Source organism: Perognathus longimembris, chromosome 3 (genome assembly GCF_023159225.1).
Source record: "Perognathus longimembris pacificus isolate PPM17 chromosome 3, ASM2315922v1, whole genome shotgun sequence".
NCBI lineage: Eukaryota > Metazoa > Chordata > Mammalia > Rodentia > Heteromyidae > Perognathus > Perognathus longimembris.
This window is the reverse complement of record NC_063163.1, coordinates 91,427,198-91,537,150: the sequence shown is the minus strand read 5'-3', so window position 1 is coordinate 91,537,150 and position 109,953 is coordinate 91,427,198. Positions and strand designations below refer to the sequence as shown.

The window sequence follows — 109,953 nt, the reverse complement described above, 5'->3', positions numbered from 1 at the left end:
CCCCCCTCACACACACACACAAATTTTTTAAATAAAATAGACTTTATATAATATATCCTATAGTGTATGTACTTATATATTGTTATATATAAATATAATTATATATTGTTACATATTATATATAATCTTAACCTTAGGATTAACTACTTTTCACTCTTAAATATCATATAAAATCTAAGATATTTCCTCTGAATATATCTTCACCTTAAATTCTTAGATGCTTTGAAGTTTTTTTTTTTGTTTTATTTCATCTGTCTTGGGGCTTGAACTCAGGGCTTGGGCGATGTCCCTGAGATTTTTTTTTTATCAAGGTTAGCACTCTACCACTTTGAGGTGCAGTATCACTTGTTGCTTTCTGGTGGTTAACTGGAGATAAGAGTCTCATGGACTTTCTTGCCCAGGTTGGCTTTGAGCCCTGATCCTCATATTTCAGCCTTCTGAGTAGCTGGGGTTATAGGCATGAGCCATCAATGCCCAGCTCTGAAGCTTGTTGTTGTTTTGTTCTGTTTTTCTGGTCCTGGGGCTTGAACTCAGGGCCTGGGTGCTGTCCCTGAGCCTCTTTCTGTTCAAGGCTAGCCCTCTATCACTTGAGCCAGAAAACCATTTCTGGTTTTTCTGAGTAGTTTAGTGTAGATAATAGTCTCACGGTAGGGGGAAAGGAGGAGGAGAAAATGAGAGAGGGGTTAACACTGTTCAAAAATAAATGTAGGGCTGGGGATATAGCCTAGTGGCAAAAGTGCCTGCCTCTGATACATGAGGCCCTAGGTTCGATTCCCCAGCACCACATATACAGAAAACGGCCAGAAGCGGCGCTGTGGCTCAAGTGGCAGAGTGCTAGCCTTGAGCGGGAAGAAGCCAGGGACAGTGCTCAGGCCCTGAGTCCAAGGCCCAGGACTGGCCAAAAAAAACAAAAAAAAACAAAAATAAATGTACTCATTACCTTACTTATGTAACTGTAACCCCTCAGTACATCACCTTTACAATAATTTTTTTTTTTTTTTTTTTTTGGCCAGTCCTGGGCCTTGGACTCAGGGCCTGAGCACTGTCCCTGGCTTCTTCCCGCTCAAGGCTAGCACTCTGCCACTTGAGCCACAGTGCCCCTTCTGGCCATTTTCCATATATGTGGTGCTGGGGAATCGAACCGAGAACTTCATGTGTAGGAGGCAAGCACTCTTGCCACTAGGCCATATTCCCAGCCCTACAATAAAATTTTTTAAAGAGTCTCACAGACTTTCCTGCCCAGTCTGGCTTTGAACCACAATCCACAGATCTCAGTTTCCTGAGTAGCTAGGATTACAGGTGGGAGCTACCAGAGTCCAGCTTGAAGTTTTGTTTGTTGCTTTGTGGGTTTGTTTGTTGCCCATCCTGAGGCTTGAGTTCAGGGCCTGATCGCTGTCCCTGAGTTTCTTCATGCTCAAGGCTAACCCTCCAGCACTTGAGCCACAGTGCCACTTCTAGACTTTTCCGGTTTATTGGAGATAAAAGACTCATGAAGTTTTCTGCCCAAGCTAGCTTTGAACTATGATCCTCAGACCTCAGCCTCCTGAGTAGGCTTCAAGTGTTTTAAATTGCTTTTTGCAGTGACAAGAATCAAACCCCTGACTTGACACATACTAAACAAAAGCTCTGCAATTGAGCTATATTTCATTCTCAAAGCATTTTAGTATCAAATCAACAAATACTTACCAATGACTTGCTCTGGGTCACACACCGGGATTGGTTCTGAAGGCCTAATGGGAAAACTAGAAATAGGACTCGAATGTCTAGGTATTTATCACCTACTGCAGGGGACAAACACTTGAGCAGATAGATACAGGAAAAAGGCTAAGGTCTACTATTTTAACCAACTTGGGAAATTATAGCAAGAACTTTCCTCGGTTTGGGGAGACAAGGAGGAACTTCCTAGAGGTGATTCCAGCATGCCAAGCAAAGGGAGGCAAGTACTTTTACCACTAGGCCATATCCCAGCCCCGCCAAGCAAAAGGGAAACCAGGGTGGGAAGAGGTTTCTGCACAGATAGACTAACTAGGGAACAGCATGGAAGCTGGGAGAAGTTTTGGATGGTTCTGGAACATAAGTAGTTCAATGGCGGGTGGTTAATGGACAGCCACCAACACCCAACTTGCTATGGTTTTCTGATAGGGAGCTAAAGGGTGGGCAAAGGTAGGACATGGCCAGATGCTGGCGGCTCATGTCCTTAATTCTAGCTATTCAGGAAGCTAAGGCTGAGGGTTGCAGTTCCCAGCCCGGCCACGCAACAAAGTCTAGGACATGCTTATCTCCAATTAACCAACAAAAAGCTGGAAGTGGAGCTGTGGCTCAAGTGCCTTGAGCACAAAATCTCAGGGACAGTGCCCAGGCCCTCAGTTCAAGCTGCAGGACCAGAGCGCGCGCACCCCCCGCCCCCCACCCCCACACACTCACAGAAGAAGGCAGAAGAAGGCAGACACATTGAGCCTGAGGGTCTCTTTGGCCATTAGCAAGAACCAAACAAGGTTTAACTCCAGGAAAAGTGCCCAAGGGTCCTTCCTGGAAGGGGACACAGGAGGTGCCTAGGTCTGGCCCAGAGGGTGGAAAAAATACAACTTTCGTTCAATTAGCGTTGGGCGTGATCAGTGAACACAGGAGAAGAAACCAAGGCCAGGAGAGCAGGCAGCAGAAATGCATTGTTACATGTTTGTGTGAAAGAGAGGCATGGCCACAAGGCACAAGGTAACAATCCAGTATCCAGCCATCTCTCACATCTCTGCATCTCACATTCTGCCTTGTCACTGGCCAGCCACTCTAAGGATGTACTTTACTCCCATGTGACATTGGGAACATGTTAGTGTCCTTACACGTCAGCCAAAGTTGGGAGCTCAGTTGGAGGCAGTGCCAGCCTTCTCCATTTGGCTGGTGACATCTTTTTTCTTTTTTCTTTTTTTGGCCAGTCCTGGGCCTTGAACTCAGGGCCTGAGCACTGTCCCTGGCTTCTTCCCGCTCAAGGCTAGCACTCTGCCACTTGAGCCACAGCGCCGCTTCTGGCCGTTTTCTGTATATGTGGTGCTGGGGAATCGAACCTAGGGCCTTGTGTATCCAAGGCAGGCACTCTTGCCACTAGGCTATATCCCCAGCCCGGCTGGTGACATCTTAATAAAGTCCACAAGGCCTATAGTCAGAACCTGACTAGACCTCCTGAGTGCAGTTCATTCTGGGACATTCCTGCCACTTGTCTGCCCAGCCCAGGCATAGCAGATGGCAGGCTGTTGTCTTCTGCCAGAAAAGGCCTAGGCCCTCACTAAGATTCCAGAAACTTAACCTTCAGCCCCAGAGTGCCCCTAACCATTAGGCAGGAAGTTGATATAAAAGTTGGTTTGTTTGCATTGCTAGGGATTGAACTCAGGCCTCATACATGATAACCAAATGCTCTTTCACACAGTGACATCCTGGCCTGCCCCTCCAAAGCATCCTTCATGATTTTTCCTCAGTTGTTACTAAGTATAATGATAAAAATCTAGCTGGGTACCAGTGGCTCACACCTGTAATCCTAGCACTCAGGAGGCTGAGATCTGAGCATCATGGTTCAGTGCTAACCCAGGCAGGAAAGTCCATGAGATTCTTCTCTCCAATTAACTACTAATGTTTGGGTCTGGTGTAACATACCTGTCATTCTCAGTGAGACTGGAAAACACAAGTAAGAGGATTGCAGTCCAGGCTGGCCAGGGCATAAAATGTAATTTTACCTGGAAAATAATCAATGAATAAAGGGGTTGGAAGTATAGTTCCAATCCCTTGGAGTTGACTGGTAGTGTTCTAGCCTTGCAAAGGTGAGACCTGGGTTAAATCCCCAATATGAAAGAGAGAGAAAGTGAGAGAGAGAGAGAGAGAGAGAGAGAGAGAGAGAGAGAGAGAGAGAGAGAGAGATTGCTCAATATCCTACAGTGTGCCGAATACAATGAAGAATGATCCAGGCCAACATATTAATAGAGCTGAAACTGAGAAAAAACAGCTTGACTAAGGCAGGGTCACTTGGAGTCAGGGCTCAGATTCAACATGAATTGCTTCACTGTCTGCTGTTTGAGCCCACTCAGAACGGGCAATGCAGCTCTGTGTAAGAGCCCAGAGTGCTTCAGCTAAGGTTCAGGAAAGCAAGAGGCCTGCAAGCTGGCAGACAATGGAGCCCAGCCATTTCAGGGGCTCCCTGCTCTGTGCCAGCTTCATCCTTGGTTGAGTGCATTCCAGGGTGAGTGAGCCCCTTGTGGATTCCTGCATAATTTCTTGGCCTCGTGGACTGTGTTTCAGGGAACCTGGGGAGGTTGATGGCTCCAGGCCGCTGGTGTCTCAATTCTATTTCTACCTGTTTGCCTGGTATTTGTTATCCAAAATGGGAAATTAATAATTCATCTTACAGGGTGAATTATTCAACAGGGGGCAAAGGATTGCTGGAAATGGTTGGCATTACAAAACCAGATCCTTTCTTTTTCTTTTCTCTTTTTGCCAGTCCTGGGGCTTGGACTCAGGGCCCGAGCACTGTCCCTGGCTTCTTTTTGTTCAAGGCTAGCACTCTACCACTTGAGCCACAGCGCCACTTCTGGCCTTTTCTATTTATGTGGTACTTAGGAATCAAACCCAGGGCTTCATGTATGCTTGGGAAGCCCTCTACCACTAGGCCACATTCACGGCCCTTTTTTTCTTCTAAAGGGAGAAGTGGGGGAGGGAAACTTGACAGCCAGGCTGATTTCTGAATTAAAATGACTGGTTGGGCACCAGTGGGTCATGTCTACTCAGGAGACTGAGATCTAAGGATCCCAGTTCAAAGCCAATAAAGGCAGGATAATTGGTGAGACTCTTATCTCCAATTTACTACTAATAATCTGAAGTGGATCTGAGGCTCAGGTGGTAGAATGCTAGCATTGAGTGAAAAATCTCAGGGACAGTGCCTTGAGTTCAGTACTACACACACACACACACACACACACACACACACATGCACACACACACACACACACACACACACACACACACAGAGTAGCTGGATTTGGAATTCCTGACTCATAGGACTTCAGGGCACGTGGGATAGTTGAAATGTGCCATGTCTAAAGTTCAAGAGCTGCCAAATGTGCTAGTATTAGAAGGGCCTTACCTTCATGAATGGGGTTAGGTGCTCTTCTGCAAATGCTTAACAGAAGAGTGAGTGCAAACCACTGGCGCTTCCATCTTCTGCCTGGTGAGGACATAGCATTCTGCTTCTCCAGAAGATCAAGGTATCATGTTAATAGCTGAGAACAGTAGGAGAGTATGATGGCACATGCATGCAATCCCAGCTACTCAGGAATTGGAGATCAAGAGGAGGCCATCCTGGGCCAAAAAGTTTGAGACACTCCCCATCTCAATCACCAAGGCAGCCATGATGCTGTGTATCTGTGATCCCAGCAGGTAGGCTGTAGTAGAAAGATCATGGTTTGTGGCCTGCCTGGGGAAAATGCCAGACCTTCCCTGAAAAAGAAAGTGAAAAAAAAAAAAAAAAAAGAATGATAGGTGCCTGAGGCCCTGAGTTTGAATCTCCATATTGCCCAATCTCTCAAAAAAAAAAGAAAAAAGACAAGAATAGTTCTTTTTTTTTTTTTTTTTGTCAGTCATGGGGCTTGAACTCTGGGCCTGGACACTGTCCCTGAGCTCTTTTTGCTCAAGGCTAGCACTCTACCACTTTGAGCCACTATGGTTTTTGAGTTGTTAATTGGGGATGGGAGTCTCATGGGGACTTTTATGTCCAGGCTGGCTTCAAACCACAATCCTCAAGTCTCAGTTTACTGAGTGGCTAGGATTACAAGGGTGAGCCACCAGCGCCCAGCTTCTTGTTTCTCTTTTCTGTTGTTATTTTACTTGATCTTATACTTTTCAGACTCCAGAACAATGAGAAGCAAATATCTATTCTTCATAAATTCCCCAGTATCAGATCAGAAATTCTCTTATTGAAGCACAAACAGATTAAAAGAGCATGGAAAACAGTTGTATCTCAACCTTGTACCTCCTTCATATGGCCCTGTCTCAGGGCTAAAGCAATATAAGGAAGGGACTACCAGCAAGGATTTATTAGATGCTTGCTGTGTGATCCTGGATAAGTTATTGCCTATCTCTGGGTTATAGTTTCTTTACTTGGAATTGAAAGAGTTAGCCTACATTATCCTTCAATTAGCACTTCAATCATTCATTCATTCAGCAAATTATTATTATGGCTATTATTTGGGTACTATGGCTTAAACTCAGGGTCTTGTACTTTTGCTTGGCTACTACTTGCTTTGCTTTTTTGCTCAAGGATGACATTCTACCACTTGAGCCACGTCTCCACTTATGACTTTTTTGCTGGCTAATGGAAGATAAGAGTTTCTTGGATTTGTCTGCCTGGGATGATTTAAAACCTCGATCCTAACACCTCAGCCTCCTGAGTAGCTAAAATTACACAAGTGAGCCGTGGATGCCCAGCTTCCAGTCAAAATTTTTGCTAGTCAAGCAGAGTTTTATGTTTGAGCTGACATCAAATCACAATCTCCTCAAAAATAAATAATCAGGACAAAAAGAAAAAGGGAAAAAAAGGAAGGAAGGAAGGGAGGGAGGGAGGGAGGGAGGGAAGGAGGGAGGGAGGGAGGGAAGGAGGGAGGGAGGGAGGGAGGGAAGGAGGGAGGGAGGGAGGGAGGGAGGGAGGGAGGAAAGAAGAAAATAACCTAGGTTTGGAAGTGTGGCTCAGTTGATATAGTGCCAGCCAATAAGTGAAAGCATCAGGTACCAAGTTCAAGTCCTAGAATCAGACCTAAAAATTTTTTTAAATAAAAATGGGTTGGTGGGGCTGGGGATATAGCCTAGTGGCAAGAGTGCCTGCCTCGGATACCCGAGGCCCTAGGTTCGATTCCCCAGCACCACATATACAGAAAACGGCCAGAAGCGGCGCTGTGGCTCAAGTGGCAGAGTGCTAGCCTTGAGCGGGAAGAAGCCAGGGACAGTGCTCAGGCCCTGAGTCCAAGGCCCAGGACTGGCCAAAAAAAAAAAAAAAAAAAAAAAAATGGGTTGGTGGTATGGCTCAGCAGTAGAAAATCCGCCTTAAGCACCCTGAGCTTAGACCCCAGTACTGCAGAGGGGGAGGGGAAGAAAGCAAGTTTAATCTTGACATGAAACAATGATCTCGCTGCCCTAGCACACTCTGCAATTTAAACCATGTTCCAACCTTGGAGGAACTGGCCCTACGGCTCTGTTGTCCCACACTAATGATTATGGAGGGACTGGAGTGCCCAGTTGCCACTTGGATGGGTGATCTGAGTCCAATGTCTCCAGGCTGCATAGGGAAAACAGAGCTACCCTTTCATTTCCCTGGGTGGGGCTTTAGGTGGCAGCCAGCATGGAGACGTTAGTCCCAGTGCCCATTCTGCCACCCTGCAGCTGCCAGGTGACTTTAGACAAGTCCCATCCTTTCACTAAGATTCGATTTCCTTATCCATAAGAGGTTTGCATTATACATTCAATAAGGCCTTTCTTCCACTTGAGGATCCACTTGCCCTCTGATTTCTTAAATGTGTCCATTTGGGTCTAATTCTCCTCTTTCTGTTTTTTGTTTTGTTTTGTTTTGTTTTGTTGTTGTTGTTTTGTTTTGTTTTTGCCAATCCTGGGCCTTGGACTCAGGGCCTGAGCACTGTCCCTGGCTTCTTTTTGCTCAAGGCTAGCACTCTGCCACTTGAGCCACAGCACCACTTCTGGCCGTTTTCTATATATGTGGTGCTGAGGAATCGAACCCAGGGCTTCATGTATGTGAGGCAAGCACTCTTGCCACTAGGCCATATTCCCAGCCCTCCTCTTTCTGTTTTTTACAGAGCAGTGATAGAAGGCAAAACAGCTATGAGTTGGGAATTATAATGAAAAGATAACTAGCTGCCTTCCAATCAAACGTCCCTTCTGAGAAGATAAGAGGTCTGATTTTTTTAAGTTGTTTATCATTTCCATTACTTAACACACTTTTCTCACTACAACCAGAGGGGCAGGGAGACTGACAAGCAGATGTTTGGTTATTAGGGACCCTAGGAGATGATTTGAGACTTTCACTACAGTGATTATTCTCTAGATTCTTCCAGAGTCAGCAGAAACTTTGATGAACTCAACAGTGAGCAGGGGAGATTGGGCAGACACAGACCAGAGGCCTATTGAAAGTCTGGCTACATGGAAAACTGCTAGGATAGCAGTTGCTGGCTGGGAACAGTGTGGATTATGAAACTAATATATTTATGTAACACTACACAAAGAGTATTCAACTGCTATTATTTCATTTTCTCATGAGGATACTTCTTGGCTGATCTACAAACAGATGAATCTCCTTAGTAATCTCCCTGGTTTTCATAGATCATGTGTTAAAATGGCCTCACCAAAAAAAAAAAGAAAATCTCCAGAGACAGGAAATAAATGGGTGGTTACACACAGATGAGGAGAAGGGCATATTCCTCTCTCTTTCAAATTAAAATTGGCCATATTCGTTGATTCAACCAATAGAATATGGAGGAAGTGATGTCATCTGAGTTCCAGAATCTACAGCCTTAAGAAATCTAACAGCTTTTGCTTTTACCCTCTTGGGGGTCTGGTTATGGCTTAACAATAAAATATCTAGCCAAGCACCAGTGGCTCACACCTATAATTCTAGCTACTCAGGAAGCCAAGATCTGAGGATAGAAGTTCAAAGCCAGCCTGGGCAGGAAAGTCTATGAGATGCTTATCCGCAATTACCCACAAAAAGTTGGAAATGGAGCAGTGGCTCAAGTGGTAGAACACTAGCCTTGAGAACAAAAGCTCAGGAATAGGGCTCAGACCCTGAATTCAAGCCTCAGGGCTGGCACACAAAACAAAATGAACAAACAAATTATGTATTTATGTATATTTATATATATAAATCCTAACATATAATATATAAATATATAATACATTTGTATATGTTGCATCATATATAATTATAGTTTTATATATAACTATGTAGTTATATATAACTAAATACTATATATTTGCTTTATATAATATATATATAAAATGAAACATCTCCCATAGGCACCAGTGGCACTATTTTGGAAGGTTCTGGAAACTTACAGAGGTGGGGAACCTTTTTCTACCAAGGGCCATGATTGTGGGCTGTACAAAATTGTTCATACAAGCAGATGGCAGTGGGCAGCCTATAAAAATCACATGTATCTGTCTTGTCATGTACCAAAGGATTTTGTGGACCTTATATGGCACACAGCCAGAGGTCCCATGCTCTTCTAGGTGAAGCCTAGCTGGAGGAGGTAGGCCACTGGAGGGGCATGTCTTTAAGGTGATGCCTGGTCCCCAGGCCCTTCCTCAGCTCTCTGCTTCTGGGCCACCATGAGGTGAATAGCATCTTCTTCCACATGCCCCTGTCACCATAATGTCCTGCTGAAGTGCATGGGCCAAGCAAACATGAACTGAGTCCTCGGAAACTGGGCGACAAAAGACCTAGTGACTCATGCCTGTAATCCTAGCTACTCAGGAGGCTGAGATCTAATGATCATAGTTCAAAGCCAGCCTGGGCAGAAAAGTTCCTGTGAGACTCTTATCTCAAATTAACCACCAGGATACCAGAAGTGGTGCTGTGGCTCAAAGTGATAGAGCACTAGCTGTGAGCAAAAAGGGCTCAGGGACAGCCATCCAGGCCCTGAGTTCAAGGCCCATGGCCAATTAAAAAAATTAAAAGACACCTTTCTTTCTATCTTTTTTTGTTTTACCTAATCATGGTTCCCTGAGCTTTTTCACTCAAGGCTACTGCTCTACCACTTGAGCCACAGCCTCACTTCCAGCTTTATGTGTGTGTTGTGGTTAATCGGAGAAAAGAGTTTCATGGACTTTCCCTACCTGCGGTGGCCTCAAATCATGATCCTCAGATCTGAGCCTCCTGAGTAGCTAGGGTTATAAGCAAGAGCCATCAGTGCCCAGCTCATCTTCCTTTAAGTTGTCTCTATAGGGTATTTGGTTACTATAGTGATAAAACTGACCAACATAGGAACCAAGCCACCCTGTAAAAACACAGGCTTGGCCAAGATTTCTCAGTCTTTGCCCTATTGATGTTTTAGATGAGGTCAGTTTATGTGCTGGGGCCTGTCCTGTGCATTATGGAATGTTGAACAATACCCTTGACCTCTACCTCTGAGATGCTCCAGTTGTGATAACCATGGATATCTTACCATCTGTCCCCTGTGAGAGAAAAATCACTTCTGCCTTTAATCACTGGATTAGATTACTAGAAATCATGTGATTTCTGTGGAGTTAATCAGCACTCCATTATGGTAACACATTTCTGAGATAATCAACTTACAAAGGGAAATAACTTATTTTGTCTCATTTATTTATATTTTTTATGGTACTAGGGTTTGAACTTAGGGCCCTACGCTTGCTTGCTTTCTTGCTCTGCTGGCACTTTTCCACTTGAGCCATACCTCCAGTCTGAGTTTTGCTGGTTATTTTGGCAACGAAGTCCATGGACTTATCTGTTTCAGTTGGCTTTGAACCTCAATCCTCCAGATCAGTCTCCTGAATAGTTAGGATTGCAGGCATGAATCACTGGAATCTGCCTTCTTGGTTCACACTTGTGAAGATTTCAGAGCATGGTCCTGTTGTTTTGGGCCTTTGGTGGCATATTAGGACAGAGCAAACAATTCATATGTCTAGGAATCAAAAGAAGAAGAGGCTGGTGTCCTATAATTCCCTTTGAGGGCACACCTCCAATGACCTAAAATCTCCTAAGGCGCCACCTCTTGAAGGTTCCATCACTTTCCAATAACTCCAAAACCTGAGGACCAAGCCTTTAACACATAAGGAACACTCCCTGTTCAAATAATAGCATTGGATAAGGAGACAATCCTAACTTCCATTTGGACATCAGTGGGAGAGATGTCTCTGTAAGAAGTAATCAAATTGCTACTGGAGGGAAAACAGAAGAAATGAACACTGGATGGGTTTCTCAGGATCTAACCCAACATCAGTGCTCTGCAAACATACTTGCTAGAGGACTGAAGAACAAAAAAAGTCAACACTGATTCATCCCAGGTGATCCAGAGTGTCTGGGCCAGGCAGGACTCGGGCACACCTATTCCTTTGCTAATTATTAGCTCCCATTATAGACAATTTTCTTTCCAGTCATGATTGGTTATTAGCATGGTGGACACATCCCTCCTTTGCCAATCCATGTATTTGCTCCTAAAGGATGTTAGTTATTTCTTTTCATCTGGAGGAATATACAGGCCAAGACATTCCTCTGTATTTGTGTGCAACTTAAGCATGATTTGAGGCTTCTCCTGTTAAATTGGCCTTTTAATTTTGGTTGGACACATTTTGGCTCAGACAAGGATGCCTCCTCCTTTGGAAGCTCACGTTCCTTAATAATCTCTTCGAACCAGTCAGGCCTGGTAGTTCACATCTATAAGCCTACCTACTTTGGGAGCTAAGTTTGGGAAGGTCAGGATTCAAGTCCGGCCCATGCAAAAATCTCATGAGATGCCATCTCAATCAAGAAAAATTGTACACGGTGGTGTGTGCCGGTCAGCTATGCAGGAAGTGAAAACAGAAGGATCGCAGCCGAGGGTGACTTGAGCAGACACAAGAGCCCCTATGCGAAAAAATATCAAAAGTGAAAGAGCGCTGGGGGTGTGGTTCAGGGGTAGAACACCTGCCTAGCAAATGCAAGGCCCTGAGTTTAAATTCCAGTGCCAAAAATTTCGAGCCCTTCTTCTTCAACAGCCTTATCACTCATTAATTTTAACTCTTCTTGAACTTACAAATAAAATTGCAGTTTGTGCATGTTCATCTGCCTTCTTTCTCTCAGCATCGTGTTTATGCTGTTGACATGTCATGACTTCTTTTCTGAATTCAGTTTGTAAAATGACGGCTTGAGGAGATGAAAACTTAGGAATCTGAAAAGCCGACTTGGGGTATGGCACTTGGTGGGGAGAAGGGGCGTGGTTACATCTTGAAGGACGTGTCTTGGGGCGGAGTCTTCTGTGTGGGCGTGGCTTCCGGCCCGGAGCCCCGCGGCAGTTGGCCTCGGGGGCGGGGCCGAGCTGCGGGCACCGGGGGCGGGGCCGGGCTGGGGCTTCCTGTTTGCGCCTGCGGAATCGTCGTTTGACCCCGGAAGTTCAGAAGCTGGGCGAGCTGTCACCGGGATCCGCGGCGGCGTGGCGGCGGCACATCGCCGGTAGTGGAGCCGCTGAGGTGAGTTGCGAGGCTGGGTTCAGCCGGATGCAGAGTCTGGGGTTCGGAAGGAGCCGCGACCGTACCTCGAGTGACCTCGGCATCCTAGTCCCAATGCCTCCACCTCCGGGCCTAGACTTACCCTGTCCCAGGGGCCATGAGCCGCACCCCCGAGTCCTAGGCCGCCCGACCTAGGAGCCCAGAGTTCGAGGCTCGGCCTCAGGGTTTTCTTAAATGAATTTTCCCCTCCCCTTTGCTTCCGAGGCTTCAATTTCATTGGAATTCATTCATACATTCAGCAGGTATTTATTTAGGTACGGGGCACAGAGTAGGGCGTTGGGAATATAAAAAGAGCTAGACAGCTGTAAAGTTCCTGCCCTCAGGGAGTTTACAATCAATGAAAGTAAATACGTAGGGTTTTTAAACTGGAAGACTAAATACTTTAGTTCGATCTAGGACGACTTCCAGAGACTGTAATATTGCATCGACTATTTTTTGTTTTTGTTTTGCTTCTGTTTTTTTGTTGTTGGGTTTTTTTTGCTAGTCCTGGGGCTTGAACTCAGGGCCTGGGCACTGTCACTGAGCCTCTCTGTGCTCAAGGCTAACATTCTACCACTTGCCACAGCACTACTTCTGGCTTTTTCCATTTATGTGGTACTGAAGAATCGAACCCTTTATGCATGCTAGGCCAGTACTCTACCACTGAGCCACATTCCCAGCCCACAGTAATATTGCATCGAGACAGGTGAGTGCTAGCAGAGAAATTTCCAAAGTTAATTCATTTCTGTAGCCATAAAGTAGCCTCAGAGATGTTTGCAGGCCATATTATAATTGATGTTTGTAACAAGCTCCCCTCCTAAGAAAAACCCTGCTTAACTTTTGGCTGCTGCTGCATTCTTCTGGTAGGGAAAGGGGAGGGGCAGTAGAGTGGTCAGCACAAATATAGTCATGATCATTGTCCATGTCCCTTTGGAACAGTCTAGCCGTTGCCTAGTTCATTTAGATGAAAACTGAAAAATCTCTTTGATGTCCTCCTCAAGTCATTTCTCTGTGTTAAACACAGCTAGAACCTTACCTACCACAGACATCATGGTATTGGTTGGTATCTTGTTGTATGGCTATTAGATTTATATCTGTCATTCCCACAAAGAACTTACCAAGGGTAAGTCTAAGCCTGTCATTTACCAACTTTAGTGTTCTCTGGTCATCAATGCCTATATTATACAGTAGTGTTTACTCTTCACTGGTTCATAAGAGGTTGCCTATCACCAGGTTATTACCTTTTTCTGATTATGTCTCTTCCCTCCTCATGTGGCTCTTCATGGCCTTCAGATAAAAGGTCAACATTTTTAGCCTCTCATTTGAGGCTCTTTTTATTGTTTGTTTCTTTGTCAGTCCTGAAGCTTGAACTCACAGCCTGGACACTGTCCCTGAGCCTCTCTGTGCTTAAGGCAAGCACTCTACCACTTGAGCCATAGCACCACTTCTGCCTTTTTCTGTTTATGTGTACTGAGACATCGAACCCAGGGCTTCATGCATGCTAGGGAAGCACTCTACCATTAAGCCACATTCCCAGTCCTGAGGCTCTTTTTATACTGACTCCATCATTCCTATCAACCTTTTCTCTCCTTCCATCATCTTCTCCTTGACCTGTGTTTTCAGTAACATCAGCTGTCTCCCTCTTCCTGCAAAGCCACACATTTCATGGCCCTGAGCCTCTCTGTTCATGTTTGTTCTCTCTTTGCAATGTCCACCTTTTTCTCCTATCCTTTAACATCCAGGTTATGTCCCCTTCTTTGTAACTTTCTCTCTTTCTCCTGGGCTCCAATTTGACAGTTTCTTGGTACAGCTCTAACATATGTGTTCAGGGCCCAGAATGTGTTCAGGGCCCAGAATGTATTCAGTTGGTGTTTGCTAAATAAAGGAGGAAGTCCATGGTGCCTGTTGGGATTTGCCTGCTCATAACTCAACTTCATGGAGTTCTTATGATGCGCCAGGTATTGTGTTGGATGCTTAGCATTGATTCCTTCTCACAGCAAGCGTAAGAGATCATGTATAATTCTCCCATGATCCATAAGGAAATGAGGGTCAAGGAAGTGCCTCAAGGTCTCAGCATGAGTAGGAAAATATGGACGAAGGAGCTGAACACAGTAAGAATGTGGAACTCTCTTCATTGGCCACACTAGCCTTGTCCTGAACTGCCCTTGCAGGTGCTGGCTTATAGTAGTGAATTCCTCCCTCCCTCCCTCCCTTCCTTCCTTCCTTCCTTCCTTCCTTCCTTCCTTCCTTCCTTCCTTCCTTCCTTCCTTCCTTCCTTCTTCTTCTTTCCTTCCTTCCTTCCTTCTTTCCTCCCTTCTTTTCTTTCTTTCTTTCTTTCTTTCTTTCTGTCTCTCTCTCTTCCTTTCTTTCTTTTGTACTCAGTGGTGGGGCTTGAACTCAGGTCCTCGGACCTTCTTTGCTCAAAGCTAGCACTCCACTACTTTGAACCACAGCACCACTTCTTATTTTCTGATGGTTAATTGGAGATGAGTCTTAATGGACTTTCTTGCCTGGGCTGGCTTTGAACAATGATCCTCAGATCTCAGCTTCCTGAGTAGCTAGTATTACAGGTGTGAACTGCCAGTGCTCGGCTAGTAGTAAATTTCTTAGTGAAGCAAGTGTTGTTTCTGTCTGTCGAGGTCTGGACACTGAGATCTAGAATTTAAAGGGTGGAGAGCTGTTTCCTCTGTATGACTTTTTCCTGCCTTCAGCTCCCATTCCTGACATTTTTGCTTCCTATCTGGTGAATGAGCCTGGAAAGAACTAAGTCTCTGAGCCATTTAGACTTTTGCACTAGTGTTCAAGTGTGTTTCCACTTGCCTGCCCACCCTCACTGGGAATTAGGAAAAGAGTATCATTTAGCTTATTCCACCCAAGAACCCCTAGTACAAAGGTAAAAGAGGTGGATATCTGGCTGGGAATGTGGTGGCTTAGTGGTAGAGTGCTTGCCTTGCATTCAATTGCCCTGGATTCAATTCCTCAGTATCACATAAACAGAAAAGGCCAGAAGTGGCGCTGTGGCACAAGTGGTCGAGTGCTGGCCTTGAGCAAAAAGAAGCTCTGGGACAGTACCCAGGCCCTGAGTTCAAGCCCCCAGGACTGGGGGGGGGGGGGGGGGAAAGAGGTAGATACCAGTTTCAACTTTACTACTAAAGCAAATTAAGAACTCCTCCACTTTTTTTGGACATTTAACCTTAATAACCCTTATCATATTTATTTGACCTGTTTTGAAAGGCTAGTAAGTAGTAGCTTTTTTTTAGTACTGATATTGGGGCTTGACCTCAGTGCCTGCATTCTGCCCTTTAGCTTTTTTGCTGAAGACCAATGCTCTACACTTTGAGCCAGAGTGCTACTTCTGGTTTTCTGGTAGTTCATTGGAGATAAGAATCTCATAGACTTTCCTACCTGGTCTGGCTTTGAACCATGATTCTCAGATCTCAGATTTCCTAAGTAGCTAGGATTACATGCATGAATCATCAGCATCTGGATTTTTTTTTTTAATGTTAAGATTGAATCTACTCCCTTGCATGTACTATGCATACATATCACTGAGCAAGTGCCTCAAACCCAACTCCCTGGCTTTGAGACCAATTTGTGCCTCTGGAGACATTTATGTTATTTGCATTTTCTCTTCCTCTTTGTCATTAGAACTTGGAAATTGGAATTGGAATTTAGAAAGTCTTGCAAGGAGACAAAGAGGAGGAGGGGCTAATGACTCCAGTCTTTTTTTTTTTTTTTTTTTTGGCCAGTCCTGGGCCTTGGACTCAGGGCCTGAGCACTGTCCCTGGCTTCTTTTTGCTCAAGGCTAGCTAGCATTCTGCCACTTGAGCCACAACGCCACTTCTGGCCATTTTCTGTATATGTGGTGCTGCGGAATTGAACCCAGGGCTTCATGTATACGAGACAAGCACTCTTGCCACTAGGCCATATCCCCAGCCCCTGACTCTAGTCTTTTTAAAAAGTTTAAGATCTTATTCGAGAGACACAGGGTAAAAAAAGAGAAATAACTACAAAAGCAATACTTGCAAAACTGTTTGGTGTAAGTGAACTGAACACCTGGGGGGGTAGGGAAAGGGGGGGAGGGAGGGGGGCATGAGGGACAAGGCAACAAACAGTACAAGAAATGTATCCAATGCCCAACGTATGATACTGTAACCTCTCTGTACGTCAGTTTGATAATAAAAATTTGAAAAAAAAAGTTTAAGATCTTGTGAGAAAGTGATCTCATAGTTAGTTATTGTCTACCATTTGCTATGGCTGCATCTGTTGTAAGCCTGTGCTTGTTATGGGAAAGGTAGCAAGTGGAGGAGATCCCTGGGCAGTGTCTATACAGAGCCCAGGCTGCAGAGTGCACAGATCTGGAGTCATTATAAAGATAAATGTCAGCCTGGTGCTGGTAGCTGATACCTATAATCCTAGCTACTTAGGAGGCTGAGATCTGAGAATCGTGGTTCAAAGCCAGCTCAGGCAGGAAGACCCATGAGACTCTTATCTCCAGTTAATCACAGGAAAAGCCAGAAGTAGAGCTGTGATTCAAGTGGTAGAGTGTTAGCTTTGTGCAGAAGGAGCTCAGGGATAGTGCTTAGGGCTAGAGTTCAAGCCCCAGAGCCAAAAGAAAAAAAGGTAATGTAGGTAGCTGTGGGTATCACTCAGTGGCAGAGCACTTAACACACTATGCCAAAATAACAATAATAATAACAACAACAACAACAACCCAGGTACTGGTAAGCTCATGCCTATAATTCTAGCTTCTCAGAAGGCTAAGCTCTAAGATCACAGTTCAAAGCCAGCCCAGGCAGGAAAGTCCAGGACACTTTATCTCCAATTAACTACCTAAAAACTGGATGTGGAGCTGTGGCTCAAAGTAGTAGAACACCAACCCTTGACAAAAAAGCTCAGGGTCAGCACCTAGGCCCTGAGTATAAGCTGTTAGGCCTGTCTGGGAGAACAGCCCCCTCCCCACTTCATCTTCAGGAAAGACAGCACATAGCCTTACCAGAAATCACCTGCCTGAAACCAGTAATCACCTCTCTGTAAATCACCTGACTGTGAGGAGACAAAGGACCCCAGACTCTGAGGTCTCTTCTTTATCTGCTGAGGTCACTTCCTGAACCACCCCAGTCAAGCCTCCTTTGGATGAGGAGAGGTTCCCAATGCTTTCAGATCACTTCCATATTCGCTGTAGTCACACCTCCTCTCCCCCTTTCCCTATATAATGCCTCTCAATCACAAAGTCTCTTCCTCTCTTCTTCTCTTCTCTGTATATCTCTATCTTGTGTGGCCAGCAGTTTGCTCCCCCCCCCCCAATAAACTCTTTTCTGCCTGAACCATGTGACTATCTCCTTTCAGCAAACCATATACAAGCCCCATGACCTCTCTCCACATACAGAAAAATAATAATAATAAAGAGAATTTAGGTACATAGAGTGGGTAGAAGTCATCTGGAAAGTATTTTCCTCCACTGTTAAGCACTGCTGCTTTAGATAAAAAGCATCCCTTTGATCCATATGGACCAACCAAGCCTTAAGAGGTCTCATCTAGAAACTCCCTAAGGTGCAGGTAGTGGGGTGGGGGTGAGGGAATGCTTCTCTCTGGCTCTGGGATTTGCCCTAGAGCAGGCCCTGCCCCCCAGGAGTCTGTATGTCTGCTCTGTTCTTCCCATCCATATTCCTTTCAGGAAGGTCACGCAGCACAATGCCAGCTCTGCCCCTGGACCAACTCCAGATCACCCACAAGGACCCGAAGACAGGAAAGCCGAGGACTTCACCAGCGCTGGTGAGCCAGTGCCTTGAGGCCGTTCAGCCTGATATTATCAACCTTGCAATTTCAGAAGCAAAAGTAAATTCCTTCCTTATCTGTTCCAAGAATGACTGAAGGCCATGGTCAGTAATTAAGTAGCTGAGACCCTACTAAGCCTTTTCAGGCCTAGTGTGGAAGTTTCCTTCTAAGTAGCAGCCTGAACTTGAGTAGTAGTTTCCATGTCATCCCCCACCCCTAAAAAAAAATTTTTTTTAAGCATTTGCTTTATAATCAGTTCAATGGCAGTTTGACTCAGCCCAAGCTGGGCTCCAAATGCCTCCAAAGCTCAGTTTGGAGACTGGACCCTGGGTGGGTGTTAATGTTTCAGAAAGGACTTTTGCAGAGCTGTCTAAGCTGCTCTCCACACCTGGATGGGGACACTGATCTTAGAGGTAGGGCCCTCTTTTATCTCACCGGGGATAGAAGTGCCACATACAGCCTCAGCCAAGGCCTGTGAGACTGAAAACTAAGGAGGCTGTGAACCTGCCGATTCCCAGCTGCAGAGAGAGATTAGAGCCGTGGAAAGGTGCCAGGCTACTCGAGGAGACAGACTCAGGGACTCCAGTCCCCATACCCACTTGTTGATTTCCCAAGAATATGAGTTTACTTGAACAAGGTGAGAAGAAGTATTTTCTAGAGGCTTGAGTAAAGTTGTGGGAAACAGGAGGTGGGTGTTTTATTTCTTGCCTTCTGGATGGTTGCTTATTACTTCCTCAACAGTGTCTAGTAATAATAGCTAACCTATATTAGAGTGCTCACTCTGGGCCAAGCCATTCTAAATGTTTCACCCATATTATTATCTCATTGAAGCTGAATCCTAGCCCTGTGAACAAGTATTTTTATCATCCTGATTTAACAGATAAGGAAATTGTGAGTCCAAGATCATAGAACTACGAAATCAGGAGAGACAGGATAGAGACCTGACCCCAGAACTCATACCCTAGATTTTTTTTTTTTTTTGCCATTAAAACTCTTATTTCCTTTTCACAGCCTTTTTATTCATGGAAGGTATTTGCCAGAAAACTAGTATTGTGGTATTGTGCTCTTTAACAGGTAGCCATTTGCCACACATAGCTTTGAGCACTTGTAGTGAGTATGACTGGTGTTTAAAATGTGGACTGTGAAACTGTTTTGTTTTGTTTTTTTCTTTTCTGTCTCTTGCTAGTCAGGATGCAGTACTCCTTGGGCCAAGCTCCAGCCTTTATCACTGTGTCACTTTTCAAATAAGGTTTCGTTTTTGTTTATACCTAGGGGCAGCCTGGATTGTGATCCTCCTATTTATGCTTTTCATATATCTAGCATGACAGGTGTGTACCACTATGCTCAGCTTTTCTTATTGATTGAGGAATGCTCTCCCATGTACACACAGGCTGGCCTCAAACTTCGATCCTTCTACTCACCACTTCCCAAGTAGCTAGGACTACAGGTGTGACTCCGCATCCAGTGGAGCTACAATTTTAATTAATGTATATGAAAATAGCCTCATGGATTGAGGGCCTACTGGGCTGGCTATAGAGACAATATAGACACTAAGTTCTGTTAGGTGATGCTGGTGGAAAGTTAGTAGTTGAGCCTGACTGGTGTTGGAATCTAAGTTTCTGCCTCAATCCTTCTCTGTGTACCAAATGAACACCTGGGTTAGCTCTAGACTCAGAGAGAAGGGACCTGGTTCCTTTCCCTAACTCTAACTTAGTGCCCAATGCATAGTAGGCAGCTCTCAGGAAATACTTAGTAAGCCAGGCTTAGTGTCAGGTGCTGGAGTTACAAAAAGAGAAGTTATAATTTCTACCCTTGGGGAGCCCATCACTTAAGAGAAGCATGGACAGTGTGTTCAGGATTGGGGTAGACATGTGACATGAGTGCAGAGCCCAAGCTACTGATTCAGACCTGGGGGGTGGGGGGAGAATTGGCAGGACAAGAAGACCTTCAGATGACTTCCTGGATGAGAGGGATTCTGAACAGGATGTTGGAGGGTGAGTAAGCACTAGCTGGACAGAGTAGGGACAGAAGGGAGGTGCTGGAGTTCTGAGGGAGCCTGGCTTACACCGCTGTGAGTGATTGGAAGAGGCAGCAGAATAGAGTGCTAACAAGGACAAGCTGTGCATTCATCTCACATATATCTGGCAGGTTCACTTTGTTAAGCAATCAGAATCCAAAAGCAGGTGAGCGAATGCTGAGCTTGGGGAGGTAGCAGAAAGAATGAAATAGCCTGTGAACTCCCACTGTGCTTAGCACGTAGTAAGCACTCTTGCAGTAGTGATTGTGACTGTAGCATTGACTGAGGGCTAGGGTGAGAAGAGGGACAAGCTGAGGGAGGCAGCTGCCTAGCTGAGGAAGGGTCTTTGGGGCTGTACTGAAGAACATTATTCTCTAAGATTGCCATGGGAAGTCCCCACCTGCCTTTGTGTCTGGAGTCCCCACTTGGGACCCAAAGATCCCCAGCTATGCTACCTTCTGCAGAGTGATACGTGGAAGTGTTTCTTTGGTGGCTGATGTTTAAATGGTGCATGCTTGAAGGACCCATAAGAAATACTCCTGGAGCAGATTGAGTGGGTGCCCTCCTGCAGACAAGACTCAGATACGCGGAGCCTTTGGAGAACAGTGCAAAACGAGTTCTTATCAACATGCACCGAACTTTGATGGGCAGGGAATGTTCTCAGTTTCCCAGAAGAGGCAGAACCTAAACCAGGCTTCTGGGAAGGCTCATGAACCTTGATAGGCGAGGTCACCTCACAGTAGAGGCTCCCTTGTTGAGCTTGATATTCAGGGTTGTTAATTTCATTCATTCCTTTGTGAAAATGCATATACAGTCAGCTTGGTGCCAGGCACTCGCTGTTTCAGAACTGGGGGAACTCTGCAAGCAAAGCTCTGACAGCCAGTGGGGGAGACAGCTGAGAAGGTGGCCCCCTTTTATGTACCTATTAAGGTATCATTGAAGTGCAGTAAACTTTAATTTTCTCAATGTCAATAGTTTGGTTGTTTGTTTGTTTTTTTGGTGGTGGTGGTTTTTTTGCCGGTCCTGGGGCTTGAACTCAGGACCTGGGCACTGTCCCTAAGCTGCTTTTGCTCAAGGCTAGCATTCTGCCACTTAAGCCACAGCACCACTCTGGCCTCTTCTGTTTATCTGGTACTGAGGGCTTAATGCATCCTAGGCAAGCACTCTACCATTAAGCCACATTCCTACAGAACCAACGCCACAATGGAAACAATTTACATTTCTCCCCCCCAAAGTCTCCTTTGTGTCCTTCTATAATCCATCCCTTCCTCTGTCTCTGGTTCTGTAACTACTGGCCTGAAAGCACTTTTGTTCTAGTTCAAAAGATGTCACAGTCAGGTCAGCACAAAGCACAAATATTGGGAGAGAGCCCACATGGACCCCTGATCCAGCAGGGATCAGGTTCATGGAGGCTTTCTGGAGGTGGCAAGGTCAGATCCAGGGTCCAAAGGACAAGCAGAGAGATCGGGATACAGACGACTACCGTAGGCCATTTAATAGGTCTCTTAGGTAAGCAGTTTAAGACCTGTCTTACTTGTTGCCTTAAGCCCAAGACTTTAGGGAAGGTCTTGGACTTTAACGAGTCTCTATTTCCTCTTCTGGAAAATGGGGAGAATAGTAGTTTAACTAGTTATATAAGAAAGAAATTGACCTGCGCAGCAGCCAATCCAGGGCAGGTCCTCAATACGTGATAGCTTTCCTTATTGTCATTTAGCACCCTTCAAATCCGTCTCCCCGTATACATTCCGTATATATTCCATTACGCTTCTATCAAAATGCTGCTTCTTAGCCAGACATGGTAGCTTATACCTGTAATTCTAGCTACTCGTGAAGGTGGCTGAGATCGAGAAGTTCAAAGCCAGGCAAAAAGTTGATGAGATTCCACCTCAACCAACAAACAATAGTAGTGCACATTTGCTGTTCTAACTATGCAGCATAAATAGGAGGATGCCAGTCCTGGCCAGTTAAAGCAAAAGTGAGACCTTATTTGAAAAATAATGAAAGCAAAAAGGACTAGAGCCCTGACTCAAATAATGGAATGCCTACCTAGCAAGTGTAGGGCCCTGAGTTAAAACCCCAGCTCATGCGTGTACACACACATACACACACACACACACACACACACACACACACACACACACAGACACATGTGTATGTATGCAGTTTCTTCTACCTACACATCCTTTTAGCTTAGCTGATCTGTCTGCCCTGGGAAGCCATCCCTTGTCCTCCAGGTGCTCTTAGTTTCCTTCCACACTCCCATGATCCTCTGTCAAGTTTGAGCTATTACTTCTCTTCTGGGCTCCTTGGTGGCCTGGTTATATATCTTCCTCTCTGGAGTACCTGAATGCTTTATTCACATATCCCCAACTCTAGGTATAACGGGTCTCCCATAGTTAATATTAGTGGGATTGTAGAGGGTGTGTGTGTGTGTGTGTGTGTCCATCCTGGGGCTTGAACTCAAGACCTGGACACTGTTCCTGAGCTTTTTTGCTCAAAGCTAGCACTCTACTACATCAGCCACAGCTCCAGTTCTAGCTTTTTTGGTAGTTAAGTGGAGATGAAAGTTGCATAGACTTTCCTGCCTGGTCTGGCTTCAAACTTCAATCCTCAGATCTCAGTCTCCTGCATAGCTAATATTACAGATGTGAGCCACTGGTGCCAGGCAGCAGCCTTTTTTTTGCAACAGATTTGGAGCTGGCAGCCCACTATATTAGTAAGATTTAAATGGGAAAGAGTCCTATAGACCCCTGTGCTCAATGGCCCTGATGAATCCTTGTCGAACCCAGTGCCTCCACAGTTTGCAGACTTGCGCTGGGCAGTGGGAAGGCCTCAGTGGTTCTTAAGGAGGCTAAACCAGCCATCTGGATTGGTCTATATCCCCTGGCCTGACAGAGGACTCCCTGTCTGGGGACTGTGGTTGATAACACACTGAGACATTGCCTGGCCTTCCTCCTATTTCCACTTGCAGAGAAAACTACCCTTGTGCAGCCAAATCTTCTCCTCTTCATGGTGAACAAAGCAAGGTCTGTTCATAGTATGGCCAGGGCTGAGAGAACTGTGACTCAAAGCTGAGGCCAGCAACTACTTGATTAGCATAGTTTCTTTCATAAAATTAGTGAGAAAAAAACAGTGATTTGTACATCTATGTCAGAAAGTCCAAGCAGATGTGAATGAACAAATGCATCATAAAACTGTATTTTAATGTAGATAACTTGAGAAGGCCTAAGAGGACTCCCTTCCCCACTTCCCAGGACGCAAGTAGAAGGCAAGTGGCTTCCTCTGGGAAGGCACGGGGACTAGGAGAATGATCCTAGATGACTCATCTGTATAACATTGTTTTCCTTCCTTCCCCCTTCCTCTTCCTCTTCTTCACCCCCCCTTCCTTCCCTCCCTCCCTCCTTTCAATCTTTTTTTTGTGGGGGGTAGGGACTTGAACCCAGGGCATCACTCATGCCAAGCACATTACTCTGCTACTGAGCTACACCTTCCTTTTGAAGGAAAAGGTGCTTGTCTCTAACTTATACTTTTAAAACAATTAAAAACAATACATGATCATTATCTAAAAAATCAGAAAGTATATTCATTCCTCAATCCTCTCCCCTAAGATAACCACTATTAGTTTTGGGACTTTTGTCCCCACCACTTTGTTTTTGTAAATCTGTACCAGTGATCACAAGTTCAAGGCCAGCCTAGGCTACCTGTCTCAAAGGAAACACACACACACACACACACACACACACACACACACACTAACAAACACAAATCTGTACCAGAGTATGAATATATAGACTTTAAAAACAAACCATAAAAACCCTGATTTTATTAATAGAACTTTGTATTCTGCTTTGTCTTCACTTAACCTTTCCCCATGTCATTAAAGCCCCCAGAAACGTGGTTTCTAACAACCGTCTTGTGTTCTCTGGGAGCAACCACCCCCCCCCCCTTTGTTAGATACACTTGGTTCTTTATGTTGAAAGCTCCTTGGAGGGTCACCAGGTGGAACAGCCAAGTGTTGTCGTCGCTGTGTGTTGGCAAATGGTCCCTCACTGACTAACCTCTGCCACGTTAACACGTGGTTTTTGGATCCCTAGCACCCTGAGCAGAAGGCAGACCGGTATTTTGTGTTATACAAACCGCCCCCTAAAGACAACATCCCCGCCCTAGTGGAGGAGTACCTGGAGCGCGCCACCTTCGTAGCCAATGACCTCGACTGGCTCCTGGCCTTGCCTCACGATAAATTCTGGTGCCAGGTAACATTCTATCAAAATTAATGCTAAGACAAAGCACATGACATGCCGTTTGGTTGGTTGCTAGTGTTTTTCTCCCCCCACCCCATCCAGGAGGTGCTTTTTAATTAATTATTTATTTATTTAGTCTACTTCTTAGCCTGGATCCTTAGCAGCAAATTGTTGTTTGGATTGCTCTGTCTCATATCACACTCTTAGTGATGATTACACAGCTTCTGAGTGTCATTTTAAGAAACGTGTGTGTAGCCCTGGGCTCATTCATACCTCCTAGGTCCCTTGGGGTTGGAGTGTTTGCACTAGGCAAGGGCCGATGGGCAGTGAGCCCCTGTGCAGTCCGCTGCAATCGCTTAGCCATCAGTCCTCGTTCTCCTCTGTCACCTGGCTTAGGTTATCTTCGATGAGACCCTGCAGAAGTGCCTGGACTCCTACCTGTGTTATGTGCCCCGAAAGTTTGACGAATGGGTGGCCCCCACCCCTGAGGTTGCAGATATGCAGAAGCACCTACACCGAAGCGTTTTCCTCACCTTTCTCCGCATGTCCACTCACAAGGAATCCAAAGTAAGCCTCTGGTCCCATGACAGGCCACCACCTGCCACCTAACACCTCTGTGTTGGCCTCCCCACTCCTGGGAAGGAAGGGAAAGGAAGCATCAAGTTTCCTCTTTGTCTCCTCTTCACCTTTATTACCACCATTGAGGAGGAAATCTGTGCCACCTTCCCTAGCCTCTAGTTTACCAACCTATCTGCATTACACCCAGTGTTTTCATCAGTGGGCACTGAGGACTCTTTGCCAGGTGATATGAGCCTTTGCTCACATGTCACAGGGTGAAGACGCCAAATTCTGACTTTTTAAAGGAACTTATATACTCTTTTAAAAACGCATTACTGAGCTGGAGCTATACCTCAGTGGTTGTGCTCACCTGCCTAGCATGCATAAAGCTCTGGATTCTATTCTTATTATTGCAAAAAAAAATCATGCTGTCTAAACAACTCAAACATTACAGGAATATCATATGGATATGGAATGTCTTCCTAAAAGTCCTCTGCCCCAAAGTCACCATTGTCAGGACTGAGAGTGTAGCTCAAGTGGTAGTACACCTGCCTAGCAGGCAAGAGTCTGAATTCAAAACCCAGAACCTCAGAAACAAAAAACAACTGACCAGACTGGCCACAATTAAGGTTCATGATTGTTCAAGAAATTATTTTCCTTGAGGGAAGGAAGAGTTTTAAAAATAGGATCTTGGAGCCAGGTGCAGTAGCTCATGTCTATAGTCCTAGCTCTTCAAGAGGCTGAGATCTGTGGATCAAAGTTCAAAGTCAGCCTGGGAAGAAAAGTCCATGTGAGATTCTTATCTCCAACTAGCCACTCAAAAACCGTAAGTGGTGCTGTGGCTCAAGTGGTGGAGTGGAGCCTTAAGTGCAAAAACTCAGAGACCATACCCAGGCCCTAAGTTCAAACTCTAGGACACACACACACACACACACACACACACACACACACACACGCGCGAAACAAAGAAAAGAAAACATGTTTTTAGTATGTAGGTTTTCAGATAGTATGCATATGCCTGTGCAGATCTTTTACAAGTGGACTATCGCAAATCCCATCATCCAGCTTCAACACTTACTGATATTTTGCCGATCTTGGCAGGCGAGGGTTTGGCCCTCTCTGGACTTACTCTTTTTCTTGGAGTATATTTTTTGCCATTCTAGACATAGGGCTGATTTACTCACATATATCTCAGAATGAAACCCTAGGTAACTTATTTATTTATTTGCTGGTTGTTGAGCTTGAACCCTGGGCATGGGTGCTCTCCCTGAGCTCTTCAGCTCAAGGCCAGCACTCTACCACTTGAGCCACAGCACCACTTCTGGTTTTTCTGGTTGTTAACTGGAGATAAGAGTCTCAGACTTTCCTGCCAGGGCTGGCTTTGAACCATGATCCTCAGATCTCAGCCTCCTGAGTAGCTAGAATTACAGGTATGAGCCACCAGTGTCCAGCTTCCTAGGTAACTGTTTGATGGTAGGTTTTTGCTTCTATTTCCACTCAGATAGAATGGCTGCTGCCCCAGGGCTATAGGCATGTCCATGGTACAGACAGATCATAGTCAATGAGCCAGTCCTCACTTTATAGGCCTGCAGGTTGTTTTCATGGATTTGCTATGATATTCAGAGTTTCCATACTTTTTTCTTTGCACTTTCCCCTAGGATCACTTCATTTCCCCCTCTGCATTTGGAGAAATCCTCTACAATAACTTCCTGTTTGACATCCCAAAGATCCTGGACCTCTGTGTGCTCTTTGGGAAAGGCAACTCACCACTACTCCAGAAGATGATAGGTGCGTGGGACCTGCAGCCTAGCGGATGCGCAGACAGCACCCACCTGCCCAGCCCAAGCCACAGGCCAGTGCCTAGACAGCCAGGGGCATCAGGCAATAGATATGAGTAGTGCTGGGAAATTACTTTATACATATATGAGTACCTATTCTGAAAGAAGTGACTAGATGGCAACTGGGAGGCAGGCCATAGGGCCATAAAATGTGCCAGAGAGTTGCTCAAGGATCTGGAAGTCTTAGTGTTCATCCAGGTATCAGTGAATGTCAGGAATGCAGAAGTTGGCTTTGGCACTGCAAGTCAGAATAACAGTGGCAGCTGGTCTTTGAAGTGTAGCACTGAGCCCCAGCACAAATCACATCTGTTATCTCCATTGGATCCTCACAGCAGCTCTCTGGGATAAATGTCATCACTCTCCCCATTTATGGATGAAGACTGAGGTTGAACTGCAAAGGATTTGACTAAGAGCATGCGACTAATAAGTAGCTACTTGGGGACCTATCCCTGTAGCTCTCATTCTTTTTGTTCTTCACTTCATGGATAATGGTTCCACCTTAAAATAGCATGATTTACAACATTACTGAGATCAGATGGGGATGAATTTCAGAGAGGAATTTTGAGGTTTTTTTGTGTTTGTTTTTTGCCACTGCTGGGGCTTGAACTCAGGGCCTGAGCACTGTCCCTGGCTTCTTTTCTTTTTGTTTTGCTCAAAGCTAGCACTCTACCACTTGAGCACCACTTCTGGCCTTTTATATATGTGGTACTGAGGAATCAAACCCAGGGCTTCATGTATGCAAGGCAAGCACTCTACCACTAGGCCATATTTCCAGCCCTCTTTGAGGTTTTGAATGACATAGATGTCAGCAGTTGGAGCCCATCAGATGATCATGGGCTAGATGGTTCAATCAGAAACAGTGATGGTAGGATGTCATTCAGGTAATGCTTCAATGTATTCCTCCCCCAGTTGCAGCTTGAAGCCTTCAGGGACAGCTTCACCTGGGCACTCCTGCCAGTCTCTTCATCTTGAGCCTGTAGGATACAGTCTCCTAGATATCTGCTTGCAAAACTGAATTAACCTTCATGAGAATCTCCCTCCCTTCCTCTCTGCTCCTCCCTCCTTTGTCTCCATCATTTTCTTTTCCTTTCTTTCTTTTTTTTTGCCAGTCCTGGGCTTGGACTCAGGGCCTGAGCACTATTCCTGGCTTCTTTTTGCTCAAGGCTAGCACTCTGCCACTTGAGCCACAGCGCCACTTCTGGCCATTTTCTATATATATGTGGTGCTGGGGAATCAAACCCAGGGCTTCATGTATACGAGGCAAGCACTCTTGCCATTAGGCCATATTCCCAGCCCAAAGTAGAGAAGTTGCTATTTTTATTTTTTGGTCTCCATCATTTTCTTCTCTTCTTTCTTTTACTTCATTTCCTCCTCCCTTCCTATAGCTCCATTTCCTTCCCTCCCCTCCCTTCATTGCTCTATCCTTTCTTTCTTCCTACCTTCTTTCTTTCTTCCCCCTTAATAGATAATATATGTTAATTTAGAAAATTTTGGATCAAGCAAGGTGATTCATGTCTATAATCCCAGATGTGCCAGAAGCATAGGTGGGAGAATCATGATAAAAGAATGGCTGTAGGCAAAATGTCTAAAACTGTCTAAAAAATAACTAAAGTGGGGGCTGGGAATGTGGCTTAGTGGTAGGGTGCTTGCCTAGCATGCATGAAGCCCTGGGTTCGATTCCTCAGTATCACATAAACAGAAAAGGCCAGAAGTGGTGCTGTGGCTCAAGTGGTAGAGTGTTGTCCTTGAGCAAAGGAAGCTCAGGAGGGACAGTGCCCAAGCCCCTGAGTTCAAGCCCCAGGACTAGCAAAAAAACACACCCAAAAAACGAAAGTGGAAAAGGGCTAGAAACATGGCTCAAGTGGTAAAGCACTTATGTAGAAAGTATAAGGCCCTGAGTACAAATTTCAGTAATGTCACGAAAATATATTCTTAGAAGAAGATAAAGTAAAAGAAGCAAAAAAGTAGATACCACAGTCTACAATCATTTCTCTATGCTTTTAAAATATATTAGCTTATAATAAATACAAAATTTTAGATTCAGCCGTTTCATTGAAACTATCTCTGATTTCTTGTTCATCTACTTCTTTGTCTACTTCTTGCCTGGTCATCTGTTAATCTTTTTTTCCTTTTGCCTAGGAAGACTTTTCATGATGTTATTCCAGAATGAAAGGGTGGAGTTAGGGGCTGGGGATATGGCCTAGTGGCAAGAGCGCTTGACTCGTATACATGAAGCCCTGGGTTCAATTCCCCAGCACCACATATATAGAAAATGGCCAGAAGTGGCGCTGTGGCTCAAGTGGCAGAGTGCTAGCCTTGAGCAAAAGAAAGCCAGGGACAGTGCTCAGGCCCTGAGTCCAAGCCCCAGGAATGGCAAAAAAAAAAAAAAAAAAAAAAAAAGGGTGGAATGAGCAAGCAATAAATAGTATGATTAATTAGCAAACTATGATGAGGATGAGAGTGGAATGTTTCAGGAGGGCAATGAAAGGAGACAGGAAGAGGGAGGTCTCAGGGTCCACGCTGGACAGGACTCCATGCCAGGCTTCAGCAACTGGGAAGCAGTGTTACTAGCAGGCCCTGAGTTGAACTGCCCAGATACTGCCAGTTCCTGGCTATGTCAGCAAGCTTCTCTTAGCCTCAGTTTTCTCATCTGGAAAAAGGAAGGACCTGCAGTCTGTCTTCCCTCTAGGGTGGCTGTGAGATTAAAGAGGAGGTGTGGGCAGCATGCTGGCAGGACACAAGCACTTGGCAAGTGTGAGCTCTGCTGCAATGAGGGGGGCAGAGCCTCTACGAGCTTGGAGCAGGGCATGGAGCCATCTGGTTACAAGGTTAGCCTGGCATCAGGCAGGTGGAGAGGGTGGAGACAGGACACCATGCAGGAGATGAGCACTTCAGCATGGGTGTGAAGGTGAGAGCCTGACTAGCTACTGAAGCAGAAAAGGACATCCAGGAGGCAGATTAAAGAGGGGCTTGGTGAGGTTAGCTGGAAAGAGAAGTCTTACCAGTTCTGGAGAAAAGCATTGATTACAGAGAAAAGGCCCTATGGAAGGTAGGGGCATATTTGTGAGTAGATAGGAGGTCAGTGTTGGATTTAGTGGGGCTAAGATGGTGGCAGAGATTCAGAGGAGATGAGAGTAGATTGGTAAACCTCTACCTGCTGTCCCTTTTGAGTCACTGGCTCCTTTCTCTTTCCATTTTTTGTTGGTTTTTGTTTTGTTTTGTTTTGGTTTTTTGTCCTGGGGCTTCAGCTCAGGGCACTGTCCCTGAGAGCTTCTTTTGCTCAAGGCTAACTTGAGCCATAGCTCCACTTCTAGCTTTTTCTGTTTTTGTGGTACTGGAGAATCGAACCCAGGGCTTCATGCATGCTAGGCAAGCACTCTACAACTAAGCCACATTCCCAGCCACAGGATCCTTTGAGGATCGGATGAGAGATGAGAGATGAGTTTCATATATTTCAAGAATGTTTTTTGTTTACTTAACTATGAGTTTCATAGGTTTCAAGTGTTTATTTATTTACTTAAGCAGCACTTTGTAGTCCAGGCTGTTCTCAACTTGCTCTGTAACCCAGGCTTGTACACCACTACGCCTGGCTAGAAGTGGCTTTTTTTTCTTAGAGTTAATTGTATTTTTATCATTATTATTAATCAGATGTGCCAAGAGGTTATAATTCCACATATCAAGTTATAGAAGTGTTTTTCAAGTGTTCTCAGACCCCAGCTTGAAAACCCTAAGATAGCTTATTAAAGAGATCCCCTTCTTTGGCTCCTGGAGGATGATTAACACTCTGACCCTCACGGTCAGGCCCTATGCCTTTGTGTTTGGAGTAGCAGGCACCCACGAGGGGCCTGTAGTCAGTGTCTCTCTTTCTCCTTTACACACAGGCAAGTGTAAACCAATGGCTCTCTTTTCAACCCTGAAGCAGAAGGCAGAAGGGCAGCCTTCACTTTCAATACCCGAGAAATTCTTGAGCAAAGCAATCACCTATAAGAGGACTGACAAAGAAGAATGAGAGAAAGGAAACTGACTGATTGTCCTGTGGGTACAAGCCCAGTCCTTACCCTGCCCTTTTTTTTTTTTAATCTTCAAGGCTGGCATTGTGAGTCAGCAAGCATACCTTTGAAAGCTTTTTAGTCCATCTCTCTTGGAGCTGCTTTGCAAACCAGGAGGAAATTGGGTCATGGCCCCTGCCTGAACTGTGTTGATCTTTTTGGCTGCAATTCCATTCACTCTGGGCTTCTGAACTGCTTTTGCCTAAAAAGTAGCAGTTCAAATGATGCCAGGCTGACCCTTACCTTTGTACTATTTTTTTTAAGAGATCAAAAGCTAGAGAGATCTTCACTGTCATTGGAATAAGAAGAAGAGGAAAGGGACCCAAGACGATGCCAAGGATAGACTGAAATTTGAGCTATCTTGTTGCTTAAAAAATGTGGCTGTCACTGAGTCTCTAGCACTGGCGGTCCTAGGAGAAAGTGCCTCCCCCATGCTAGGAGGCTAGGAGGCCATGGAGAATACTGTGTGGCCTTGAGGGTTGTGGGAGGAGACCTTTCCTGTTTGCCTGCATCAGGAAACACTGCCTGGAATAGGTGGCACCTGTTTTATAATGGAATGAGCCTTGGCAGATCCTTCCAAAGGGGAGACAAGGCATGTTGTCTGAGGTTGAGGATTGGTTTGAGGGAAAACTGATATGGAGGATGAAGAGTAGCCCAGGATGCTGGTAGCGTCCAGATCTCACAAAGACTTCTGTGCCATGGTCAGGAGTTCAGACTTGAGCTTGAGGATCAGGATAGGAAGGTGTTACAAAAAAGGGCAGAGGCTGATGGGGTGGGAGGGTAGCTAAAGCATTTCCTGCCTGTCTCGAGGAGGCTGTGGGTACCGATGGTTCAGATACAGCACAAGTTCTAGAATCAGCATCCACCTAGAAAGGGTAGGAGGTGCTGCACAAGCCTGGGCTGGGAGAACACAAGTTTCTAGAATGAAGAACCAAGAACGAAGTGACATCCAGAAAAGTGTTGATGGAAAAATCTAGCTCCCTAGTGACTTGCTTACTCACCCAGCCCCAACAGACTCCAGCATCAAGCCAGGATTATCAATAAGGAGACTGTAGACAGATCTGCCCAGAGAAGAGGACATACAAAATTCAGAGTAACTGACTACCACCTTAGAGACTGGGGTTACAGAGGGAGGAGGAGTGCCTCTTATGGGCACTGACATTTCTCATTGTCATGTCCCCCAGCTAGCTGTGATTCTTCTTCCTTCTTTCCCTCCCCATTTGGACAGTGGAACCCTGGTGTCTGTTCCAGCTACCATATGCTACAGCATGCGTCCAGCAGCAGCAGTGGAGACAAGCTCTATCTTATCCAAACAAATGCAGTGGCTGTTGAATCCATCTCCAGGCCCCTCTTAACCCTCTAGCTTGGAGTAGAAAGGATGGTGGCTGGGAATGTGGCTTAGTGGTAGAGTGCTTCCTCAGCACCACATAAACAGAAAAGGCCAGAAGTGGCACTGTGGCTCAAGTGGTAAAGTACTAGCCTTGAGCAAAAAGAAGGCAGGGACAGTGCTCAGGCCCTGAGTTTAAGCACCAGGACTGGCCAAAGGGTAAAGCTAAGCATTGGTGGTTCATACCTGTTATCCTAGCTCCTTAGGAGGTTGAGATCTGAGAATTGCAGTTCAAAGCCAGCCCAGGCAGGAAAGTCTGTGAGATTCTTATCTCCCATTAACTACCAAAAAGCTGGAAATGGAGCTGTGGCTCAGAGTGGGTTGAGCAAAAAAGCTTAGGAACAACACTAGGTCCAGAGTTCAAGCTCCAGGACTGCCATCAAAAAAAGGCAAAGGGTGAAACGAGTTTCAGAGAAATTTCTTCCTGGAATCTCCTCACATTTTTGGAGACATGGCCTGGCCACAGCTCTAGATTATTGTATCCAGGTTTATTGAGCAAAGAGATCCTATTTCCTAATTTTCCTGGATGACTGACTCCCACTCCCAGAGCCAATGCTGTCATACAAGGAGAGCTCGTAGAGCTCTAAAACAGTGGTCACTCCCTGGGGATAGGAAGGTAAACCAGTTTGGCCAGGGCAGGTCTTTTACCAATGCACTTGGCAGAGGTGCTTAAAAAGTTAAATTGTATTGAACAGGGCCCTTCCCCAGCCCTGGAGAAGTTTCTAGGCTCAATACCAGCAAGGTCTGAAGCCTTGTCTTAGGTCCTAGCCACAGACAGGCCTATGAAAAGGGAGAAATATCACAGATCATACCAGCAACTCTGTAATGTGCCCCCTCCACTCCTGCCCACCTTTGTCTACCTCTCACTTCTCTCTCTTCTTCTAGGAAATATCTTCACCCAGCAACCAAGTTATTATAATGACCTGGATGAAACTATGCCCACCATTCTTCAGGTACCAGTACTTGGTCCTGCCTGCCTGGGGGCAGCGGTGGGGGGTGGGGCTGGGAAGGCAGATCCTCTCTCACTTCCTGGTATTATTGACTTTTCTAGAAAGGGACAGGGAGATGCTTATTTTCCACCCCACTCTCTAGACTCATGTCCCTAGGCAGTTGTTTCAAATTCTCAACACTAAAATCTAAGGGCAGTCTGATACTCATTCAGAAAGAATTTGTCTGGCACTTTGTGTTGTTTGCCAATAGCTATATGCCTTTAAAGATATCCCCCTAAGAGACCTGTGTTTTCAAATAAGAGCTCCAGTTTTATAAAATCATTAATTTATGAAAGTACTCATTGAAAAGTACAGAAAATATTTTAAAAAGAATACTACTACCCCTAAGAGATGTCCACTGTTCTCAGGAGCTTTAGAAATAACTTCTGAATGCTAGCTTGCTTAAAGAAGGGCGCTGTCAATTCAGTTTTACTTGTTTTTGTGACGGGCTCTGTTCTTTCCTCTTCATCACTTTGTCTTATAGTTCAATATAGCTCCTAAAAAGCAGACCCAAGGGGCTGGGGATATAGCCTAGTGGCAAGAGTGCCTGCCTCAGATACACGAGGCCCTAGGTTCGATTCCCCAGCACCACATATACAGAAAACGGCCAGAAGCGGCGCTGTGGCTCAAGTGGCAGAGTGCTAGCCTTGAGCAAAAAGAAGCCAGGGACAGTGCTCAGGCCCTGAGTCCAAGGCCCAGGACTGGCCAAAAAACAAAACAAAACAAAAGCAGACCCAAAATCTACAGGGATCCAAGGACCCATGAAGGTGTTTCTCCAATATTCACTATCATATATTTGCCCAATCTCTCCCACATACTTATGATGGAAGTTTTGGTGTTTGTTTCTTTGTTTATGTGTGGGTGTGACATGCTAGGGGTGGAACCAAGGGCTTCATGCTTGCTAGGCAAGTGCTCTCCCACTGAAGCACACCCCAGTGCCACATCTGTGTTTTGGGCCCTCTCCACAATCCTTTGTTTCTGTCTCTGCCCCTAGCCTCTGAGAAGGTCATTCATTGTCTCAGTTTCCCAGGAACTTTGGGGATGCCACGATTTTCACAGGATGTAGGCAACCCCATCTTACTTTTCACAGGTCTTCAGCAATATCCTCCAGCACTGTGGATTGCAAGGAGATGCAGCCAGCATCACACCCCAGAAGCTGGAGGAGAAAGGACGCTTGACACTCAGCGACATGCCACTCCTGGTAAGGTCGCCCTCCAACCTCACCTCTTTCCAGCTGAGTCCCTCCCCCTAGAGCCTGGCTCCCTCACAGCTGGGGAAATTGCCATGTTCTGTGCCCACTGGCTTCTTTCCTTGCTCATAGCTCCTTTCTCTGACTCAGAGGCTATTTTGTCCCATCCCACAGATTATGAGCATTTTTAGCAGGCTTCATTTGTGGACAAGAAAGAACAGGGCACTAAAATTCAGAGGCCAGGGGTCTAGTCTTCACTTAGATCTACACAGCAGGCTCATTGGGGTGTTCATCTTTGAGTCAGTCATTGATTCAGTGAATTTATATTGAGGAACCACTAGTACATCTAGCATGTCCAGCGTTCTGCTGAGCCTTGGGGTGGGGGGGTCAAGCAGTAAACAAAAGCAAACATGGCACCTGTCTCAGAATTTACCATCTATAGAGGATGACAGACAGAAGGCAGGCATTTAAGGGGCCTAGATGTGTGCCAGGCACTGCACTGAGCACTGGAGGTGGCACGCTGAGAGCCACCCTTCTGGTGCCTGCCATCTGGTGGGAAAACAGCCATTAAACAAGTATCTCAGAAGAGAACATGCCAGGGTCTGTGGCACAAATCATCTCGCTTCTCTGAGCCTCAGTTTGCATATCTGTAAAGATCCTTTCAGTCAACTACCTGCATGAGGATCTGCAAGGCAGATGAGCCAACACGCCATGTTCTGTTTGCCTTTTCAGAATGTAGAGGAAATGATGGCCCATAGTCCTGTTTTCACTGAGAAAGAGCATTCTCTTGGGGGCGGGGGACCGGAGTTCAGGGGTTGACTTTCCTTCAGAACAGAAGATACTGTACTACCATAGCACTAGAGGTGACCTTAGCTATTACCAGGTGTGAGCCCACTGGGGCTGTGGTGTCTGGCTCTGAGGCTTCAGCCCTGCGGTGGATCCATTATCTCCTTCCCCTGCCAGGTCCAGCCCTCACTTGATCTCTGCAGAGTGGTATGTGGGGCCAAGAATAATGCATTGGTTTTTTCTCTCTTGGCCACAGGAACTAAAAGATGTTATTCTCTACCTGTGTGATACCTGCACAACGCTCTGGGCCTTTCTGGATATCTTCCCTTTAGCTTGTCAGACCTTCCAGAAACACGACTTCTGTTCCAGGTACAGATGAGTTTTGGCTGTTGAAGTAGAGGAGAAGCTCTGGTCCACTTATTGACTTCACACATATTTAGTAGGTCCTTATGTCAGGGTAGAAGACAGAATAAACCTTCTGAAGGGAGCCTACATTTTAAATGCCTTCTCCAGTTTGGGCAAAGAATAGGCCAGTAGCAGAAATTCACACAGCAAGAAGAAGGCAGTTTTCTACTCTGTTTTAAAGTCTCCTCGGCAGGTACAGGGAGTGATAGTAAGACCTGGTCTCAGCCTCCCAAGTCCATCCCAGAGGAAGCAACCCAGGTGCTTCTCAGGTGGGGACAGGGGGTGATCCTAAAGGTCTCAAGTGAGCTAGAAGCTTCTCAAGAGGCTAAAGCAGGGGGATTGCTTACACCTGAGTTAATACCAAGCACTCTACCACTTGAGCCACAGCACCCACCACTTCTGACTTTTTCTGAGTAGTTTATTGCCCCGGCTGGCTTATAACCACGATCCTCAGATCTCAGCCTCTTGAGTAGCTAGGATTATAGGTTTAAGCCACCTCTGCCCAGCATACATCCCATTTTCTTCTGTAGTACTAGGGATGGAACTTAGGGCCTTACCTATGCTGGGCAAACTCAGTACCACTGAGCTCTACCCCTGGTACTCCACTTTTTAAGAATCCAATGCTCAGATATTGTGAGTACTTCATATAGTATTTGCATTTCACTTTTGTACTTAACTGATATTGCCATGGCAGTCTGTAAAGCACGCTCTATCTTTGGCATCGCTGGAGAAAATTCCATTGTATATATGGGTACCAAACCCCATGGATGGACCTCTAGGCTTTTTTCAATTGTTTGCTATTATCCTCCTCCACCCCTCCCCCCAAAAAAGAAAAATGCTACCCAGAATAACTTAACACTTATCACCTTGCACTTTGCAAGGCTTCATTCCTAGAAATGCAATTATAGGGACAGATGGTATATGCATCTTTATTTCTCATAGATCTTGCCAAATTGCCCTCCATAGGAGTTGTTCCAATTTACCCTCCCACCAGCAATATATCCTGGCAACAACTGAACCTGCTTGAGCCAAACTGCCCTCTCTGGCCTCCACTGGTGCCATACCTAGGAGCGCCTGCCTCTTTTGGCTTAGTTACCTTCTACCACATCTGGTAGTGCAGTAAGATAGATGTTGCTGAAAGGGACAGATAATTATTTGCAAAGCAATTGCTAAGATTCTGCATCTTCAGCTTTAGGGAGCCTAGGATGTAAGCACAAAGAGCTACGAAGAGGCAGGTGCACAGCGGTGCAGGATATTCTGTATACAGCACATCTGGTTTCCCCTTCCGAAGGAGGAATCCTGGGAATGGGCACAAACCAGAAATGCCCAGGGAGGAGGAGAAAAGGAGAACTGGGGCCAGGCCTGAGAGAAAGCCAAAAGGCCTGGAAGCATTGATCCCTAGGTGGACAGTGAGGGCCAATATGGCTGGGATGGAGAGTTTTATTTCTTTCCTTTCCTTTTCTTTCTTGTGGTAGTACTAGGGTTTGTTCTTAGGGTCCTGAGTTTGCTAGTGAATATTCTACCACTTGAACCACATACTCAGCTTTGCTTTAGTTACTTTTCACATAGGGTCATATGTTTTTTCCCTAGACCACCCTCAAATCACAATTTTCTTACCTATACCTCCCAAGTAGCTGGCATGACAAGATCACCACAGTCATTTTGTTTATTGTGATGAGTTTCACAATACACACCTGAACCAGCGAAGAACTGAGATTCCCCCTATCATCATCTCTCAAGTTGCTAGGAGTACAGGCTTGATCTACCACACCCAGCTCTAGGGTTTAAATTAGGAAAGGAGTGGGAGGGGTAGGTGTGATATGGCCAGAGTGAGAAGCAAAGCTGAGTAAACTGTGTATGCTGTGGTGTATACTGAGTATACTGGGTCAGGTATTGGTGTACAGGTATGAAAAAATCTGGTTTGCTATCATATGAGGTATGTTTATTAAATGTTGTTATATGTATATTTTTGAGACAGGCCCTACTATGTTGCCTAAGCTGGTCTCAAACTCCTGGGCTTAAGCAGTCCTATCTCAGCCTCCCAAGTAGCTCATTTTGCATATGTATATATAACTTTTTTCCTTTTTTAGTGATACTGAGGTTTAAACTTAGGGCCTTGAGCTTGCCAGGCAGGAGCTTTATTACTTGAGCCATACTTCTGCCCTTTTGACAATTTTTTATTGCTTTGTTTTCCAGAAAACTGGAAGTGGCACTATGGCTCAAAGTGATAGAGTACTAGCCTTGAGCTCAGGGACAGTGCCCAGGCACTGAATTCAAGCTCCATGACCAGCACCAACATAAAGTCTCATGGACCTTTCTGCCTAGGCTGATTTTTGAACCATTATCTTCAGATCTCAGCCTCCTGAGAAGCTAGGATTACAAGCATGAGCCACCAGCACCTGGCTGGCTTTGGTTTTTCAAGAAATGGGATATCTGTGAACTAACTCAGTTTTTACCATGTATGCTTCCATAGACTAGCATCGTTTTACGAAGTGGCAATTCCTGAATTGGAGTCCGCAGTCAAGAAGAGGAGGCTTGAAGACAGCAAGTAAGGCTGGAATGATAGGAGGATGTAGTGTGGAAACACAGGCCCTGCCTTTCCTCGCTGCGGCACCCCTTCTCTAAGACAAGGGGGTGGGACCACGGACTGTGTGTGTGGCTTTGGGTTCACCCTAGCAGCCTCATGGACCCTGCATGTTTTATTCCTAAAATTTGGGGGTGAGAGAGTTCTGCAGATTGAACCCTGGCCTTGTGTGTGCTGAGCACCTGTTCCACCATCAAGAGAAACCCCCACCATCTGCCCTTTCAACTTTTCTTTTTCCTAGTACAAAGTTTGAACTAAGAGTTTTGAGCTTGCTCAACTTGCTTGCTTGTGGCTAGTACTCTACCACTTGAGCCACACTTCCAGTTCAGTATTTTGGCTAATTGAAGATGACCTTTCTGCTTGGGCTGCCTTCAAATCTTTATCCTCTAGGTCTCAGCCTGCTAAGTAGCTAGAATCATAAATGTGAACCACTAGTACCCAGCAGATTTTGTTGTTGTTGTTGTTGTTGTTAATTAGTACTCTATAAAGAACCATGTGAGGATCTAAGGAAAACAATTTTAACAAGTACAGAATTCAGTGCTAAGTGTGCAAAATAGATTGGACAAAGTCCTGCTTGGTAATTAGATCTATTAACCCAGTGCCCAATCCCCCGCATTGTGGCATAATTGGATGGCCAGCCCCTGCATTTAAGCCCTCACCTCATTGGTTGCTTTAAGCGGTTAGTAACTAAACCCATGCTCCTGACCTACTGTTAAACTGAGAAGTCACCCTAGAGCCAGCTGGTCCCTGGCCCCTGCAGCCTTTTGCTACTGCTCCCAGAAGTGACCTATAAGGCCCTCTTAGCCATGGGGAGGTCCCTGCAGCTGAGGAGAGCTCCCTCCATGTCTGCTTATCTCCTAAATCTATTTCTCTTCTCTCTCCCCCATCAAAGGCTGCTGAGCGATCTGTGGCAGAGGCTCTCCCATTCCAAGAAGAAGCTACTGGAGGTGTTTCACATCATCCTGAACCACATCTGTCTTCTTCCCATCCTAGAAAGCAGGTGAGGGGAGCCCCTGGCAGTGCCTCCAAGCCCAGCAGGAGTGTGCTCACCATCCCACCTTGCCCCTACCCTCCCCGCCTCTGGGTTTGCTAAGCAGAGATGGCAAGCCCAGAAAAATGCCTCTTTCCTCCAAGTGGCCAGAGCCTTGCCAAGGGGCAGGGTGGGCAGGGAAGGGACCTGCAGGTTATCTCACATTGCATGGGTTCACCTTCCCTGGTGTCTTGTTCCAGCTGTGACAGTGTTCAGGGCTTCATTGAAGAGTTCCTTCAGATCTTCAGCTCCTTGCTGCAGGAAAAGAGGTGAGTGTACCTAGGCTGGGAGCAGCCGTGACCCCATCGGTGCTGGCCACAGCCTAAACGTCCTGGCACTTGTAGTTGAGTAGCATGTGCAGGAAGTAACCTGCAGCAGTGTCCTTGTGGCCCTAGCCCTGACCCTGCTGTCTGTTCTCCATCCTGCAGGTTCCTCCGGGACTATGATGCACTCTTCCCTGTGGCTGAGGATGTTAGCTTACTACAACAGGCCTCATCAGTCTTGTATCCTTGTACCATAGCCCATGGGGACAGGGCCTGACCAGATCAGACATGACCTGCTTGGACCATAAGGACTATGAAAGGTCTAGCCTGAGAATACACAGGTCAGCCTGCTGTCACTAGAAGCACACCAAGGCCTCAGCCCCCTTGTTTAGAGGAGACCACTGCTCTAGTACTAGAGCAGAGTGGTTACAGCCATGCTCTCTCTAGTGTCTCATGGGTGGCTGGGTCTGGGCCATTAGCGTGGACTTGGACCTGCCCCCATGGACCTCACTGCAGAAGGGGAGATGGACAAATAGAGTGTTACATGACTGGACTTAAGCCTGCACCTCATCTAGCCGAGCTAGGTGTCAGACTGATGCCCATGCCAAGAATAGAAGGAATGACAGATGTGCCAGCTGCAAGCTAATAGAGGACAAGGGTACTCCAGGGATTGGAGGACAAAGGACTGGTTCTTTTGAGGAGCAGATTGCAGGGTGTGGCCTGAGAAGGGTGGTGGTAAGGCAGGTGGCCCTGGGCCTGACAGACATGCACAGCCCTTGTGTGACTCTCACTGTGACATTGGACAGTGTCCTGCGAGCACTGGGGAACATGGAAAGCTGTGCGGTGGAAGTTGACATGTGTACACCTGTACCTAGAAAGACTGTGTGGCACTGGCCTGGGACCCCCAGGGGTCCAGGGGCTGGAGAGGAGGCTGCTGTCAGCCTCCAGGAATGGACAGTGGCGATTGGGAACAGAAGGAAAGGGAGAACATTGGTGGGAGTGCCCAGGGTAGTGGAGCAGGAGGGGAGACAGAGAGGAGCAGTCTCTAGGCCATTTGGTTGCTGAGTGAAGCTGTTCCACCTTGCCTCAGGGACCCTGTGAGCCAATGGCCTTTGCACCCCATCTGCTAATTGGATAGGAAGTCTAGTGACAGTGACCCTGCCAACTCTCCTGGCTATCAGTACAAAGGAACTGCTGCTAGCTTGTCCAAAGATCATGTCTTTGTCTAGAACTTCTTTTGACTAAGTGACAGTAGCTGGGTTTCAAGGTCTGCTGTTCCACACAATCCTGGGGTCATGACACCCACTGGGTCAACCCAGAAGACCCTTGAGGAGCCAGATATTCTGATGCTGGGTTTGGACTTAGAAATCACTCTGGGGGGAGAGTGATTGCAGAAGACTGAGCCATGAGAAAGAGAGGCCTTAACACAGCCTCTCAGGGATGAGACACGGACTGCCTACATCCTCCAGGCCGTGGAGAGTGCATGGGAAGGGGTGAACAGACAGAAAGCCATGGATGCTAAAGACACGTCGGCGGCGGAGGATCCTAATAGAGTGACAGCAGGAATGTCCTCACATCCAGAGAACTTGGAAGAAGTGGAGGTATGGTATTGGGCTTCCCCAGCCCCTCTCTGCCTCTCTGAGAGGCAAGGTAGTAACAAAGTCCTTCCTTGTTCCTGCTCTCAGGAAAGAAGGTCCTCTGGACCACTGGTCAGCCAAGTAAGTGCTAGACTAGGGATAAGTTGCTTAAGCCATTGAAGCCTCAGTGTCCCCTCTGTTAAATAGGGATGAAGCTTTCTCCCTATGAAATCTTCCCATAGCCAGAGGAAAGTGGGGTTCCTTCAGCTGCAGCTAGGAGTGACCTGGTCCTACCTCTGGGCCTCTGTAAAGCAGAGCTCCACTGCGCAGGTCTGGGAACCTTGGATCTTTTCCACAGCTGGCCAAGTCTCCAGATGCACTGATTGGTCTCTGAGCTCAGGACTTGTCCCCATGGTTGAGAGGTGGTAGGATGCAAAGATGGCAAGCACCGGGTTCAGCTCAGGTAGAGAGGAAGAGGGTCACCACTTGTGACCTGGAGCACATCACTCTCATGGAGCCTTGGCTCCTCATCTGTAAGCTGGGATTGCTGGTGCACACTTCTGTGAGGTGACTGGTATTCCTGGGGCTGCTGTACATGACCCTCTGGGCTTCGATGACCTGCAATGTCCTGTTCTTCCTGCTAGACCTTCCTCAAAAAGACTCTCTCTCCACTCAACCACTCCCCACCCTCTTCCCCATTTCACTTCTTGTCTGAATATGGAGGGGCTGCTGTTGTTAGGTGCTGGAAATCAATCCTAGGGCCGTATGTATGTTAGGCAAGTACACTACCTATAAGCCATATCCCCGACCCTTTAATATTATTATTTGGAATTGTCAGTTTCTTTTAAATGCCTAACAAAATTAAGCTTAGGCAGTATATCAAATGAATCACCTTATTAAAATAAAAAAAAAAAAGAGGACAGGTGCCAGTGGCTCACACCTGTAATCCTAGCTATTCAGGAAGCAGAGATCTGGGGATTGCAGTTCAAAGACAGTCCAGGCAGGAAAGTCCATGAGACTCTTATCTCCAATTCACCCACCAGAAAACTGGAAGTGGAGCTGTGGCTCAAAGTGGTAGAGTACTTTCCTTAATTGAAAAAGCTCAGGGACAGCACCCAGGTACTGAGTTCAAACCCCACAACCAACAAAAATAAAAATAAAAATGTATAAAGAATTAAAGGGAATACCTCCACATCAGGCCCTGCCTAGTGTTTGCTGTTTCACTCTGACATCATCATTTTAATAATGGTGGGAAAGGACCATGAGTGGTAAAATGAAGCCATTTATGGGGGCCCTGGTAGGCACTACTAGGTCCTAGCACAGTGTTATGTAGTCCTTGCCTCTTTCAGTCATTTGAAATGACCTCATAAAGTGGATGCCCATTTAAAAGTATATGCCATTTTAAAAGGAGGTAACAGGTTCAGAGAGGGAAAGCTCCTTGCACAGTCACACAGCCAGAAGTAACTCAGCCAGTAAGTCATAGAACCCTTTTTTTCACAGAGGAGGAAATAGGGGCTACTAGAGACTTGAATCACTTGGTTTGAAGTCCCACAGCCAGGAGGGGCAGGGCCGGGACTCAAAGCAGGTGATCACCTGCCTGGCTTAGCCTTCCCCTCCTTTTCTCCTGCTCCCAATGCAGTGCATGGGAGCCGCTGCTGCCCCTGGCCCTGCAGTGTGTGGCGTGGAGCTGGACTCACTCATCTCCCAAGTGAAGGACCTGCTACCAGACCTGGGGGAGGGCTTTATTCTGGCCTGCCTGGAGCACTATTGTTACAACTCGGAGCAGGTGATCAACAACATCCTGGAGGATCGCCTGGCCCCTGCCCTCAGCCAGCTGGACCGCAGCCTAGATAGGTAGGAGGAGGCCCCAACCCAGGCTGCCTGTGGGGAGGGGGCCCTTTCTCTGCCTCCCAAGCTTTTTCCTTCACAACTTAAGATGCTTCCTTCCTCCTCACCACAGCTGTATTTATAACCGTTAAACTAGCCCCTGTCCCCCAGGGAAACAGAACCTGGAGCCCCTGGAGGTTCCCGGTGCACATCTGGGCACCCCTGCTCTACCTTGTGGGAAGATCAGCTAGAGACATATGTGACGAAGGGCTGCTGAGCCACCATAGCCAAGCCTCTCGCTTCCTTTGCACTGGCCCTTCTCAGTTTTTCCCCTGCTGCCCTGAATGCCTCACAGGCCACCAGGAATCAGGACAGCAGTGGCATTTCTTCATGAACAAATGATGCTGGCTGAATGAATGAGTGGAGTTAACTATACCTCTCAGCCTCTTTGTGCCCGTTGGACCAATGAGAGCCCTGAGGCTCAAGGAGGGTGTCAGGGTTGGGGGTAGAAGGCAGGATACAATAGAAGACAGAGCATGTGCTAAGCAAAAAGTTGAGTGACCTGACTCCCTGTGTCTCAGGGACATTGTGAGTGTGGAATGTGGCATTCTGGGAGTAAGGGGGTGGCTCCCAACTCCATCCAGCCAGCCAGGTGGTACAGGCCTTATCTTAACATCTGTCCGAGGTATAGCTTCTGAAGGGGAATAAAGAATCTGACAGGTAGGATGTGGTGGGGGTAGGGTGAAGTTAAGGATACCAAAGGCAGGGCCTTGTACATTGACGTATGTGCCATGCCCCTAGACAGGTGAAGCCAGACCCTACACCTTTGCTGGCATCTCGTCACAATGTCTTCCAGAACGATGAGTTTGATGTGTTCAGCAGAGATTCAGTGGACCTGAACCGGATTCATAAAGGCAGAAGGTGAGTACAGCCAGCTCTGGGAAACACACCCCAACTCTAGAAATGCAGAGAACTCCCCAGGGTCCTTCACAGCACTGGCCACAGGGCTTCAGCTCAGGGCCTCTCTTTGAAGCCTCGATCTGTGTGGCTGGGGGCCAGGAGGAGGTGTTCTGATCGGGCTCCAAACTCAGCTCTGTGGGGAGATTGGTAGCCAGAAGGCCCAGTCTGTCCACTCTTCCTTCCTCTATGGCTTTTGTTTGGTCATTTTTTGTTTTGTTTTGTGGTTGGTCATGGGGCTTGAACTCAGGGCTTGGGTGCTGTCCCTCAGCTCTTCAGCTCAAGGCTAACACTCTACTACTTTGAGCCACAGCCCCACTTCCAGTTTTCTGGTGGTTCATTTGAGATAAGAGTCTCACTACCTGGGCTGACTTTGAACTGCGATCCTCAGATCTCAGCCTCCTAAAGAGTAGGATCACAGATGTGAGCCACCAGCACCTGGCCCTATATGGCTTTTGCTGTGCTGACCTTCAGCTCTGTGAGTGTAGAGCTGGGCCGTGCTTCCCAGAAGTCACTCTGACTTTGCTGTCCCCAAAGCAGGACATTACTTGCAGTGAGCTTTGCCAATGGTGGACATATTTTATTTTTAAGACCTTTCTCTGTATTTTCAGTTTGTATCTTTCCTATTTTTTCAGCATGGCAAAGCCCATTCATGACGTATTCATTCATTTAATAAATATTTGCCCAGTACTTACAGCCCTGGATTAATGTAGTCCTGGAGCTGCAGTGGGTAATGAAACAGACACAGCCGTGTCCACGTGGTATTTGCATAAATAAGCTCAGCAAACAAGCAACATCACTTTGCAGATGTAACAAGTGGAATGAAGTAGAGGTGTGCAGACTCCTGTGCCTTTAGTAGAGGTTTCATCTTGGGAAAGCCACCTGAGAAAGTGGCATGGAACTGAGAGCTGAAGGAGTCCAGTGGGTTGAATCTGCAGAGAATAGGAGGAGAGGCTTCTCAGATAGTGACCCAAGGCCATTGTGAGCCTGGCAACGGTTCTGTGAGCCAACACACTTTGTATTGGATTTTTTGCTTGTTTGTTTTTGTGTGTGTGTGTGTGTGTGTGTGTGTGTGTGTGTGTGTGTGTGTGAGTACTGGGGCTTGAACTCAGGACCTCATGCTCTCATTTGGTTTTCCCTCTCAAGGCTAGCACTCTACCACATGAGCCATACTTCTACTTCCGTCTTTTTGCTGGTTAATTGGAGATAAGAATCTCATGGACTTTTTTTTTTTTTTTTTTTTGCCCTAGGCTGGCTTTGACCTGCAGTCCTCAAATTTCAGCCTTCTGAGTAGCTAGGATTACAGGCATGAGACATTTTATTTTTTGAAAAGATTACCAAGCTCTGGAGTGGTTACCAAGAGGAGGGACCAAGAGTCAGCACTGATGAAAAGAGTGTGATGCCAGGTCAAGAAAGGCAAAAGATGTGAGCCCCACAAAATTCAGAAATGGTGCTGGGAATGGCACCAGAAAGCTAGGAACCCTGGCACAAGTGCTTCCTGCCCTATGCCCATCATAATGAGGAGGCCCAAAGAGCGAAAAGACATCTGATCTCCTGGCCTTGTTCTGGCAGGAGCCCATGGGTGGAAGGGCAAGCTGCCCCTTTATGTAGGCCCCTGGGGATGTTCCCTGCTGGAAGCTTGCTGGCTGAGGGCTCGAGGAGGCAGCCCTAAGGCCACCTGGCCCCTGGAAATGAAGCACTTGCAAACTGCTTAGTCACACACATTGCAACATCCCCAGGTCCTAGCAGAGCTGTTAATCCCACATCAGTGGCCCCTGTGCCAGGCCTGCATAGCCCTCTGCAGCCCCTGCAGTGAGAAAGGGCACAGATGGGGTCCCCAAAGCTTTGATCCCACTCCAATCTAGGGAGTCTGGTAGGTCCTCCATACCCAGAGTCTCGTCACCTCTGGAGATGGCCTTTCCCCTTGATCTGTGAGTTTACCCGGTTTCTATTATATTATAAGGACCACCCCATCTCCTCCCATGGTTATAGGTCTCCCATGAGCCCTTGCCAAGGTGCTGATCCTAACTTCAGGGTTGTTGGAAAGGCCTGACATTGACAGTCAGGTGTCACTCACCAGCTGTCCCAAAGGCTGTGCCCTGATCCTAGAGTGTTCTGGCTGCAAGGCTGAAATTGGATTATCACTGTTTACTGAACCCCCTCTGCTGGGTGACCTGAAAGCTGGGATTGCAAAGAGGCAGAGCCTCCATTGATATAGTCATTATTTATTCACTCAGCAAATATTTATTGAGCGATTTACAAGCACCAGATCCTGTGCTAGACTCCAGGGAACAAGGTGAGCCAGGCACCTGGGCCTTGCCCTCAAAGGGCAGAGACCGTGGGAAAGACAGACCATTAAACAGCCAGGGGCAGAATGAGCAGCTGCTGGGGCAGGTGCACCAGGAGGTCAGCAGGGCCACCTATCCCTGTTGAGGCAAGTGGAAGGGGTTGGGGCCCTGCCCTTGCGCAGCACATGGATGTTCACATACTACAAGGTGGGGCACACTTAGATGTTGTTGGAGTCAACTCTGGGACGTGAGAGCTGGGAGAAGGAACTGAGACGTAGCAAGAATCCGGGGCTTGTCTGTGCTCCTACAGCTCAGGAAGCTTGCTCAGGAGCAGACCTGAATCAGAAGACCTGCGTCTGCTGATAGAGGCTACACGACAATGACAAAGGCTGCTTTGCACCTCCTCAGCTGGAAAAGGGAGGGGTGTGTTGTCTGTGCAGGCCTCTAGGGCCCAATTTGGGGAAGATGTTGAGAATCTTGAGGTAGAAGAGAAGAAGAAGGAAAAGTGACCAGGTATCTTTGCCTTCCTGGTTCAATAGAAGTCATGGGACAAAAACTGCACCTCCCGAGACAGGCTGTCCAGGTTCTGGGTGCCCCTGTCCCTATGTGTGTCCTCTCCCAGGGCCTGGATCAAGTGGGCAGAAGTAGACAGGCTTCTCTGTCTGGCTCTTCCATGGAGCCACATAGGCAGAGGTCACCTAGCTGCCCAGAGCCAGGAGCCACACACAGGGTGGGACTTTGACATCTTATCTTCATCCTTGCTGTCTGGCCCAGCCCTCCCCTCCCCCCCGCACCTGGCTGCCCTCAAGAAACATGGTGGAGTGCATGGTTGTGTCCCTCCCAGGACCACCATCCACCCGCACAAGCCTGGACCCCTTTTACTTCCTGCCCCTCTCCCAGCTCAGTGGAGAAAGCCAGGAACAGGGCCATGTGACAGCCACAGGCCCCTCTGGTGACTGTGGAAGATTCTTGAGGACCAGGTTGCTCTGTGGTTCAAAGCCATGTACTGTCCTTTCTGCCTACTCGGGGGCCCTGGAACTCCTCAGTCTTGTCTTCTCTTGGAGAATCTCTGGAAAATTTTATAGGGAAAATTTCTCTGTACCAAAGACCCCTCTGGGGCTGGGGATATAGCCTAGTGGCAAGAGTGCCTGCCTCGGATACACGAGGCCCTAGGTTCGATTCCCCAGCACCACATATACAGAAAACGGCCAGAAGCGGCGCTGTGGCTCAAGTGGCAGAGTGCTAGCCTTGAGTGGGAAGAAGCCAGGGACAGTGCTCAGGCCCTGAGTCCAAGGCCCAGGACTGGCCAAAAAAAAAAAAAAAAAAAAAAAGACCCCTCTGGAGCCTCATTGTCCCTTCCTCCAGATTCCCTGCTGGGCCTCTGAGCCAGTATACTGGCCTCTTGCTCTGTCCAGGACTGGCATGCGTCCACTTGCTTCCACTACACTGTGAGCTCATGAAGGCAGAGCCTCATCTACCTCCTCCTGAACCTCTCCCCACCTCAGCCTTACAACCTGGCCTGGCACGCACACAGTAGGCCCTTTATAAAGGTCACATCACTAGCACACAGTGGGAGCTGCTGTCCTGCCCTGTCCTGCTCTCCCAGGAAGACAGCGGACAATACAGATGCCTGGCCCTCCTCGCACCAAAAGTCTTTGTGTCTATTTTTTTTTCTCCCTCTCTACCTTTGATACATTCCAGAGACCCAATTTCACAGCTAAGCTGGATTTTCTTGTCTGGCATCTCATATTGATTTTCCCCTGCAGGGCTAGAAACTACATTCCACAGCTCTGGATCTGTGGGTGACAAGCCAAGCTTTTCTACAGGTTAGCAAAGCCACAATCAAGAGACCCAAGGCCTGCTACACTGTGCTACACAACACAGTAGAACCCACGCCTGCCCCTTCCCACAGCCCTACAGTCTGTTTCCTCACCTGTGACCTGAGATCTACCAGACATTTTTCCCAATGAACTCCTTTTTGTTTGTTTGTTTTTGTTTTAGCCAGCCTGGGGCTTGAACTCAGACCTGCGCACTCCCTGAGCTTTTCTTTTGCTCACAGCTAGCCCTCTACCACTAAAGCCACAGTACCACTTCGGGCTTTTTTTCTGTTTTTTTTCTGGTACTGAGGATTCAAACCCAGGGCTTCATGCATGCCAGGCAAGCACTCTACCACTGAGCCACATTCCCAGCTTCTGTTGTTTTTTTTTTTAATGGGAGTCCTAGGGCTTGAATTTAGGGCCTGAGTGCTATCCCTGACTTTTTTTTTTTCCTCAAGGCTAGTATTTTTCACTTGAGCCACAGCTTCACTTGTGAAGAATCTCATGGGCTTTTCTGCCCAGGCTGGCTTTGAATTATGATCCTCAGATCTCAGCCTCCTCAGTAGCTAGAGTGACAGGCATGAGCCGCTGGCGCCCGGCCTCAGCAGGTCTTGTGTCACCTGCCAGCACGGGCCAGCCCAAGAGGTGGATGTGAGCTCTGCATGCCTTGGGGCCTCTGCACCATAGAAGCTTTTGCAGCTTGATATTTTTCCTTCCTCTGTCTCTGCCATTTCTAGGAAGGAGGAGAACACGCGGAGCCTGGTGAACAACAAGCGGGAGGTGGTGGCCCAGCGGCAGCGCTATGAGCAATACAGTGTGGTGGTGGAGGAGGTAGGCAACCCTGAGCCCCTGCTGGGCCTCTGCTGGGCCTCTGCTCCGCCCTGGTCCTCTCCATCCCACACTTGTCCTGTTGCAGGTCCCACTGCAGCCAGGTGACTACCATGGTGACGGCTATGAGGACGAGTATGATGACACGTATGATGGCAACCAGATCGGTGCCAATGATGCAGACTCAGATGACGAGCTCATCAGCCGCAGGTGAGCCAGACAGGGGATTGGGGGTGGGGGGGCAGCTCTCAGGCCCCAGGGCCCTGGATCCTTCTGTGGCCAGATGAAGAGGCCAAAGTGCAGTCACACGAGCTGGTCAGGGCAGAGCCAGGGCCAGCTCCCTAGTTCCTAGTCCCACCTATCCACCCCTGAGGTAGCGTTTATTGGGTCTTGGAAGTCGTTTTGCATTTTTTTCCTTAAGTACAGAACACTTTTCCCTGTGCAACTTTTCAGAGATTGCCTACTACAGATCAAAGCAAAGCTATCCTAATGAAAGGCAGTACTGGAGATCCCCAGGGCCCTGCTCAGCAATCCCTACCCCCACTGCATCAGATCCCGGAGCCTCAGAGGATCCCAGAGGCTGCAAAGCTGCAAAGTTCTTGGGGTGCCCCAGGCTCCCAGCCTGCCCTCCTCCTCAGTGTGTGTCCCGGGGCTCCTATGCAAGTGTATAACCTTCCTTTGATCTCTCCAACTTTCAGACCCTTCACCATCCCTCAGATACTGAGAACCAAAGCGCCTGGAGAGGGGCAGGAGAAGGAGGAGGATGGGGAAGAGGATGAAGCTGAAGAGGATACTCCCAAGGTACCTTCTTAGCAGGTGGCAGGCAGGGTGGGGTGGCAAACAACCAGAAGGGTACAATGCTAAAGGTGAATTGGGAGTCAGGTGCCCTCCACCTCTGCCTCTGGCCCCAGGGCGGCCCAGCATCACTTGGGGGTGGGGGGGGGGGGAGCTGTAAACCAGCTCTTTTCTTGGACAGCTGCTGGTTTTAAGACTCGCCTTCATTGCCCAGCAGGGACCTAGGGAATGGATTAGAGACTAGGCCTTTGAGCTGCCAGGCTTGTTAGGCCCAGAAACGAGCAGATTCAGAGAAAAGGGCAGCTGTTGGCCTCTGTGCACAGCCCTGGCAGTCATCTGGATCAGTGGGTCTAAAGATTTTGTTTTTCAGTAGCTGAGCTTTGTTTCTTCAGCTGAAGTCATAACTAGAATGACCACATGTAAAACAGATGACTCAAGTGGTAGTGCACCCATCCAGTAAAGCAGGGGACAGCCATACTGCTCATGTTGAATAGAGTGGCAACCAGTGATCCTGCCCTCCCAGGAGAAAAAGCCTGTGGTTCTGAGCCACGTCACCAACAGCATCAAGGAGAGAGGCCTGGTACAAATTGACCTGATGATGAGACACACCTGAGGCCAAGAGCCTCCTCAACAATGACAGTGTCCTTGGATGTCCTCTCTTCTCAGCCCTGGGGTCCAGATTGATTTTTTTGTGACCTCTACCAGTCTTCATACATTACTGATTTTTTTTTCTTCCAGTTGTGGGGCTTGTTTTGTTTTTGTTGCCAGTTCTGAGGCGTGGACTCAGGGCCTGGGCACTGTCTCTGGCTTCTTTTTCCTCAAGGCTAGCACTCTACCTCTTGAGCCACAGTGCCACTTCTGGCTTTTTTCTATATATGTGGTGCTGAGGAATCGAACCCAGGGCTTCATGTATATGAGGCAAGCACTCTACCACTAAGCCATACTCCCAGCCCTAGTTCTGTTTTCTTAAAACCCATTGGCCATCAAAGCCTGTGCATGTACTTAGGTCAGTTGTCCCCAGCACAAATCCACCTCACACACATGGCAGAGAAAGCTGTCCCCAAGACTGGGCACCCTCAGCCCTACTGGTGGCCCCTGCAGCGAGGCTCGTCCACCTGCTTCCAGGGGTCCACTAGGCTTTCACAGCCCCAAGTATCCACTCCCAGCCATCTTGGCTGACTTCCCTTGCTCCCACTTACTGTCCTGCTCCTGCTGTGGCCCCATCCATCCCACCAGCCTTCCCAGGAAGCCCCAGTCCCTTCCCTCCTTATGGAAGCCTGCTACGCTGTCCCCTTCCCCACATGCCTGGTACAGAAAATCCCACCCCCCTCTCCCTCCACAGTTTGACCACTTCGTGCAGGACCCTGCAGTGCTGAGGGAAAAGGCAGAAGCCAGGCGCATGGCCTTCCTTGCCAGGAAGGGGTGAGCATCCAAGGGGCTGATTCTGGTGGGCGGGGTGGGGCCATGGGGTGGGTGGGGGTGGGAATCCATCTGGGGAAGGCCCACATGGCTTCCTGTGTATTCATTTAGCTCTCACAACCTTAGCTGCTATGATCATTATCCTTATTTTATAGATAAGGAAACTCAGACCCAGAGATAGGAAGTAATCTGTCAAAGATCACACAGCTAGTAAGTGGTAGATCAAAGATTGAACCCAAGCCAGGCTCACTGCAATGTACCTAAAGTCCCACCCACTTGGGAGGCTGAAGCAAAAGGATTGTTTGAGGTAAGGAGTTCAAGACCAGCCTTGACAACATAGTAAGACCCCATCTTTAAAAAAAAAAAAAAAAGACAGTGGTTCACAGCTGTAATTTCAGACTCAGACTAAGTCAGGACAATCATGAGTTTAAAGCCAAACTGGGCTATATGGTAAGTTCGAGCCCAGTCTTGACTACATTGTGAGACTCTGTCTCAAAAAAAAAGAAAACAGAAATAAAGTCAGATGTGGTGGTGCATGCATGTAATTCCAGTTACTTAGGAGATGTAGTCAGGGGAATCACAAAGTATCTATCTGAGAAACAAGCTGAGCTGGGTACCAGTGGGCTCACACTTGCAATCTTAGCTACTCAGGAGGCTGAGATCTGAGGATCATGGTTCAAAGCCAGCCAGGGCATAAAAGTACATGAGACTCTTAATTCCAATTAACCCCAAAGAGCCAGAAACAGCTCAAGTGTTAAAACACTAGCTTTGAGCAAAAAAGCTCAGGGACAGCATCCAGGCCTTGGTGTTCAAGCCCCAAGACTGGCATTAAAAAAGAAAAAAAAATACCGAAGCAAAAGGACTGAGGGCAATGATAGAATGTCTGCCTGGCAAACAAACATGAGGCTGAATTTACCCCCCCATACTGAAGGGGGCGGAAAATAAAGTTGAGTCCATATGGTTCAGCTTTGGGTTCCACATTCATAAGCATTACTTGATGAACACCGCAGGTCTGTTGCCTAGTGTCGCCCAGCATGGGAGCCCAGCGTGTCCGGGGCCAGCTGGTACCGGCAGAGGGTAAACAAACTATGGCAGAGCCCAGGCAATCAGATGCATCCTTTATGGCTGAGAGAGGCATGGAGGGGCACCGGGATGCTTGAGCTAGACCCCTGGAGAGGAGATGGAATGCAGGAGCATCTGCCACGGGGACAAGATGGCCAGAAAGCACAGGCATAGTCAGAAAGCCTTGGGCAGGTAGCCTGAGACACACCTCTTCCAGGGAGGAAGCTGTCCAGCAGAGCCCGTGGGCTACCTCTGCATAGGGCATTTGCACCTTCTTCTGAAGGCAGAAGGTCATTGAGCCAGGAAGCAAAGCCACTAGGAATCTGGCATTCTGGGCAAATCCAGATCCCCGTGGTTGAGCTGGATAATGATCCTGAGTCACATACACGCGTGCATCCGGGCACTGGAGGCCACCAAACTTGGCCCTAGGAATGGCAGCAGGTGGCCCACCTCGGCACCTCCTCCCCCGTTCTGCCTTCCAGCTGTCCCCCCGCAGTGGAAGGATGGATCCATTTGAGGCTCAAACACAGGAGGCCTGGGGCTGACCCAGCCAGGTTAGCCACGGAGGTTACATGGTGACCATCATAAGCTCTTCTGACTAGCAGCTTCTCCTGGGGCGGGTGTTGCTCCCTCAGGTACCGGCATGACAGCTCAACGGCAGTGGCTGGTGGTCCCCGAGGCCACGGACAGAGCCGGGAGACTACCCAGGAACGTAGGAAGAAGGAAGCCAACAAGGCAACCAGAGCCAACCACAACCGGAGAACCATGGCTGACCGCAAGAGAAACAAGGGCATGATCCCTTCCTGAGGCGCCTTTTACGGGTTCAACTCCACCCTCAACCTCAGCTGTGCAGCCCCTAGAAGGACACCTCACCGTCCACCAGCCAGCCATGAGCGCCTTCTTTCAGACACACAGTGCCTTATCCATCGGGGGGACCCAGGCTTCCCAGCTGTGCTGGCAGGAGACGGACAGGGACAAAGCAGCCAGGTGTCCATGCCAGAACAGCACCTCGCCACTCCCCTTCTTCCCTGGACGGCACAAACCTGGCACAAAGGAACTGCGAATAAAGTCGCTGACCCTTTCCAGCAATGACCCATGGTTCCTGTGACCCTCTGTGTGTATTCTTCAGGGACGGTGCCAGCTCGAGGACAGAGGGCCCCGCGGTCCCCATGCTCGTGCCAGCTTTCTGTCTGCAGCGCCTCCTCATGTCACTCTGCCTTGCTGCAGGACCCTGCTGGTGAAAGGAGGTGGCCGTGTGAGCACTGCAGGCCTTTGTCAGCTCCTCCCGTCCCCGTGGCCTCTGTCCAGGGGCTTGCTACTCCTTTCCCCCCTGTCTTAGAGATGAGGGAGGCACAGAGGGCTGAAGGTGCTGCCAGGCCACAGCCAGGAAAGGGCAGAGCCGGGCTTGGCCTCTCCATCTAACCCCTGACTCACAAGTTCTAGACCCCTATCACCTCACACAGCTGGCCCAAAGACACTTGGCGAGTGGCAGAGCTGGGACCAGAACTCAGTGCCTCACAGTCTTACATGGTCATGGTTGACTGACTCCCCCAAATGGAGATGGGGAAGGCCTCACACAGCGAGGATGTCACTGCCACGCCCTGTGTGAGTGGACAGGACACATGCTGGTCCTAAAGCCCCCTGCAGCCCTGGCCAGCAGCTCCAGAGCGGGACCACAGCCGGGGCCTCTGCCAGGTGGGCTCGGCCTGGGCCCAGCGGGCCCTGCACAGTCACCCTGGATGTGAGCGCATGAGGCAGATGCACTTGATGAATTGGTTCTGTTAGGCCAACCGCACAAGTGAAAATCAATAGCCATCCCTCTGCAGCTCACAGTGGTCAGTGTGTTGGAGATGCAGAGCAGGTAGTAGTGGTGGGGGGTGGTCCTCCCTGTGAGCTGCCAAGTGAGCAGAGGCCAGGCGTGATAGCCTGGTGGAGGCACTTACCACTGACCCAGCTGAGTGGCACAGACCATTCTGCCCCCGCTCCTCGCAAAGCTTCTCAAACCCAGGCATCCATTGCCTGCCCTACTTGTAGCCCCTCATGCAGCACCCTCACAAGTTCACTTGCCAATCTACCTGGATAGCACCGGGGGTCCTAGGAGCCTCCTAGGAAATAGTGCAGTGCTCCCCAGAGCGCCCTTTCCTGGCCTCAATCTTCCTGTCTGCAGAGCAGATGAGATCTGCAGAGACCCCATTTGAGGTTGAGAAGTTCATGTGTTCCAAGTGTGCCCTTAGCCACACACACACACGCTGCTCCCAGGCAGGGATTCACTAAGTGCCTTCCCTGGGCTCTGGCAGAGATCACCAGTGTCATTGCCAATGTCTCTGGGAAAGACCATGCACCTCAGAGGATTTGGCTCACATCCTTATTCCTAGTCCATGAGAGACAGTGATGGGGGTTCCGAGTTGGGACAGTGCTTCTGTACCCTTGTGAGTGGGTGGCACAGAGTCGATCTTTTTTAACATAAAAAAGGGACCCAGAAGCCCAGCACAAGTTAGTGGCAAAGTGTGGGTGTGTCCTTTCCAAGTGGCCTCCTTCCTAAAAGAGCTGAGGGGGAGCCTGTGTGTCACTGCCACACCAGGAGCAGGGGAGCAGCACTACAGCACCCACAGCAAGCAGGCTGTATGCAGCCTTCTAAAATGACATCAAGAAAGACATGGTAGCAACATGGGAAATAAATCATCAAGAATTTGTGTGAGATTGTTTTTGTTTGTTTTGGTTTTGTTCCAGTCTTGAACTCAGGGCTTGGGAGCTGTCTCTGAGCTGGTTTTGCTCAAGGCTAGCACACTACCACTTGCACCACAGCTCCACTTCCAGCTCTTTTTTTTTTTTTTTGCCAGTCCTGGGCCTTGGACCCAGGGCCTGAGCACTGTCTGTCCCTGGCTTCTTTTTGCTCAAGGCCAGCACTCTACCACTTGAGCCACAGCGCCACTTCTGGCCATTTTCTGTATATGTGGTGCTGGGGAATCGAACCCAGGGCTTCATGTATAAGAGGCAAGCACTCTTGCCACTAGGCCATATCCCCAGCCCCCACTTCCAGCTCTTTTGAGGTAGTTAATTGGAAATAAGAATCTCACAGGTTTTCCTACCTGGGCTGGCTTGGAAGCATAATCCTCAGAGCTTAGCCTCCTGAGTAGCCAGGATTACAGGCATGAGCCAATGGCACCAACTAAGAATCTAATTTAAAGAATGAATTTGGGGGCTGGGAAATGGCCTAGTGGCAAGAGTGCTTGCCTCATATACATGAAGCCCTGGGTTCGATTCCTCAGCACCACATATATATATATAGAAAATGGCCAGAGGTGGCGCTGTGGCTCAAGAGGTACAGTGCTAGTCTTGGGCAAAAGAAGCTCAGGGACAGTGCCCAGGCCCTGAGTTCAAGCCCCAGTCCTGGCAAAAATAAATAAAAGTTATCTTCTGAGAGCTGAGCACTGGTGACTCTTGTAACCCCAGCTACTCAGGAGGCTGAGATCTGAAGACTGAAGTTCAAGGGACAGCCCAGGGGAAAATGTCCATGAGACTCTTACCTCCAAGTAATCACCAAAAAAGCCAGAGAGGAGGTGTGACTCAAGTGGTAGAGCACCAAACGTGATCAAAGCCAAGCTAGTTCAGTGCTAGTGGCTATAATCCTAGCTACTCAGAAGGCCTGAGATCTGAGAATCACAGTTTAAAGTCAGCTCAGTCAGGAAAGTCTGTGAGACTTATCTCCAATGAGCCATCAGAAAACCAAAAGTGGCGCTGTGGCTCAAAGTGGTAAAGCACTAGCTTTGAGCAAAAGAGCTCAGAGACAGCACTCAGGACCCGAGTTCAAGCCCCATAACTGACAAAAAAAAAAAAAAAAAAGCTGAGTAAAAGCATGAATTCAAGCCCTAGTACTAGCACTAATTACTAATTAACCAAAGGTTACCATTTATAGCCATATATATATATATATATATATATATATATATATATATGCAGAATGCAATGAAGGAGGGGTTAAAACTGGCCTAAAATTCCAACTTCATGTCATACAGAAAAGTCTTCCAATAATTGTTCACCATCAAGACAGTTTTACATGGACCAACAGATTCAGAGAAACATTGAGTCCAGGCTTTTCAATCTGTCTAATCTACACCTCAACCTGCTGTTTTCAGACACCCTGTCCTCCCTCAGAGACAATGCCCTGCGACCAGGAGCTTTGTCCTACTTAAGAATTTTCTGGGGCTGGGAATATGGCCTAGTGGCAAGAGTGCTTGCCTCACATACATGAAGCCCTGGGTTTGATTCCCCAGTACCACATATATAGAAAACAGCCAGAAGTGGCGCTGTGGCTCAAGTGGTAGAGTGCTAGCTTTGAGCAAAAAGAAGCCAGGGACAGTGCTCAGGCCCTGAGTCCAAGGCCCAGGACTGGCAAAAAAAAAAAAAAAAAAAAAAAAAAGAATTCTCTGGCCAGACACCAGTAACTCACACTTGTAGCTACTCAGGAGGCTGAGATCCAAGGATCGTGGTTTGAAGTCAGACTCAATAAACAACCAAAAAGCCTGAAGTAGATCTATAGCTCAAGTGGTAGAGTGCTAGCCTTGAGCACCAAAGTTCAGGGACAGCACCCAGGCCCTGAGTTCAAGCCCCAGGACTGGCACACACAAAAAAATTCTCTGGGCCTCTGGGGTTCTCCCAGCCACCAAGGCTTCCTTCAGCCTGCCTGTGTCTAAATGACAATGATGGCTACTAAATTCTAGTTTTCCAAATAAGCTCTAATGACATAGCCTGCTGTCCCAGCCCTGCTTGTCCCAGCTGCAGGCAGCCGCCGCCCCCAGCACTATGAAATGTCCCTTATGTGTTCTGCCCCAAGGTGGTAATTACGGCTTTCTCCTGCAAATGGTTTGCACAGAAGAGCCAGACAGAAAACAAGCCCCCAGCAAGTAGAACACCAGTTATTCCCATAAATTTAGGAGTGTTCTTTTCAATATTAACATGCAGGCTTCTCCTGCTCTTTCTTCTCTCTCATGTTGCAATCTACTTGCTTAGCATTCCTACACAGATTCCCAGGCCTCCAAATACGTGTGTGTGTGTGTGTGTGTGTGTGTGTGTGTGTGTGTGTGTAATAGTGGATAGTGTTGGAGCTTGAACTCAGCCTGGGTGCTATTCCTGAGTTTTGCTCAAGACTAGCTCTCTACCACCTGAGCCACAGCTCTACACTGGGCTTTTTGAAGGATAATTGGAAATACGAGTTTCACAAACTTACCTGCCCAGGCTGACTTCAAACCTTGATCCTCGGGTCTCAGCCTCCTGAGTAGCTCGGATTACAGGTGTGAGCTATCAGCATCTAGCATGCTCCTTTTTATTGCTAATTTTTTCAGGAGGCTGGAGATATGGTCCTAAGTTTCCAGCAGTCGCCTAACCTCTCTGAGCCTCTGCTGCTGCTTGTGAGAACTCATTCTTTGTCTGTCTGTCTGTTTGCCTCACAAACATAATAATTGTGAGAGTCAGACAAGGTCATGATGAAACGATGAGATACTCTCAAAGCAGTAAGTCCTGTTCAAATGAAAGAGATAAAACCTAGCGAGGCTCCCACCTGTAATCCTAGCTACTCAGGAGGCTGACATCTGAGGATCACCATTCAAAGCCAGCATGGGCAGGAAAGTGTGTTAGACTATTATCCCCAGCTAAACACCAAAAAACTGCAAGTGATGCTGTGGCTCAAGTGGTAGAACACTAGCCTTAAGTGAAAAAGCTCAAGGACAGCACCCTAACCCTGAGTTCAAGCCCCAGAACTGTTAAAAAAAAAAAAAAAAAAAGATGACACCTAACAACTTTGTTTACCCTACATTTGTGGCAATGCCCTTTCTGTGTGTGTGTGTGTGTGTGTGTGTGTGTGTGTGTGTGTGCATGCTTCAAACTTAGAGCCTTATGTTCTTGCTTAGCTTTATTCACTCAAGGTTAGTATTCTACAACTTGAGCCACACCTTTACTTCTAGCCTTTTTCTGGTTAATTAGGATAAGAATGTCAGAGATATGTCTGCCCATACTAGTTTCAAACCAGGATCCTCAGATCTCAGCCTCCTGAGTAACTAGATTACAGATGTGAGCCACTGCTTCCTCTTTTATTTACTGTTTATTTTGTGCCAATTCCTGGGGCTTGAACTCAGGGTCTAGGCACTGTCCCTGAGCTTCTCTGTGCTCAAAGCTAACGTTCTACCAGTTGAACCACCGTGCCACTTCCAGCTTTTTCTGTTTATATGGTACTGAGGAATCGAACTGAGGGCCTCATGCATGCTAGGCAAGTACTCTACCACTAAGCCACATTCCCAGCCCCCTGAGTGTTTTTATTCATGGCAAGTACCTTACCACTTGAGCCTCAGGTCCATTTCTAGCTTTTTGGGTGCTTAACTGGAGATAAGAGCCTTATGGACTTTTCTGCCCAGGCTGGCTTTGAACCATGACCCTCAGATCTCAGCCTCCTGAGTAGCTAGGAATATATATGTGAGCTACTGGTGCCCCACTCCTCCACCTCCACCCCCTTTTAATTAATGTTCTTGAAACTTCTTTACACAGGTGATCTACTATCGCAGAGTTCTAACGGAAGCCAGAGTCCCTGACTCTGCAGATGCCTCTGCTGACTGGAAAGACAGAACTGGAAGATGGCTTGTGCTCTCCCAGGCTTTACCTGAGGATAAATTCTATCTTTTTCACACTATGGGTGTTGGGGATTATTATGGCCTGGGAAAGGCTGCCCTTCCACCAGCCTTGGGACAATGGAAGTCCCTCCCACCTTCTGGCCTCCACCCCTTGGGAGGTGAACACGTGCGTGCCACCATGATGGGGTTGTCCCGCCCACAAAGGGAAGTTTTGTGATGTCACTTGATGAACGTGGTCCCTAGCCTATGACTGACCATTTGGCCAGCCCCCTTTCTTTCCCGCCATTACTTCTATATAAGTGCCCTTCCATATTAAAGTCTTTGAGACGCTTCCCACCACCACAGCGTGTCCCTGATGCCTTCCTTTTCGCCTCCGCCCTCGGTAACATGTGGGGGGACTGGGGGGAGGGGAAGCTTCAGCAACCCGTCCTCAACTTAGTGCTTGCCCATGTGAGCATGCCTTTGGCCTTCCGCTGGCGGAGGGCCAGGCTGAGTGCTCTTTCATAGAGTTTGTGGTTACCATTCTCCCCGTGGGGGGAGAAAGGGATCGTCCAGATCCCAACATATGGGCTCCTCAGGAGCCTGAAAGGGTGGGGGCAGGGGGGGAACTCCTCTCAGATGCGCATTGGGACAGGTTTGCAGAGTCACATCTCAAACTCCTGAGTAGCTAGGATTACAGGCGTGAGCCACCGGTGCCTGACTCACACAGGGCTTTTGATAGAAAAAGCTAGGCCCTGTCTGCTCAATGTGCAGTGGGTGCTCTGGTTCCTAGAGGAAGCGCCCCATATAGCCTGGAAGACTGGAAATTACCTCAAGGCTCAAAAATGCCTGTCATCTATTATCCTAGCTGCTCAGGAGGCTGAGATCTGAAGATCAACGTTTGAAATCAACCTGAGCAGGAAATTCCATGAGACTCCTATCTCCAATTAAACTCTGAAAAGCTGGAAATAGAGCTGTAGCTCAAGTGGCAGAACCCTAACCTTGAGCACAAAAGGCTCAAGAACAGCACTCAGGCCCTGAGTTCAAGCCTATGACCAGAAAAAAAAAAAAAAGAAAGAAAAGAAAAGGAGGGAAAGCAAGCAAGCAAGCAGGCAAGCTTATTTAGCCAAGCTTTCAAGCTTTGGTGGCTCACACCTGTAATCCTAGCTACTCAGGAGGCTGAGAACTCACAATCTGAGGATTGTGGTCCAAAACCAGCCTGAGCAGGAAAGTCCATGAGACCACCCAAAAGCCAGAAGTGGAGCAATGGCTCAAATGGTAGACCACCAGCCTTGAGCAATGCCCAGACCCTGAGTTCAAGACCCAGGACCAGCACAACAAGAAGAACAAAACCCTTACTGAGATCTGAAATCACATGGAATTACAGCCCAGAAGCACCAGCCATGACCCTCACTGCTGGAGGCAGGTACAAGAGGGAAGAGACCGAAATCTGCACAGACATCAGGAACCAAGGAAATAACAAGGACTCAGTTACACAGCGCAAGCATGTGGAGAAGAGATAAGGGCTCTGGGAAGACGATCCTCAGCTGCTGGGGTCTGAAACAGTGTCAGTGCCGCCCAATACAACGTCGCCAGGAGACACAGAGAGAACAGGAGACTGTGATCAGGCTCAGGAGCATGGAACAGATGTAGTGGACATGGTTTTAATGTGGCTGGGCCAGCCAGGGGGAAGCCTTTGGATGATTAGCTGCACGGTCATTCCCAAAGCTCTCAGCCTGCAGCTATGGGAATTAGCTGCCAGTCCTGTGCAGGGAGGTCCCGGCGAATAGAGGTATGCTAAACCCACAGTGAGCACCATTATGTATCTTCCCAACAACCCTGTGAGGCAAGCTATTATTATTATTATTATTAATTCAGTTAAGGAAACTGAGGGGGAAGCAACCTGCCCATGGCCCTGTCTGGCCCTGTCCTGCCCTACCCTCCCCCACTACACACACACACAGAGCTAGGATTTTTTTTTTTTTTTGTCAGTCATGGGGCTTGAACTCAGGGTCTGGGCACTATTCCTGAGCTCTTGCTCAAGGCTAGCACTCTACCACTTTAAGCTCCAGCACCACTTCCAGTTTTCTGGTTGTTCATTGGAGATAAGAGTCTCACAGTCTTTCCTGCTTAGGTTGGCTTTGAACCACGATCCTCAGGATGTCAGCCTCCTGAGTAGCTAGGATTACAGGTATGAGCCCCCAGTGCCTGACTCACAGCTAGGATTCTAAGACACCCATTGGTGGTTCTATACTCATGTTCAGGCCCAAGATAACAGAACAAAAAGAAACATGCAGCAAGGTTCCTATCTGACAGGTTTGTAATGTCCGGTTAGAAGAAGCCTGGGTCTACCCAGGGGAGGGAAATGGAACTTAACCTTGTAGGCAGTGAGGAGACATTGAAGGCATTTGAGCAGAGGCATCCTCTGTTCTCTGGCAGCCTTCCGAGGGTGCAGTGGCAAGGAAAGGCCCAGAATATGAGAGGAGGCTCTGGGTGAGGAGTTTGGAAAGGAGGATGGGGCAGAGCAGCGGGAGGGCCCCATGCCCACTATTGATTGAGCAGCAATCAGCCAACACTTTCTCTCCACTCTGTCATTACTTTGTCCTTGGGCTGGCTGGTGTGTGCCCTTGACATTCTGTCTGTATATAAATTCAAGCATATCAGGCCAAGGCACCAATAAAAAGAGATAAATGGGTGTGTGTGTGTGTGTGTGTGTGTGCGCGCGCGCACGTGCGTGTGTGTGCCAGTACTGAACTCAGGGCTTGGGAACTGTCTTTTAGCTTTTTTCCACTCAAGGATAGTGCTCTATCACTTGAGTCACAGCTCTACTTCCAGCTTTTTGCTGGTTAATTGGACATAAGAGTCTCATGGCCTTTTCTGCCTAGGCTGGCTTCAAATCTCAATTCTTAGATCTCAGCCTCCTGAGTAGCCAGAATTATAGGCATGAGCCACCAGTGCCCAGAGGAGAAATTAATTTCAAGTGGTCTGAAACTGCGGCTATGAGCTTTGCTTCTGTATTTAGCTTGTCACTTGCAGTGTCTGTGTTACCCTGGGGAAGGCACTTAACCTCTCTCTGAGATTCATTTTTTTTTTTCTGTCCAAGACTGGAACTTGAATTCGATACCTGCCACGTTTGCTCATTGGTTAGCGCTCTACCCACCAAGCCATGCCTCCAACCTGGAGTCTCATTTTTAATCTACAGTAAAGCTGAGGGCGGTGCCCACCTTGGAAAGAGGCTCTAAGGACGAGTGCATTGACAGCCCTGCTCTGGGGCAGTGCCCAGAGAGGCAGCTATTTCAAGGTGTGCTGAGTGCAATGTTCCTCTTCACTGCCGCACAAACTGCTCCCTCAACCTGCTCTTGCCTGTGGAATTTGTATTCTTCCCAACTTGCCACATGGCTGACACATTTAAAATGTATTGATTGCCGTCCCCTCCTCAGAAGAGCCGTCTCATTCAGAGCACGATGCGTGCTCCTGCTTTTCCAAAGGGCGGACTGCGTTCCCGGGATGGATTCTATCCCATTTTAACATTGCTTTCCCATGTATCATAAGATCAGCCACTTCTTCTAACTGCTTCCCTCAGATAAACATGGAGAAAATTCATCAATAATCCCACAGTGCACAAATAATCACTGTTAGGATTCAGGTTGTTCTTCTTATAACGTTTTTATCCTTTTTTGTGCCAGTCCTAGGGCTTGAACTCAGGACCCAGACACTGTCCCTGAGCTTTTGTGCTCAAGGCTAATACCACTTTAGCTGCCACTCCACTTCCAGTTTTCTAGTTAATTAGAGATATGAGTCTCACAGACTTTCCTGCCCTGGCTGGCTTTGAACTGCAATCCTCAGATCTCAGCCTCCTGAGTGGTTAGGATGACAAGCCAGCCAATTTCCTCCCTCTGACTTCTCCCTCCACCTCTAATTCTTGCTGTTCCCTTGTGTGATTACTGATCTCAAGGACTCAGTTTACTCTGCCTCCCCTCCTCCCCCACACTAGCCCCAAGCCAAACCTCAGCTTCCCAGGCTCCCAGGCCTTGGGGCAGGCACAGCTGTGTCTTCACTGGCAGGCCCAAGCTGTGCTGGGTGTACCAGGCTAAGGTGTCTTCAAGGTGCCAAATCAACCCAAAGCTGATAAGGTTCAAGTGCTGGCAGGCATCCCTGGGGTGGCAGCTTCCAGGGCAACCCCTGGCTGTCTTATGTAAGCAGGTAGGGTTGGGGGGTGTTACTGTAGCTACTCACGCCCCTTGACATTCTTCCCAGATGATATCTCCAGAAACAACGAGCATCATCATAGCTACCACTGTGCAATATCACAGGACTATTGTACAGATGAGGAAAGTGGCTGAGAGAGGGTAAAGCAACTAGCTCTCATCACACTGCCCCATAGAGGTGGGGCTTGGAATGTCGGGTTTGTCCTAATTCTTTTTTGCCAGTGCCCAGGCTTGAACTCAGGGCCTGGGGGCTGTCCCTGAGCTTCTTTTGCTCAGGTATAGCACTCTACCACTTGAGCCACAGCACCACTTCTGGCTTTTTCTGTTTATGTGGTGCTGAGGAATTGAACCCAGGGCTTCATGCATGCTAGGCAAGCACCCTACCACTAGGCCACATTCCCAGCCTAAGAGTTTCCTTTTTAAGAAAATTTTTACTATGTGCTGGTGGCTCTTGCCTGTCATCCTAGCTACTTCAGGAGGTTGAGATCTGATAATTATGGTTCAAAGCCAGCCCATGTAGCAGGAAACTCCATGAGTCTTATCTCCAACCAACCACCATAAAACCAGAAGTAGAGCTGTGGCTCAAGTGGTAGAGTACCAGCCTTGAGTGGGAAAGCTAAGAGACACCACCCAAGCCCTGCATCCAAGCCCCAAAATTCAGGGCACAGAATTTTTTCTTTTTCCTTTTTGCTGATACTGGGCCTTGAACTCTGGGCTTGGGTTCTGTCCCTAAGTTCCTTTTTTCTCAAGGCTAACACTCTACCACTTGAGTCACAGCATAAGTTCCAGCTTTTTCTGTGATTAATTGGTGATTTAAGAGTCTCCTAGACTTTTCAGTCAGGGCCGGCTTTGAACTGTAATCCTTGGATCTCAGCCTCTTAAGTAGCTAGGATTGCAAGTGTGAGCCACCCAGCACCTGGCACCATTTATTTTTATTATGTTAATAAAAATATACTATATTCCCTTTCTTCTTAAAAATGAAATCAAAACTCTTAGCTTAGTCTACAAAGCCACACAAATGTCTGCCAATTCCTCGTTTCCTTTCATGCAGTGACTATTTTAGGCTCTTCCCCACCTCAGGGCCTTTGCACTACATTTTTCTGCTGCTCATCCTCTTGATGTTTCTCTGGTTGAGATTTCCATCCACCTCTCAGCATCAATGTCATTGCCATGCAGATAAGTATTCCTGACTACCTAATGTTGTTCTTCAAATTCAAGTCACTCCCCACATGAACTTGTTTTCTTCCTAGCCCTTAATCCTTGAAAAAGAGGTGTTTGTGTGTGTATGTGTGCACACGCACGCGCTCACACGTGCACACCTTGTGTATTTATGTGGGTAGTTGGGGGTTGAGTTTTGTTGTTTGTTTGAGATGGGTGTGTTCCTATATTGCACAGATTGATTTTGAACTCCTGGGCTCAAGCAAACCTCCCTTTCCAGCCTCCTGAGTCCGCAGGTCCACAGGTGTGCACCGGCACTTGGCTGTAGAGGTATTTTAAGCTCTGGGGATAGAATTGCTCAAATACTCTGAGCTCAGCCCAGAAGGCAATCCTGCAGCCTCAAAGCTATGTGGGATGGCAAATGCTTAGAACATAACTTCAGAGACCTCTTGGAACTTGTTTAATGTGGTTCCCGTGCACTTAGCTCTCCTGACACTGCTTTAGGAAAGCAGGGAGGAATCCTTGGGGCTTTCCCCAAAGATTGTCTCAGCACTTGATGGCAGGAAAACACCTCCAGCTCCAGGTGTCAGTGATCCTGCCTTCCCACCTGCAGGGCTGGCCCACCCAGGGAGCCCCAGGGAGCCAGCTGTCACAGAGCAGTGCCACCCATGGGCAAGTCCTCATGAGGATCTGATGCTTTTCCAGGTCTCTCTCTCTGCCCCTGCCCCTCCGCCATGATGCTCCATCCTACCATGAACAGCTACTCCTGAAACTGAGAAGCAAAACACACCCTGGCTCCTTTATCTGTTATTTTCTCATCAAATGCTGTCCATAATTCTGTGACTAGTGCTTTTCACTGATCTTTATCTTTTGACTAGCTTCCTCTGTGAACATTAATCTTAACTTTTTTGTTGTTACTGTTGTTTTGGGGCTTGAACTCAGGGTCTGGGCACTGTCCCTGAACTCTTTTGTTCAAGGCTAGTGCTTCACCACTTTGGGCCACAGCTCCACTTCCAGTTTTCTGGTGGTTAATTGGATAGAAGAACCTTGTGGACTTTCCTGTCTGGGCCGGCTTGGAATCAGGATCCTCAGATCTCAGCCTCCTGAGTATCTATACTGGCATCTTAACTATTTTTGTTGTTGTTGTTTGGTTTTTGTTTTTGTTTTTGACAGTCCTGGGGCTTGAACTCAGGGCCTGAGCACTGTCCCTGGCTTCTTTTTACTCAAGGCTAGCACTCTATCACTTGAGCCACAGCGCCACTTCTGGCTTTCTCTATATATGTGGTGCTGAGGAATCAAACCCAGGGCTTCATGTATAGGAGGCAAGCACTCTACCACTAGGCCATATTCCCAGCCCTGTTATTTTTGTTTTGTTTTGTATTGGTACTGGGGCTTGAACTCAGTCATGCACTCTCGCTTGACTTTTTTGGTCAAGGCCAGTATTCTACCATTTGAGCCACACCTAATAAGAGTCTCACAGAGTCTTCTGCCTGGGCTGGCTTCAAACGACAATTCTCAGATCTCAGCTGAGTAGCTAGGATTATAGGCATGAGCCACCATACCCAGCTGTCTTAACTTGCGTGCGCGTGCGCGCATGTTTGTGTGTGTGTGTGTTTGTGTGTGTGTGTGTGTGTGTGCCAGTCCAGGGGCTTGAACTCAGGGCCTGGGTGCTGTCTTTGAGCTTTTATGCTCAAGGCTAGTGCTCTACCACTTGAACTACAGCTCTGCATCTGGAGTTTTCAGTGCTTAATTGGAGATAAGTTTTACAGACTTTCCTGCAAGAGCTGCCTTTGAACTGATATCCTCAGATCTCAGATGCCTGAACTGCAAGAATTATAGGCATGAGCCATGGGTACCTGACTAGCTGGTTGGTTGTTTTTTTGCTTGTTTTGCTTTTTGCCAGTCTTGGGGTTTGAACTCAGGGTCTGAGCGCTGTCCCTGGCTCCTTTTTGCTCAAGGCTAGCACTCTACCACTTGAGCCACAGCGCCACTTCTGGCTTTTTCTATATATGTGGTGCTGTGGAATCGAACCCAGGGCTTCATGTATATGAGGTGAGCACTCTACCACTAAGCCATATTCCAAGCCCCTGACTAGCTGGTTTTTATAGGTTTTTTTTGTTTTTGTTTTTTTTTATTCCAAGATCAGTGTAGCCTGGCACTGGTGGCTCATGCCTGTAATCCTAACTATTCAGGTATTCAGGAGGCTGAGGTCTGGAGATCATGGTTCAAAGCCAGCCAGGGAAAAAGTCCTCATGAGATTCTTATCTCCAATTAGCAACTCAAAAACTAGAAGAGGCGTTGTGGCTCAAAGTGGTAGAGCCTTGAGCAAAAGAACTCAGGGACAGCACCCAGGCCTTGAGTGAGTTCAAGCCCCACAACTAACAAAAAAAAAAAAAAAGATCACTATCTGTTTGTGATACAGGACAGTGTATCTTATATGAGAACAGTAGAAATGAGACCAACCCCCTACTATGAACAAGGAGTCATCCCATTGGAACTTCAGCTCAGTAGCAGAAGGCAGCTAACATTTGTCAGAGGTGGTCAGGCTGCTGGCTGAACCAAGGGAGCAGCAGCCTATTAATCAGCTGGGTGGGCTTGGAGTACCTTCCCAGCAGTCGGAAGCATAGATTCAAAAAATCTTCCTCTTGTGCACAAAACAACCTGGGCCAGAACTTGGTCAGCTAATGGGTGGTGACTTAATCCACGAACTACCCAGTTACTAAATTGCCTTGAATAATTACCCAAACCTAATTGGTTTGGAGCTTCTATTAAGGCTGAGCAACCAGGAAAGCACAAGGATGGGGTGCAAGAAACACATACCAGCTCCAATGAGCACACCAGGGCTAGCTCATTCTACTACTCTTGGACAAAACATTTATTTTTTGTCAGTTATGGGGCTGGAACAGAGCCTAGGCACTGTCCCTGAGGTCTTTTGCTCAAGGATAGCATTCTACCACTTTGAGCCACAGCTCCACTCTCTAATTTTCTGGAGGTTAATTGGAAATTAAAGTCAGACTTCCCTGGTTCTGAACTGATTGTCACATCTCAGCCTCTCAAGTAGCCAGGATTACAGGCATAAGCTACCAGCTCCTAGCATTGACATTATTTAAATATTCAGTGTATCTTCACATAGAGCCAAGCAGAATCTGGCCCAAGAGTTAAGACAGCAGAGGAGACACAGTATGAAGGCAGAGATGTAAATCATTTTACATTATTTTATTCACCCATCAGATACCAGCGAACTCAGGTGTTTTAGCAAAATTGGCCTTCAACCCCAGCATCAGTGGCCTTGTCACTTATGCCTACAATCCTACTCAGAAGGTTCAAATCTGAAGATTGCAATTGAAGGCAAGCTAAGGGAGGAAAAGTCTGTGACACTCTTATCTCCGATTGGCAGGGAAAAAGCTGGAAGTGGGACTGTGGCTCAAGTGGTAGAGCACCAGCAGGCAAATACATATATGAGTGTGTTGTGTGTATATGTGTGTGTGCAAAATGGACTTAACAAAGCACACAGTACAAAGTGGGTCTCATGGATAATTTTCATTTATTCCATGATGACTCTCGACTAAACTTGTCAAACACAGCAGAAGAGTCTGTTCTGGGGGTTGGAGCCATTTGTTCTTTTGCCAACAGCTCGAGGTGGTCCATAAAGAATAACTTCAGGCAGAGGCCTTCAGTTCTTCAGCAAGCAGATGGGCTGGTCCAGGGCTCCTCCAAGGCTGAGGCGAGGAGCTACTCATTGGTTGTAGCGGTCACATACTTGTGCTTGATATGTTTCCACAGCTTCTACATTTAAAAGACAAGAGCAGACACTGTAAGTAACCTCTGCCCCCACTTTACAACTGCTCCCACTGGAGAAACCAGTGCCATATTCCAATTCAAAGTGTGCAGTTGGCAGAAGGAAAATAACAGGCCAGATGCTCAATTCTAAACATTTATAAAATCCTCATGCTCTGCTGCCAGGCATGGTGGCAAACACCTGTCACCGGCCAGGTATTACTCAAGAGGTCCTAAATATCCCTAGATATTTCCCTTAACTATTTTATTTCTCCACCCAAAACTGGATGTAATTTTCGTTGCTAAAAGCACAGGGTGGGAGGGGGAAGGATGGGTTATGACAATGTATGAGGATGTCCTTCCAGATGAGTGGATGTGGCCAACAAGAACACCTCCCCATTTCTCAGGGGAATCATCTCCTAGGCAGGAAGGCAGCTATCAGTATTCCTCGCGCTAAATACTATTATGATTTCTATTTCACAGATAAAACGGAAACCTAGAGAAGGTTAAGGAACTTGGTTCAACCTGACGCTATGGTTATTAAGTGACAATCCCAGTGTACCCAGCCAGGACTCTTTGATTTCACAGTCCCCTCTCAATCATGAATACCAAGATGACCCAGCCGGCAGCCTTGGAAACTTGGAAAGAGCAATTTTTTTTTACTTTTTATGGCAGTCTTGGGGCTTGAACTCACCTTCTGGGCGCCCTCCCTGAGCTCTTTTTGCTCAAGGCTAGCACTCTACCGCTTTCAGCCACAGCGCCATTTTTGGCTCTCTGGTGGTTAATTGAAGTCTCTCATGGACTTCTCTACCTGGGCTGGCTTCGAACAATGATCCGAATCTCAGCCTCTTGAGTAGCTAGGATAACAGATGTGAGCAACCGGCACCCGTTTGAAAGTGCATTTTTTTTTTTTAATTTTGTTGCCAGTCCTGGGGCTTGGGACTCAGGGTCTGAGCACTGTCCCTGGCTTCTTTTTGCCACTTGAGCCACAGCGCCACTTCTGGCTTTTTCTATATATGTGGTGCTGAGGAATCAAACCTAATGCTTCAAGCCACTAGGCCATATTTCCAGCCCCTGAAAGTGCAATTTCTAAAGGTCCTTCCCGTGACAGCTATGGCCTGCTCAGATAGGCCCTTGAAACCCTGGGGGGAGACAGGGGTGTGGGCCCCGAGCCTGAATGCCCTCGATGGCGCGGGCCTACTAAGTGCTTTGCTCCCCGGCTTCAACGCCTGCTGAGTGAGGTCCACCAGAGCATTTCACCCGTCAAGACCCACACCAGGCCCGGCGGACTTTGACCATTTCGGGGAGGAGGGCGCCCACGACTTTCCCGCTTCCCAGTGCAGGCAGCCGAGTCCCTTCAATCAGTGGCCTCCCGCCGCCCCCGTCACCCCCCGGGCGGGCCCAAGGTCAGGAAGGCTCGGGCCCTCACCCCCTCGTTCATTTGCTCGTAGATCTCGTCCGCGCCTTGATCGAAGGCGCGCTCGAAGAACAGGGAGCCCACGGCGATGGTGAGCGCGAAGGTGGAGGTCCTGCGGAACAGCAGGGTGTACAACCTCCCAGACAATGTAGGGGACGGCATGTTTCCTCCCGGCTCGGCTCGCACCACTGCGCCTGCGCCCAGGCTGACCTCGCCCTCCAAAGAACTTTGGCGCGCGATGCTTTATGGGACTTGAAGTTCCTTCTGGTCTCAGTGCTCAGTATTTTCAACCACAAAGATAACTAATAATCCATATAGGAAAACTCAAATGTCATTATATTCATACTGAAGCACCCTGAATTTATTAAGATTTATTTTATCCCCTTTTTATTGTCAATCATATCCTATTATTTGAAGGTATCAAACTACAACTCCCTGTAGGTCTTGCTCCACTCCCATCGGCCCCCCGCGCTCTCAGTTTCTTTTTCTGAAGGGTGAGCTGATACCCAAGGAAGGACTACAAATCCCAGGTGGCAGTGCGCCGTGCGAGGGCCCCTGAGGAGGAACCGGGAGCCGTCTCGCCCCGGGGAGTCAGGTACCATCTTTGGCGGGACCTCGAGGGCCGAGTTCCGGTCCCCCCTTTCACACACTTCATTCTAAATCCTCGCGTCCCACCATTTCCTGGGATGGAGAGTGAGTGGAGGGCGAGAGGGAGAATTTGAGATTTCGGGGCCCCAGCTGGACTCTCCTTCTTACCCCTGTATCTGCCTAGAAGTGGTGAAAGTTCTGTCTGGGTTGCCCGGGTGGCCCGACACTCCGCCCCGCCCCGTGAAGGCCGGATGCGTGGGGAGGCCGGAGGGGCTGGTGCAGTTCCAACCCGGAGGCCGCCCCGAGCGGACACTTAACCAGAAGACCTGAGTGGTTATAGTCTCAGGTCACACAGGCCGTGGCTACTGCAGGTCTTAAGGTTTGAGGGGAAGTAGGGTGGACCAAAGACGAGTGGGCCGAGGTCAGCTCTAGTCTGGCCTTGTAGCTCCTGGTTAGAAGTCTTTTTTTTTTTTTTTTTTTTTGGCCAGTCCTGGGCCTTGGACTCAGGCAGGGAGGGCCTGAGCACTGTCCCTGGCTTCCTTTTGCTCAAGGCTTTGCCACTTGAGCCACAGCGCCACTTCTGGCTGTTTTCTGTATATGTGGTGCTGGGGAATCGAACCCAGGGCCTCATGTATACGAGGCAAGCTCTCTTGCCACTAGGCCATATCCCCAGCCCTGGTTAGAAGTCTTATATTTTCCTGATTGGCACTGAGAGGCTCGTGGAGGTTTTGTGTCCGGTTGTGACAACATCTAATGGACATTTTAATGTTATCATTGGGGCTGATCTCTGGAGGAATGACTGGAGAGGGGAAGTTTTGGAGATGGATCTGTGGGAGGAGGATGGTGATTTAGATTCAGGTGTGGATTAGAGTCAGGATCAGATTAGGGAGGTATTTTAGGAGAGAGGGCCCACAGAACAAGCTGGCAAATGTGTGTAGGGAAATCAAGAACATCAGGTTTTAACCTCGGGCGACTTAAAAGTCGATAGGAATGATCTTATCCTATATTCTGTTTTGTATGTGCTGCCCCTTAGATTTGTACCAGGCAAATGGGTTATGAGTGTGGAGCTTAGAGAAGGTGGCTGAATGGGAGATAAGAGTCATCAGGATAGGAGTGGCATTCAAAACCAGGGACTGGCTAGGCAAGGGTCCTGTGGCTCCGCCTGTAATCCCATCTATTTTTTTTTTTTTTTGGCCAGTCCTGGGCCTTGAACTCAGGGCCTGAGCACTGTCCCTGGCTTCTTTTTGCTCAAGGCTAGCACTCTGCCACTTGAGCCACAGCACCACTTCTGGCCGTTTTCTGTATATGTGGTGCTGGGGAATCGAACCCAGGGTCTCATATATACAAGGCAAGCACTCTTGCCACTAGGCCATATCCCCAGCCCATCCTATCTATTTTGGAGGCTCAGATCTGAGAGGGCTGAGTTCAAAGTCAGCGGGGCAGAAAATTCCATGGGATGCTTGCCTCAAATTAACTACCGGAAAACTGGAAGTGGAGCTATAGCTCAAAGTAGTGCAGCACTAGCTTTGAGTGAAAAAAACTCAGCCACAGCGCCCAGGCCAAGAGTTCAAGCCCCATGACTGACAAAAACCAGGAACTGATCTCTAGGTCTGTCTCTGTAGGTCCTTGATCACATCAGACTCTAAACCCTATTTTAATTCACCAATAAAGAGTAACAGTAGCGAGCAGGGCACAGGTGCCTGTAATTCTAGCTTACATGGGAGGCTGAGTTTGGGAGAATCGCTATTCAAGGCCAATTCAGTCCTAACATTTGAGACACCTCAGTCAGTATCCAGGTGCAGTGTTGCGTGTTAGGAAAGATCAAGCAGACAAAAGGAAAGAAATAGAAACCTCACAGATCAGGATGTAATTGCTGAAGAGGGACTCCCAAGTAATACCAAGCAGGGTCAGAGAAACAAGGAATGGTGAAACATAGGGGTTTTAGGATTTCAGTATAAGGGTTCTTTGGAATGTCTGTGGTTGTAGCAGACTGTCCTGTTTGTTTGCAACTTATGGTATCCTTACACCAACAGTCTTGCACTTTCAGATAAGGTCAGGGTGAAGTTTTGCTGAGAATTAGCTCCCCTGGGGGAGCAAGGTCAGTGGGCTGTGGGAGCATCATGGAGTTAAGAAAACAAAGCAGATTCCCACCAGTACATACTGAAGATCATCCCAGGTGCATAGGAGAAGGAGATTAGGATGGACTGGGCTGAGTCTGAGACTTTATCTCAACAGAAGTTGAGTGTGATAGCATGCACCTACCATTCCAGATCCAATAGGAAGCTTAAAGGAGGTGGAGGGTGGTTCAGGTATGCACCTTCAAGAAAAGCAAGACCCTATCCTGAAAATAACCACTTCAGACTCCCCTCCCCCCAAAAAAGTGACAATAGTGCCTGGTTAAAGGACTAGAAGAGAAAGTGAAATGCTCTATACTCTAGATGATGTGCCCACACTGTGGCTATTGTTTGCAACACAGCCTAGTGATTTCCTGGGGCAGGAAGTTGTGAGCCTGTGGGGAGACTAGGCTTTCTAATCACCTGCATCAGACCTGTAGCAAAGGAATCTGGCTGATGAAAGGTGAATTAGATGGCCACTGGTAGTAAAAGGTGGTTTATTTCATATATATTCTTTTTCTTTTTATCTTTTACGTTAAAATTTCCATTGTGTAGTAACCGTTTTAAAACATGATTGTCATCTCCAGATTCAATTTAGGAATTATTATTCTATAGTTACGTCTAGGAAAGAAAATTGACTAACTTCTTTGGCTGATGACTGAGCTTATGATGAGCAGATGAAATTCTTTTAGACACAACCTGTTTACACCTTAATTACATTAAACATTTTAACTCCATTTATAAATTTTATATATTTGATTTTCTATTTTAAACACTTTAGTTGCATAACCTAACAAGCATAATTTCCCCAAGGATACTTAGTTACTAGCAAATTTAATTAATTCTGCTAATACTCTCACATTCTCGCAAACATTTTAATTTGTTTTACAGACTTTGCCAAATTCTCATGTCAGTGGCTCTTGTCTGAGGGACTAAAAATAAGTAAAGGACAGGTGTAGCTCAAGTGATAGAGTACTTGTTTGAAAGCAAGAGATCCTGTATTGGATCCCTAGTACCATGAAAAGGATATATATATATATATATATATATATATATATATATATATATATATATATATGACAGGCCCAGAATATGACAGGCCGCCTTAAGTGGACTCTTAGTCTAAAAATTACAAGCCTAGGGCTGGGGATATGGCCTAGTGGCAAGAGAGCTTGCCTTGTATACATAAAGCCCTAGGTTCAATTCCCCAGCACCACATATACAGAAAATGGCCAGAAGTGGCGCTGTGGCTCAAGTGGCAGAGTGCTAGCCTTGAGCAAAAAGAAGCCAGGGACAGTGCTCAGGCCCTGAGTCCAAGGCCCAGGACTGGCCAAAAAAAAAAAAAAAAAAAAAATTACAAGCCTAATTCAATTACTGACATATTTTATCAATTACCTCTCTCTGCCAGTCCTGGAGCTTGAACTCTACCACTTGAGCCACAGCATCACTTCTGGCCTTTTCTGTATATGTGGTACTGAGGAATTGAACCTAGGGCTTCATAGGTGCTAGGCAAGTACTCTACCACTAAGCCACATTCCCAGCTCCCTATTTTTTTTTTTTTTTTGGCCAGTCCTGGGCCTTGGACTCAGGGCCTGAGCACTGTCCCTGGCTTCTTCCCGCTCAAGGCTAGCACTCCGCCACTTGAGCCACAGCGCCGCTTCTGGCCGTTTTCTGTATATGTGGTGTTGGGGAATCGAACCTAGGGCCTCGTGTATCCGAGGCAGGCACTCTTGCCACTAGGCTATATCCCCAGCCCACCCAGCTCCCTATTTTAAGTACTATATCTTAAATATATCAAATAGTCACCATGTAAAATTATTTTCAATGTTAAACATACTTCTAAATAGCTGGGCACCAGTGGCTCATGCCTGTAATCCTAGCAACTCATGGGGGCTGAGATCTGAGGATCATGATTCAAAGCCAGCCCTGGAAGGAAAGTCTGTGAGACTTTTATCTCCAATTAACCATTCAAAAATAGGAAGTGGCACTGTGGCTAAAAGTGGTAGAGTATTAGCCTTACCAAAAGAGCTCAGAGCCAGTGCCCAGATCCTGAGCTCAAGCCCCACGACTGCCCCCCCCCAAAAAAAACCCAAACAAAAAACCTTCTAAATACCAAGTTGGACATTTCTGTCTTGTTTGATTGCTCTTTGAGATTTTTATTTTTATTTTTTTGGCAGGGGTGAAGTTTGGGGATTGAACTCAAGAGTTTCAAGCTTACTAGGCAGGTCAGCCATACCTTCAGCCCTATTTTTTTGAGATAGAGGTTTGAGGCCTAAGGCCATTCCTCCTGCCTTAGCCTCCTGAGTGCGGGGATTATAGGTGTATGTCATGGTGCTCATCTTTATACTAGAGCAGAGGATTAGTACAGTGAGATTTTGTTTTTGTTTTTGCCAGTCCTGGGCCTTGTACTCAGGGCCTGGGTACTGTCCCTGAGCTGCTTTTGCTCAAGGCTAGCACTTTACTACTTGAGCCATGGCGCCACTTCCAGCTTTTTCTGTGTATGTGGTACTAAGGAATTGAACCCAGGGCTTCGTGCATGCTAGGTAAGCATTCTACCACTAAGCCGCATTCACAGCCAGTACAGTGAACTTTATTTACTTTTACATTTCTTTCAATTGGCAACTTTCTTGGAGTATGACAAGACAAATACACAGTAAAAAAAAAACAAATCCACAATTGTTTCGAGTAGGGTGTGGTATTGCTTGCCTATAATTCCAGTACTTGGGAGGTTGAGGCAGGCATTTGACAGTTGGAGGCCAGCCCAGACTACATAGCAAAGCGCTGTCTCACACACCTGCACACGCACAATCCTATAAATGATGCTTTGTATCCAGTTAGAGTTGCCAATTGCTTTCTGACTTTGCCTGTGTCTGCTCAGAATGACTATCTAAATACAGGCTGCTCTGTGGGTGAGAGGGAAGTTCATTCCTCCAGGTTTTCTTTGTTAGAGAATACTTGACTTGCTGGTTAAAATCCAGACTTCTGGGAGACTTTCTTTTCCTTTTTTTTTGCCAGTCCTGGGGCTTGAACTCAGGGCCTGGGCACTGTCCCTGAGTTTCTTTTGCTCAAGGCTAGCACTCTACCACTTGAGCCACAGTGCCACTTCCAGCTTTTTCTGTGTATGCGGGACTGAGGAATCGAACCCAGGGCTTCTTGCAGCTAGACAAACACTACCACTTAGCCACATTCCCAGCTTCCTTTATTTTTTATTTTAAATTTTATTTTATTTTGTTGTAAAGGTTTTTTTCTTCTACTATCCCTCCCTTTCTCCTTACCCCTTCCGTTATTTTTTGATGCTCAAGATGGACCCTGAGGGCCTCATACAGCTAGGCAGATACTCTTCCACTCAGCTGTACCTTCACTGTGTGTATGTGCACACGTGTGTGCATGTGCATGCACTTGCCCTGGGGTTTGAACTCAGGGCCTGGTTGCTGAACTTTTGCTCAAGGCTACTATTTTACCACTTGTAGCTTTTTTTTCTGGTAGTTTAGTGGAAATAAGAGTCTCACTGACACAAGACAACATGTTGGAAATTAGCTGTACAACTCGGAGGTGGTTGGGGGAGAGGGAAGGTGGGAGAAAAATGATGGAGAGGGTAGCAAGTATGCAAGAAATGTACTCACTACCTTATGTATGTAACTAACCCCTCTGTACAATAAAAAAAAAAGTCTCACAGACTTTCCTGCCCAAGCTGGCTATAAACCTCAGATCTCAGCCTCCTGGGTTGCTAGGACTTCATGCATGAGCCACTGACACTTCTTATTTTTATTTTTATTTTTGGCCAGTCCTGGGGCTTGGACTCAGGGCCTGAGCACTGTCCCTGGCTTCTTTTTGCTCAAGGCTAGCACCCTACCACTTGAGCTACAGCGCCACTTCTGGCCATTTTCTATATATGTGATGCTGGGGAATTGAACCCAGGGCCTCATGTATACGAGACAAGCACTCTTGCCACTAGGCCATATCCCCAGCCCCCCCTGACACTTCTTTTTATAAAACGGCTTTTTATTTGCTTATAGTAGTTATCCAAGGGGGAGTTTCATTGTGCTATTTCTGTACATGCATACAATGTATCCCAGTCAAACTCACATCTGCCCTTGATTGCTGTCCCGAGCCCTCTCCCTTTTATCAACCATATTCATCCTCTCTGTTTTTGTCTTGCCAGTCCTGGGCTTGAATTCAGGGCCTGAGCACTGCCACTGCCCCTGCTTCTTCTTCTTCTTCTCCTTCTCCTTCTCCTTCTCCTTCTCCTTCTTCTTCTTGTTTATGTGGTACTGAGGAATTGAACCCAGGGCTTCATGCATGCTAGGCAAGCACTCTACCACTAAGCCACATTCCCAGCCCCATCCTCTCTGTTTAAGAAGTAAGATCTTCTTATGACCCCAAATTCCTGGGCTCAAAGGATCCTCCTGCTCACTTGTGAGTTGCTGAGACTACAGGAATGTGCCATCACACTTGGCAGTAACTATTTTTCTCTATGAGGTCTTTTTCATCTTATAGCAGTCTAGCCATTCCAGTTCTCTTGTAGTTCTTTTCCTATTTAAAAAAATGAAGCCTAGTGCCGGCAACTCACACCTGTAATCCTCCTAGCTACTCAGGAGGGTGAGATCTGAGGGTCGAGGGTCAGAGCCAGCCAGGGCAGGAAAATCTATGAGACTCTTACCTCCAATTAACCACCAGAAAGCTGCCAGTGGTATTGTGGCTCAAAGTGGTAGAGCACTAGCTGAGGAGCTGAGGGACAGCACCTAGGACCAAAGTTCAAGCCCCAGGACCAACGAAACAAATAAATAAATAAGAGAATAAAACTACCTGGTTCTTTGAATCAAGTGTCTCCAGTAGAGAGCAAACATCTTAGCAAGTTCTCAGTTGGGGACATAGGTTTTTGACAGGGGTGCTATGAGGAAGCGTTAGCGGGATGCAGACAGGATGGCTGAACTGAGCAGCTGGGTGCCGATGGGTGGAAGTGAGACAGCGGTGAGGTGGCAGAGGGTCCTCTGGTGGTTTTCACACTTTGGGGGGCAGAAGGAGGGCGTAGGCAGAGGTGACTTGGAGTGCAGGTATTCAGTTCAGACTATTTTTGTCTTTCCTGTTTGGAAACTATGGCCTCCTGGGACCTGTAACCATCTGATGAGAAGCTGCGTCTCCAGCCTGCAGTCCCTGGAGCCCAGAGCTGGCTCAGCCAATCTCTAACTGTGCCTGCAGGGTCAGGACTGATTGGAATCGGGACTCCCCATGCCAGTCTTCAAACAGGAGCCCAGGGAAATACTCCTCATTATTCATCCAGCCGAGCCTGGTCATTGGAGCATCCTGAGGACAGGAGTAGCATTTATCTTGTCTGGCAAAGATCTCACATTGGGACAAGGGGAGGGGACGAGGGCAGGTTGGTGTCTTGCTTTATAGCCCAGCTGGAACTCACTATGTGACCCAGGCTGGCCTCAAACTCATAACCATACTTCCTTAGCCTCTTTTTCTTTTGACCAGTCCTGGGTTTGAACTCTGGGACTGGCTGCTGTCCCTGAGCCTCTTTGTGCTCAAGGCTAGCACTCTATCACTTGAGCCACAGCACCACTGCCAGCTTTTTTGAGTAGTTTATTGGAGATAAGAGTCTCACGGACTTGCCCTGCCCAGCTGGCTTTGAACTGTGATCATCAGATCTCAGCTTCTGCACTGGCTAGGATTACAGACATGAGCCACCAGTGCCTGGCCCATGCCTTAGCCTCTTAAATGCTGGGATTACAAACATGTACCCCATGCCTGGCCTGCCCCTGCTTTCTTGAAGGGACTCCCCCACCCCTCAAAGATTTTTAAACAATCTAGATTAAAATACAGAAATTTCTTAGATAGAAAAATACAAAATAGGAAAAAAAATTCACATGTTAATCCTATTATCCAAGCATAGCCACAGTAAATATGTTGTGTCTGTTCTAGTCTGTGTATGTGTATGGGAGGATGTGTTCTCCTTAAGAAATGTTATAACTGCATACATCTGTAATGAGCTGTTTCTCATTTAGCAGTATAGGATGAACAAGTGAGGAAATAGTTTGCTTGACTTGAGTCTTGCTAAGTGAGCTCAGTCTGACCTTGAGCCCTTGGGCTCAGGCTCAATGGCCCAAATAAGCTGGGAATATAGACAGATGCTCTACTTTGAGTTGACTCTTCTTTTTTTCTGGTCCGGGAGCTTAAACTCAGAGCCTGGGCACTATTTCTGCCACTTGAGCCACAGCTTCTTCTACAGCATTTTTGGCAGTTTACTAGAGATAAGAGTCTCATGGACTTTCCTACCCAGACTATCTTTGAACTGCGATCCTCAGATCTCAGCCTTCTGAGTAGGTAGGATTATAGGCGTGAGCCACCAGCGCCCACCTGAGTTGATTTGTAATGGCTATGTAGTATACCATTGAGCTATGTCTCACATCCTCTTCTTGTGACTCGCCAAGTGTGGGCTCTCTTGGCCACAAGCTTTCAGGGCAAGATGAGAATAGCAGTAGAACTGATTCTGCAGGCTTTGTGCACTATCTTTGAGATCCCATCCATATCCCACAGGGGAGCAGCATGCCTGGCTCTAGCTAGTAGTCACAGCTGCTGATGCTCCTACCATTGCCCATTTAGATTTCAATCTTAGGATAAGCTTCATGGCACTGACCATCTAGGTTCAAATGATCCCAAAATGCTGGGGGCCAGAAGTGTCCCAGATTCCTGAAGTTTTCAAAGTTGTATAGATTTTAGCAAGTGCATATCCCTAATCTGAAAAGTAGGAATCTGAAACTCTTGCATATCATATCAGTGCTCAGAGTTTGGGATTCGGGAGTATTATGGATTTTCTCTGAGTAGGGGTGCTCCGTCTATACCCTGGAACTTCGTGATTGTCTCTGATAAGAATGCCTGGGGGCTGGGAATGTGACTTAGTGATAGAGTGCTCACCTTGCATGCATGAAGCCCTGGGTTCAATTCCTCAGCACCACATAAACAGAAAAGGCCGGAAATGGAGCTGTGGCTCAAGTGGTAGAGTGCGGGCCTTGAGCAAAAAGGAAGCCAGGGAGAGTGCTCAGGCCCTGAGTCCAAGCCCCAGAACTAGCAAAAAATAAAAAAAAAAATAAAAAAACAACAACAAGAATGCCTGGGAGGAATTCCCTGGGAGAAGCAGGCGCCTTGTGGAACCCCTGGGCACAGAGCCTGTGACTTGAAGCTGCTGCCCTCTAGCATAGACTCAGTGGACCTCCTGAGGTCAGGGGCCTCCGTCCCTTGTCATGGGAGGCTCACCCTGGCCTTACTAGCTTCCCCAGATTAGAGAAAGGGAGGTACAGGATGAAAGCTGCAGTCTTCTATAGACCTGGACCTGACATGCCATCATCTCTGCACTGTTCCCCAGTCTCAAAGACCAACCGTGGCTCCAGGTGGGAAAACCAGGAGGGAAGATCACTGGGGGTCATGGGCTGGCTGCTCTGAGACCACAGGTGGATTCTGGGCAGCACTGGCATGTCAGGTGCTGTGCTAAGCACCCCCGTGTATAACTGTATCCTCACCGTCATCCCATGAAATAGTGTTATTACACCGTCTTCCAGGTCAAGTGCAGAACAGAAGTAGTGCGTGGAGAATTACACAGCCAGCCTCAGAGCGGGAGGGATGGGATCTGACCGGAGTGGAGCAACTACAGATGGGGTCAGAGCCTCTGTCACTTAAAAATACCTTGAATCAAAAATGCAGAGTATCACGGGACAGGAAGGGTCAGGTGTTCTGGTGACCCAGGGGCTGATGAGAGCGATAGTTCACTGCAGCTGCGCAGTGCTACTGTGGATCACCATGTCAAAGTTCAGTATTCCAGGTGCCGTTTCTTCTGAACGTGTTTTGCTTTCAAATAAAGTTTTGGACCATTGCAAGTCAGGGACTGTGGATGTTTAAGGATACATCATTTCCAAGCATTGGCCTGGGCAGGCTGTGTGACTTTGAGTAGGCCCTTGTCCTCACTGTCCCGGTCACCCTAGACTGACAGTGCTCTGAGGATTTAGAATTGGTGTCTGTCCCCAAACCTGCAGAGTTGAGGGAAACCCCCACACACACACCACTTTAGACTGTGGAAGTAAAGTGTGCCTTACCCCCAAGGAGAGCAGGAGACAAACATGCACAAGGTTAAGATGAGTAGGCTACGTGGTTGCCACCAAATATTGAAAGGGGACCTTAACATACGGGCCCCCATCAGGGAAGACAACCTGCATTTCCTTGCCACTCCTGTGGAGCCCAGTCCTGAGCCAGGCTGGCTGAGGGCCACCCCCCCACACCTGTTCTGACGGGCTGCCATCAGCAGACAGCAGACATGTGGCACTGTTTACCTGGACTCTGGTGGGGCCATAATTAGAAGGACTGACAGGTGATCTGGAGGGCAGCGTGTGGTGAGCACGAGTCTGGGATAATTACAGTGTGCCTCCCCATCCTTGGCCTGAGCTCTTGGCTTATTTTAGTCCTGTACCAAAGTTAGCTCCATTCCTAAGATACTCTCCACACAAAGAACCAGACTGACAAACATACAGATGTCTGCCCACAGCAGCCTTGCAGTGGGCATTGGCATGGGAAGAGAATGGACTCCAGACCAGCGTGGATGCCAGATCCAGGCTGCCCTGGCTGTGGGGCCCCCAGCAAGGCTGGTTCCCCAGCAGCAGTCAGGTGGATGAGCTATTGTCATTGTTACTAACTATAATTGTTCCATTGTTTTCAGTGTTCCCCCTTGCTATAAGCAAATTAGGAGTACGTGGGAGCCCATTTCCTCCTGGCAGAATAGACCACTCGACATCTCCTCAGAGGACTGGGAGGAGGGGAATAAGGAAGAAAGCTAAGCGTCCCCCAGGAAGCTGATTCTCCCCCACTTCCCCTCCCCTGCCTCTTTGCTGTCCTCTTCTACCTCAGAGAAAAGATGGTCTTTTCTTTCAGCCTGGCAACTGAGTTCCCTGGGGAGCCGCACAGCTGGCAGGCCAGGGCTGTGCTGGAGACCGAAGTCCTGGGGAGAGACAAGGCGGCAGTGAGAGACCTGCCTTTGGGCCTTCCCCGGGCTCTGTCCTGCCTGCTCTTCCTCTTCTAACCAGCTTGTGGAGAAGGGGACTGGCATATGCCAGCCTGGCGCAGAGGGTGGGAGGCCCTGGCTCTGTCGGCCTCCCTCCTCTTCATTTTACAGGTTTGGTTTCTGCTGCTGAGGGGCAGTACTTGGACAGACAGACAGACAATTGATAGGGCTCTGCTCTTGAGCCTGTGCTCTAGTGGGAGAGGCAGGCTCATGGGACAGTAAGCAGCACATAAGGAAGTGAGGCATCCCGTGGTAAGAGGAGCTGGGGGCCTTGACTGCACTTTTCAGTCGCTGATTGGGGTGTGAGGGACGTGTGTCTGGATAATTGCACTGTTCCTGAGCACTCACTGTGTGCCAGGTACCCAGATGTGCTACTGTCAGCCCTGTGTTTGTAGGTCTCACATCTGTGTATTCAGCCAGCATTCAGGGGGAAAAATACACTGAATATGTATAGAATTTTTCTTTGCCATTATTCCCTACACAGTACAATGCGGCACCCATTGATAATAGCTATACTTATTGGGTGTTATAAATAATGTAAAGATGATCTCTAGTGTACAGGAGGATGTGTGTATAAATACTAGGCTGTTTTACATAACAGACTTGAGCATTAGAGTATTTTAGTGTCACTGGGGTTGTGGACGCAGTCTCCATGGGCACCAGGGGATGGCTATGCCCCTCAATAAAGTCTCAGTCACATGGGATTCTGCTTTCCTAGACAAGGACAGACTGTGAGACATGAAATGACTTTCTAAAGACTCTGGGATTCAAATGCAGACTGGTGTAATCCCAGGGCACTGTCCTGCTAGCTTGCCCGATGCCCCTAGGCCATGAAGAGGCAGCCAAGGCACCTGGCAGAGCCCTGGGAGCCATCATCTTCTGTTGCAGTCGTGGGCCTGGTCTCTGGAAATGGGTTGGCACCACCCGTGTGCTCGGCTGGAGAGTGCGGCTGGGTCATTCCATGTTCTGGGCTGGGCCTAGCTCGCAGGCTGCAAACTCACCACCCTTGGAGGATGAGGATGAATCATGGCAGAGGAGGCCAGCTTAGTCAGCACCCCATGCTGCTGTCTGGGCCCCATCTAGAGATGCCCCAGCTGCCCCTCTCCCTTGTGCTGCCTGGCCCCTCTCCCACAACTTGGCTGAGTGCTGGGCAGCAGGGTGTGCCTTGTGCGGGGATGCCTGACTGGGGAGTGTGGCTGAAACCAGGCCAGCATCTGCAGTGTATTGCACGCTGCCCCTTTCCCTAAGGTACACACAAGCCTGTGTGGGAGGCAGCTGGGTCAGGAGTCTAGGAGTTCGTGCCTGGGGAGGCCACCTTGCTGAAGGTCAGCTCCTGCCCAGGAATGGGGCAGATAGAAGCTCTGGATCTTCCATGGCAATCTGGCGGTGGAGCTGTCATGCAGGACGGACGTGTGGGCCCAGCCTAGGGCTGAGGTTCCAGTGCCGGCTTTGCCTCTTGTGCTGAGCCTGGCTTCACTTTTCTCATCCCCCCAGTAGACTGGCTGACCCCACTTGGGCACTGGCATCCAGTTTCTTGTCTGAGCCTCTTCCTGGAAACCATAGTAATGGTGTTACAACCAGTGTTTCCCCAGGTCCTCCTATAGGCCCAGCCCTGTGCTACCTATGTATACAGATGAGTAGATCCTTGGACAACCACCTGAGAGGCCATTATTATCTTAATTTGTGTGCGTGTGTGCACACACATGCATGTATACATCAAACACCCCAGTTTGGGGGCTTGAACTCAGGGCCTTGGCATTGTCCCCGGGCTTCTTTTGCTCAAGGCTAGCACTCCACCACTTGAGCCACAGCTCCACTGCTAGCTTTTTTGGTAGTTAATTGGAGATATGCGTCCCATAGACTTACTTGCCCAGGCTGGCTTCAAACCTCGAGCATTGGACCTTAGCCTCCTGAGTAGCTAGGATTTAAGACATGAACCATTGGCACCCAGCATTATCCTATTCTTTATAGCAGGAAAACACTGTCAGCACTTCAGTGTTGCTGTGCACTTAGCAATAGCCCGTCTGGATGGAAACCCTGATGCCGACCCAACTCTTACCCATTTGTTGGGATCCGGTCTTTAGCCTTGGCGGGGGGCTTGATGCCCCTCCCCCAGCCCTGGGGAATGCGGAAGGAGGCTACCCTCTCTGGGTCAGAAACCAGAGTAACCAGCTCTGCAACCAGCCCCCAACTCTAGCTAGCCCAGGCGTCTCCCAGCCTAGCCAGCCTGGTGCCTACCAGCCCCGCCCTGGCTCAGCGCGCTCAAGTGATGTTAGCTCACGGGGATCAGGTGATACCTCGCAGCCTATCGGCATCTTGGCCAATCCCCTTCCCTCGGAATCATCTCCCGTTACCCTTGTCTCAATAAGGTTAGTTAGCTCTAGAAGCTGACTCCCAGACATGCGTACGCCTGACTTTGTCTATTGGTAAGGGGGCGGGCACACATTCTCGGGTAGGCCACGCGCGCAGCAGGTCAGTGCTGACTCCCCTGCTCCACCCTAGCTTCATCTGCGGGCCAGGTGACTAGGGGAGAGGGCGTGAAAGGGAGTGTGAAAAGAAGAGTACCCGAGCCTCATTCCCTACGCCGGGAGAGGCTACCGAGCCCCAACACCCGTTGTCCCATGTGGCCTTCCCTGGCATCCAGGTCTTCTGGTCAGTTCTGTCTCCAGCAGTGAGGAGAGAATACAAGGTACTATTGTGGGCATCTGTTGCATCTGACCACCAGATACCTGCAGAGACGACCTGGACCAGCCACCCTCCTGACACATCGCAAATGACAGCAGAGCTAGGACTAGCATGTGGGGCCCTGTGAACTGTAATGGATGGCCAAACATTTCCCGTGTGCCAGAGGAGGTAGCTAAGGCAGTAGTGAGGACGTAGATGGAGCCATTGGCTGGTTTGCCCAGCTGTAGGTATGTGTAGCCGACCATGCTAAGCCAGAAAGTGGCCTTGATTTCTTAGTGGGTTGGTGTTTGGGACATTGTCTATGGCAGTGTGAACTTAGACTTTCTCACCCCAAGATCCATTCTTTCTATACCATGACCCAAGGTACCTTACAGCACCTCCTTAAGCTTCAATCTACTCATTTGTAAATGGGTTTAGAATCATTTATCAGCATGGTTCTAGAGGTGTGGTGTATGATTAGTAAAGGAAAGCTGCCCTTGGGTTGATTTTTCCATAGCGGACGCTGGCTAAAATATTTGGAGATTGAACTTCTCTGTTTGGGTTCTAAGCCAAGCCTGATTTCCTTCTCTTTTTTCCCTCCTTTGGTTGGTTATGGGACTTGAATTCAGGGCCTGGGCGCTGCCCCTGATCCTCTTTGTGCTCAAGATTAGTGCTCTTCCACTTAAGCCATAGCATCACTTCTGGTTTTAGTGGTGAATTGGAGATAAGGGTCTGACACAGGAACTTTCCTGCCTGGGCTGGCTTTGAACCATGATCCTCAGATCTCAGCCTCCTGAGTAGCTAGGATTACCAGCATGAGCCACCAGTACCCAGCTGGTTGCCTTCTAACAGCATGACTCTCACCAATGGCTGGAGAGCTTCAGTGCTCTTATCTGAAAAGACATCATTGGCCCTGCCCCACAGATTGTTTTGAGGTTTAAATGAGAAGATGCCCATGCTGTTCTTAGCCTAGTGCCAACAGATGGGCACTGTCCCTTGAGCTCTTTTGCTCAGGGCTAGTACTCTACCCCTTTGAGCCATAGCTCCACTTCCGTTTTTTTGACTGGTCAATTAGAGATAAGTCTCTCAGGGGCTTTTCTGCCTGGGCAGAAATTCCCAGAGAGAAAATGAGAATTAATTCATCCATTCCACAACAATAAACCACTAGTTCCATAGACAATAGCCTTTACCCCTAGGACTTGCTTGATACAAAACATTGATAATGGATTTAGCCAGGCGCTGGTGGCTCATGCCTATAATCCTACTAAGGAGGCTGAAATTTGAGGATCACAGTTCCAAAGGATCATAGTACCAAAGCCAGCCTGGGCTGGAGCTATGGCTCAAGGTAGTGTAATGCTAGCCTTCCATGAAAGAACTCAGGGACAGCACCCAGGCCCTGAGTTCAAGCCCCACAATTGAGACTCTTTTTTCTTTCTCATCTGTCTCTCTGTGTATATGTGTATGTGTCAGAGCTTGAGCACAGTGCCTTTCACTTAAAGCAGGTCCTCTACCACTTGAACCATGCCTTCAGTCTGGTGTTTTGCTCTTTAGTTGGAAACAAGAATCTCTTGGACTTTTCTTTCCAGACTAGTTTGGAACCTTTTATCCTTAGATCTTGGCCTCCTGAGGAGCTAGGATTATAGGTGTAAGACACCAGTGCCTAACTAATAGTGCTATTTTTTAACTAATAACTTTTTTGTGTTGCTAAGGATGGAACCCAGGGCCTTACATGCTAGGCAAGTATTCTACCAGCCTTAGTAATCCATGTGCATTAGCAGACTTCTCTCCACCACTCCTGAAACAATCATTTGATCATTTAGGCTCTCTACTGCACATTCCCTGGTCAAAGAGAGGCCTAGAGACGGACAGTGACTGGCCCAAGGTCACACAGCTGGCTCCTCTGTGATTTGATCCAGCCACGGTTCCATGTTGATCTCCGGGGGGTGGTGGGTACACCCTGCCCCCTTCCCCATTACTCTCCAGAGCCAGCAGCTCCTTGGAGCTTCAAGCTTCCTGAATGGCTTGGTTAAGCACTCAGCCGTTAAGCGTTCATCTCTAACAATTTCAGTCCAATTCCTGTAAGTTTATTGGCAAGACAGAGTGTATTAGAGCTGCCAATTTAATATATCAAGTCCGTGTGTCTGGGAAGCGGTTTCTCAGCAGTGATGGCACCAGAGAGGTTATAGACGTTTTCATTTGGAATGATTGGCTGTTCTTGCTCCCATTAAAGCCCCCGACTTCGTGGCTGCCGTCCCTGGCTGCTGCCGGAAGCCTTTCTCCATCAGCCTGCTTGGCTGCCCAGACTTCAGAGTACTTGTTTGGCTGTCATATTCTTATTTCCTTTGAGACTGGCAGGGGCCTGACCCCCAGAATTGAGTAGTCTCACCAGGCCTGATGCCTGAGCCCTCTGGCTTCCCAAAGCACGGAGCTGGCTGGAGGAGTGAGGACACCTCGCAGCATAATTTGGGGGACCTGCATTGGTGTTCTCTTGACAGCTGTATGGTCTTTGGCGAATCACTTTCTCCCTCTGAACCTTAGTTGTCCCAAAAGAAAGTGAATTAATGTATCCATTCCACAAATACTTGATTGTCTACTCTGCACCAAGCACTATTTTAGGTGCTGGGAGTCCAGCAATAAACAGGTGGGGGAGATATATACATATACATATACATGTAAGTGCCTTGATGGATTTATATCCCTGTTGAGGGAAAAGACTATAAACATCACAAGGATTTGTTACTTCAGAGGGGATACGTGTGGCGAGGACAGCAGAGCAGGGAATGGGAACGTTAAGGGGCGGTTCTGTGATTTTACATGAAGTACATACAGTGGATTACTGGGGAGGTAGCCTAGAGTAAGATGCAAGGACTGAGTAAGCAAGCATGGCAGGGACCTATGGGAGGGAACCCAGGCCCAGGGGACAGCACATGCCAATGCCATGAGGTAGCCACGTGCCTGGCATGTGTGAAGAGCACAGGAGGCCATGTGCTGACATGGATAGGTCAGAGAGGGATGGGGGATGAGGGAGGCTGTCCAGAGGGAGCACTTACAGCACCCGGCCTCCAGTCTGGCCGGGCCTTCCTGCTGAGGTTCTGTGTTAGCTGGTAAAGTTGGAAGCTGGGCATCAAAAGTGATCAGAGCCCAGTGCCAGTGACTCATGCCTGTAATCCTAGCTACTTAGGAGGCTGAGATCTGAGGATCACACTTCAAAGCCAGCCCAGGCAGGAAAGTCCATGAGACTCTTATCTCTGAATAAACCACCAGAAAATCGGAGTGACCCTGTGGCTCAAGTGATAGAGCGCTAGCTTTGAGTTGAGGAGCTCAGGAACAGCACCCAGGGACAACGTTCAAACCCCATGACCAACAAAAAGAAAAAATAAGTGATCAGAGCTGATCTCTGGCGGCTTACACTTTTAATCCTAGGTACTCAGAAGGCTGATATCTGAGGATGCCAGTCTCGGTAGGAAAGTCTGTGAAACTCTTAGCACCAACTAAGCACCAAAAAAGCCAGAAGTGAAGCTGTGGCTCAAGTGTAGAGGAATAGCCTTGAGCATGAAAGCTCAGGGATAGTACTCAGGCCCTAAGTTCAAGTCCCAGGACTGGCACCAAAAAAAGAAATGTTAGCCGGGTGCCAGTGGCTTACTCCTTTAGTCCTAGCTACTCAGGAGGCTGAGATCAGAGGATTGCACTTAGAAGCCAGCCCAGACAGAAAAGTCCCCACACAACTTATCTCCAGTTAACCAGTCAAAAAACCAGAAGTGGAGCTGTGGCTCAAAGTTGTAGAGTGCTAGCCTTGAGCAAAAGAACTCAGGGACAGCACCTAGCCCAAGTTTAAGCCCCATAACCAGAAAAAAAAAAAAAAAAAAGAAATGTTCAGCCCAGATAGGCCCTAAACACCAGATCTAGAAGTTCCTCATGGGGCGAGCATCTGTAAGGAGAGCCTTGGCTCGGGCCTGACCCTCAGGCCTGGCATAGCCAGGGGCCTGGCCCACATGGCCTTTCCTTATGGTCTGACCAAGCACCTTGTGGTTTCTCTGGTAGCTGCTGCACCTGGCTCAGGGGGCCATGGGGAAGCGATACTTCTGTGACTACTGTGACCGATCCTTCCAGGACAACCTCCACAACCGGAAAAAGCATCTGAATGGCCTGCAGCACCTCAAAGCCAAGAAGGTGTGGTACGACATGTTCCGGGGTGAGTGTGTGTGGCTCAGAGCCAGGCTCCGGCCTGCCTCAGCATCAGACAGGGACCACCGCCTCATTGGCATGGCCTGGGCCCTGTCCTCAGGGGCCTGGGAGTAGAGCTCAGGGCTAGGTACCTGCAAGGCCCTGGGCTGGGTCCCCAGCACCAAAGAGAAGATGTAGAAAAAACAAAAGGAAAGAGCATATATGGGGTGTGCAAAGCACATCTGAGGGAAGCTAGGAGGAGGGCACAGAATGAGTGGACAGAGGATGAAAAAAAATACAGCGAGGGGCCATCAGCTACATCCGACATTGATAAAAGTGAACTAAGCAACTCATGGGCGGTGATGGGAGGGAGGGAATGAGAGAGAAAGAGGGAACAGCTGATACTAAGCCTACCCTGAGCAGCTGTATAGACTTGGGTATGGGAAGGAGAGATGGCTCCCATGTACCCCAGCCTAGGCTGGGGTTCCATTGAGTTCCTGAGCCTCAGGAGCAGAGGACCACCACCATGGTCAGGGCAGGCACGGGCCCTGGAGTCAGCATACTCAGCTATCAGTCCCAAAGTGCCACTTGCCGTGTGCAGAGCAGCTGTAACAACAGAACTTACCTCCGGGGGAAGTGCCGAGGGCTTGGAATCCCATGGTGACTGGCATGGGAGGGTTCGTTGAGCAAGAGCGCTGAGTGTTCTCTAAATGACTGGCTCGGGCCCTTTATTTCATAGGCTCCCTCAGCCAGTGCTCACTGAGGACCTAAGAGCCCCTGTCCCCCCTGGCTGCCATGCGCTGTGGCCTCTATCTGGCCCTGACCACACACTCACTGCGTGTCCTCTGTGGGCCTGTCCTTCCTGCCATCCTCGGCCCAAGCCAGTCCCCAGGTCAGAACTCAACTCGGGCAGCGAGTCCTCTAGGATGCCCACTCGATCCCCAGGGCGGGCAGCTCACCTGGCCACATGGCATGTCCAGTGTTTACCCTGTCGATACCCGCGTGGATTAATGTGGCCGCGGGGCTGGGAGGAAGGGCCAGCTCTGACTTGTTCTTCACTTAAATCCTCAGCCTGGCACTATGCCTGGTGCCTGGGCTGGGCCGTGATCAGGGGCTGGGAGATGAATGGCTAAAGGACTGAACAAACACCGGCCTCCGGGGCAGCTGTTCATTAGGGGAGATGAAGCGAAAAGGGAAAAGGGCCGGCAGGTCAAATCACGAGGAGTCTCAAACACCAAAGGAGGAGCAGGACGCCGCTCTGTGTCAGGCCCGGGCTGGGCTTTGCCAACTTTGGTGGTTTCATTGGGAGGTTGGAACGCTCCTAGGAATGGAAGCAGAACCAGGGGAGGGCTGGTATCCCTGACTCAGGGTGTGGTAGGGGGAAGTGGAGAACTCTTCTCCCTTGTCCATGACTTCCACCAGCTTCAAGGGTCCTGGCCCATATCCACATGCCCTCCACTGTCTTTCCTCCCCCAGGAAGAACAGGCACAGCCGTTTGTGCCCCATTTGTAGTCCCAGCTGGGTGGACTGAGTCTCACAAGCCTGGGCTGTGTCCCACATAGACCCTTCCCCACCCTACTGGCTCCACCCAAGGGTTCCACTAGGCTACTCTGCAGGGAGGGATCCCCAAGGCCAGGGCCATTGAGCCAGCCACATAGAAAGGGAACTCAGAATTCCCAGCCGGAGCTCATGCTCTGTGCTGCTGCCTCCTGACAGGATGCCCTTGGCCAGTCATTTCACTAAGCCTCATTGTCCCCCTCTGCAGAATGGGGCACAAAGCTGAGCGAGAATGAATCAACAGCTGCCATTTCTCAGCAGGTGCTCAGGGGTGCCTGGGGCACCAGATGCTGAGGCCACACCCTGCCCCACATGTGGGCGGCCTCCTTGCTTTTCTGGGAATTCTAGGGTGCCACTAGTCTTGACATCCACAGGTCACCTCTGCTAAGTGTTCTCCACTCCTTATCTTACCAGCTATGCGGGTCGGACTTTTCCTCCCATTTTCATGGTGAAACAGAGCCTCGGAGAGACTGTGTGACCTGCCTGGGTCCTACGTGCGTGTGATTTGAGTTCAGGGTCCCATGACTCTTAATCTTGTAGTCTTTCCAGCAGTTCAGCAGCCTCTAGGGAAGGTGGTGGGCAGATGTTCAGTCCAGCCTGGCCTTTCCCTTCATCCAAGGTGATTAGTAGGGCTTCTGTGTCCAGGGACATCCTTAGGCCACACACACACACACACACACACACACACACACACACACACACACCCCTTAGAGATTTCAGTCTTGCCTACCAAGAAGCACACAAAATTGAAAACTATAGCTATATGATGAAAACTGAGGTAGAGTAGTCAGGGGAAAGCAGGTTAAGGTTAGCGTGGAGAATGACTATGGAGAGGTCCTGTCCAGGGCATTGCTGGTGTGGCTCCAAGCCCCACAGCTGGGGGCAAAAGATAAAACAGAGCAGTGATGGCACCCTTGTCTGTGAAGCCATTCTTGCCCCTTGGAGTCAACTCAGACTTCCTGGGCACGAGGGTTTTTTTTTTGTTTTTTTTTTATTAATTGAACATAAAATTTTTTTTTACAAGGTGTTGTGCAAAGAGGGTGCAGTTACATAGTAGGGCAGTGTGTACATTTCTTGTGATATCTTACAACCTGTTTTTCCATCCCTTGTCTAGGTCAGGTAGACCCATATGCAATATACAATGTATCAAGCACATATACAGTGTTCACAGACTTGGTCTCTACTGTCTCTCCATCTCCCTTTGTTAACAGTCATATATCAGGGAGATCATGCCCCTTTGTTTTCTGTGTTCTAGGCTTGTCTCACTCAACATTATTTGTTTGAGTTCTGACCATTTCCCTGCGAATAACAATATTTCACCATTCCTAATCGCTATGTAGTATTCCATTGTGTATAAGTACCATATTTTTTGGATCCATTCATCTGTGGAGGGGCATCTGGGTTGTTTCCAAATTTTGGCTATTGTGAATTGTGCCGCGATAAACATGGAAGTACAAATGTCCTTTTGATATCTTGGGTTTTGCTGTTTAGGATAGATACCTAAGAGTGGTATGGCTGGGTCATAGGGTAGGACTATATTGAGCTTTTTGAGAAACCTCCATACTGTTCTCCAAAGTGGTTGTACTAATTTGCACTCCCACCAACAATGGAGAAGGGTTCCTCTTTCCCCACAGCCCCTCCAGCATTTGTTGTTTCCTGAGTTCAGAGTGTAGGCCATTCTAACTGGGGTGAGGTGGTATCTCAGGGTTGTTTTTATTTGCATTTCCTTTACTAGCAGGGATGTTGAGCATTTCCTCATGTGTTTCTTTGCCATTTTTATATCTTCTCTTGTGAAGTCTCTCTTTAGCTCTTTTGCCCATTTCCTAATAGGTTTATTGGGCTTGGAGGGGCTTAGTTTTTTGAGTTCTCTGTAGATGACAGATATCAGGCCTTTGTCTGTTGCTGTGCTGGTAAATATCCTTTCCCATATCGTTGGCTGTCTTTCTATTTTGGTGGCTATGACCTTAGCTGGGGCACGAGGGTTTTTAAAAATCTTTATTTTAGGGCTGGGGATATAGCCTAGTGGCAAGAGTGCCTGCCTCGGATACACGAGGCCCTAGGTTCGATTCCCCAGCACCACATATACAGAAAACGGCCAGAAGCGGCACTGTGGCTCAAGTGGCGGAGTGCTAGCCTTGAGCGGGAAGAAGCCAGGGACAGTGCTCAGGCCCTGAGTCCAAGGCCCAGGACTGGCCAAAAAAAAAAAAAAAAAAAAATCTTTATTTTGGAGCAGTCATGCACTTCTTACAGTCTGAGGAATGTGTCTGTTAGGTGATTTTGTCATTGTGTACACATCACAAACCAAGGTGGTTATACTATCACTAAGTAATGCAGCTTAGGGGACCACTGCTGTCGTCCATCCCTGACCAGGTCTTTAGTGGCTCAGGACTCTAGTTAGGTATTCCCAGGAGGTTAGAAAGACAGTGTAAGCCAGGCACTGGTGGTTCACATCTGTAATCCTAGGAACTCAGGTGGCTGAGATCTGAGGGTCACGGTTCAAAGCCAGCCCAGGCAGGAAAGTCTGTGAGACTCTTATCTCCAATGAACTCCCAAAAAACAAGAAGTGGCACTACAGCTCAAAGTGGTAGAGCACTAGCCTTGAGTGAAAGAGCTCAGGGACAGCCTAGGTAGGCCCTGAGTTCAAGCCCCACACCAAAAAAAAAAAAAAAAAAAAAAAAAAAGACAGTATAGAGAAGTCCCATGGTGGCTGGAATTTTTTTGTTATTGGTACCAGGTTTGAACTCAAGGCCTCACATTTGCTAGGCAGGGACTTTACCTCTTAAGCCATACCTCCAGTTCTAGCTTTTTGCTGACTAATTGGAGATAAGAATCTCAAGGATTTATCTGCCAGCCTAGCTTTGAACCTCCAGTCCTGGCTTGCTGTCAACTCTGGTTTACACTCCAGGAATGGGAAGCTCTTTTCTTTCCTCATGAGTCCATGCGCCTGTGGCTCACCCAGGACGCTGGAGCCATTGAACCCAGCCTCTCCTTTCTCTTATAGATGCCGCTGCCATCTTGCTGGATGAACAGAACAAGCGGCCCTGCAGGAAGTTCCTCCTGACAGGTAAAGGACTGTGCTGTGCTCAGGTCCCCTGTGCAACCAGCAGCCCCTGTACACCTTCATGAATTTCTGCAGTGCTTATCCAACCCTGGCCACCATCACAAACCTGGGGGTTAGTCAGGGCCTCCCCATGGGTTGCTTTGGGCCAAGCCCACTGGTCCTCATTGCTTTAGATATAGCATGTGATTTTATTGGCTCACTGAGAACAAGCAAGCACTGGAGATTATAAGGAAATTTAGGAGCCAGTTGCCAATGGCTCATGCCTATAATCCTACCTACTAAAGAGGCTGAGATCTGGGGCTGGGAGTGTGGCTTAGCGGTAGAGTGCCTAGCATGCATGAAGCCCTGGGTTCGATTCCTCAGCACCACATATATAGAAAAACCCATAAGTGGTGCTGTGGCTCAAGTGGCAGAGTGCTAGCCTTGAGCAAAAGGAAGCCAGGGACAGTGCTCAGGCCCTGAGTTCAAGCTCCAGTACTGACCAAAAAAAAAAAGAAAGGCAAGCCAGAGTGGTAATTGCCATGCTTGCTTTTACATTCTCTATGGGTTTGTCAGCTTCCTGTCAGCTGAGGCAAAGAAAGAAACCCTGCTGACACAGCTTTTGAGGGAGCTTAGCACTGAAGAGATGTGCTGCTGTTGAGCCCGGGAAGCCAAGTGAATGGCCATGCTCCCAGGACACGGTGCTGCCCTCGATGGCCATCTGGCCTGAGGTCGGGGCCTCCCCACACACTCAGCCTGCTAGATTGCCCTGGCCGAGGGCACTGCCACTGTGCTGTTATTTCCAGGCATGTTTGGGTCATCTTGGTTGAGGTGGAATAGCTGCAGACTTTTGGCTCCTCCATGGGCAACGCTGCCAGTGCCTTCGTGCCAGCCCCAGAGTCATGAACAGGATGCCGTGGGCTGGGCCGGGCAGGTGCTCCAGCTGCTGAGGGCGGGAGGCCCGGCCAGAGTCTGATGTTCTGTTCTGAACTAGGATGGCTACTCTCAGGTTCCGCCTCTAAGCCCTGGGGCCCTCTACCTTGGTGGGCGTTCTTCCCGGATGGGGAGTAACTGTCTTCTCCTTGCAGGTCAGTGTGACTTTGGCTCCAACTGCCGCTTTTCCCACATGTCAGAGCGGGACTTGCAGGAGCTGAGCATCCAGGTGGAGGGTATGTTGCCATGGGGACCTGGGTGTGGGGGCAGGGACGGGGCATGGCATCAGCCCTGGGGAAGCAGCCCTGGGCCTCTTCCACTCTCCTTCACTGGCAGCCACCATTTCACCAGGGGGAGGGGGACTCCCTGAGCCCTCAACTTGAAACAGGGCCAGACATACATGGCTTCTTCCCAGGAGCTGTGAAGTTACACCTCAGTGGCCTTGGGACCGGGGCTCTGGCAGTGGTCTGTGACTGCCCCTCCCTCCTCCTCCCTCCTCCTTCTTTCCCCCCTTCCTCTCCCTTCCTCCACCCCTCCCATTCCCTCGCACATCTCCTACAATCTTGGGGCCTCGTGGTTGAAGCAAACCCTGTCCTTGCTTCAGGTTCTCCCAGCCTGGTGATTTCCACTTCTGCGGAAAGTGGGGTTCACTGCTCACTTTGCAGCTGGAGAACAAGGAAGTCCCACTTGGGTATTCTTCATGGATGTCCTCCTGTCTCCCCTCACTGAACGGGGGACCCCCACAGTCCCAGAGGGCTGCTGCTGCTTCTCCTGTCCAGTGGCTTCCCAGAAGATTGGCCTTGGCCCCCAGTGGGCCTGTCTCCCTCAGCCCAGTCACGCCCTGCACACTCCATGCCCTGAGCCAGCAGTGGTGGCGGCGGCTCTGGCACCCATGCAGGGTTTCCAGGAGCTTTCCCAGGGCAGCGGCGAGGCCTTGCGGGGCTGGCCAGCCAGTCCTGGCAGTGGCAGTGTCTCCAGCTTTTCACTGGCCACAGGCTCTCGGGGAATGGTTGGCTCATGGAAGGGAGCACATAGGCCATGGGGCCTGGAGGCAGGCAGGGTGAGGCCCCAGATGGCTGGCACTTTGGGCTCCTGGTCACCCTTCCTATAGCCGTGGCACATGCCTGCTGTTAGCCTAGAGCCTGTCCCGGAGGGCTGTGGAGCCATAAGTTTGTTTCCCACCAGCCCAAGGCCCCGTTGCAGTGTACCCAGAGAGTCTGGCCCCATCACCTGCCTCTGCAAGCACTGTCTATCTGGACTGGGGGTGTGGCTCAAGTGGTAGCCTGCCAGCCAGCAAACAAGCTGAGGAAGTGTGAGGCTCCAAGTTCAAACTCAAGTGCTGACCAAAGAAAAGAAACAGAAATGGGCTCATTACCTTGCTTGAAGTGAGACACTGGACAAGTGGTGGGGCTGAGATTCTGCCCCATTCTACAGCTTGTGTTGGCTCTTGCATCCCATATTTGGGCTTCTTTGTCCTGTTTCCAGCTCCCCAAAGCTTGAGAGGGCAGCTAGTGTTGCCTGTATTTGCCAGGAGGCAGAGTGATGCTCAGAGCTGGGATGGTGGCACGGGGTAGGAGGTGGCATGGAGGAGGCAAGCAGGGTGCCCTGGGAGGCCAGACAGGATCCCTCACCCCGCTATAGCACCCCAGGCCCGGGCCCTGTCAGTTCTTGCTGCGTTGGGAAGGGAGGGGCTCAGGCAGGCAGGATCTCTCCCCTCATCTATCTCCCTGTCCCCACAGAGGAGAGGCGGGCCCGGGAGTGGCCAGTGGACCCCCCCGAGCTCCCTGAAGGCAATCTGGAAGACTGGCTGGAGAAGAGAAGCAAGCGGCTGAGCTCTGCCCCAAGCAGCAGGTGCAGCCCCAGGGTCCCCTCCCGGAGAGGCAGCACCCCAGCTCACCTGTCCTTTGCACAAGCTGAGGCATGTCTGTGACTGGCCCAGGCCCAAGGGTCAAACACAGACCCCTCCCACAGAGCTCCCTAAGGGGGGGGGGGCACATCAGAAGCTCCTGGGTCCCTAGGCTGCGGCCTGTGGTGCCTGTTCCCTGTCCCCTAAGCCATTGAACCCGAGGGCACACTTAGGGGAGCAGAGGCTCTGTCACCAGGTGTGACACTGGGGGGTCTTGTGTGAGTACAGGTGTGGGGACCTTGGGTTTCTGCCCGGGTCTCAGCTGCCTGGCCCACCTGGGACCCCCCCCCCCCCAGGCCCCTGGAGCAGGTCGGAGCCCCCAGGTGAACTGGGCCAGCCAGGCGTGGCCTGGTGACACCTGCGCTTCACCTCAGCACGGTGACCCCTCAGGGCAGGCCCAGCCATGAGCAGACAGTGGCTAGGGAGGGAGTGCTGGGCTGGCCACAGGCCTGACACAGCCTAATCCCTGGCTGGAGCTGTCCCTGCTTCCTATTGTTGGCTCTTCTGATTGTGCTTTTATCCCTCCTAATCTCCCCGCGCCCCTCTGGGCTGGTGCTACTGTTCTGCCCATCCTCCTCCATATGACTTTATTTCCTTCTGATAAGGACGTGGCTGGGCAGGTGCCAGAGAACTGCTGCTGTCCTTGTGCACAGGGCAGAGTGGCCAGTTGAAGCCAGAGTCCTGCATGCTCAGTGGCGCCCCTCTGTTATGGGGGCCACGGGGATGGGCTTGGGCTGGGGGCTGGCTACTCAGGATGCCCATCTATTGGAGTCTCAGGCAGGCAGAGCACTGTGCTTAGCCGCGGTCCCAGTAGCTGTGTGCCAGTGCCTGGAGACCTGCCTGCTTTGCTAGCAGAAGGGCCTGAGGCTCGGGGGCAGGGGGTCCCCAGGATCACACCCTCTCTAGGGGAGCCCTGCTGTCAACCCGACAGGGAGCCAGCAACTGGCTGACAGCTGGGGCTCTCCCTCCAGCCACTGTGTGGAGCCTCCCCCACACCCACACTTCTCTGCAGCTAGTGGAGTTTATGAAATCTCCCCGGCGCCATAAATCATGTCCGGAGCTGCTGTGTGCGCTTTCCAGCAGGCAGCGCGCCACCAGACAGGGGATGTCCCTGTCCTCTCCACACAGCCCCAGAGGCCGCGCTGGGGCTCGCTCAGGCCCAGATGGGCAGGCCAACGGTCAGGGCCGCTGCCCCCAGCCCTCCATGCCCCGAGGGCCCCTGGCCCCGCTCCTGCAGTATTTGACCACAGGGCGCCCAAGCCAGACTCTCCCCTTCCTTGAAGGCTGGGCCATGCAATGTGGGGCAGCCGTGTCTGGGAGACATCAGTCGCTTGTACCTATTCCCATCTGCAAAGTGGGGTTCCCATGAGGACTCCTGGGGTTTCTCTAGACCTACATGAGTGCGGCTAGCATGGCTACTGGTCCTTTAGCAAGCAGTCCCACCGGATGGCCAGTGGGTGCCAGGCCTGGCTGTGAGCATGGGGACACACACACACACCCCTGGTCCCTACCATTCACTGGAGGGCTCCAAACCCACAGGGAGACACGAGCTCTGCGGGCGCCCTCAAGCCTCAGCTGAGAGCCCAGTCCGCAGGGTGTGAACAGGTGGAGATAGCCTTGGTCAGCTGGCTGGGCCAAGGACACCTTTTCCCAGGCAGCACTTCCGGTGTGTCCTGCATTCAGGGAAGGCGACTGGGGAGAGTACGTGGTAGTTCAGGCGTTTCCTTGCTGGTTCTGAGGATTGAACTCAGAGCCCGGGCAGTCTGTAAGCTCCTTTTGCTCCATGCTAGCACTCTACTGCTTGAGCCACAGCGCCACTTCCAGGTTCTTCCGTGATTTAGTTGGAGATAAGAATCTCACAGACTTTCCTGCCCAAACTGACTTGGAACTACAGCCTCCTGAGCAGCTAGGATTACAGGTGTGAGGCACCTGTGCCCAGCTTAGGCACCTTTAAAAAAAATAGACCATTTTTTTTTCTGACTTCAAAGGTGTACATGCTTATAAAACTTCTGAAAAGTATAAAACAAAAAACCACCCATAACTGCACCACTCAGAGAGAACACTGTTCACATTTTGAGGTGACTTCCAGGATTTTTTATGCATTTATATATGTTATATATCTTTAAACAAAAATAGTATCATGCTATATACATTATTTTATAAGCTACTTTCTGCCTGCTCACAGCACGTCCGTCTGTCCCATTAGTGCAGGTGAGTCCGCCCGCACATGCGCGCAGGCGGGCTACATGGCTCACCACGCCGTGTGTGGCTTCTCACCCCACCCCCCCCCACCCACCCCACCCTCACCAGTGGATACTAAGGTGATTTCCATTTTCTCAAGGCCATTCCTGAGGCTCAGTCCCCTGTCTACAACCCTGCTCTTTGCTAAGCTGTTCCTAGAGGGAAGGTGCAGGCTTGGGGGTCGTTCAGCAGGTCATGCGGGCAGTGGGCCATCCCCACGGCAAGGTCAGAGAGCGTGCACTCGGTCGGGGCTGTGCCCCATTCTGATGCTCTGCCCTCTTTCTCTCTAGGGCTGAACCCATCAGAGCCACAGTCTTCCAGTACCCCATGGGCTGGCCGCCAGTCCAGGAGCTGCCCCCCTCCCTGCGGGCACCTCCACCTGGGGGGTGGCCCCTGCAGCCCAGAGTCCAGTGGGGCTGAGCTCCTCACCCCCACCAGACCCCCCCCCACCCAGTCAACTAGCCCATCACAATAAAGGCAACTTTCATATTGTGGTTCAGAGCCCCCTTCTTGCTGTGCCCCCCGGGGCTCAGGAGACCCCATACCAACTGTACCCTGGTCCCAGTCTACACCAGGCAGCTTCCCCCTACCCCCACTCCACTGTCCCCTGCAGGTGTCTGCAGAAGATGGGCGAGGAAACTTCCAGATGCTGGACATGAAGTGTCTTCGTGGTGGTTTATGTTTCTCCGGCTGGCTTTCTCAGCTCTGTCTTCCAGCCCCTGGTCAGGGGGCAGACCCTGCCCCTTGGGACTGGGCAGAGGGCACACCGGGGTGGCTGTGTCACAGCCAGGTGGGAAGCAGCCCAAGTCTGGAGAGGAGCCCCAGGCCTCCATCTGCCACCCAGCCTGGCAGCGCTCGCAGCCTCCACGCCGCCCGTGCCGAGCTGGTATTAAGCATTTGGTGCAGAGGAGTGGGAGGGCCCGGGAGGAGCGGCCCACCGCGCCTCTTGGCACGCACAGCGCTGGGTTGTGCCAGCTTCTCAGCCCGGCGGGTAGCCTCCCAGGGTTCTAGCTGGAGGAGTGCCCTGTCCTGGCTGCTCAGCTACCTGGGCCTCCCCACCTCCACCCTGCTCCCCTCCAGCACATTCCAGTTCTGGGCTCTGTGCTGAGGGGGGGTACAGCCTTTAGTTACTGGGCCTTTGGTGGGGGAATCCGGGGGTTGGGGCCTTGGGAACACCCAAGATGCTGCCTCCTCAAGCTCCTGCCCTTTGCAAAAACGGGGGTTCTCTGAAGGCAAACCGAGGTTGGATCTCAGGTGCTGCCCATGAGCCCAGCAGGTGTGGGCCCCGGCAGGTGAGGGGGAGGAGGTCTGGGTTTGGGTTTAAGGAGGATTGGAGGCAAGGACCCGGGGGGGACTCCAGCCTCATGCCCTTCTTCAGGAGGAGGCTGGCAGCCTCTGCCTCTTCTGCCCTCTCTGGATACAGGGTACCTCTCCTGCCTAAGGGACCTAGCAGTGGCTGGGTGACAGGGGTTCCCTCCTTCATTTCCCAGGACCCCTGGGGCATTGGGAAGTTAGCACTACGTGGAGACCAGGTGAGGGCACGGGGCAGGGTGCAGAGCCACCTCCGGGTTCTCCACAGCCCGGCCCCAGCTCCATGCAAGGCCTGCGGGGCGGGCGGGGGAGCGGCCGTCCAGGCCCTGCGGTACCTGTGGGTGGTGGGCCTGGGAGCCGGGTGGGGGACAGGGCTGCAGGCGGCAATGGCGGCGTGGCATGGGCCCGGCACTGCATGCGCCGTGCGGCGCCTACTTCATGCCACTGCGCAGCACCTGGTTGGCTGCGATGAGCATGACACTGATGATGAAGGCGATGGCGAAGGCGCAGATGAGACTCTTGCGCACGCATGTCTGGCGGATCTGCTGGTTGGAGCAGGCTGTGGCCGCCCACCGGGAACACCACAGGGAGACAGAAGGGGATGGGAGGGATAGAATCAGGAGCTGCCTGCACTTGGGCTCAGGCTCCACCCAGGGGGAGACTGGCAAGAAGCCCCCTATCCACCTCCCCTCGCTCACAAACCAAGGAAGCTGGCCCGTGGAGCCAGGGCCGGCCACTCACTCTCCACGTCCACGGGGCACTCCTCAGCCGTGCCCAGGTGGCTCTCCTCCTCCGTCATGATGATGTTCTCGATGTCCTTCATGGACAGGTGCTCACAGAAAGTGTCATAGAGCAGCCGCTTCAGCTCGTCCACCGTCAGCTTCTGCATGTCACACTGGGGTGGGGTTGGGGCAAACAGTGCTTTAGCTGCCTGCCCACTGCCATCCCCACCTAGCACCCCACCATCATGGAGCCCCACTTCCCACAGCTCGCTCTACTGTCCAACACCTGCCTCTTCCAGGGAGTCCACAAGACACATGTGGACGGAAGCCTGGACCAACCAGTCCTCCCCAGTGCAGCCTAGCACTGGCAGACCCCAGGACCCCCTCCAAGGCCACCTGGCCTGGGGCCGAACCTTCCAGAAGACCGTGTCGAAGTCGGTGCCATGGAACTTCTCTGGGATCCCAGACGTCGATAGCTTGGGTCCCAGGAGCGTCACAAACTCCTCAAAGTCCACCTGGCCGTCACCTGGAGGGGCAGAGTCAATCCAGCCAGAACCCGGCCTGAGCAGGGACCCCACTTCCCAAAGGACCTAGGATGGAGTCCTGGCCCATGTGACCCTAGGCTGGCACCCCCTCCTGTGCCCGGAGCACTGAGCATGCCAAGCTCCGGGCGGGGGCGGAGACCTAGTGTGATGGGCCCTGAGGGGGTGGGAGAGGTGGACAGCAGTGAGTGGGCAGCCAGCAGCGCCAGGTTCCACTAGAACCTTCCATGGCTCCCCAGCACTGCTGTCCAACAAGCTCTTCCACCATGCAGAGAAAACAAGGCCCAAGTGGGAGCGAGGGAGGGGAGCAGAGGGTCCCCATGACACTCAATTCTCTCTCCATAAAATGCCAGATGGCAAAAACAACCCATCAGTGACTTTGGGGTGACAGGATCTGGGGTGTTTATTGTATGCTTTCTTCTTTGGCATACTTTAAAATGTCTCAAGCAACAGAGAGAGAGGGGGGCAGCCTTTAGCCTGGCCCCATGTAACTGTGACAGAAACACAGCCAGACCAGACTGCAACCTGCCACAGGCTTTGGGGTGGCTCCAAGCAGAGGAGCAAGAGGCCCGGGTGAGGCTGGGCCTCGGTGGCGCGGTGGGAAGTGGAGGAAGGGGTTGATGCTCACCGTCCATGTCCAGCCTCTGGATGATGACCTCCAGCTCCACCTCATTGGGCATGTAGCCCAGCGAGCGCATGGCCGTGCCCAGCTCTTGCTTGGAGATGAAGCCATTGCCATCCCGGTCAAACACTTTGAAGGCCTCTCGGATCTCTGTAGAGGAGAAGCAGGACAGGCTGGGGCCTCAGCACTGTCCCCCACAGATGTGGAGGATCTGAGGGACCACCCGGAGCCTACAGGTGTGGTGACACGCTCCCTCGGGATACGGATGCCTTCGTAGTGCTGTAGGGTGAGGTCTCCGTGGGCCCGGAACCATGGCCGCCCGGAGCACGCTTGGCTCTCCTGGTGTGCTCACAACGACCCCGTGTGGCGGGTGCAAGGATGACGAGAACGCTGGGCACAGTGGCCAAGGCAGCTGCTGAGAAGGGTTCCCAGTACACAGGCATGCATGGGAGCGAGCACACGCTCCCTCCAGCCCTGTCCCGCTGGGCTTCCTCTCCCAGCTCGCTTCACCCCAGCCAGCCCAGTGCCTGTGGCGACCTGTCCGTGCTCAAGCTGATGGCTGGGCACAGGCTGCCTCTCAGCTCCGGGGAAGACGGAGATGGGATGGAAGAGGATCAGATGCAGGGGTCCCCAACCCATTGAACAGGGGGGTGAGTGAGGCCTAAGGGCCTGCATGACTCCAGTGGGCAGCAACGCACTTGGCTGGAGCCCTGGAATGAGTGACTCTGACCTAGGGCCCACCTCCATCTTACCCACAACCTCATGGGCAGAACGGTGTCAGAAGGGCTGGGTTAGGGGGTCCTAACCTCTTACCTTTGTATTTCCCTTTGGGGGGACAGATCTCAATCCACTAGATACCACTGCCTAAAGTCCTCCTCTTCAGTGGCTTCTCAGCTTTTGCCTAAGTTGTCTACCCAGAGGGCAGAGTCCAGCTGCGTGCGTGCATGTGTGCGCATGTGCCATGCAGACACAGGACTCCACATGGTGGAGATCCAGCAAAAGAGGCCCAATGGCTGGCCTGGCTCAGTGGGGCTTAAAAGCTATTACTACACATGAGGCGTGAGCCCTAACATGGTAGGACTCTATACTTTGAAGCTGTTCCCCTGATCTCCTGGGTGGTAGGGAGGCTAGGCCTGGCAACCCCACCATGTACTGGGAGACACAGCCCTTGGCATAGGTCTTGAACCAAGGTCTCAACCCCCACAGACTCTGCCACTGGTGTCAGGTCTTGTGGGCAGGTGGAAACACAACAGTGCCCAAATGCCCAGACCCCAGCCTATTACAGGCAAGGCCTGAAGCTCTGGTGTCATAACCAGTGGCCCAGGGCCAAGGAAGCATCTGGGCTAGGCCCCGCCAGGCCTGAAGGTTTCTATAAAGCCTAACCACAGGGAGCTCTAAGCAACACCAACACCAACAACCATTCCCTCAGTCCCTGAGGAGGCAGAGGCTCCCCATGACCGGAGGTTTGGAAGCAGAGGCTGAGCAGCTGTGGTGGCTGTCGCGGGAGTTCCGGTCAGCTGGGAGTCTGTAGCAGATATGGAGGTATGCACACACACCTGTGGGGGGCTGGCTATCAATCCCCCCTCCCGCATTCCTGTGACATGAACCCGAGAGGCCCTCTGCATTTACTTCTATGCTTTAACCAGAACTGCAACTCTGACTCCCATGGTGAGCTCCTACGCAGCCCGGCCCTCGCCCTCCTCCCCTCCTCACTCCAGGCTAACCTAGGCCCTTCCTTGCCCCTCACAGACTTGTTCTTCCCCCACGATGGACTAAATTGTGAATGCCAATGGGGGGGGGCATTGTCCTCATGACGTGAAGCAATACCCAAGCGTGCTGAATGAATGCCGAAAGACTGAAGGCAGAGACTCGGAGGAAGGGCTTGGAGCAGGGGCCACAGCCATCCCGCAGGGAAGGCGGAAGGGAAGACAGGCACTGCCTGTCCCCCCACCTGATCCCCAAAGACTGTTCCCACCCTATGGGTCACCACAGAATAGGAAGCAGAGCTGAAGGTAGAGGTGGTTTGGGGGTTCCTGGGGTCAAGCACTGACTGTACCCTTCTGAGCCTGAGGCTCTTTGGGGAGTTCCCCAAGTGGGGTGCAGAGTTACGGAGACTACAGTGGCAGCTGCCCCTCCCCTGCAGCGAGCAGAGGGTCAGGCTGTCCCGCCCTCGTGGCTCCCCTTCCAGGCCTCAGCTTATCTGACTTTCCTGGAGCACACTGCGTGTGGAGGACAGGCTGAGGTGGGGATAGGAGGGGGGACAGCATAGGGCAAGTGAGTCTTTGGGTGCAAGAACAGATGACAGGCTGAGGCGAGGACAGGAGAAGGCAGGTGAATCTTAGTGGGCATGCATGGATGACAGGTTGAGGTGGGGCTCACTCCACTAGGAAAATCTACATCCTGCCACCTCCCCCTTGTGCACGCCGCAGCCTAGGAGCCCTATCCTGGCTCCTGCCAGTCTCCATTTGCCCGTGGAGATCCAGTTTAAGGGCCACCTTCTCAGCTAAGGAGAGTCACAGGGACACAGGTTCAAATCCCAGCTCTCCTCCATCCCAGCTGGGTGACCTTGGACAAGGGTTTACTCACCTGTACAATGGGACTTGCTTGGATGATTAAGCAAGAAAATGAGTCTGAGCCAGGCTCAGGGTGGATGCTGTAAATCAGCTCATCCCAGATGGCAGAGCCGGAAGGAGAAGGAGGACGGGGTGAACTCCGGATGCCAGGCTGGCCCACCTGCTGGCTGGGCCTGGGACCCGAGGCCCAGGCTTGGGCTCTGGGTCTACTGCTCTGCAGCCAAGTAGCCTGGGAAGGCCCTTCTGTCCCTGAGCCTCAGCCCCCTCACCTGGGAGTCACGTGGGGCCAGGCCGCTGCGGGGTTCCTGGACAGGGTGGGTGTCAGGACTGGCACTGCATGCCGGCAACTGGGTGCATTTCCCCGAAAGCCCTACTCCTCTCCCCACCCCACAAGGCCAAGGGAAGTGGTGTGCTCCATCTTGGCATAGGGCTGCCTGGCCCGGGAACGGCTGGCAGGGCCACCAGGTTTCCAGGCTGATGCTGCCCGCCCCCATCACCTCCACCCCAACCTCCCCTGCTCCCCTCCCCAATCTGCAGAGCTGTGTCAGGGCCCACGCCCCCAGCAGGCCCCCACAGATGCCAGTGTTGTATCAGTGACAGAGTCCACGGGGGGACACAGGCTGGAGGTCACGGGAAGGGGCAGTGCCCGTCCTCTGCAGAGGCTGCCAGGCTCCGCAGCATTGGCCCTGCGCCGCACCTCTCCAGCATCCCAGAGCTGCTGGCCTGGGCAGAGGCGACGGCTGGGCTGTTGGGCCCAGGGTAGGAAGGGGGCTCCTCAGCCTTTCCTTGCCTTCAAGGCCCATTTGCTCCCCTCAATCCGCACTCCACTGTCAACCCGGACAGACAACCTGGTGGCCTTTCTGCCTGCCTTGTCCTTCCTCCTCTCTCTGGCCAGCCATCCCTGATTCCATCCTCTGGACTGGCCTGCTGGGCACCTCTGAGGCCTCTGCTGTGGGCTGACCTTGGGGTGTTCAGAGAAAAGGAATGCGGAAAAACCCCTGCCTCTCCCTCACAAAGACTGAGTGGGCTCCAGCTATAGCCCGACCCTGCCAACCATCACCCACAGCTCCCCTGAGCCACAGGTCCCCAGGCATCAATGCCAGACTTAGTCCTGGCCCCCAGCTTCCCCGGGGGCCCCCAGCCCGTACACCTGAGCCCATGCCCCATGTGCTCCAGGCTCACCTCTGCGGGGTCCCCTCTTCCATCTCCCCTGCTGCTATGTTTGGGCCCCCTCACACCTCACTGCCACCTCACTGTGCATCCTCTACCATCAGCTGTGCTGGAGAGGGCAATGCAACCCTCTTTCACAGATGGGGAAATCAAGGCTCAAAGAAGCAAGTGATGGCCTAAGCTGGCTCCATGAGTGTGCAGACAGAGACCCAGTGCTGCCTGACGAGAAAAGCCCTCATCTCAACTCTGTGTGCCCTACTTCCCATCTGGGGCCTTCTCACAGACTGACCACCCCGGTTTTCTGCCGCAAGCAGGCACGTACTGTCTACAGCGTTTCATCCCAGGCCACCCGGCTGCTTCTTCCTGGCACATGTGGCTTCTTCACCAATGGCCTCCTCCCATCAAGGGCCTGGGTCTGACGCAGACCACCCCGGGGCAGGAGCACTCACTAGTGTGTGCCAGAGAGCCAGTGGGGGCTGAGGGGCATCTGAGCCGCTCCACCCAGTCCTCCCATCCAACGACCACAGCCAGGAGCCCAGTCCTGCTGAAGGCTTTTGGGGGTTTCTGCAACTAAAAAGGGGGTTTGTCGAGGAGGACTTTCTGCTTTCATCTGCCGATGCCCACAGGCACCTGCTGCCCCGTGCCCTCCCCCCCCCCCACAGCCTGGGGATGGCTCTGTCCTTCAGGTGCCCCTTGCACGAGGGCCCCTCTCCTAGCACAGGAGAAGGGGACAGCAAGAAGCGGTGAGCATGGTGCTGGTGACTAATGCATGGGCTTCAGCCAGCACAACTGCTGGAGGCCTGAGGGAGCCTGTGGCCTCTGCGCCCGCCCGGTGCCTTGCTCACCCTTGCATGCGCGTCACCTCACAGCCTCTCCTCTTCCTCACCGTGTGCACTCTCGAGCTGGGGGATCAGGAGAGAAGCAAACCAGGGAGGTCTGGCACTAGGGTGCCGAAAGCCAGGGGAGGGGATGAGGCAGAGGCTGCCTAAGATCTGGGGACCTATTGCCCGCTATCTAAGAGACCAGGAGGAAGGGATGGGCGAGGACGTGAATGGGGAAGCAGGAAGGAGGTCTAGGAAGGCCCAGGGGATGCAGATGGATGAAGGGGATAAAGATGGACGATGGGGACAGATGCCTGTACCCCATCAGCTGCCTTCTCACCCCTCGTCCTGCTCCCTCCTTTCCCTAGGCCCTGGAGGAGGCTCTGGGTCCTGGTCTTTGGCCCAGACTGGCTTTGAGGACATAGGCTTGGGGTGCTGAAGTCAGGTCGGGAAGCTGGCGCATCCCCCCACCTGTCCCACCTGCTCAGTCCAGACCTTGTCTCCTTGGCCCCCCAAGGCTTAGGTGGGGGTGAAGGGCAGGTGGCTGGAGTGTGGCCTGTGGTGCAGTGAGCTTAGTGGTGGCAGCTGCCTCTTCTCTCCAGGTCCTCCTCACCCCAATCTGATTCCCCCCAGAAGCTGTCCGGATCCAGGTGTGGAAAGACCACGAGGAAAGACCTTCCTCAGTGGCTTCTTCCTGGGTTCCTCCTCCCTAACTGCGATGGTCCCGCAGCTGCACTCCGTGGGCCCCCATGAGACCCCTGGGCCCCCGGGAGCCCGGCTCCGGCGCTGGGGAACCAGCAGACCCTAAGAAGCCGAGGCTCAGGGCTGCCTGAGCCCCCCAACTCCAGTCCATTTGGGGCCCCGGGAGGTCTGGGGGAGGGGACTCCCCAGGCGCCTCTCCCAGCTCTGCGGGGAACGCGGAGCGCCGGGCAGGCCCGAGGGGTCTCGCCGCCCAGCTCCGACCCCGGGTCCCGCCCCCTGCCCCGGCCCGCGGCGCGGGGCTCCCCTTCGCGTCCACGAGGAGCCGGGGAGCCGGAAGCGGGGCAGGGGTCCCGGCCCCTCTGCCTTTCCCTTCCTGGCTCGGTTACGGCGACTGAGCCGCCCAACCCCGGCCACTTGTTGTCGCCACCTCCTCGCGGCCGCCCGGCCGGCGCTACGGGTTGGGGTCCCCGCGGGAGCGCGGGGAAGGGGCGCGGGCGGCGGGCGGGCCGGGGCCAGGCGGGAGCCCCGCAACAGCCCGCGCCCCTTCTCCCGCCGCCCGAGCAGATTGGATTTTTAAAGCGACACGAGCAGAATGTCAATGCGAGCGCAGAGCCGCCGGCGGGCGCCGCGGAGATCGGGATGCGGGTGCTCGGGCTGGGGGGCCGGGCTCGGATCCCCCCCCCAACCCGCCGCATCGCACCGCACCGCACCGCCGACCGCGGGCCGCGCGGCCCCGTGACCCCGCTGCGGGGCCCGGCAAGTTTCCGCAGCGCCGGGGGCCACGCGGGCAGGGGCCGGGGCGCCCCCCAGACCTCGTACGCGGGCGCCCGGAGGGCCGGGGGTGCGGCCGGGGCCGACCCCGCGCGCCGCCCGCGCCCCGCGCCTCACCTGGCGCACAGGTAGGGCCGCGGGCCGGGGTCCCGCGCGCACTCACCCTCCAGCTCGTCCTCGGGGATGTCCACCGGGCGCTGCTCCGACAGCAGGTTGGGCACGGTGTAGATGCCCCGGTACATCAACGCCGCCGTCACCGGGTGGAACGGCATCTTGGAGGCTCCGCGCCCGCCCGCCCGCCGCAAACTTTGAGGCCGGGGCTCATGGGCCGCCGGCGGCCCCGGGGGCGGCCGGCGCGGGCGGGGCGCGCGGCGGCGAGGCGGGGGGCCGCCCCTCCGGGGGCCTAGCGCCCCCGGGCCCCAGGCCGCCGGCCCATGCCGCCCCGCTCCTCGCCGGGCTCCCGGCCGGGGATCCCCCACGCGCGGGGCGGCGGGGGCGGCGCCGCTCGGGCCTCTCCGCTCCGACCGCCCGGCGCCTGCCCGCCGCGCCCGCTCCGCCGAGCCCCGCGCGCTCCGGGCCGCTCGCCTCCCGCTCGTCCGCTCGCCGGCGCGGCCGCCCGGCCCGGCGCTCCGGCTCTCGCCGCCTCTCTCTGTCTGCCGGCCGGCTCCGCGCCGCGCTCGCCGCGCTCCCCGCCTCCCCCGCCCGCGCGCCCCCCCGCCCCGCCCCCGGCGCTGCCCCCGCCCCCCCGCCTGCCCCCCCCGCCCCCCAAGCCTGGCCGCCCCCCCCCCGCTCGGCCCCTCCCCGCCCCCGTCCGCTGGCACTGGCCCCATCAGCCCCGGATTCCCCTGTCCCCTAGGGCCCCTCAGATCTCCCTTCACCGCCACCAGGAGGGGGGGGGCGGTGCCTTTGGAGGGGCTCCTCCTTTGTACCCCCTGGCCCACCTGCCTCCACAGCCCACCATGCGGGACCTGGGAACCAGCTGAGCCCCAGAAACATGAGCTTCGGGTCCTCAAATAGTATCACTGGGCTGGCGCTTAGAGAGGCTTTAAAGTGGGGAAACTGAGGCCAAGAGAAGGACGTTGGCCAAGGTCACAAGGGACGCGGCGGGAGCTGAGCACAGGCTTGGAGCAGGCGTTCTTGGCCTGTGGCTGGCTCTGGTGACGGACTGACCTTGCCCCCACAGAGGATCCAGACCTCCATCGTCCCCAACCTCGGCTGCTGCTGCTTGGCTGGATCGGGCCCTGCCTCTCCGCCCCAGGGGCCTTGGCCGGGGGCCTGAGGGGTCTGCTGTGAGACGTGCCTGGGCGCGTGGCTGCGGGTTATACACACAGGGCCACAGCCGGGGTGCGGGTACTTGTTCGAAGGAGCATGTGCATGCATTTATCTTTGATCTACACGAGTGTGAAAAGGCCATCAGTGTGTGCACATGTGTTTTCAAGCCCACAAGCAGATGGAAGTGAGTCTGACCGCTTGCAATGTCCAAGGTTGTGAGCCAGCAGGGAAGAAGGCAGGCACAGATCAGAGGCAGGTGAGAGGGCATGTGCCTGCCCTTGAGCTGGGAATGGTGGAGGCAGGTGCGTGCACAGGTGTGCATGTGCAACTCTGAGGGATGGTGACCTCCTGGCCTAGGCTGCACAAGGTTCTAGGGTCTCATTCCCTAGAGCCCCCAGGAAAACCACCACCCTGCCCCTTGGGTCCAATCAGCCCCAGGCCCCAGCAGGAAAGCTGATTGCCACAGCCTTGCCCTTCCCAAGTTGATTACATTTTTCTGCTTGTTTCTGCTTTTGTCGCTGATTAATCAAAGTCTCTCGTCTCAGGGCCTGGAGAGAGGGGACAGCGAGACCAGACAGCTCCGGTGAGCCAGTCCCCCAGCACTTCCCCAGCACTGATCTGAAGGGCACTGCTGGCAGCATTTGCAACCCAGAGGGGCCAGCAAAGACCCCTGCTGTTTGGAATCTGAGCTCTGCTAGGGCCAGCTAGCTGAGCACTTGGGACCTATGGGGTCTAAGAGGCTCAGAAGCCCCAAGCCAAAGCAGTCTTCACTCCAGAGCTGTCTTCACCCACCTCGTCTTGTCTAACCATCCACCAATACAGCTGGCTGCCTTGAGTGTCTCTGAGGTTTCTAATTGAGCAGAGACATGACAAAGAGAACATGGCACCTGAGCCAGGCAGATGCAGGGCAGCTCTGCCTACCACCTCCTTATCATGGGACTTGGGAGCTTCTCCTCTTTCTTCTTCTCCTTCCCTCCTCCTCTTCCTCCTCTTCTTCTTCCTCCCCCTCCTCTTCTTCCTTCTCTTCCTGTTCCTCTTCTTTCTCTGCTTCCTCCACTTCCTTCTTCTCCTTCTCCTCCTCCTTCTTCTGCCAGTCCTGGGGCTTGAACTCGGGGTCTAGGCACTGAGCTTTTCTCTTAATTGGAGATAAAAGGTTCCTGGACTTTCCTGCCCTAGCTTGCCTCCAACCTCGACCCTCATATCTCACCTACCTGAGTAGCTAGATTTGAGCCACTGTCATGGGAGTTTCTTTTCTTTTTTGGCCAGTCATGGGGCTTGAACTCAGGGCCTGGGCACTGTCCCTCAGCTCTTAAGTTCAAGACTAGCTCTCTACCACTTGGAGCCACAGTGCCACTTGGGGTTTTCTGGTGACAAGTTGGAGATAAGAGTCTCAAGGACTTTCCTGCCCAGGCTGGTTTTGAACCATGATGCTCAGATCTTGGTCTCCTGAATCGCTAGGATTACAAGTATGAGCCACCAGCACTTGGCTGGGTTTCTTGAAAATGAAAATCCATCTCCCCAGGAACAGGAAATAGTAACAATGATTGTTCCAGTACTGACTGACAGCTTGGTGGGCTCACTCCTTGTTTGCCGGGTGTTCAGGCTGACTCAGCCGGCCAGCCAGTTCATCATGGGGCTGAGGAAGAGTGGCCTGGAGCCTGCCGGGGCTGGCAAGAAGCCCAGTCCCCAGAGACCTCCTGGGAGGCTGCTACAGGGTGTGTGGCACTTGCTGAGTGAAGGGGCAGCTCCAAGCCTGGATGCCCAGGTGGGGAATTTTCAAAGATGGGGACAAGGTGCTAAGTGACTCAAGCACAAATCGAGTGACCCTTGCTGCCTCTGAGAGACACCCTTGGCCTCAGCCCTCTGCTACTGGGTTGGTGCCTCCAGAGCAGAGGCTCTGGGCTGGGGAGTTTGGCTGAGGCTCAGCCCCCACTGTCTGAGGAGGAACATACACGGTGGCAGGATTGAAAAGTCTTCGGACAAGGGGTGAAGAGGGGCTGCCATGATGAGTCAGCACTCTGCCTGGAGAGGCCAGAGCTCACCATGTGGCCTCATCTTTCTCGGCTGTTAAATGGGAACACCTCTCTGCTGAATGACAAGATTCT

At 50.2% G+C, this 109,953-nt stretch overlaps 4 protein-coding genes across 7 annotated transcripts; 2 read left to right on the top strand and 2 right to left on the bottom strand.

The window, feature by feature from the left end:
- Nucleotides 1-12,122: 12,122 nt before the first annotated feature.
- Ascc2 (activating signal cointegrator 1 complex subunit 2) lies at nucleotides 12,123-54,625 on the top strand. 2 transcript variants are annotated; one of them, XM_048343260.1, is made up of 20 exons: nucleotides 12,123-12,225; nucleotides 17,921-18,018; nucleotides 24,133-24,291; nucleotides 24,676-24,846; nucleotides 26,496-26,625; nucleotides 32,997-33,064; nucleotides 34,191-34,301; nucleotides 35,332-35,444; nucleotides 37,954-38,028; nucleotides 38,957-39,064; nucleotides 39,295-39,363; nucleotides 39,523-39,597; nucleotides 40,796-40,958; nucleotides 42,574-42,788; nucleotides 43,563-43,682; nucleotides 48,561-48,654; nucleotides 48,740-48,861; nucleotides 49,350-49,452; nucleotides 50,789-50,868; nucleotides 52,563-54,625. In XM_048343260.1, the coding sequence occupies exons 2-20, from the start codon at nucleotides 17,938-17,940 to the stop codon at nucleotides 52,732-52,734; spliced, it is 2,229 nt and encodes a 742-aa protein (XP_048199217.1). In that variant the 5' UTR covers nucleotides 12,123-12,225; nucleotides 17,921-17,937; the 3' UTR covers nucleotides 52,735-54,625. The 2 variants fall into 2 exon arrangements, with proteins under 2 accessions (XP_048199217.1, XP_048199218.1); XM_048343261.1 differs by lacking the exon at nucleotides 24,133-24,291.
- Nucleotides 54,626-67,491: 12,866 nt separating this feature from the next.
- Nucleotides 67,492-69,292, bottom strand: LOC125349266 (cytochrome b-c1 complex subunit 9). Its single transcript, XM_048343270.1, has 2 exons — nucleotides 69,099-69,292; nucleotides 67,492-67,678 (listed from the first exon to the last, which is right to left on the bottom strand). The coding sequence occupies exons 1-2, from the start codon at nucleotides 69,246-69,248 to the stop codon at nucleotides 67,625-67,627; spliced, it is 204 nt and encodes a 67-aa protein (XP_048199227.1). The 5' UTR covers nucleotides 69,249-69,292; the 3' UTR covers nucleotides 67,492-67,624.
- Nucleotides 69,293-69,453: 161 nt separating this feature from the next.
- Zmat5 (zinc finger matrin-type 5) lies at nucleotides 69,454-97,834 on the top strand. 3 transcript variants are annotated; one of them, XM_048343267.1, is made up of 6 exons: nucleotides 69,454-69,681; nucleotides 87,543-87,693; nucleotides 92,224-92,286; nucleotides 93,351-93,431; nucleotides 94,935-95,046; nucleotides 97,633-97,834. In XM_048343267.1, the coding sequence occupies exons 2-6, from the start codon at nucleotides 87,567-87,569 to the stop codon at nucleotides 97,760-97,762; spliced, it is 513 nt and encodes a 170-aa protein (XP_048199224.1). In that variant the 5' UTR covers nucleotides 69,454-69,681; nucleotides 87,543-87,566; the 3' UTR covers nucleotides 97,763-97,834. The 3 variants fall into 3 exon arrangements, with proteins under 3 accessions (XP_048199224.1, XP_048199225.1, XP_048199226.1); XM_048343268.1 differs by lacking the exon at nucleotides 69,454-69,681 and adding an exon at nucleotides 69,953-70,053; XM_048343269.1 differs by lacking the exon at nucleotides 69,454-69,681 and adding an exon at nucleotides 71,965-71,983.
- Cabp7 (calcium binding protein 7) lies at nucleotides 97,811-106,893 on the bottom strand. The gene is made up of 5 exons (XM_048343266.1): nucleotides 106,740-106,893; nucleotides 100,546-100,689; nucleotides 99,789-99,901; nucleotides 99,395-99,548; nucleotides 97,811-99,212 (listed from the first exon to the last, which is right to left on the bottom strand). Exons 1-5 carry the CDS (start codon nucleotides 106,846-106,848, stop codon nucleotides 99,085-99,087), a joined length of 648 nt encoding a protein of 215 aa, XP_048199223.1. The 5' UTR covers nucleotides 106,849-106,893; the 3' UTR covers nucleotides 97,811-99,084.
- Between the last annotated feature and the right edge of the window lie 3,060 nt (nucleotides 106,894-109,953).

Coding starts and splice junctions, on each gene's coding strand:
- Ascc2 (XM_048343260.1), top strand. CDS start 17,938: ATGCCAGCTCTGCCCCTGGACCAACTCCAGATCACCCACAAGGACCCG. Junction 33,065..34,190: donor CTATGCCCACCATTCTTCAG/GTACCAGTACTT, acceptor TACTTTTCACAG/GTCTTCAGCAATATCCTCCA. Junction 34,302..35,331: donor TCAGCGACATGCCACTCCTG/GTAAGGTCGCCC, acceptor TCTTGGCCACAG/GAACTAAAAGATGTTATTCT.
- LOC125349266 (XM_048343270.1), bottom strand. CDS start 69,248: ATGCCGTCCCCTACATTGTCTGGGAGGTTGTACACCCTGCTGTTCCGC. Junction 67,679..69,098: donor ACGAGCAAATGAACGAGGGG/GTGAGGGCCCGA, acceptor TTTTAAATGTAG/AAGCTGTGGAAACATATCAA.
- Zmat5 (XM_048343267.1), top strand. CDS start 87,567: ATGGGGAAGCGATACTTCTGTGACTACTGTGACCGATCCTTCCAGGAC. Junction 87,694..92,223: donor GTGGTACGACATGTTCCGGG/GTGAGTGTGTGT, acceptor TTTCTCTTATAG/ATGCCGCTGCCATCTTGCTG. Junction 95,047..97,632: donor AGCTCTGCCCCAAGCAGCAG/GTGCAGCCCCAG, acceptor CTTTCTCTCTAG/GGCTGAACCCATCAGAGCCA.
- Cabp7 (XM_048343266.1), bottom strand. CDS start 106,848: ATGCCGTTCCACCCGGTGACGGCGGCGTTGATGTACCGGGGCATCTAC. Junction 99,549..99,788: donor TCGACACGGTCTTCTGGAAG/GTTCGGCCCCAG, acceptor ACCCCACCCCAG/TGTGACATGCAGAAGCTGAC. Junction 99,213..99,394: donor GTGCCCCGTGGACGTGGAGA/GTGAGTGGCCGG, acceptor GGGCGGCCACAG/CCTGCTCCAACCAGCAGATC.